This window comes from Thunnus albacares, chromosome 24, assembly GCF_914725855.1.
Source record: "Thunnus albacares chromosome 24, fThuAlb1.1, whole genome shotgun sequence".
In the NCBI taxonomy this organism is placed as follows: domain Eukaryota; kingdom Metazoa; phylum Chordata; class Actinopteri; order Scombriformes; family Scombridae; genus Thunnus; species Thunnus albacares.
Window position 1 is genome coordinate 2,094,309 of NC_058129.1, and position 142,638 is coordinate 2,236,946.

The following is a 142,638-nucleotide window of genomic DNA, read 5'->3' on the forward strand; positions in this document are numbered from 1 at the left end:
GCAGGTCTAGACCATAATCTTTAATTTACAGAGACCCAACATTCCCCCATGAGAAAGCACTTGGCAACAGCTGCAAGGAAAAACTCCCTTTTAATGGGAAGAAACCTCAAGCAGCCTCTAGGTGGGCAGCCATCTGCCTCGACTAGTTGGGTTGAAAGAGAAAGAAGGAGGGGGAGATGAGAGAGAGAGACACAGAGAAGCACAGCAACAACAATAACAACAGCAATAATAATATTACTAATAATAATAGTAGTAGCAGCGGGTGTCAAGCTGGACCACGGGGACAGCAGTTGGTCTGCGAGACAAGAAAACACAAAACTACAGGGAAGATGGAAAGTTAGTAAATGAACAACATGAATGCGTGCAGATGGAGAGGAGAGAGGAGCTCAGCACAATACACAAAAAACCCTCTGAGTGAAAGTTATCCAGGGTTACAGAATCATCAAATATGGACATTTTCGTTTGGAGATTGGGTTGGTTAAAACCCATAAGACCAATAGGAATTGTTAAAATGTCCATTGAAAAGGTTCTGGCAGCATCATGTTAAAAACATTCCTTTCTTTCCCAAAAAATACAGTACTTCCAGCAGAGCTTTGGAGCTTTGAAGACAAGATAGCATGCTGACATCTTGAGTGTTTGAGAGTGAAATGATCGATTTTCAGTGAAGTAGACGTCATACAAAAGAACCATTTCTTATTACCACTAGCAGTTTCAAGCAGACAGTTTCGGGTCTATGTGGTGAGCTTTTGAGAAATCAGCATGTAACCATGGAAAAATTGCCCCAAAAGTGGTAACAAGTATTGACAGGATTGTTGCAGCTGTACAGGTTGCTTTAAGTGGACTAACAGAAAGTGGGATTTTATTTCCATTGCACTAGCCATGGATTCTACTGGATATGATAACATTTACTCAGTTGTTGGCTGAGCTCTCGATAAAAATTGCTCCAAGCGGGAAACAAACAGAACCACTCAGACAGGCTGTAAACAACCACTCAGGTTAGTTAAACTTATTTGGATGAGAACTAAAAGGTGGACGGCAAAGTTATTATCCAAACTGGCTATTGTAAACATTCATCACAGTTTACATATCCACTTCCTGATTAACTTTGGCCCACTGTCCTTACTGGTTGTGTTTCTTTTCTCTTTGGACCCATATTTAGCAATGTTCCCAGATCTCAGCATTTAAGGTGAGTATAATGTTAACATAAGGAGCTATAAAAATAAGACCCAACTTGTAAGAAATCATTAAGTCATTATTAAAACATTAAGTTAAGTGCTCCTAACAGGCACTAAAGGTTGAATTAAATGGCTGTTACCAAGCTACATTATCCACAGACCTCAATGTGGGCGGTTTTTATTAGAACTCCTTAGAAATCTCCATGACAGCTGGATAGACACCATGACAGGTAAGTGAGAAATGGTGTACTTTTGACCAAATTTCTAGTGCTACTAAGTGACAAAGATAGCAGCCAGCGGTAAACAGTTTTATACAGTCGCAATAGCTTCAAACATCTGCTTCTTCTTGGCTGATTAGGAAAATGAGAAATGATCAGGCAGACATCCAAAAATCATCTCAGTGAGTTGTCAAATTAACTGCTGGAGCTAAACTCCCCTCTTTCAAGAATCACGTCTGGTAGAGACACATATCACTGTTTGAGCCTGAGAGACATATGTCAACCTCCCCCACTGTCATCAGGCTCTTACATGAGGTTATAACCGCCCCGGCAAGGAGGACATGGGGGGAGAGAATCAGTCTGGGTTGTTCTGTAGAGGCTGACACATGTTAAATTCCAAAATATGTCCAAGGGTGACGAGGTCAGGAAGGATTTTCCATCCGGCAATGAGTTACTTTTTCCTCTCGTCTGCTTAGACTGTAAAGCTGCCTTTTCACTATAATGACTTAAAGCTCAGTGAAGCACTTCTATCTGTACCTTTTCTCTTTCATTTCTACCCTGGCTCTCGGAGGCTGAAATGGCGGGAGTGTGAGAATAAATCTTGAGGCAATCTGCTTCACCTTGCACTGCCTCTCTTGCCGAAAAAACAGCATAGAGGGAAGAGGGATGAAGCGCTAATCCCTTTACCTTCTGCTGCCTCGTCAGCCTCCAACGCCGCAGCTTGGGATGCATCTGCAGATGTTGAGGATTTCACCTTCTAACTTTCCAGGCATTAGGCTTCCCTTGGTGTTTACGTAATGTCCAAACTGTATCCAAGCACTCTCAGACCTGAGCATTGCCGATTTTCTTCCAAGCGAATCGTCATTAGATTGCAGAGAGTCACCCTGAGCACATACGAGAGCCATATGTCTGATTGAAAGAGATTTATAGTGTGTGTAAAAGCAGGAATACTCCCGCTGATTCTTTTCACCTCCTCCCTCCCTCTTTTATTGCCATTTTCATTCAGTCTGTCTCTTGCTCACACAGACACACATTCAGACATATTTATACTCTCTGGCTCTCTCTTAAACTCTGTTTATTTTCAGGTGTGTCACGGTAGCTGGCTGGGTACAGTGGGTGTACTCATCCACAGGCCATCTTCATGGTACAGAGACTGTAACACTGGAATGATGCAAGGCTTTTGAAGCCTAATACACAAAACTATATGATCTTATCAACCTCATGTCCCACATGTGTTCATTTGCAACTATTATTAGCAAAATGCAGATCAGATGTTCATAGCTGTACAGTATCTGCATGTGGAAATATGGGGATGGTTAGGCAAGTAAAACTTCATTAGAAAATAGTGTTAATTAACATATCTGGCAAGTCGCAAAAATGCTGATATTGGACTTACAGTGACAATGTATTTCCCTTTATTTCTCTGAAAATAGCCAATCTTACGGTACTATCCCTAACCCACTGGTAGCAAGTTGAAGCACAAGACACATCATGTTTGTTAAAGGATATGGCTGGTGATTTTCTATATTTTTTTTATTGTCAACAAATGTGCAGAGTCGTTCCTACTGTAACCCTGATTTCTTGGTGAGTAGCGTTCTCCAGTCACGCTGGTCTGTAGGTAATAAGCAGGCTACAGTTTCTCTTTGGAAGATTTCTTTAATTGACACCAATGGACACCAATCTTATAAAAAAATAAACTTCATTCTGCAAAAGTCTGAAATAATATTGTGGAATTCTTGCTATGGAAAATGTATAGGCCAACTTATCCAAAGCCATTAATTAGTATTTTAAACTTTTAATTGAAATAACCCAAAAATGTAATGTGTACGGTAATTAAGGTTAAACTACTTTCAAATAACGTGTGTGTATCCAAAGCCGGAAGAGTTTGGGCACATGAGGTTGAAACGGGTACAACCTCAAAATATTTAACTAACCTTAACCAAAGAACTTTTGTTGCCTAAACCCAACCACACGTGGGAGTCAGGATGTGAACTTTAGTCTCTGGTGCCAGAATCCTGCGTTTTGTACGCCTGCCATCCACCTCGACAAATTTAGTGTGATATATATAAATTTGTTGCTTCATTCATTTGAAAAGCGGATGGCTCTTTTTACCAATTACGTTTGTTAACACAACGTCATTGCTAAAACAATTTAGTAGTGTATAAACTAAAAAGCTGTTATCAGACAAGATCAGTACATACCCTTACATTTCCTTCCTTAAATTCCACAACATCCTAAACCATTTACAGAGTACAATCTGGCTTTTTAATTATGAAACTACTATGACAACTATCAACAACCATTAATTCACATCTACAGCTGAATATGCATGATTTGCAAATCCTCTATTTGACTCAATAAAGACTGTACTGTTACGCAGTAGGCTCAACATGTCGAAAAATCTGATCGTATTCATCCTCTGGAGTTGACATTATGCTAATATAATAGCTTGTCGTATATTAGACCTGTTATATATAATTGCAAATATATATAATTGTCTTCGGAGTCTACAGCCATGCTAGCAGCTCTGTGAGGCTTTACTTAGGCACAGCCTAACATGTATTAGGATTGGATTGATACCAATTCCAACATTTTTGGACTGAAGAGTAATAGGAAATTCACTTAAAGGTACAGTCCCTTATTATTTTACAGTGCCCTCCAAATTTCAAAATTCACTGGTCACTCCTGAGCCTTAAAACATTACCAGGGATTTGTTGCTGGTATTGAGCACTATAACAGAGTCATGTCAATTTTTTTTAAACACGTTGATTGATTACAGTGTTTATTCCAATGTGAAGATAATGGACTTATATATTCAACAGACACTGAAATGAAAATTGTTAAAGTAATTACAGACTAATTACTAGAGAATGTGGTTCAACCATTAAAATTAAAGGATCCACTATGAGCAATATGAGAAACCCTCTGTTCTGGTTCATTTTCTTCCATTAAAGTGACCACACTTCCTCTGCTGAAATAACTTCACTGTTGACATAATTTTCCAACTGCTGTGTTTTTCTCTGGGTTTTTATAGATCTGCTCTCAGGCTGTAAGTACTTTTAGCAATTGAGGCAAATGCCTGTGGTACATGAGCCTCTCATCACAGACCAGGCTTCAAGGAAGGAATCCCTTACTCTAAAGATGAAACACTGTGAACTGAGTATCACTAATCATGTTTTGATTTAAAAAACATCAAATCATGTAATGACTCTCAAACAAAAGCTATTAAGTTTAACCTAGTAGTGTTTGACTCTTGTCCTGTAGCTGTAGCTCTCTGTTATTCACTGCACAGAAGAAATAACAGGCCAGAATTAGTTTTAATTACATTTATTTATAATGAAAATCCAAAAAGATCCATCTCCAATACTGTCAAAAGCCAGTCCAGCTGTAATACACACTGACACATTCACTCTTCCTACAGATGTACTAACAGTCCTCCCACTGTGCAGATTGACAGAAACACTCAATTCAATGCAGGGTGCAGGGTTTTGATTGACAACATGTCAGCAAGTGTGATTTTACATTCAAATCAGCAAGACTTTTATATAATTAAATGTGCATTTGCTGCTGTCTGTCAGTGATTGTTGTTTGTCATTCAATTCATACCCAGTTCCTAAAAGCATTTCATAGGATTTCATCATTTTGATGCTGTTGTTAAAGCTTGTGCTTAGATAACAATATAATTAGATTGTTTTCACTTTACTGACTAAGAAAATGTCTTTTCAATAAGTCACTCAAGATAATTTTTCAAAAAAGCAAAATTTCACAAAAATGGCATAGAATTACAAGAGACTGAGTGACTGAACTAGTGAGGGGAGAAAAAGAGGTGATAGATAGATAGATAGTTTATTTGTCCCCCACAGAGGGTACATACAAACACAAACAAGTAAGACATACAGGATTATACAGAGTTATACAAAATACAGGATTACAGGGACACTTAATTACAGGGGTCACACAACAGAGACAAAAACATGGATTGACACTCTACATACCACAGACTGGATTTCTTGTAACTTAAGAGGAGGTTACTTATTTAAAGCTTATATGGCTACAAGAACAAAGCTTTTGCTAAAACAGATCTCTCTGCACATGGGTAGTCTATACCTACAGCCAGAGGGATGGGGGGTAAAGTGCTGGTAGAGTGGGTGGTCTGACTCATGTGTGATTGCGAGTGCTTTGCGGATCAGGGATGAGGAGACACAAATGGATAAGTTGGGGATGGGAATACCAATGAGTTTTCTGGCTAAATGAGTTATTTTTAAGTGTTAATTCTTATTGGTAACTACTGTAAGAACATGGAAAAAACAGATGTCACCATACAGAGTAACTGGTTCCATAACGCTACGGTACAGGAGAAGAAGATGGGGTTGGACCGACAGGTGGTTTCGTTTACGGATGGTTGTAAGTCTCTGTTGGTGACGCTTGTAAATGTCTATGGTATGCTAATTGAAGCTGAGGGTATTGTCCAGTGTAATGCCAAGGTATCTGAAAAACCTCTACCTTCCCTCCTTTGCTTTGATGGTGAGACTGAGGGGATGGACCAGTGTTGTTTTTTTTTTGTTGGGGGGGGGGGGTTATAAAGCAGTTGTATAGTTTTTGATATGTTAAGATGGAGAAAGTTATCCTCACACCATGTGCTAAAATGGGATATGCAAGGCACTAAAAATATATTTTCTCAATCAGCTTCTTGCTGTGAGTGATGCATGAATACAAAATTTTCTGCAACATTTAGAACAGTCACTTCACATGAGCGATTTCTGTATTGTGTTGTTCTCTATTCTCTCCTTACTGCTTTGAAGCAAGTTGTGCTCCTTTGGAAAAAGAAAAAGGTGATGTCACGAATTTCTGTGCACCAATCAGAGTTGAGCAGCACTTGAATCACTTGAAAGCTAGGGCGTGTTTGCTTCTATGAATTTACAACTGTCAATCAAATCTGACCACACCACACCCATACAGTCTTGATAAAAATGAGTTAGAGTTTTGACTCTTAAAGTATAACGCATCTGGTAATTTTCTATATTTTTTTTGTCAACAAATCTTGTGTGCAGAGCCAAACCAACAATGAACTGATCCTACTTACAAATATGTGTCCAAAGCCTGATATATCTTATTCCTCTGTGCTGTAGACCTCCATTGTTGTCCAAAAACTATTAAAAACACATCAGTTAGCCACACTGCTGCACTGGGTGTCATGTTCCTTTATTGTGAAGAGTTTGGGCACATTGGTTTGTTTAGAAATGGTATTATATATATATATATATATATATATATATATATATATATATATATATAATACCAGTAATCACTCTCCAGAGAGTAGTTCCGTGTAAGTCAGACGACATTGCGCACCACGGTTCCGTTTAAAGAGCTTTGCTAGCTCGTTGTGCTACATATCACAACCTCGTCACTTTGTATTACACAGAACATTGTAAAGAGCTTCAGTACTTTTTCCTAAACTTTGACTTTGTTTTTTAGTCATGAATATTTAATTTTATTGAGAGAAATGTATGATTTGAAACCAAAATTAGTAGGGCTTTAAATAATGTATCAAATTTGCAAAACTAATTAAAATAAGGAAATATTTGATCAAAGATTAAGTAAATAAGACCAAAATACTGGTCAAGCTTTCAGCCTCAGTTTTCAGTTCTTGAAAGTTTTCAATTCTCAATGTTTGACTAAAGTCTTTTTTCTTTTTCCCTCATGCAGTACTGTCTGGAAACTAATTGTGGACTGCAACTCAGCACTGTAATATCCAATTTTATGTAGATCTCTGTCTGTGTCTGATTTAAAGCTTGTTCTCAACTCAAAAAAGACTAAATGTGTGGAGCACAAGCCATTGATGTTCCCACACCTATCCATGCTCTAATTGTTTTTCTTTATGTAGTTTCTTCACATTTTTCCGCTTTTAATGCAATCAAATGCAAGTAATTGTGACTATGCAGGGTAAATAATTGGAAACAACTTGTGCATTCTTCCCTTAAAGTGTAAAAAAAAAATCACTGGGTTTGAGGAAATTTGTGAAAAACTCAGCAGACAAAGTGTTTGATGTTTCCTGTTTGTTAAAAATAACAGAAAAAAATGGTACAGCTGAACAGTTAGAGAAAAGAGCGCCACCTATAGATACTCAAGCTTCATCAACCGAGCATCCAGGGGAAGAGGACATGAGAGTGTCAGGCATATGTACAGTTTAACCAGTGATTTACACTAAATACCATAGTTACACTGTTACAAAAAACCATTAAATGTGTAAAGTCACTCTGTCACTGCGGAGGGTCTGGCAAGGATGAGACACACTAGAGTCCCTAGACTGCTTTTATTGTCACATTACCTTTCACTGCTCACTGGAAGACACTCCCACTGAAACTCGATCAAATATCCTGGAAACAGACAACCTCATCAATCTATCAAGCTGCTTGGTCACCATTCATTTTCTGAATAATGGCCTCCTTCTTTGTAGGCAATAACTCTGAGGAGTGTTGATGAGATCCAAGAACCGAACTGCTGGAAAATAGAGAATAATATTGTTTGTATTGCAACTGATGGCTGTAAACTGTTTCACTGTTATTTTATTGGCTCCTAATTTGGAAATTGGCCCTTTTTTTGCATTGAGCAGCACAGTTATGCTCAGAATCCATTGAGGATGTCACACCCTCTGCAATGTGCTTCCACACCTATTTGTTTCATTTCTCCCCACTTAGCCAGTGATGAGGATCAATCGAAACTCAGTTGTAAAATGCTGAGGTGGACTGAGTCCGCCAATCAATTTGAACTCATGATCTCCCACAAATGGATAGAAATGGACTGCTTTCCAACAAAGTGATGTAATAATCAAATTACCCTTAAAACTTGAGTTTTATTTTGTAACTCCAGCCATTGGTTCTAACAGTTATTGATTCCATTGTAGTCAGCAAAGTAGTGAGATCTGAGAGTGCAATGAGATCTGTACATCCAACAAGGCAAGATCCACAAGTAGGAACAAAGGTAAACAGTCAAATTATTGCCCAAAATGTCTTTTGTAAACGTCCATCACAATATAGATCAGCTTCCCATTTCAACTTTGACCTAAATGTTGATTTTTAGCAACTTTTATATAATCTGGATAAGCTGTCTGATTGTCTGACTGCTCGAGTTGTCTGATTTCTTTGTCGTGATGTCACCATGTTCCCCGATCTCATCAATTACTTTTGGTGAGTACAGTTTTTATAACTGAGCTGATGGCCAGGGCTACAGAAATACAACCCATGTTGTTGGAAACCATACTTTTCATTTAAACAGTTTTAACAGCTGACCTATGGATCACTCCTCTGCCTGATATTAACATGTGATCTGTATCTGGATATCTCATATAGATCCGTTATATGCTTCACAACTTTATTGTTTTGGTTCACTCTTACTGCTCTCCAGCAGCGGCAGGCACCTGTTTCCAGTGAAAAGCTGTAAAAACCCACTGTACACTACCTGCTCAGCACCAAACAGCAGACAGACAAAGTTAGCAACTTGCAGGTGAACAAAGTGGAGCATTTAGCAGCTAAAGAGCCAGATATGTTTCTCAGGAGTTGTTGGAGACCAAAACAGAGCTATAAGGAGAGAGAATATTGGACTTACATTAATCAGGCGAACAGAAACACAACTCTATGCTAGTATGCTAATGTTGCTCTATATCTGCTGGATGTGTAAATAAGCAACTGTTTGCTAACACAAGAACTTCATTAAGTGATGATTTGTTGTTGGTGTGTTTACAACTTGTTCCACTGCCTCCAAGTGGCCAAAAATGATTACTGCTTAAAGACATTTTAACAGCTGACATATGGATGTTAGAATGTCCTTGCTGGAAAGAAAAAAATTATAGCCGGGTAGCCAAACCAGCACTGGCACTAGTAAGCCTCTCCGTTGGCTCTGATTACCTTCAGCCTAGTTAGCTAATGGAAAAGTAGCCTTTAGATTCCTTTGGCTGTGAGGAGACCCTTGCCATGCAAGTCATAGTGGTCCCTCAAGAGTATCCCACTTCACGTGTCACTTCCCTTGACTTGAGGCACTTCATTTTAGTTTGTTGAAAAGTCCACTAGCTCTGTACACCTAAAAGGTGTAAATACCAGGTGTAAACGCAAAGGCTGTGATCAGTTTTTTCAGATACAGTTTTGAGGTTGCAGGTGGAAATGGGTTCATGACTTCTTTAAGAGACTGCAGCAAAGCCCTGAAATGAAAAATCACATAAGGATAATGAAAAATAGAGGTGCACCCAAGAAGAGAAAATCACCTTTATGAACTATGAGCTTAACGTCTATGTGTGGATTGTTTTGGGGGCTAAATGAAATATTTATTCTTGACATAAAGTTATCCAGTCTGCTCCGATGATGCATAGAGGCTTGCCTCAGGAGCTCCTGCAGGCCACATATCTTCACTGACCTTACTTCCATGTGGTTTGGTGCAGGTGTGCTACAGGCCCGCAGTGACACCGTGATGGATGGAGGTTCTTGGTCCAGCAGCGGGAACGGGAGGCCCCTCCGCTCACTGTTCCTCCGTCACCTTTGACCTCCACTTTCCTCCTACTTAAACACTGTCACAAAGCTGGGACTCAGAAGCTGTGGGGGCCTCTGGCGTGCAGCACTTGGGTGATGGTGAGTTCCAGAGAAGAGGAGGGAAGCTCAGGGGCCAAAGCTAACACCACAGGTAGTGTTTCACTACACCAAGCAGAAATTCAACATCAACACAAATGAGCCCAAATTTCTACCACATGATATCATGGAAGGATAGAAAACCATTAAATCGGCTCAGGAATTAGTTTTGATCTGATATCAGACAGATATTAACACTCCAGTTACACAAAATGACACAGAGGTCCTCAGCTTACCTTCAGGCTATCCTATCAACTTCTGTTTTTTATGTGTGGTCCATTGTTGTTATGCCCTGTGTGTGTCTGTATATGTGCCTGTGCATGCTTTTTTCCACTGGGTGTGTGTCTAGACTGTACGCTGTGCATGTGTGAGTCAGTGTTAATGAAAGGGTTTGAAGTTTAACACCTTTAACAACCAGCTCCCCTCTCTTCACAAGCAGAGATGTAGAGAAGGGCATAGCCAGCATCTTTTAAGGTTAAGGGGTAAATTCAGTGTATATCATGACTAAATGTATTTTAAACTGTTAAGAATCTCATATACTCAGTTTGACACATATCAATATAGTCTTCTTTACCCTCTCTTGCCTCTGTAAGCTGTGTCTTGCAGGAAAGACTTGACTACAAACCCAGCAAAGAACTCCATTGGACCTGACAGCTCAAAGGTTTGTTTATTTAACTTAATTGAAACTTTGCTTGGCTATATATGCCATTAAAGCAAAATATCAGCTTACATGACATGGGGCTGAACCCTCTACTGTATTATTGCCCTGAGACAAGAGAAAGTCTTTTTGACCCTCACTCCCTCCCATTTATACATATTTTCAGTTTTACATGTTGTAATATCTCATGACATGTAGCTATAATGTTGCAGCACCAGCAGTGGCAAAAGTGCCCGAAAAGATAAAGTTACCTATGACATCTTTAAATCAAGATAACTAGTTGTAGAAATTACAGCTTTGTGCATAAAGATTGATATATATTCCTAACCTGTGACTTTCCCTTTGTTGCCTCAAGGCTATGTTGTGCAGTTAGGCTACTTATTAAGACAACAATTTACTAAATGATGGAGATGTACTGATGATGACCCTGGCCAATGCTGCTGTAATATACACTGGTAATAATGGAGATTTTATAGTATAATGGGGCAAAATGGTCAGTTTCTACTGATAAATAGAGGTGGGGGTGGCGGTGGGGGGGGGGGGGGGGGGTCAATTGTTTGATACATTACCCTAATCTTCCCCTAAGTGTTAAGTTGAGCTCTGATTTATTGAAGCTCCATCTTGAAGAGGGACCAATGCCAAAATCTAGTTTTATGACCTTAACTATTTCAATTTTGTGCTCATATATTCCTAAATTTATGTTTCTAATAAAAATAACCACAAAACAAACCTGAAAACCTGCAGCCAGCACATACAAACTCTACGTACTGAATAGAGTGGGAGGAATGGGGGGTTAATTGGGGCCTATGCTGTTCATTTTTACCTCTGGGCCATCAAACGGATTGATCCAGCCATGCTTGTTGGCCCATGTGGGCCTGGAACCACCACAAAGTGTTCATTCATTCATTCTGGTGCCAAACTGATTCAAGTTATAGAAAATGGGAAAATAAAATAAATAAATGAATGGCTTCCTAGTCATTTCATAGCATTATGTGTTTTGCTGTCTTTCTGTTGGTGGTTACTTGCCTTGTAATGAATGTAGAAGTACAGAGTCAAATATGTAGACTTTTCATGTAACTGAAGTTCTTTACTGTGGTTGTGTCTTGACAGCCGAGCAAACCCCATCAGGTGATGAAGTCCATGAGATATGGTTCAAAGCATAAAAAAGCTAGTAAGGTGACCTTGAGTTAAGATAATTTGTCAAAAATAAATGTTATAGGCTCTTATAAGATCTGTTGGCTGTTATTAAGGAGGAGCAGCAGCAGGTTATCAGTTACAACTGATATTAACTGCCACAGGAACTGAGTATTACTGAGTCAGTCATAATCTGGTTTGGAGCCGCCCACAATTCAGGACTTGTAAACCATCCATGCAGGAAAGTCCCTGCGGATGCCTCATCCACTGAGAGGTGAAACAGCCTGTTTCAGCAACAGAACACTGTATGCAACACTACCAGACACAAGAACAGTTTCTTTCCTCACACCATCACTCTTATGTACATGCATGTACTGTAAATAAACCACTACTGTATTTATAGCAATCTATTACATTACAATACAAAGGAGTAACCACACAGTAGAATCACAGCTCTCTTTAATTTGAGTAGCAACATTTTGACCACCTATAGGTCTTCCTCAGGTAAATACCCAAGGGATGGAAAGGAGGAACATAGCAATGATATATTGTAGGCATATCTTGTCATTATGACCCATATAATTGTTTCTAGTGCCTCTGACACATATAATCCTAGCCTATAGGATTATATAGATATATATTTATTTTATCATACTTATCACTATTTCTGGTTTCCCCTTTGATCTATATGTACACATGACGTGATATTCTGTTTATATGAATGTTTTGATAGTTGATAATGTGTCCAAGGCTCACTTGAATCATACATGTGCTACAATTGAATTGATTCTCATATCCAGCACCTGTCCCAATGAGGATTTGTGGATGTACACTCGACTACTCCGACTAACTTATTACATTGCCCATACAGTATTTATTCAAGCATTCTTAGCACTCCTGGGCACATATGTGCTATTTGTTAACTTGTGTATTCATTTTATAGGAAACATTTGATGTGTATATTGACACAATATGCTGTTATCCATTTTTTCTTCTGTTGTTTTTACAGGATAAAAATCTGTAAACTGAAGGGTGAATGAGGTACTGTAGCTTGAGAGTAAGAGTTGTTGTACTCTCAATACCAAACTTAGGAAATATTTCAGATGGAAATGAGCAAAGCTTAAAAAGTGTTGCATTTAAGGCCACCTCCTCAGCTACTACCATCAATCTTCAGGGTACTTAGTTCAGCTCATGGCCCCAAACACTCTGGTTCCAGCCCTGTCAGCAGCAGCTCTGATGCAACAGTTTATCCAGTTTGTTTGGCTTTAGATTTCCATGCATCTTCCATCCAGATGGTCTTGAAAGAAACTGTCAACTTTTGAGGTTAAATTACTTTCTCGTAGTTTCAGTATGACTCACCAGCACCACTAACCAAGCATTCTTACACTCAGGAGCTTAAAGCATAAAGTTTGGCTGTATGACAGCATCGTATTCTTAGTCAGACCCACTACAAAAACTCTTCAGCCTCTTCTGTCCTCTTGAAAAACTTCACTGGCTCCTCCTGTTGCGTCTCCCCACTGCGCGCTGGATAAGCTGCTTCACTCATTCCTAACTGGAGGTCCAAAGCGCACAATGGCATTTAGGAGTTAGACCCAAACTTGTTCCCTCAGGATTTAACATCAAAATCTCTCTTAACTATTTGCTTTATGTGTGTTTTTAGAGTTTTTTGCACCAACTTTGTTTCTTTGTTCTCAGAGGTTTCAGATTTTGTTCTGTTTTGGTTTCTACTGTGCGTTTCTTCACTTCATCTATGTTAAAATGGAATATGAGGAGTTCCCTGGAGATATGCTATCAAGGTTTTAAGGTAAGATCGTCTATATTCATTACAATGATTTGAGCTGAAGTTATCAAATATTTAATAAGACCTTTGCCTGAAACCTCCGCTGCAGCGCAGTGTGCGTAATTTACCGGAGTTCATCCATTCATGCGGTGAGCCAAACTTGGGTTTGCCTCTTTGTTACTCAGATTGTTTTATTGCAGTTCCAGTTTTAATGATATTTTTACAAGGATATCAATTCGTGGTATGTTTTTGACTCCCCGTCACATTTTGTCCCGCGTATTTTAAACGGGATTTATAATAATAATAATTTTAATAATAATAATAATAATAGGCCTAATGCTGACGCTGTTAGCTAAGACAGCAATACTAGTAATTGCAGCATCAAAAGCAAAAGTAATAGTTTAGTTGAAATTAATGTAATAGTAACATAATAGTACCGATGTTGGTAACATTACTGTTATTGTAGTTATCAAACGGACAGCTGCTGTGACTGTAAACCCTCTGGATGAAGATGGACCTCCCCGCCATGTGCGTCCTCCAGACCCTGCTGGTGCTGATGATTTTGCCCCATGTTGCCTCTGCTCCTTGCCCCCGACCCTGCTCCTGCCCCCAGCCCACTGAGCTCCACTGCACCTTCCGCTCCCTCATCACCATCCCAGCTGCTGTACCTAAACATGTGGAACGCATGAATCTGGGGTCAGTCCTTTTGGCATCCTCAACAGTGACTTGGCATGCCTGTTAGTTTGCTACTGCCACTGGTTGGATTACACTCCTAATGCAGTATAACAAAGGGATTTTATATTCTGACAGACAATACTCAGCTCATGTATTGTCTCTCATGAATGAGTTCAATGTTTACTTACCACCCACTTTGGTTTTGTTGTTTCAGGTTCAACAGCATTAATAAGATCACAGAAAAATCACTTGCTGGCCTGAGGAAGCTGGAGCTTCTGATGGTTCATGGGAATGATGTCCACAGTCTGCCTGATGGAGTTTTCAGAGACCTCATATCACTGCAGGTACACTTAACACACTATGGGAATGAACTAATCACCATATTTATGAATGGCTGCTGTAGTTCAGGTTAAAATTGAACCCCAATGACAAAACTATATTGTTTCTTTGCACAAGCCTTGTGTGTTCTTTTATTTTACACAAATACTGGCCTTTTTTTTAGTTATTATATCATATCTACAAATTTGCTTGATCAGCAGAGACCAGCATCATGGCTGTATTCAAAAGGGTTAAAGAACAGCAAACATTTTATTTTGTCTCTCACCTGCTTTCTCTTATACTTTTTTACTTTTACTGTTTAAATGCCAAAAATAAACCTGAAACATGAATTAAAATCCAAAAAAATCCAAAAACATGACATTCAATTATTCAATTAGATGTCAAAATGTGAATCTAAAGGAGCATTTTAAAAAAAGCTTGGCACAAAAAAAGTATCAATCTGATTTATATAATAACATAGCAACTGTAGCAGAAAATAGTACAACACATGACACAAGTTTGTTTGTTTTTTACATAAAAATATTTTTTTAATGTCATGTGAACCATAATTTCCCCTTAAATGTTCCTTTAACAAGATAATCACATACATACATGTTCCGTGTGTTCTTGTTCCAAACCTTTTCTGTTAAATGAAGCTTATATTGACTGAAATATGGCTGCATCGTTACATTAAATAAACATATTCTAGATGTGCTGTTCAGTATGTGTCTCATCTTAGAAAAATTTAGGATCAAAGATTTCAGATGAATGCCTCTGGGTGGGTGCGACAGGGTTAAATAGGTTCACAATTTCATGATTAGTAATGATGACTTTCTTTCTTTTTGTTGCTTATTGGTTTAGATGTTGAAAATTAGCTACAATAAACTGAAGGAAATCAACAGACACACCCTTCAGGGTCTGTGGGCTTTGGCCAGGTTACACCTGGATCACAACCATCTGGAGTTCATACACCCAGACGCCTTCCAGGGCCTCACCTCCTTGCGACTGTTGCAGCTGGAAGGCAACCGTCTTCAGCAGCTCCACCCAGCCACCTTCACCACCTTCACCCTGATGGACTACTTCCACGTCTCCACCTTGAGGCACCTCTACCTGTCAGACAATGGGTTAATGTCACTGCCCTCCAAGCTGGTGGCAACCATGCCTCAGCTGGAGAATCTGTTCCTCCATGGAAACCCGTGGACGTGCGACTGCAACATGAGGTGGCTCCATGACTGGAATAAAACCTCACCAGGTTAGATTTTGAAACTCAGCACTTGCCACTAAAGAAAAAAACTGAGACTTTAGAGCATATCAAATAAATCAGAACATTCATAGATAACTCTGCTTCATGGTCTAATTTGACTGCGTTGTTATTGTTTTTGCTGCAGGTGTCTTGAAATGTAAAAAGGACAGGGCACTCCCTGGTGGCCAGCTGTGTCCTATATGCTCCTCTCCCAGGCACCTCCAGAGTAAAGAGCTCCAGGCTGTGGAGAACCTGGTCTGTAGCCGCCCCATCATCAGCTCTATTCACAGGACAACCCTACCTGAGGACGTTGAGAGTGAGGTAATGACCACAGAGGATTTCAGAGAACCATTTGGCAACATCTCCCTGGGCCTGTCAGACGAACATGGGAACGAGGTGGATCTGGAATGTAGCATTGGTGAACCTAGAGAGCTTACCAAGATCAACTGGGAGCAAGTGAACCAACTCCAGCTGGCGTCCAACATCACATTGTCAGTGGATCTTGAATGTCCTGTTGATAGAGAAAAGTATGAGCGACTGTGGAGATTAATTGCATACTACAGCAACGTGCCAGCCCACTTACAAAGAGAGATTATGCTCAGTAAAGATCCTTATCCAACCTATGTGTATAGACAGGATTCTGAGAAGGATGCCCTGTACTACACAGGTGTTAAGGTTAACATCATGGCCCAGGCAGCGTGGCTGATGCAGACATCTATGGACCTTCAGCTGAACAGACTTCAATCATCAGGCAAGATGGTAAAGTTGATCTTGAGCACCTACTTGTCAGAGATAGTGGACGTGGAGTTGGTGCGGAGACAGAGGAGGACATGGGTCATGATCGAGTCAACAAACACGACTCGAAAAGTGTTTAGTGCTATCCTGGGAAGCCCAAGTCAAATGTACTGTAATGTGCACAGTTCTGACCAACCAGTTATCCACTGGATGCTGCCAGACGGCTCCAAGATGGAGGCACCGTATAGCAGCCCAGACAACAGGGTGTCTGTGTCCACTGATGGACGGCTGGTCATTAAATCTGTCAGCCATGCAGATACAGGAATTTACTACTGCCTTGCCAAGGTTCATGGAGACCTTGCTGTCCTGTCATTCCAGCTGACAGTGCAGGAATCCTCTAGCCCTCCTCCAGGGGAAGATGCCTCACTTACACCTATCGAAGGATTTGCAGGAAACCCCATTTCCCTGCCTTGTACTGCATCTGGATCCCCTGATGCTGAAATTAACTGGATTCTACCAAGCAGCAACATAGTTAGTTTCCAAGCCAATTCCACCAGAGCATTAGTCTATTCAAACGGCACTCTGCATATCCCACAGACTCAGTTATTGGACAGTGGTTATTATAAATGCATTGCTATGAATCAGCATGGTGTGGATACAGTGGCTACAAAAATCACTTTAGTAAGGCGCAAAGGGATGATAAGGCCTTTGAGGAAGTTTCCAGTACAACCTCAGTCAGCTTCAGGGGTCAACACTAAGATTAAAGTCCCAACAGAGGACACAGAGGAGGCATCAGGGGACACTGAGGTTACTCGGGAGGGGGCTCCAAAGGGCCGCCTGGATCCTTTGAGAAGGAGAGTTCCAGGAGGTGTGGCACCAGGTAGGAGGGGTGTACATCCATCAAGGAGTATGCGGCAGAGACAACCGGTGCTTCGAAAACCAACAGGATCACGTGTTGACGACAGTAAGAATACAGTTGAAAACAGGAGGAGGATTAATATGTCAAAGAGTAAAATAGACCCAGAGAAGTGGGCTGATATTTTGGCTAAGATTAGGGACAGAAATGCTCAGAATACTGTGACACCTATCTCAGAACAGCACACAACAGAAAGGAAACCGACAGAGCAGACAACACAGTCACAAGAAAATATTGAAGGATCATCAGATGGCGTGGCTGTGCAAGAGAAAGACGGCCAAGTTTATTCCACAACACCACACATTCCAATACAACATACACAAATGAAAACTAATAAACACATTACACAAGGCCAAGGCACATATGTGACTTCTAAGAGCTACACCACACATAATATACATGATATGATATCAAACAGCAGTTACACACATGGCATGCATGCTACAGCAAAGCCTCATACAACACAGAGTACGTACGATGTACAGCACACAACTCGTGATACAAACTTGGAGCTACAAACTACTTCAAGCAGTGTTTTTTCACTCCCACAGACCACATCTGTTACCCTACATGCTGTCACTTTTTGGCAGGCTAACACAAACACTGCAAGTAGCAGCAGTACATTTTCTCTACAAGAAAACCATAGCACAAATACAGATGTTGATGGAGTCAAAACAGCTGATTGGTTCAAGGCATCGGAGCGGAGTAATAATATAGATAGACCGAATGTTGTTGCCAGCTCTAATAATGACAGAGAACTCTCTTTGAGTGGAAGTCAGATTATCCCTTCAGTCAACCCAAATGAATCAGAACCAAGCCAAGAAGGAAATGGAAAATATCATAGTGAGACTGTAACATCACAGCCGCATACTCAGCCACAGGCCACAACACTTGATGATTTTCAATCTCAAGCAATGACCACAACAACATCTCACACAACTAATATTGTGTCCACTACAACTAGAAGGAAGGAGTTTGAAGAACAGTCACCCCCACGCCACCGACAACATAACTCTCGGAGAAGGAATGGGAGTCAAAGAAGAAAGCCAAACAGAAGGAAGCAAAAGCTGAATAAACCCACCCAGTTTATTACCACCACATCAGAAAATTCTCCCCTAGCAACAGTCAGGACCACTGCCTCTACAAAGCTAAAAATAGAACTATTAGAAGTAACAACAGCCAATTTCAATACCACTGTTCCATTCACTGACAGCCAAGCAGTGTCATCAGGCAGACTGAGTCATAAAGAAAGCACAGTCTCCAGGCATGACGACGAGGCAGCCACCAAACCCTCCTCACTACCAGCTTCTCCCCTGGAAACAAAGGACAGCCCTCTACCTCTGGCCAAACCACTATTCAAAAGCACATCAGTGGCACCATCATTTCCAACAGCCTCTCCAGAAGCAGGTCACGGAAAGACAAGTTCTCAAACAGCCTTGGGAATCTCAGAGAGTGCATCTCCCTCAGAGCACTTGGATGTGCTCACATCAGCCGTTCAGCAGAGTTTTATGGGTAGCTCTCTTCCACCTGTTAAACCCTCAGAGGAGACTCAAACAGAAAGCATTACGGGAGACCTTGAACCTGTGCCACGGTTTGACAGTTCCTCTGGGGGTCTTCACACTGCAACGCAAGTACAAACAGATTTCAAGAAAAATCAGTCAGGCCATCAATACACACCCACCAAAAAGGCTGAAGAGATTGGCAAGCATTTTTCACTGTTGCAATCTCAATCTACCTCAGCTGATTCCTTGGTTGTACATGAAATCATTGCAACCTCTGGCACATATACTCCAAGTAGTTCAATTACAACACCAAGCATGCTTTTTGAGGGTGTTTTGAAGACAGTACAGGTTACCGCAACAACACCTACAGTCCGTGAGAGATCTTATCATAGTTTCAGTCAAAATAAGACCACAGGTAGTGAGTCAGGGGTAGATCAGCATCTTAAGGAAACTGGACTTAATGTTGATGCTCCTATCACAAGTACCACCGTTACAACACCTCCCTCTGCAACTTCATCACTGCCTGATCCTTTGATCCTACCTAGTGTGGTGCCACATGTCACACTGCCCAAAATATCTTACGGAGGAGCTGAAATGGGCCCTTCACTGCCAGCCACCAACCGGGAAGCTCCAAGAATCAACGGCATCCCAGACAACCACACTCAAGACCAACAAATCCAACCCATCACCACGTCAGAGCCTAAGACAATATCAGACTCACATCCTGAAACCCAATCACCTGACCACAAACTGGCTCTATTTATTAGTACAAATCCAACTTCTACAGCCCTACAACTGACCAACAGGCAGACAATCAAGCAGACAACTACCCCTACCCCAACAATTACTGCAATCCAGACTGATCCATCCAGAGAGGGACTACTAACAAGCACTCAGGATGTGTCCATAAAACAGCAGCTACCTGAACAAGGATCTATTCCAAGGGGGAAGCCAAGGATAACCAAGAGTAATTTCCAGACTTTCACTGTGAAAGCTGAAACAGATGCTCAGCTTCCATGTGAGGTTGTGGGCGAGCCGATGCCCTTCCTGTCATGGACTAAAGTTGCTAGTGGTATGTATGACTCAACCTGATAACTTAGCTTTACATACATTTTCAGGTCAGCCTTGGCCATCCCTTCTTTACAGTTACTATAGAAAATGGAAATGATTATAGTATAGTATATATAGTGTAATCACATAGTGCGTAAGAGCCCAGAAAACAGGTTTTAACACTTGATGATACAATACTATCCTTTAACTATAGCTCAAAAATACAGTGCAAACACCTGCCATCTTCCATATATTTCAGCTGCATGTTACTGTGAAATATAATCTAATGTTAGATCAAAACAATTTCCAAAGATGTCTGAATGGACATTTTTACATGTCTATCACATTGTGGAATGTCTGCCAAATTTGCAAGGAATTTCTCCATTATTTTTGTTAAGGATTCAATATGGTTAGACATTCATCATCAGTGAAGATATATTTTCCATATGTTCATGATATTACATGATTATAGCACAGCACAGTGTTCACACATGACCTCCAGAATGGATCATAAATGAGAATCATAAAGTGTGACACCACAAAAAGTTTTTTTTTTCTTTTTAGGCTACTTTATTATTAATCAGAGGAAGCCATGCTATTTTATGCAGATATTAAGGTTGGAAATATGTATTTCACAGTCCACAGCTAAATATATTGTTACCTGGGGTCTACTGCACAACTAGGAGAACATCTTCTTGCTTATTACATGGCAACTTGGTAGCAATCAAGATCAACACTGTCACCAGACAGAATGTTGATAGTGATACTATTTTTGATACTGCAAATACAGAATAAATAATGAATACAACTACACTACAAGTGATATCACTTGAAGCAATTTATCACACTTTGCACAGCTCTCTCTGGAGCCACAAAAGGTTTTATACAACTTTTTTCACATGTGAAATAGTACGCCCCAATACCTTTAAACATAATTTGTTGTGTAAAATCAATAGACATCCCCTTTATGGTTAGGAAAAGCAAAATATAAAGTACGAGAAGCTGAACATAGGGTGAGGTCCCTAGGAAAAAAAATGACATTAAAACAAATTAAGTTAAGCTAAGTAAGTATAGTCAAAAACTGAAATAAGGACTCTATGTCAAAGTCTTCAGGCCAATCAGAAATGGGTATTTTCCCTGCACATAGTATACAGTTCTTTGTAAGATCTGACACCCTCATTGTGTTGGTTCTCTCCTACTTTTAACATTATCCATTCTATAATTTTATACTTTGCATATTTTACATGTCGGTCTTTCTACTCATGCAGGGGCGAGTATTGCTCAGAACACCAGGGTCCAGAGGTTTGAGGTCTATCTGAATGGTACATTAATCATCAGGAACACACAGCCCATGGACGGGGGCCAGTACCTGTGTATGGTCCAGAACCAGTACGGTACAGACAAGATGGTGGTCAACCTTGTGGTCCTGTCTCAACACCCGCGGGTCCTCCAACCTCGGCACAGAGACATCACTGTGCATCTAGGTAGCAACACTGATTTGGAGTGTAAAGTTGAGGGGCACCCTACACCCCGAGTTACATGGGTGCTCCCTAACCATGTCCACATGGTTGCTGCTCCACTTGGTATTGCCTCTCAGCAGCGTGTGGCCATCCTGAGTAATGGAACCCTGCGGATCAGCCAGACCAGTTACACAGACAGAGGAATTTATAAGTGCATTGGTAGCAGTGCAGCTGGAGCAGACACAGTCTCAGTCCGCCTTTACGTCTCAGCATTGCCACCTGTGATTCAGCAGACACAATATGAGAACAAAACACTTACAGAGGGCAGCACTGCCTACATCCACTGCACTGCCACAGGTGCCCCCCAACCTGTCATCCGCTGGCTCACACCTGATGGCGTACAGCTCACTGCTTCCCAATTTGTTACTGGAGGCAATCTTTTTGTATTCCCCAATGGGACTCTCTACATGCGTGGACTGGGCCTGGGGAATGCTGGAAGATATGAGTGCACAGCCAGTAATGCAGTGGCATCCAGCAGAAGAGCAGTGATCTTAAGTATAAGGAGGAATCCATCCTCTGCCAAGGCTAGCATCACCTCATCATCTCCCCAGAGAACAGATGTGATCTATGGGGAGAAGCTGCTGCTCAACTGTGTGGCAACCGGTCAGCCAGAGCCCCGAACCATCTGGAGGACGCCCTCAAAGAAGCTAGTAGATAATCAGTACAGGTATTGTAAGAAATCATTGTAAGCAAGCATTAACAAAAGCACAAGCTTTTTAATCCTCGGTGAAATACATAAATGCCTACATTTATGATCCTCTGAATGCCATTATTTCTACTGTTATTACAGTTTTGACCCCAGGATCAAGGTGTTTTCCAACGGGACCATAACTGTCCATTCTGTGACCGACAAGGACAGTGGTGATTACCTGTGTGTGGCACGTAACAAGATGGGTGATGACTATGTTCTGCTGCGGGTCAACGTGCTGACCAGGCCAGCCAAGATTGAGCAAAAGCTGCAGCGATCCAGTCAGGAGGTGGTGTACGGTGGAGACCTCAAGGTGGACTGTGTGGCATCTGGGCTCCCCAATCCTGAGATAAGCTGGGCACTGCCGGATGGCACCATGGTCAACCCAGTCAAACAGAGGGATAGTGTCAGTGGGGGGCGCAGTCGCAGGTATGAGCTGCTTAGTATTAGTGAATTTTAGGATTTAACTTTCACTTCTAGAAGGCACCTCTATTGGCCTGTATCACAAAGGGAGTCCAGCTTAGTCTGCCTCCCTACTGTTGTATACTTATAATTAGTGTTGATTCAACTTTATGGTTATTTTGGAGGTTGTAGTACTTCGGTAGTGTGTTAGGTTATACCAAGGAGTGTATCTAATATCTTGTCCACCCCACTGATATCAATGATGGTAGACTTTCAACTGAACCTGCTAAACTTCTATCCTGGTTAAAAGTGAGCTAGACTTATGAAATTTTTATTCCATTAAACTGACACCTTATTGTCCTCCCCCTATACCCTAAAAATACTGGTGTGAAAATCAGAATATATGCTGGCTTATTTTTATATTAAGAAATCTCCAAATTCTTGTTAAACTGTGCTATTAACATATCTTAGGATAAAAACACTTAAAAATTTCAATAGCAAACCTTTCACCTTTGATGCTTTTTGTCACTGTTTAACTACATGAAGGCATGTGTACTACATAAAGAATTTTTACACGCATCTCCAATTTCTGAAGCTGAACCAACCAGTGTGAGCACTGATACACAAATAAAGAAGTTTGGGGTTTACAGCTCATGACTGATGCTCCTACTTTACCACAAAGATCTTCAGCACCTTAAGATCCTTATGTGGATCTAAATGTTGCAATTTAATGAAATCCTAGTTCATCCAGAACTAATGACAGAACTGAATAGAGCATGCAGTTGTTTTTGCAGTATGAATAATTTGTACTTGTTGTTTGGGTAAAAATTAATTGAAAAATTAATGAATGGATGTGTGAGAATTCCTGAATTTGTTGTAAATGTAGTTGACTACATCCATTTTGGAGGGCAGCCAGCCAACAGTGAAGTCACTGCCAATGCAGTAATATTTCACGTCTTTAGCCCTTGCATTGCATCTCCTCATTCAAAACGTTTCAGAGTTAAGTCCAGCTGTAAGATTGCACTGATTTGACATGTGGATTAATTTCTGTTGATGAACCAGTCTGACCTGTTCTCTTAAAAATACTAAATAATTCTTGAACTGACCCATCAATACTGGGCAGTGGTGTTCCTACAAAACCCAAATCTTTAGCTTTGCTAGTTTGTCTTATTTAACAAAAAACCTGCCATTAATCAATTAAGACATTTTAAGATATATTAGAAATGGCCAAATGCCATTACTTCATCAAATTATAACTGGGCTCACTTATTGGAAACTACTCCCCGACTGTGCTACAGTGGCAGCTCCCCACCTTAAGATTAATGACTCATCACTTCCACAGAAAATTACTTCAAGAACCAATTTTGGCATGTGCTGCTACAATACAAAAACTCCTTCATACTTCAGCTGTATTTATTGTCTTCCACTCCAGTCATCAAAGTGTAACTATCTGTATTCCTCTCTTCCCCTTCTCTGCCCAAACTTTATGCAGGTATGTAGTGTTTGACAATGGGACACTGTACTTCAATGATGTTGACATGCGAGAGGAGGGTGACTACACCTGCTATGCCGAGAACCAGCTAGGCAAAGATGAGATGAAGGTCAAAGTCAAGATCAAGGTTTCAACTGCTCCACCAAAAATCCAGAATAAAGACCAAAAGATCATCAAGGTTTTCTACGGTGAGACAGTGTCACTGAGGTGTAATGCCAAAGGGGAACCAATGCCAGTCATCACGTGGATATCCCCAACAAATAGAGTAATCTCCCCTACCTTAGACAAATACCAGGTCATAAATGATGGGACATTGGTGGTTCAGAAGGTACAACGTTTTGATGGAGGTAACTACACCTGCACAGCCAGAAACAGTGCAGGACAAGACCATAAAGTCATCATGCTGGAGGTCATGGTAACACCTCCAGTGATCAATGGCTTGAGAGGCACTGAAAATGCCATTAGGGTGGACACAGTCCAGGATCAGCGGAAATTGGTGGATTGTGTGGCAAAGGGAACTCCTACCCCTCGCATCATGTGGGTCCTACCAGGAAATATTATCCTCCCTGCACCATACTACAGCAACAGAATGGCAGTTCACCGGAATGGAACCTTGGAAATCCGGTCACCTAAGAGGACAGACTCAGGGCAGCTGGTTTGTATCGCTCGTAATGAAGGAGGGGAGGTCAGGCTGGTCGTTCACTTGAATGTAAAGGAGCTTGTCGAGAGGCCACAAATTAGAGGCCCCAAAACAGATAGCCTATCACTGAATGTGGGGAATGCCCTAACGTTGAACTGCTCCTTCGAGGGCACAATGTTACCTCACGTCACTTGGATCCTACCCAACGGTACACCTTTGCTGAGTGGTGCTCGGTCCTCTAAGTTTTTCCACCGGCCAGATGGCTCTTTGATTATCAGTAATCCGTCTATTGCTGAAGTTGGTACGTACCGCTGCCTGGGGCGTAATTCTAGAGGACTTGTGGAGAGTATCATCACATTGTCTCCAGGGAGAAAGCCGGAGATCAACAACAAATACAACACTCCTGTCAGCGTTATGAATGGGGAGACCCTTTTGCTCGATTGTCAAACCAGTGGTGAACCCCTCAGACTAACATGGACATTACCCAGTGGGGTTGTCCTCAACAGGCCGCAGAGAGCTGGGCGATATGCTGTACTGTCCAATGGAACACTTGCCATCCAACAAGTATCAGTTTATGATCGGGGGTCCTATGTTTGCCGAGCTGCAAATGAGTATGGCAGCTCTCAGCTGTCTGTGTCAGTAATTGTGATTGCGTACCCACCTCGTATTACTAATGGTCCTCCCTCTGTAACTTATGCCAAGCGTGGAGTCGCTGTTCAGTTGAACTGCATAGCAACTGGGATCCCTAGAGCAGAGGTGGCATGGGAAACACCTGATAAAACCCGCTTGGCTGTCACTGCACAGCCACGCCTTTTTGGAAACAAGTACCTCCATCCACAAGGCTCCCTCATTATCCAGAATCCAACAGAAAGAGATGCTGGTGTCTACCGATGCACAGCCAGGAATGCCATTGGCATAGACTCTAAAGCTACACTTCTCAATGTGTTCTGAAAAATGTCACTGTTCATCATGATCCATCGCCATACTGTATGCCCAAGCAACTGCCCAGTTAAAAGCAGCTAATGTTTTTAATTCTCAAAATGTTGTAAAAACTGCTGTCACATTGATAAAAGAATGACTTGATTGAAAACTGCAGTGCTATAGAAGCCATGAATTGATGATATTTTGTATGCTGTAGTTGATCATTTCCACTATTTTGTGTGTAATCCAAATCACTGAGAAATATAAGTGGACCTCCCATTTTAGAGCATTTAGTTACTTTTCATAGTAATTTTGCTATAGAAATGTTGACCATGGGGAAAAACAGACTAAATTAATACTTTGCTTTGACATACGTATGTTCACCTGTCCCCATTCACCGATTGCAATTTTTCAGTGTAGCACTGCATTATTATAATAGTTTTTGCATGTAGACAGTTGCCATGTTCTTGTAAGTTTATACCATCAACCATCTAATTGTTGGGTTTTACAGCTTATGACCAGCTTTTAGCTAATAACTTAAGTACAGTGGTGACCTTTACCAAATGATAGCATTATAAGCATTAAAATGATTTCATGTAATGGCACTACTAAATGGTCAGGGTTGTCTGGCTCTATGCTGTTAGCCCTATGCTCTCTAACCACCATAGCAAAGCCAAATTTAAATAAAACATATAGGCACGTTTCTCAACTTCTCTATATTTCAAATCACTCAGGGAAGTGGGGGACATAAAGGAAAAACTCCTCTATACTCCTACTATGCTTGGAAAAAAGAGAAATAACCAACCAATCAAGTAACGACTATGATCTACTATGTCATCACCTCATGCAATCTGGTGAACACTCCATAAAATGTGCTTGAAGGGCATAAATTCGCAAAGGTGATGTTGATTTCATTCCAATGAAGTAGAAAGCACTCAGAGTGCACTCCTATGCCAAGACTGCAGAGCATTCAATTCTTTATTTTAATAACAAAGAGTTGTTCAGAATCTGCATCCGCATCCAGAAATCATCAAAATACAGATACTATTATGTTGCTGAAGCACCACCATAGGCGTAATGTTATCATTCAGAGTTCATATTGAATGTATCATCTCAATCTGATTGTGTATTGTGTTCAAGAGTCATGGCAATTTGTCAAATTTGTCAGTGTGTTTTTTTAGTAGTGTTTGACATCCCTTGCTCACTAACAGACAGACAAATGGGACCAAAAACATAACATGGAAGAGGCTGCAAACCATATAAGTAAGTATATGGTTTACTTATAAGTATATGAGTAGTAAACTGTGGAATCTGAGTAACATGAAGTTAAAATTGAATGTTTCCCCTTTTATATTATCCTCAGCATTTTGGGGACTACTAGGCAAGTGGAAATGTAACAGCCTACAAAATAACATCATTTTTGCCTCTATAAGCTGCGCTCAAGGTGTTAAACATTAAAGCAATTGATCCTTTGGCTGATTCTGTCTTGATCAGTGAGCAGACTCTTTGTAGACACCTTGCTTTGATGACTCAGCACAGCTGATTCTGACAAGGACAGATTATGTCAAGCTGTAAAGAAATACATAACTTCTCTTTTTTAACTAGAAAATAATGTTTAACTTAATTACAGATATGTATAATGTTGCTGAGATAGATTTTTTAAGGCAGGTGATTTTTATTTTGTTTATTTTACTCATCCAAATTTTTTACACACATTTATCGGCATACTGTGCCATAAACACAGACACACATAAACGTCCATCTTAAGGATTTTTAATGTGTTTCCATAACTGGAGTCAGATATTTCAAATACTGATTGTTTTCTGCTCCCAGCACTGTACACCATCTTTGAATCTGCTTCTGAAAAGTGCTGATGCAGCCTCTATGTCCTCATTTGTAAATTATTTATCTTTGACAGACTGTGATGCATAGCAATTTTCCCGCATTTTAATAAAAAGATTTCCAGCCGTTTCTGCTAAGCTCAGAGTCAAAAACAAAAACTTTTTTATTGCTGAGGCAGGGAAAGCAAAAGATTGGAGAAATGATGACTCAAGATTGTTTGCCACTGCACTATAAATGACATCCATACATGAGAATAATGTTTCTATGAAAACTTAGAGATGGGGACATTTGCCAAAAAAGCTTCAGGAAACACAAATAGGAACTGACTGACTTTGGATACTTTTTCTAAATGAAATTATTCAAAAGTTGAACGTAGTTTTTGTTCAGCTGGCCCTGGAGAGCAGAGCACAGATAAAAATCTGAGAAGATATTCAACTTAGCATTTTGAATGAAGGAAGTAGGTCACCATTAAAGAGTAAAATGAGTAAAACCTCGCAATCATCGCTCTGGGAATACAGCCACAGTCTCCTCTTGCAAAAAGAAGAAACATCTGGAGCCATGAGGAAATCCCCCATTAGTTCAGCAGATTCGGCCTGAAAGAGTCACACTTCAAAAAGAAAGAAGAAATTTCAATATCTCTGATTCTCTGTTAAACCTGGTATTCATCATGACAGTCAGGGCACTGGGGTTAACTTGTTCTACATTGTGCTGCTTCATCTAACTTCCACCCAAATACTCTTTAGCTTAGATGAAATCAACATTTTCCACCCTGAAAACTGATTAGGCTGCAGTGATGCATGTTTTCCCTCCATGTGGATAAAGAGGACTGACAGCTAAAGCAGATTGCACACAGCGCTTCACTTTGCCATGACCTCTTTGTGTTATAAAGCTGTCTGTGTGTGACCCAGGACATAGTCAAATACAATTCAGAAAAGTTTACATCTTGTGCCCACCTGTTTTTTTTCCTCGCGTGTAGCTGTAGTTTGCGCTCATTACTGACAGAGACTCTCATCAGGATTAAGTAATGCCACAGTCGGATGTTTACACTGTTCAGATGCACAGTTACTTTCCTCTACTTAACTGCTCTGACTTCCGATTGTGTATTAAAGAAACAGGCATCTGACATCATAGGAAATTGAAAAAGAAGTGACGATTTAAGGGATTATTTCTAATCAAGGCACATCCTCTTCCACTCAGATGCAACAAAATGAGGAGAAGCTTTAGTGAGCGAACCTACTATGATCTATGAATGACGGGAAACTTTCTTATAGCGCGCTAGCTGATTGACGAATCAAAGATAGTATGAGGGAGCTCTGGCTGTGGAGAATTCATGTCCTACAGCAACACGATCAATACATCTGAACATCAAGGCACTTCATATCTGAGCAACAGAGAAACTGAATTTAAAGAAAAGTTGAAAGGATTGCTCCATCAGAAGACATTGGCTTCTTTCTTCAGCGCATGAGAACGCAGTGTAGATGTGGAGATTCCTTGGTAATGAAAGCAGCAGTGAACTAACCCCTTTCTTCCTGTGGCTGCTGTGATGTTGACAACATTTTCATCAAGCTCTGATTTAGCGCTTCGAGCTAACTGTAAGTGTGCATGTGTGATATATTGCTTGTTTTTGACAGTGTGCTCACATGAGTGGCGCGCTGCCTTCATGAATGCTTGTGTTCATAGTAAATCATATGATCAGCAGGCTTATTAAATACACTGCTTAATTGAAAAGAGATGACACAAAACTTTGTTGCTTTGATGGTATTTTGCGGTAGACTCAGTAAAGTTGCCTTGTAGCCCTCAAGGCTGACTGGCTGCCAAGAGTTTAATTTGCCAACATTCTATCATGTTTATGTTTATGTTTATTTCAAACATGTAACAGATAAGTAAAAAACAAAACAAGAATAACAAAAAAATGAACAGCAAACATATACTGCAAACTCTCAATAAACAAATTATCATAAACAATATTTATAAACAACATAAATATCACATATCCGAAAAGGAGAAGGAAGAAGTATACACTTATATGGTCATTCTACTACTATACTCAATATTTATCATATATATATATATATATGTATATATATATATACATAATATAAATATTTATCAACTACCCCAATGCTATTATGTACAACCCAAATATCCACCCAGTGTCAATCAGATATAATATAGAAATGACCTCAGAGTTCATCCTACCAACCCTTCCTCATCATTATACCTCTTTAAAATTATATTTTTGTACATATTCTTGAATTGATTTATATTTGGACTTTGCTTGAGTTCTATATCCAAACCATTCAACAAATTTACCCTGCAAATTGAAATGCACATACTCTTCAGAGTGGTACAAACTACAAACAAATGTTTTTTTTAAATTAAACTTTCCTCTTAAATTATAACCCCCCCTCTCTGTCTATGCACATTTTTTGTATACTACCTGGAAGTAAACTGTTTCTTATTTTATACATTATTTGTGCTGTCTTAAATTCTACAAATCCATGAACTTCAAAGCATGTGACTTTAAAAACAGCGTGTTCGTGTGTTCACGATGTCCTGCATTGTTAACTATCCCTATGACTCATTTTTGTAGTATGAATATAAGTTGCTTTTGTGCGTGTTACCCCACACCTCCACACAGTAATCCAGATACAGTAATACAAGTGAACAATACAGAGTGTACAATGCATTATGATCCAGAATGTGTTTTGTTTTTCCCAGAACTACAACACTCCTTGCCAGCTTTGGTCGCATACATATCTTATATAAGGTTTCCAGCAGATTCTGTGGTCTAATATCACACCCAGAAATGTATTTCCGTTTACTCTTTCTATATTAACATTGTCTATCATCACTTGTGAGTGTTTGTTTTACAATTTCCAGACAACACAATCTTTGTTTTGTTCAAATTTAATGATATTTGTTTATGGTCAAACCACTGTTTTAATTTACTTATTTCCTTTGGGATCAACTCCAAAAGCTGCTGAAAATTCTCCCCAGAACAAAAAATATTAGTGTCGTCCAAGAATAAAACAAATTTCAGTATTTTTGATACTCTGCAAATATCATTTATGCACAAAATGAACAATTTCGGGCCTAATACAGACCCCCGAGGGACTCCACAAGTAATATCCATGCATGTTGATTTATGCACACTTATATTTATAAATTGTTGCCTGTTTCTTAAGTAGCTTCTCAGTCAATTCAGCACAACCCCACTGATACTATACCCATCAATCAATATCAATGGTGTCAAAGGCTTTTTTTTAGATCTATCAATACTCCCACTGCATACTTTTTTGGTCTATACAATTGGTAATTTCTTCTATTAATTCAATTAGCACCAAAGATGTTGATCTCTTTGTTCTAAATCCGTACAGACTGTTAGTCGGCAAATTGTGCTTCTCAATGAAAATGTCTGATCTTTAAATAAAGAGTTTTTCTTTTTTTTTCCAGTGTCTTAGAGAATTGGGAAAATAAAGAAACATGTCTGTAATTTGTAAAGTGGTGTCTATCCCCAGCTTTATATAAAGTTACAAATATAAAAAATATGAGTTACTGGTTTTACTTGTTCAATTTTCTTATTATTACTAGTATTATTGCATCGTCAAGTGTACACATTTGCAAACTCAAGAATTAACTGTAAATAATGAATACATATATGTACACCATTCTTCCTCTTATTCAGTAATGATCATACACTACATTATCCCACCCCCGCAACCCCCGTACCCCCCACCCACCCTGAGGGACACATATATAATACATATGACACCTACATACACACACTCACACTTACACTCTCACACTCACTCACGGGAAGCAGCTGTAATACATATCTTAGTGCTAATAATAGTCACAGATCTGCAAGTTAAATCTTACATAAATTTATATACATACATACATACATATATTATAAGTAGTCATGATTCAATATTGATACATTCATATACTTCTGAAGCCCAATTTGTAATTCATCTTCTATACTAATTAAGACTAGCTTCCAGGTATTGAGGAATTGGTCCAATCTGTTTTTAGTCATGTATGATATCGTTCGAGTGGAATTAAATTCAGGAATTTTTCAAACAAAAGGGTAGCATCAGGTGGTTTATCACCAATCCTCCTTTGAAGAATACATAACCTCGCAGCATAGCAACAAATTCTCAAAACATATTTATACTTAACAGCATGCTTTGCTGCATCATCTAATCCTAAAAAACAGACACCTGGGTTTAATACTGATCTGAGCATACCATCATTTTCCTTTTAATGTTTTTCCAAAATTTCACAATATTTGGACATTTCCAGAAAGCATGAGAGTATGTAGCTTTGCCAGTATTACATTTTGGACATATTATAGGACAAACAGGATCATACTTGGATCCAATAAACCGGGTAACATGCAGTTTATGAATGAGACACACTTTAGCAACTAATCTATTTTACATTTAATAAAACAGTTTCCCATATTTCTTTACTTATCATGGTCCCAAAATCTGATTCCCAGGAACATCTACTGATGTTAGTATCAATCTTCTCCCATTTTACATTTTCCCCATACAAATAACTTAATGTTTTTTTACACACAGAGATAGATTTGATCAGCAAATCTTCAGGAAAACTAAACTCAGCCTTCATTTTATAGCGGGGAACAGAGTGAACATAACTCCTCATTTGCAAGTATCTAAAAAATTGCATATACTTTGTCTATATCTTCTTTTTCATATATTATTTTCCAGTTTTGTGTTAGTAATTCACTTCTAAATGCATTCATAGATTCTTCTGTTCTCACTCGTTTGTATCTAAAGTTATTGGCATCCTTACCCTTCTTATAATTACAGTCATAAACTATACAAACTGGTAAACAGTCACTGATGTCATTTGTTAATTAGCTCGCCCATTGTATTGTCCTCCATAACATTAGTGAATATTATCTATTAGAGTGGCACAGTGTGATGTTATTCTAGCAGGTCTAGTGTTTACTGGATATAAACTCATACTATATGTTGTATTGATAAACTCTTAAGTAATTCTGTGCTTATTTAGGTTTAAGAGGTCTATATTGAAATCACCACAAATGAGCACAAACTTACTTGTCTTAGCAAACAATCCCTCCATGCTATCCTTAAATACTTCAATGTTAGATCCAGGTGTTCTATATACACAGCTAACTATTACATTTTTCTTTTTTTCCATACAGATTTCTATGGTAATACATTCCAGCACATCATCAATACTAGTCATACTTTCCACTACCTTATAATTGAAGCTTTTATCCACATACAGAACCACATTCACTCCTTTTCTGTTCTTCCTATTAATGGAAGTCAATTCATATGTATTCAACTAAAAATCCATACCTTTCTCAGAGTTGAGCCAAGTCTCAGATATAAGTATTATATTGAATGGTTTCTTAAATTGACTTCAGTATTCTCTGATGTTTTGAAAGTTTGCATATAGAGTTCTGCTGTTAATTCAATTCAATTCAATTTTATTTATATGGCACCAAATCACAAAAAAAGTCATCTCAGGGCACTTTTCACATAGAGCAGGTCTACACCGTACTCTTTACAGTCTAGACCTGTTAAAGTGAATAATTGACATTTTATGATCTGACTTGACTTTCATGTTGAACTGATCATCTGTATAGTAACAGCAATTGTTGTTAATGAAATTATTTTCAGGGTCAATATCATTGTCCATATCTTGTAATTTATGTTCTGTGTATTCAAATGTTTTCAGTCCCAGTTTTTTATATTCTGTTATTTGTGTTGTTTGTTGTTCATTATTTTCAGATGGAGATGAATGACATCTGTCAAAACTTGTCAAGGTTGCATTTAGTGTCTTTGCGACCTGACCTGAGTTCAGGTTCAAGAGATAGTTTCATTACCTTGGTCCCTGCTCTCCCAGGAGTTGCCATCACTAGTACTTGTCCAGATTAGTGATCTCCTTAATGACAAGCACTTTATCCTCCTCTGGTGATCCATTCAGTTTTATGAACACTTCACAGTTTGTTGTCCACGTGGATTGGATTTTGTTTTGTTTCCTCAGGAAGCTTGCCTGTCTGGCAATGTCAGCGTTTTTCTTAGTCGGGTGCTCATTGACAAAAACGTTGCTTGCTTTCAGTTTTTTTCCCCTGCCTGAGCAGTGCCTGTTTTAGTTTCCTGTTCACAAAATGAATAATTATGGCCAGTTTCTCGCTTGTGTTTTTTTGGGGGAGAGGATGGCATGCCTCAATATCATTGCAGTCTGCTGATATTACGTTGCTGTTAAAGAAAGTGATCACCTGTTTCTTGAGGGAGTCCAGATCGGGCTCAATGGTCTCTCCCTCCATCGGCGCCACAGCCTTCACATATGACCTGGCCTTTGTATCCAACACACTAACAAAAATGTCATTTATTTGGGTATACTACTCCAGGTCTGCCACTCAGCACTCCAAGAGGGAAATACTCTTATCCTTCTCTGCATTTTGTCTTTTAAGTTTCTTGATTTCACCCATCAAATCCATTATCATTTTCTGCTGCTTAGAGACAGTTGCAATCTCTTCTGACAGAAAGTCGAGCATTTTCTTTGTCTCCTCTACTTCCTCGTCTGTAATTGCACAGTTCTTCTTTGGTGGCATTTTGTTTGTTTGTGCAATATATGCCTAGAAGACCAGGCATAGTAGGTATAACGTTAGTTGCAGCAGCCACCACAGGCCGTGAAACAGCCAAGCTAACTAGCCAAGCTGGCTAGCAAGCTCACCATCGTCAGTTTTTCAATCCTTGTTCCAGAATCACCGTCACAATCCAGGCTATGGTCAAGGCCAAATCTCTGGTGCAGATAGTCCGAGGTCCAAAATCAGTTGTCAAAAAGCTGAGGACAAGAGGTATGAAAAACACAGATACACACAGTGACACAGTGGATACACAGTGGCCCATAGCCCACTTTCCCCTTATATAACATTATATCGTGGCCCTTTAGCTTTTTACAATTGATCTTTTGTTAAGAATCTTGGTGTGATTTTTGACAGCTCCTTCAAATTTGATAAACAGATTAATTCAGTTGTTAAAACTAGCCTTTTTTATCAGTTAAGACTCTAGTGATCTCTTCGCCATTTGCAGTTAGTACAAAATGTAGCCACCCATCTTCTAACTGGAAAAAGAAAGCGTGATCACATAACACCAGTATTGGCCTTCTCCACTGGCTTCCTGTCTGTTTTAGGATTGATTTTAAGATTTTACTGCTTGTTTTTAAAGTTTTGAATGGGCTGGTGCCATGTTACCTAACAGATCTCTTGCATCATCATACTCCAGTTAAAGCACTGAAGTCGATCCAACCAGATGGTCTTGGATGTTCCAAGATCCAGACACAAAAAAAGAGTCGACTGGGCCTTTGTGGTGACTGCCCCAAATCTCTGGAACAGCTTACCTATTCATATAAAAACTGCTAAGACCCTAGAAACTTTTAAGTTGCTGCTGAAGACCCATCTCTTCTCATTGACATTCAATTAGAGTTGAGTTTGACACCTTGACTTCACCTTCTATTGTGCTGCAATTCTTTTATTGATATTATGTTTATTGTTTTCTTTTATGCTTATTTGGTATTTACTTTTATGTTCATTTATTTTGGTATTTTAAGCTTGGTCAGTACTTTGGTCAACTGTGGTTGTTTTAAATATGCTATACAAATAAATTTTGACTTGACTTGACTTGACTTGACATTAGAATCTCTCACACAAGTATTTTCAAGGTACCAAATATAGTATTATACTGATAGTTACGATAGGGGTGAATATCAAACCTCAATACTTTTTAAGTATGGATCAAAATGGATCTGTAGCACTGAGAATTGAAAACTGTCATGGTCAGATTCTTAGTCTTGATTACTTATTCTTTGATTAGATATTTCCTGAATATTTCCTGATCTGTGACAGTGTGGTGCATTACTTGATGCACAGTAATTAAGGAAGTAGTCATCAAGGTATGGTAGCCAGAATGTGCCAATCCAGCGATTTAGTGTGATAAAAATGCCACACTAAGACACTGCCATGTGCAAAACTAAAAAATTGGTGTTTTGAAGTGTGTCAGATGCCACCACTATGTGTTGCCCTTAAATGAAAACTATGGTTTATTACAACTTGTGTTTTATTTTTATAGCAATTATGATAACACTGTACTCAGCAAAGTAATGGCTGCTTGAATGATCTTGGAATGCGCCCACATTGCTAAAAGTAGGTTGAATGGGGCATGAAACAAGAGCAGTCAGATTATCAAATGCTAAACAAATCAACTGGAATGTTGTTTTATGCTTTTATGCTGGCGTTTAAGAATTTTTTTTTTTGTGCTCATATATTTGAAAAGATAACTGGTTGAAGCAGTATTGCCCAAGGAGAAACTTCCACTCTTTTGTTCTGATTAAAAAGCCAAGAATCCAATAACCACCTATGAATGGTCTTTTGAATGGTTTTGTTGAGCTTTTAAGAACTTTTTGTGGTCACATTTTTTAAAAAAAATTATAAAACTTTAGAATTCTATGCTCACAAAGTTTTCCTCTGGGTGGGTAAGCTGTGACTTGTTTGGGGGTGGGTAAGCTGTGATTGTGACATGTTGACTATCTAACCCTCTGCTTTCTGTCAGCCATATAACAGATACAGGACCTTCACAAAGAATCTCTCAGGTTCCAGCAGCTGTGTGGTAAACTTTGGACCTTTGGATCATCTCCCACTCTGGGAATTAGTGTAATTCTACAGGAAGATGTGGACATGCCTGTAGGTCAACATTATTCTGATTGTTTTTTATTTATTCTGCCTGGGTAAGATAGAATTCACAGAACTGATGTCTAATTTAAAAGTCCTGGACTCAAGTAGCACCAATTGTGAAATCCTCTAGTCCTCTTTTATGAGTTCTCTAAAAAATGTATCTCAGCAAGTCAAGATGTAACCACTTGACCTTGAATGTTCCTGATGATGCATCTGTCCATTGAATTGCAGAGTACTTACTTGTCTAATTGTGGTAATTTGATTTGGTTTGTGGCCCAGTTTTCAGTCGGCAGCCTGCCCCTGCAAGGACCAACTCCACCCAACTGCTCCACCCCATCGGATGCCTTCAAACATTCCCCTCCACAGCTGACTGTCATTAGTCTCCCAATCCTCCATTAGCCTGGTCATAGAAATTGTGGGTCATTAGAATCCAAAGCTGTTGGTCGAACCACTGATCAAATTAACTGCGCAGCTTTGCGCATGAATCAAAACAGTCATGTGACGGCTACCACACATGATGAGCGGAGAAAGCGGTTCAAAGAAGTTAACCCAAAACATATGGAGGTGCTTAGGATTGTCTGACAGTTATCACATTTCCTTCTTGTCCACAGTATGTGTGTCTGAAGGCAGCATGGCTTAAATAAGAACTGGGGCTGACTGGCATGGACATGTAGCCTATACCTGTATGCTCACATTTGCCATTTTGCTCTTTCCTTTTCCTCTGTTCTCTCTCTCTCTCTGTCATGCACACATACATACACACACACACATCCCCAATCATCCATGAATCACAATTACTCAATCAAGCAGAATGCTAGTGTACTCATCAAGCCACAGAGGCGCTCCAGATGGGAACATTATCAGGACTACTTTTTCATCTAAACAAACTAAAAGAAGTGGGAGAGGGGAAAACACTTTTTTTGAAAAAACAGAATAAACAAGTGTGGGGGGGATAGAACCCAGGTGCTTCACCAATCTAGAGAACACAGCGCCTGGAGATACTGGTTATTTGACCAAGCGTGGTGTTCAGCTTCATCTTCCTTGAGTTTTGCGCTGATGTGCCCGACAAAGATGGAATTTCTTGGAAGCACATATGGGTGTCAGTCCCACACTGTCAAAACAAATAGACTGGGGCAGCATGGTGAAATTCTTTGCGGGGTCAGTGTGGTGTCTTTACCGGTTACATAAGTAAGGCTAAAGTCACAATGGCTCTCAGTGAGTTATATGAAAGATTTAATTCAAACAAACTGCAGATTTTCTGTTAATGTTTCTCTGAGTTGCTCTGTAAGTAGAAATTGTCATTGGTTGATGAGTTCAACTTGGAGGGGAGAGTAAAAGAAACAGTTTACTACATGTTCCCACAGCCTGTGGCTTTGGTATTCCCCTGATGTTTTATCTAGCGCTACTAGCAGGCCAATGACTTATGTTGTGACTTATGTTGTGAAATATTTCATCATCTACCAGATGGGCTAGCACCAAATTAGTACAGACATTTGTGGTTGTCAGATTATGAGTCCTTGTGACTCTAACAACAACTAACAACATTATACCTGTTAAACATCAGGTAAAGAGTATAATATTGTAAACATTTGCATGCAAATGTTAGCATGCTGATGTTAGCACTTTGTTCAAAGGGCCACTGTGCCTGAGAACAGCCTCACAAAGCTGCCACCTTAACTGTAGACACTCCATCAATGTTGCAGTCATGTGTGACTGATTTCTTTTCACTTTTCACTTACCCCCCCCCCCCCCCCCCCCCCCCCCCCCCCCCAACTCAGCGCTTTATAACTCTAATCACTGTACATCAACAACAAATGCAGGAAAGATATAACATGATCTTTTTTGTGCAGAGGAAATGATGCAGGTGTACATCAGACACTCAGTCCTCCGTTATTGAAAGGTCGATCTTGCAAAATTAGATTTTTTTAGAGTAATGGAACACCACTTAAGATAGTAGTGGGGAGTGCAGAGTCAGACGGTTTGTTAAAGGGTCACTCGCTCAGAGACTACAAATTCATGACAGAGAGCCTGTGTTTCAAACTGGAGAGTGGAGTTTGAAAGATTTACTAGCCAGAGCGAGTCTCACGTAAGACATAATGAGTTACATTATGGGAAATGTAGGCTCAGGCATTTTTGGATCTTGACACATACAAACAACTAAGCATCTGGAAATATCAGCTTCTGCTGCTTTGATTTCCAATAAGATTATTTCTGCCTCCAGAGCAGCTGTTTCTCTAAAACGACTGAACAAACTACAGTCATGTCTTACTGGAACAAACATCACTGGGCATATGAGATTGAAATATTATGTATGAAAAATTGGTGTGTGTGCCATTTATATACATATAATCTAGGTGGAGAGATACTGCCGTCAATGAAAGGACCAGTGTGTAATATTTAGAAGCATCTAGTGGTGACATTGCAGATTGCAACGAAATGAATACCCATCCCCTCACTGTCCCCTTCCAAGCGTGAAGGAGAACCTATGGTGGCCACAAAACTTGCGAAAGGCCCTCGGTAGAGCCAGTGATATAAAGGGCTCATTCTAAGGTAATGAAAACACAACATTTCTTATTGTCTTTGGATTATACACTACTTCAAACATACTTATGAATATTATATTCCATTTCTGCCAAGTCCATTCCACTTAGATGCCACTAAATTCTACACACTGCACCTTTAACTTTGAACTCATGTCAGTCCCCGTACTGCATATGCCTGGATATAACTGTCTCATGTTTTAAATTTAGCAATTCTAGCCCTTGATGAAATGTTTCCAATAGGCTATAAATTATTGGCCAAGTGGACAAGGTGAAATCGGGGCCTAGTTTGCCCATTTTTAATCCATGTAGTGCATATCAACCCATATGCAGCCCACATCGACATGTTGCAAGTATATCCAAAATATATTTTTTTAAAAGTTAATTTTTTTGAACCCTAAATGAACTGTACCAGACTTATTGTACTTATTTCTGTGATTATGTGTAACTTATCATTTGGCCTTTGATTATTTTGGACTGCCACATTGGTTAATTAAAATCCATTTTTGCTGCATGTGTTGACACACTTCATCAATCCCTACTTGTAATTACCACCGGGTGGCTGACATAAGTGACTTCTCCCTGTTGACAGGTCATATTTACGCTAAATCACACACGACATGAAGGCAGGATTAGACTCCAGCCTGCCAGCTAATCATTACAGGAGCTGATTTCACAGATTCAACCTGAGAGGAGAGCTGAACAGTCGACTCAGCTGCTTTTTTTTTTTTTTTTTTTTGCTGGAATAGAAACTCTCTGCAACTCTAGCACACAGTAGAACCCCCAAATAAAGATATCACTGTTTCCTCTGTTGTCAGTTATCCTGGGTTAGAGGCTGTGTTTAACAGCGTTATTTCAAAAATGTCAGCATCTGCAGGAACTGATCTGTGATTCCTTTTGCATTTTCAGAGCTTAATGAATGAGGCGGTCAAGGGGAACCAGAAACTTATCCCAGATTGGTGCTCACACTTTAATCTTGATGAATCAGAGTCAAGCGGGAGCCGCTCAGCCATGTGCCAGGTTGTCTTTCAAAGCAATCATCATAAGGCCTTTTCACTGACAGCACAGTCTCAGCCTGAGCTCACCTCCTGCCATTTGCTTTGTATTCACCACAGTATCTTCCATCACTGTGTCACAACATTATGGGAGGAATGCCTATGAAAATGACATGCACCGTGTGCCCAGTGGATAAGGATCACACAGCATACCGTTGACTGCAGTCAGGCATCTATTAATCTGTGTTCCTGCTGCCATGATGGGCAGAGTTGTGAAGGAAGAGCCACAGTGCCCCCTGGTGGTAAATTTAACACACAAATTGAAGAAATCTGAAGTCACAAGAACACAATCTATCTATGTGAACTCACGTTTGTATTTCCCTCCAGAAAAGCAACATCTTTTCCAAACAATAATGCTGGATGGGTGCCAGAAGTGACAGTTTGTGCCTCATTCATCATACAACACAAGCAAGAGTACACATCTGTTACACTAGTGATGTGCATGCTGTGGCTCAGTGCAGGCTCTGTTTGCCTGGTAACGCTGCTAGTCAGCTATGAGGCTGCTTTGTTGTTGGCGTGTTTTGGGTTTAGCGTCGTTGTTGTATTGTTCAGATTCAGTTTGTGATGAGATGAATTATTGCCATTTATGACTCCCACATGCTTGCAGGTGGTGATGTTCTGCTGCTGAATCTGAGTGTTCATTTGCGGTGTATGTTTATTCATTGCATTGCTATGCATGACAAATTAGGTTAATGTAGCTGTTGAGCTAATGTCTTGTGTTTACCTTGTTAATGTCCAAGTGATACATGTAAATCCTCTTTATGGGATGCACTGGTTCTGAGCAACTTTTCCTCTGATGGATTTGTTTGAGGGGTTTTCTATCTATTAGCTCATGTGCTATTTGGCTGATCACTAGAGAATATTTCACTCACCTTTGTTTTATGGTTGTTCACATCATAGTGGAATCCATAGCTGAACTCCTACTCAGTTCTAATTTGGTTAGCTCTAAAGGGCAGTTCATAATTTTTCAAGTGTGTCTTAAAACAACAGTCAGGTGTTCATATGAACAGTGAAAGATGTTTTCCTCACTGTAATCATTCCTCCTGTTCATACTGGCTATTAAAAGATCCTTCAAATGTGCTTTCAATGTAAGTGATGGGGGCCAAAATCCACAGTGTGTCCACACACTCATTTTGTGAAAGAATGCATTTAAAAGTGTATCTGATGCTTATATGAGGCTTCAGCAGTCTGAGTTAGTCATATCAAGTGGATATCTGCCAGATTTTTAGCATCAAATTCCCTCTTTGTGTTTCCTCAGACAGTGTTTCCCTGTTGAGCTGTGGTGGAAGTATAGTAACAAAAAGAGGGACTTTGGCACTAAAAAGACTGTAACGTTGAAAGATATCTACTTGATTTGACTCATTTGGACACTGAAGCTTCATATTAGCTTCAGATAATAATAATAATAATAATAATAATGGATTACATGTATATAGTGCTTTATCTTGATACCTAAAGCACTTCACAGTGAAGGGGGGAAACTCATCTCAACCATCACCGATGTGTAGCACCCACCAGGGTGATGCACGGCAGCCATTTTTGTGCCAGAGAGCTCACCACACATCATCTTGAGGTGGAGAGGGAGGGAATCACTGAGCCAGTTACACTGGGGGATGATTAGATGGCCAGATGGAGAGAGCCAAGTTGGAAATTTTGCCAGGACACTGGGGAACCCCCTACTCTGAGCAATAAGCACCATGAGATCTTTAATGACCACAGTGAGTCAGAACCTCGGCTTAACGTCTCATCTGAAGGACAGCATCTCCTACAGCACAGTGTTCCTGTCACTGCACTGGAGAATTGGAGAATGGCTGTCAGCACATACACATAACACATAGATTGGCCAATTCCACCAGGATTTTTCTACAAAATAAAGCCAACGCCATGAGTCATTTGAGAGATGCTACAGTTCTACATAAAGTCATTAAGCTGGATAGATGTTAACTGGTGTTATTTCTGCTTTAAAATAAACAAACTGCAGGTCTGTAAAATTAAATTTACAGTTATATCCCATGGAACTCTCAGCAGGAACACTGTCTGATTTTATTACAGTGCTCTCATATTTCCTTTCAGCTCACAGTTGATGTTTTGGGAATTGCAACTGAGCAGGGAGAGAGTTTAACACCAGTGAATCCACTGATACATTTTCACATCAATTTCATCATTTAATATTATTAGATAGCAAATCAATTCTGCTGCCTGTTTTATAAAGTCCCACTTGTGCATTCATGTAGATAACAGGATATTCAGTTTGATTCCAGTGAGCTCACATGCTGTATGTAAAGTGTTTTGCTGGATATTCACTTATTCAACAGCTGATATTAATATAATTATATAGACTGAACTGATACAAGAAGCTTGATCTCCTCAAAGCGTTAAAATAGTCTCTTTCACAGAGTTTCCCAGTTTATTAAACCAATTTTATGCATAAAAGATCATTGAAATATTACATTTATTACAGTGATGTTAGAGGGTGAAACAAGTGCTGCCGTGGTCTTTACATTAAACTGACCGCATTGTCTTCAGATTTGTGTTGTATTGAAAGTGATATAGAAATGTTGAAATGCCCTGAGTTTTACATAAAAGTGACCATGGAGGTGCTTATTCAGACTGACATGTTAAATTGCCACCAGATTAACATAAAGAGGGCCATGTCTGACAGGGGCTTTATGAACAGAGGCCACTTTTATACAGAGATCCCACAAAATTGCTGTAAAGAAGACCCTTGCTTTTTTACACTGAACCGAACAGAGCCGGCATAATGGTGCCCCTATGTGTGATTTTAGATAGCATGCTGGCGTCCTGGAATCAGGGGTGTGACATGTTACAGCGTCGGCGTCTAGTGTGTGTAGTCCCACCATGCTGGCTGTCCATTTTACACAGACATTGATCCAGCAATGTGATTACTTCTGCCACTAGCTTAATGATGGAATAACAATGCCCCCCCCCATTCCATGTTCACACCTTTTATCCAGAACAGCGAGGCGGACTAACAGCGCAACATTCCGGCCTTGAACAGGCTGCGTAAAAGGGGCTAGAGTCTACAGTATATAGTTTGTCCACCAAGACGAGTTTATTTTTTACACTGTACACATCTTGGTCTCAATACCTTAAAGATCCCCTCCAGACATGTTTCAAGATATGCAGTAAGTCCAACTTTCCACATCACACTTGTGTAAGTTGCATAATAAATCAGGATTGGCTCCAGACTAGTTGTGATGTCACAAATCATGCACACTCCTTAAACTCAGATTTAAAGCTAGAGTGTGGGACTTTTGTCTCCCCCTTTTGGCAGTGAGAGGAATTACAAAAACACTGTAGAGCGGTGCTTACATCATAGGCTCTGCCGTAGCCTACTCCTTCTCTACTGTTGCGGCTGTAAAACGGTGGATAAATTGTTTTGAGCATCATACAACCCCCATGAAATGACTAATTTCACTATCAGAATTGGATCCATTTGGTCCAATAACATTTGGAAAGTCTAGAAGAGCCGCACTTAAATTATTTTATCCCCATTCAAGCTAGCAGAGAGCTATCTGGAAGTTAGCTGCTCAGCCGGCAGAAGTCTCTAGTGTGCTCTGCCCATATAGCATGTGCAGTATGCATTCATCCAGTCAGCACCGTGGCATGTCAAACCTGATACCAGATTAAAAACTCTGTATACTGGGAAATACAAAGGGATTTACCTGGAGGCGAAAGGCTTAATCAGCGTTGTATGAACTCATTTGGCAAGGGTTTGAATGTAACAGACGCTCATTTATATGTAAAAGTTCCACACTGCAGGTTTACGCTGAGCTCAGAGAAACTCTCCCCCTTCAGCACATGAATGTGAAAACACTCTTCTAGTGTACAATTTTGGAGTGGAGGGTGACTTTAATATCAGCTTTAAGGGATCCTTATCAAAAGTGTGTTTAAGTTATGTGCTATGTTTAAAAAATGTCTTCAGAATACTTTTTTTAACTCTCAAATCATCAGTAGATGTATCAGTATCAGTATCAGTAGATGCCAGTTACTAAAGGTCAAAGGTCTGTTTAAGTTACAGAGGTTTTCTAATCCAGGAAGCGGTCCAGCATCCTCTGGATGTTCTGGAAGGAGTCTCTGCCCAGGTACTCGGCCTGTCCTGCCTCCCACTGCCTGCGGTGCTCCATCCGCACCGCCTCCTTTTCTGCAGCCGTCTGCCATGATGAAGTAGAAGAATAAAAAATCAATCTTCAAAAGAATTTATCTCTAGAAACATCACACTCTCTTTTCAGTCTGGATTTTAGTTTCAAGCTCTCATCTTTATGCACAAATACAATGTGCAGTTGAGCATATCAGATTTGAGAATTGGTAGATTTTTTTCATTCCTTTTTGCTCATCTTAAACTCATTCAACTAACCTGTGTCTTACTAGTATCACATTCAATATCATATTTTCAACTCTGAACTGTATGGAGTTTCAAAACAGCAGCATTGAGCTTGGAAGAAAGATAAGGAATGGTTTCTTCATGATTAAAATGATTTACTAACAGTTTTTTTCATTACATTTATAAGTAATAATATTAATGACATTTATGATCTTTTAGTTAGTGTACATCAAGTCATTAGTTTCAACTTATAAATCGTCTATAAAGAGTGTTACTGGGGAAATGTTTGGGGTTTGGGTGCACTATTAAGCACTAACAAAATATAGTGCTCAACATATTCAAAATATAACAATGTATACCAAAATTAGTTTCATTAAATTCAAGTCACATATGAGGAATTCAGCCTTTTCAAATTTTTTATAAGAGAAAAAATTCAGGTTCTGTCACAATCTTGACATGATGGCACACTGTCTCCAGATGAAGGCTTGTAATAGAAGTCCAGTCTGCTGTGCGTGAAAAGGCAGTTCTGCTGAGTTGGGAGTTGACCCTGAGTGAACCTAAGTCTGCCTGATTTAATAGATCCCCAAATCCCTAAACATCTTCCCAGTTCACCTCTGATGTTTTGAAACCAACAGTACAGAATAGACGTGGAGTAAAGAATCACTTTGTTCAGTTCAAGCATTCATAGTCACTGACTGTGTAACTTTGAAATGCATTTTTCACAAAATGACTATGTCGACATCCTGTGGATTTTGGCCTCCATCACTTACATTGACAGCACATTTGAAAGGGATCTTGTAATAGCCAGTATGAACAGGAGGAATGATTACAGCGAGGAAAACTGTTGCTTTAGGACACACTTGGAAAAACTGCGAACCTATCCTTTAATGCTCATTTCCATCCACCATGTGAATATCAGGAGTTAGTTCATCAAGATAAACAGTAGGTGACGCCAATTCTCCAGTCGATGCTGTTAAACGTCATTCGGTGCGAGATGACATCATTAAAAGAGCATCATTTCAGTTTGTTTCATGTATTCATTTGAGGAACATTACAGTCTCCTCGTTGTTCCACACAGATCTGATGTTTTGTCTCTTCGGTGGATGCTTGAGTGACGTTTAAGTTGTTTCATGTACATCATCATTTATTCACTAAGTCTGTCATCATTGCACTTTGTCGCATTTTCTGTATCTGTACAGTACGCTGACTTTTCCTCAAACCTTTAGACAGGCATAAAAACGATATTTCAGATAAGTGCATGAATGTGTTTCAATAGTGCAATGGGGACTATGGGGCCATTATTACATGCTTTAACAAAATCCATTAGTGAATCTCATCCATTGACATCTACTGGAATGAAAGTGGTACAGGAGTCAGAGAGGAAAGGTTTACGTACAGGGTGTGTATCAGTGTCAGTGGCATGGCCGCCCTCTGCACCCAAAGGTGAATCCTGGAACCCCGTCTGCTCCAGTGTTTTTGACTCATCCCCCGATGGTGTGCTACCTGCGTGGGAAGACTACAAACACCACACAGTCATGTCACACTTCATGTACCACAGTGCATGCTGTACACTTGTATAAGAGCAACATGATGTGTAGCTGAAAGTGTGAAATCATACAGTTGATGAGTCAGTTTCAATTCAGTCTCAGTCTAACTGTGTGAGTGTTGCTTGATAACACTGTTGATGTACTGTAATTTCACTGCTGCTGTCGTACTGGAGGGCGTGGGGTCTATTCAGGCTAATCTTACAAGCTTGTATAAACACAATGCATCAAGTTGAAATGAATTTAACAAATGACAGAAATGCAATGAGAAGCTCAGAGGCCTGTGGCAGATAATAGATTCTGTGTCCCTGTCCTTTTTTTTTTCTTTTTTTTTTCTTCTTCTTTCTGCTGGAGTCAAATGCAGTCAAGCGGAAATACTCATAAATTAACAGTCTCATCTACTGGAACTAACAAGAGCCACTTGAGCTGCCTAATAACCCACCATAATAATTACCATGATATATTATAAACACAACCGGCTATGCTAATAGGGTCATTCATTAAGCCATTGATTAGCAAATATTTCTAATGACTACTTACTTGGCTTCACATAAAATGTGTGACTTTAAATGAACTCTTTTAAAGGACTTTTTTTTTTTTTTTTTAATGGAAGCAGGCTAGCAGTTTCCTCTTGCCTCTTATCATTGTGCTAAGCTAGGCTTAAAGGTCCTGGATCTATCTCTGTAGATACTGGATACACTGAGATGAAACTGAGATCTATCTGAGTACGAATTTGATGACAAACAACTTCCCGAAATGTCAAACTGTTCTAATCAAGTTATAATGCCGGAGAATTATATTATTAACCATATTTTAATACCTTTTATGGCTGGCTCCAATAAAATATGTAATGCTATTCCTCATTAAATAAAACCAGGGATTTAAGTTTAAGCATATTATTCATATTTAAGTTGTTTATTCAGTGTAAAATATATCAAATAAATACTTTTACATATAGACAAAGGGAAGCCTCTGGGCTTGCTTCAGGCGCACTCGCACTGAGCCAAGGACGTAGTTAAAATGCCTTTATTTGTTAGAGCATATCAAAGTTAAAAAATATCACCAAAAGGAGAATGCCATCCAGTTTCAACCCACACCGGGTGTTCCTCAGGGCGCGGCTAGAAAGAGGAGTCAACCAGAGTGGAATGTCGTGATTCCCCATATAGATAATTAGTGGCAAGGAGGCTAAATTACACCAGCATATCACACAATAAATATGCTACAAGTAGGCTCTCTGGAAAAAAAGTTAATAGTCATTGTAATAATCATAAATTTCTTAATGTTGCCTCAAGAACTGTACATATTCTTTTACAAAAAAAGTAATATTTGGGGGTGGGGCAGGTGGTTGGAGGTGGTTTGTGGGAACACTGACTGACTGTTAAGCCTTGCAACATTTAAAATGACACAGGTAGCCTACAGGCTTGTATATTTCAGTCCACCACTTTGCTCCAGACTGAAATATATCAACTATTGGATGGATAAATTTGGTGCCTGCACTTATAGTCCCCAGACGATGAATCATAATAATTTTGGTGATCCACTGACTTTACCTCTAGCGCCAACAGCTTATCCAGTGAAATATCTCTACATCTACTGGCTGGATTGGCACAATATGTTGTGCAGACATTCATGTTCCCCAGATGATTAATCCTACTGACTTTGGTGATCCGCTGACATTTGTGGTTTTGAGTGGTCTCAACAAGTATTGGATTGAATTTCATTCAAATTTGGTTCAGACATTCATGTGACCTCACAGAGCTGCTAGCCTGGCTGTATGCTCTTGTTCCTCATTCCCAGGCAGTCACTGTGTAGATATGAATAGAAAAAGAAGGCCTGCATGCATGTTTCATTGATGCGCTTTTTAATAGCTTTGCACCTACATGATGGTGATGATGCGTATAATTACTCTCCTTCAACCAGATATGAATGGAAATCAATGGCAGCCTGGAATAAATCTCAAACACAGCGGTGTGATTTGCATAATGTTTAAGTGTAATGTGATATATTTGATTTACAGTAAATGGGCAAGAACAATCTGTAAAGCACCAGTATGGTACTTTACACTTTAGAGTACTATGTCTGTTTTTATTCACATATATACACATTTGCATCTCTTAGTAGACTGAAAGTTCCATCATGTATTAGAGAGATGTATTGTCCAACAGTGACACAAAGAAAGATACAGTAAAGAGAGGGATGGAGTGTCCAGTGAAAAGAGATTAAAAAAAATATTAAGCTGATCAGTATTTGGTTTCTCAGCTCACCGTCTGTGGTTCAGCAGGTGGATGAAGTGAAATATGTGCGAGCAGTGAACTGGAACTGTCCAAGTTTTCTCTTAACAGCATCTTGGCTTCTCGTTCTTGGATCTGTAAAAACAAGGGAGGATGTTTAGTGTTGGGACTACAACCAAGAGCAGGCCTGAGCAGCCATGTGTTGTGTTTGGCTGCCAGTCTGCAAGTTTATGTTGCAGCCAAACTCTGAAGCAGCTTATTTGACTGATTAACAAACCCTCAGCTAAAGTGGAAGAAGTCATGCTGAAGTGTTTGGAGTTTGGAATAAACAAGGCCCATGCTTGACTTACTGCTCTGTGCAGTATAACACTGCTGGACATTACATTTTAGAATCAGGTTGACTATAATTTCCTAAGAAGCAACTGATATAACTGTAAATTAATAAAAAGGCTCCTGGAAAGGACAATGTAGTGTCATACTAATTCACATAATTGACATAACTGGCTCTGGCCCTGTTTGTCATGATTTACAGAAACACTTTGGGGGACGGTCAAATTTCTCCTTATTTACCAAAGGACAACACTGAGGTTTAGTGCTGGTTAAACAGAGGAAAAGAACTGCTGAAAATTCTGTTTGGGCTCATTCAGTATGTATTTTAAGCAGCACCAAATGTGGGAAGAGGGAATGGAAATTCATACAAATAGCTGCTGGACCTGATTAATTCATTCGATCACTAATGTTTTTGTTGAGCTGACGTCAAGCTAATAATTCTAGTAATACTTCTTGTGGGATGAATCCACGCCTGCAGTTCCATAAGTGTCTTCTCTTCTACCAGTATTCCAAGTTCAGCAGCAGAAAACACTTTACACTTCATTACCTCCCAGACATGTGCAACATGTTTCAAAACAGTCATGTTTTATTCAGGACTTATTTTTGGCAACACTTTATTCAATCTTAGTATATACTGAGCTAAACTGAAAAATTGTGGTGATTCAAAATTTTGCACCCTGACTGTAATTTCTGACCATGATATTCCCCTTGGTGATAAAGTGTCGTTATAAAATTATATGATCACTGGAAGGAATGGTGTTGTGAAATTTAAGATTTTATTTAACAATTTTAGTTATATGTTTTGTCTGCATTTATATCATTTATTTAATAACATCATAATTCATGTAATATTGAACATGTTGGCTTTCCATACCTACTAAGTGTTGACCCCTCATATTCTGTTTTGTGTATTAATTCACATTATTCTTTAGCCCCATTGCTATTCAACTGCCTGTAACAATTCAACCTCGCACACAATATTCTTTATTTAATTTATATGTTTTAAACCTTAATTTGAAATTCTTCTCAAGTTTAAAGACCTTCTTGCATTTATGCTTAGCCTTGTATAAAGCTGTGGGATGTATAAATGCACCTGGGATTCAGAACTGGAGAGGAAGAGATAGCAGGGATACATTATTTAAGTAAGCAAACAGAATGAAAAATCAGTTTACCTTACATGTATGTCCATTGATGACAGGTAAAGCTCTTTTGCAGTGTTTACATTGATTCTTGTATGAAAATATATTAGGGGAAAAAGTCAGTGACTGACTTATCATTGCACCACTAGTCGCTGTTGTTGATTCAGCCCCTGTAAGAACTGATGTAATTTAAAGAAATGGTAATGCATGATGAATAAATAATTAAAAACCATTTGCAGACTGTGTGTCATCACAACCTTTAAGGTATACTGTACGTGTGGTCGCATATGATATAATCACATGTTCATTCTAGCATAAAGCTGTAGATGTGCAGTAAGTAAGTAACTCTGCAACCAATCAGAGAGAGCTGATAAAGCTCTAAGATCACATGGGTGCTCATACTTGTGTTTGACTGAGATGTGTCACTGGGAGAGATGCTGTTTGACTGAGGTATTCCTTCCACCACAGGGAGACAAAATGCTCCATAGTGTGTGAATGACCGTCCTCCCTCTGGCTGTCAGAGCTCCAGGGTTTAGCTGCTCCCAGGAAGTGGATGATCTTTGCATTGTGGCCAAAACTGCAGGAACAAAAGGTATGTTTGTACAGAGATGACGACTTTTAGTGGCAGTGGAAATCATTTCTGCTGTACTGTGATGTACTGCTAAAAAACCTCTTTGGAGGGAGAAAGGTTAAAGGACGGGTTCACAATTTTTCAAGTCTGTCCTAAAACAACAGTCATACCCAAATGAACATTGACACACATCTTACCGTAATCATTCCTCATGAATGACAAACAAGCTATTTTGTCATTTAGTTTAGAGGACCGGACAGTGTGCTGTGAGTGCATACTTAGCTATGGGACATCATCCTGTATGAACTAATTCAGCTGAGAACTGTTTCCAAAACTATTACATTGTGAATTGTAATAGTGATAAAACATACATTGTGTGAAATGATTGTCTGTCAGACACTTATTGAACATTGTGCACTAGAAAATGGACTGTAATCTTAATATATATATTACTATAATTATACAATATTGAAAGCACTCCATCATTTTACACATTAAGTTTAGTTCACCAGTCATGGTTAGTACTATTCAGTCTGAAATTGGTTGTGTAATGTCTTGTCTTATCTAATGCAGAAAGAGCACATGAAACATCACAATATTTGAGAAAAGCTGCTGGAAAATCAAACATTTTTGGCTGCAATAACCACAGAAAAAAACTGTGAAATCCTGGCTGGACTGATAAGTTGGTAAATAAAACTTTCAACCCTGACTAAGACAAATATGTTGAGACTATGACAGTGACTATGAATTTATCTCATGGTGTGTGTCTAATCCACAAATACAAATCTGTAAACAGACATATTCACTTTCAGCTCAGTGTAACAGGATACGGCCTCATACTGTGCAAACACACACACACACACTCACTGTTGGAAAGCAGGGAGGTAGCTGTACAGTGAGTTGGCACTGAGGTTGTAGATAAACGGCAGGTGTTTTCTGATGTCCTCCACCGGCCAGCCACTGAAGAAAGAGTTCAACAGGCCCTGGTCTCCTCCTGACAGTAAGCCACACAGAACATGAGATTAAGTATTATGGTATTGATTTTTTTTACACAAATTATTGCTTCCACTGCTAAAGCTTAAAGTAATCAGGTCCATAAAGCCAACAGAGAGTTGGGGTTGAAATCCTGTGTAGTACCCTGATACACTGTGTTAACGTATTGTTTTATTGACATGCATTTCAGTTAACAAATGTATATGGGCTGCCTCAATAATCTCTGGTGTATAATTAGTGTGAATGCTGATTAACATTCATTTATTGTTCTTCCGTATGTTTTTCAATCGCTAACTACTTCTCCATACTTTCAACTACAGAAACCGTTCAAATATCAAAATGTTCAACTCTTCAAGGAAATTTATTCTCTTACTTTTCTTCCTTCTAGCATATTCCAGTGATTGTATATATATATATATATATATATATTTCTAAATATTAAAATTAAGTATTCATACTTCATGGACAGGTGTCTCTAGTGGAAATGCTTAACATATTAAAACATGGAACTTATAGCGCCACCATGTGGTCAGTTATAATGTTTTTTGCGTTTTGGCTAATAACTCATGAACCGTAAGGCCTATCAAAACAATATTTGGACAGAATGTTCCTTGGATGATGCCGACTAGACTGATTTGTGACTGATTTTTTGGTAAAGACATTTTAGCTTCATCTAATCTTCACCAAACTTGGTACATACCATTTTTAGATGACCCCGAATAAAACTTGTGAGTTTGTATCATTTACCGTTTGTCTGTGATTGGTTACCAAAATTTTGAGGATGTGGCCTGATGCTCATATCGAGCCATGACTCTTCAATATTGAATTAGGTTGCAACTAAATTTTGGAATGTTGTACATGTCGCCACACTGCACAAGTGCGTAACATTTGTTACAATTCATTTGATACAACTCAGTGTGTGTTTGTGTGTGTAGTGGAGTAGCCGTAGCCCTGCTGTGTGTCTGTGTGTATTAATGAATGAATTAACTGGAAATGTGCAGAATGTGTCCCCTTTAAAATAAAAAAGTTCTGACTGACTGACTGACTACATGCTCCTTGTGAATTTATGTTTTAATATAGTAAGAGATTCCACATGTAATGTACCAGAATTATCTGACATAAAAGGCACATGTTGTGCGCTGCTGATTCAAAGAACTGACACCTTTCTTTTCTTTCTAAATTCCAGTTCAAGCACTGACTGCAACACACAATAACTCTTTGAAACTCCAAACCACAAGACCAATCCTTTACACTTGGTGTTACAGTTACTTATAAAGAAACTAGTCTAAAGAAGTTTGATGTTTCCAGCCCATCTTCCACATTTGTGCTGTCAGAAATGACAGACCAGCAAGAGGTGTGCTTCTTTAATCGGAAGAAGAAAGGATTTATATTCCAGACCGCAAGCAAGTGGTCAAAATTTCAGACTGGTTTTGACAGGTTATCAAAAATGAGTGTTCATCAATCTTCATATGTTCCCAGGTGTTATTGCCAAAACAAGTGTCTACAGTGAACAAATGGATCATTTTCATTCATTCTAAGACAGACAGACAGACAGACAGACGCACAGAGAGAATACTAAGCTATGAACAAACACATCCTCTCACTTCATCTTTAAATTTTGTATGAATGTATTCCGTCGAGTTGTCAGTATTCGGAGCACACAGTGTTCTCTGCTTGTTAGCCTGAACTCAAACATGTAGTCATGTCTCACCATCAAAGCTGCCGTGCTGCTGTGCGTGATCCAGGAGCATGGCGTGGGTTTGCAGGGACGGTCTGAAGACAAACACGCCTGAGTTGAAGCAGTCGGGCCAGCCGGGATCAGGAGCGGCTGACAGCTCGTCCCTCTCGAACAGCTCGTCCACGTTACACAGCACCTGAGAGGGGAAGAGGTCGCAGGTTCATCCGATGTGCAGGTGTGTGCATAGAGCCCCGTTTGGGATGAGACAGTCCCAGATGGTTCCCATAAGAAAGCTTAGGGAAGCCACTGCCACATCTGCCACTTGTCCAATTTCATTTTCAGTGGGTGCATCTCTCTCCACGTGGGTCTACTGTAAATGTTTTCTTGTTTTTGTTGAACCGTCCCTTTACATCTGACCATTTCATGCTGGAACAGGTTTTTAATATTGTAACCATTATTTTGCTGATGTCAGGGTAACAACGCCTGTAAAAGCCTCTAACAAAAATAATAATTACCAGGATAAAAAACATTTTGACCTCACACAATTCACATTACAGTTTTTTATGTTTGCACGGTTCAATACTGAGACCTCACCTTCAAAACTCTTCATACAGTTCAACACAGCAGCAACAATTATGGAGCAAACTGTGACACATTTGCGTTGTTTTCACACAAAAAGGCATTCAGTGACTACAGCCTTCAAATTTCCTGAATACTTTTCTCACTCAAACACAAACAAAGCAATAAAACGCTTCATGTAGACAGCAATCTGCTAAATCATAACCACCAACCAACCCCCCACCAAAAACAAGAGCAAAGAAAACACAGGTGATTCCCATTTTAGCTGAAGACCTACCCAAGTATTTCCAGTGTTGTTGCCATCTATATAAAAGGAGAGCTAATGTCAGGTTGCATGCCAAGATTTTTTTCCTCTATATTTGGCACAAGACAACAATAGGTGTCACAGTGATGAGAACTTGTGGCCAAATGCAGCAGACAGGATGGAGTAAAGTATTTTTTGTTGTGAGCATTTTTGTACAATTTTCGCTGTATTAGATAATATTCAGCAATATTCTAAAGTACTGTATTGATACTGTATTACAGTATTATATAGTCCTGTATTTACATTTACACAATATACACATTTCTTAAACTATCAACCATTAAAAAACTACATATACACAATAAAACAGTGATTTCACTTCACAGACTGCCATAAAAAGATCATCATGTGCTGCCTGTTGTTAGTGTTTTTATCTTAGTGTGTCTGATTGACACATGAGTTGTTGTGTTCATATCTGACGGCAGGATTTGCTTTTGTGTGTATAATGAGCTGCTGTGTGTGTGTTGATAAAGCTGACTGTTCAAAGAGTTAGGGTTAGGGTTAGGGCCAGGGTTAGGGTTAGGGTTATCATGGAGTACATTTACATGCACATAGTTATTCCAGTTTTTAGTTTTATTGTAGTGTTGATGTTTCAGTGACTACTGATGTAACTTGAGCTGTGCAGGAGGCATCTAGATGATGGACATGATCAGAAATCTGTCAGGAGTTTATGTAACACATTGTTCTGGTTTCTGTTGCAGTGACGAACAAGAGCTCATCCAAGATTTCATGATGCTCCAACAACGGAATAGTCAATGACCGATTTCTCTCACTATCATTTCACATGTGTATCATCAGAGCAGGCATGACCTCGCTCTGTTTACTCAGCTCAGTCAAACATTTGTGCCCTTGCAAACACGAGAACATTTGCACTGACCAAACAGAGAACAAAGCTGCAGTAACAACATGCTCAAAAACATGCCTTTAACATCCATGATGAGTACTGACTTTAACAACATCACTGACCTGCACACACACGTTAGCCAACAGTTCAGAGCTTGAAAGAGACTGACACAATACTATGTGTTGACTCTGTGATAGTGATAGTGATCTATAGTTTGATCAATGAGCCAGCATGTTGATGTGCGATACAGTCATTTGTGCAATATTTGCTTTAGCATAGCTTTACTCAGGTTTTTCTAGGAATGATTCCATTAAAAAGTGATCAAAGCTGCTGTAGTGAGGTTTGTAATGCATGGAACAAAACAAAAAATGAACACATGACTGAATAAGCTCTTTAAGGTAAGTAGCTTATGTGTATTATTGCAGCTCTTTATTGTTCTTGGCTGTTAGAGGCATGAAACCTGGAGTGAGTGGCATCACGCTTAATTCCATAAGCATTTCTTCTCTAATAAAGCAATAAATAAAGTGGCTTTCTGAGAAGGTGCCACTACAAAGAAGTACCACATTTCTAAGTAAGTGCTCAGGAGTGTAGACACAAGTCAGAGGTCATGTCATGATTGCTCTCTAACTAGATGAAGCAGAACTGAACAGGATCAATAACAAAAATACAAAGAGAGGAGCTCCTTTCTAAGGAAACATGATTGACAGAATAGCCTGCAGACATTTTGGAAAGTTCTTGAACTTCTCTCTTAACCTATCAGATCACAAACATTAGAGGGAGAAGGTGTTTCATGTGCATGATGCTGAGACTGTCCTCATCAGAAAAACCACAGCAATAGTCATTTGTTGGTCAAAAGGCAAAGGAGGAAGTATGATGACTTCTTTAGGAGAAGGATGTGGTGGATGGTTGTGTGTATAAAGTGGCTGACACTGATATCTGCTGCACAGCCTCGCCTGCTTGTCTGCAGTTCAACGTGACAGGCAAGCTGCACCAAACACAACCATCAACCATCTCTGCCTCTGTTTGTTCTCTGTTTGAAGAGAGCCATTTGCCTGCAGCTCCCACTTGGATGGCTAAAGGCATGAACCAAGCGTTCAGTGCATAGATAGAGTGGCGGGGAAGTCAAATAACTAAATTCAAATATCATTGGGGCATCACCTGATGAAGCACAAACTAATTATACTGTAGCAGTGTCAAATGAGCAAAATCTAGACAATTGATGCCAGGAGACAGAAAGTAGACATTGTCAATGCATCAAGAGAGTCAACAGTGAGTTTGAAACCTGTGAACTTGATGCTCGAATCGTGTTTACTCAGAAACTACTATGATTAGAGATGCCCCAAGTTCAACCAAAGAATTATTGGCTAAAATAACCCAAATCAAAATCTGATCCACGGGAAATATACTATATACTTAAAATTATTGTTTTAAAAGTACAACTCCAGTTGGCTTTTTTTGTTTTTTCAAGCAGGACACGGAACACTAAAGCCACTAAGTTTAGGATCTGACATTTCCAGCTTGTGTCGGACATCAGTCATCCTCTACTGAAGATCTTCACTCTCACTGAGAATCTACTTTACATACTGCTGTGTGTTCATTGAACTCACCAGCGTGTCAGCATCCAGGAATACACATTTACTGTACTGTGTCAGGGTCCAGCAGTGGATCTTGGTGAAGGTGATACCGAGCTCGGGACGTCCCAGCAGGGAAAGGTGGAGGCGGTCCTCACTGTCCATCACGTCCACCAGGATGACCTCATCAAACACGTTCTCGAGGGCGAGCCTGGTTAAATTAGGAGGAGATGAAATTATGTCGATATCAAACTCAGTGAGGAGGATCTAGATGGACATGAGATCTATTACTGATTCATTACAGAATTTTTGTATTTTGAGCCCCAAATGGCAGTGTGAGGTAACAATGTTAAGGACTTCAGTTCCCAGAAATCCTGTGAAGTTGATAACTATCACACCTAGAATTACATGGGAGCAGAGTATGAGCTGTGATAAATAATAAGAAATAAATGCTCTGGGAACAAATGACAGAAAAGAGATCCACCTCCACTCCTGTGAGACGTTTGTCGTAATCATGACGACGATGCTGCGAGTCGTCCCATGCCGCCGTAAACTGTTGGCCACCACTGTGGCTCCCATGCAGTAGGTGTCCGTGGTGGCCAAGGTGACGAAGGCCTCAGCAGCTGGTGACAGAACGGAGGATCAGACTGATTAACTGATATTACTGATATTGTAATTGAAGGCTTATGCAGTTTCTGGTTTTAGCTTTTTAGAGTTTCTTCTACTTCTCAGGTTCTATCTTCTTCGTGTTTTATGATTCCATTTTTTTAGTTGATAAGAAGTTCAGTCATTATTTAATTCCTGGGTGGCATGAATTGCAAATTTTAAACTTTGATCCTTATATTGTAAACATGCTGTGACCAGGTTTATTAATTGGACCATTTTTTGTCAGTTAGTATAAAATGAGTCGTAAACCACAACAAACTATGTCTGATGGAATAAATCACAATACATGAATTGCATAAAAGCCTAGCGGCTGTCAATCAGCTCTGTAATACTTCTGAACTCAATGCAGGAATGCAATAGTGGAAACATTACCATTCACAAACAACTTTACAAATATCTCCAAAAAACAGCCACACTGAAGCTAGTAGCTACTGAAAGGTCGCTGTGGTAATTTACTACTACTACTTTTGCATTCCGTCTGATCCACAGAGGAAGGCTGAGTTGTATCATGACATAATATTATCTGTTATGTATCAGTTACAGTCTCTGGTTATGGCCACAGCATTAATAGGGACACACTCAGAAGTTATTGCAAGGGAAGTTCTTCAGAAAAAATAATTCCCACTGTGACATTTTGGGGGCTCAAGTACGTCTCGATGTCTTCATCAGTGGTTGGAATTCTCTCAGTTAGGCAACCAAGCTTTGGAATAAGACATTAAGTGGACCTTGAGTTAAAGGACGGGTTCACATTTTTTCCAGGTCTGTCTTAAAACAACAGTCAGCTGCCCAAATGAACACTGACAAATGTTGTTCTTGCTGTAATCATTCATTTTGTTCATACTGACCATTAGAGGATCCCTTCACAAGTTTTGTGATGTCAGTCCAGGGATTGTACCAGCGACCTTCCAGTCACAAGCCCTCAGTAGTTAGGTGTTATTAATTACACCTATGTCTGATGTGGTCATGGTCATGGTCATGGACACCCAACAGTTTGGAACCACTGGTTTATTGCATCAGAGTTTCCATGCAACAACAACTTTGCTGAAATTTAAAGACTGTGATATCCAAACGTCTGCCCATATCTGCTTTTTTAAAGCTATTTAAAGCCCTGGCATAAATGCTCAAACTCAGACGTGATGCTGAAGGTTCCGCTCCAAGAAGGCTCATGTGAAACATGAAACACCAACTGTTAGAAAACTTTTAAAAGCATCTTAACTTAACAGCATCTTAATAAGGTGCAAAGGGAAACAAGTCTGCTTATTCAGGCTGAAAAATAAGACGACTTGTGATGATGTCATTTATATTATGTTTGATCATTTTTTCCAGTGATGACAGAAATATTGTTTAGTGGTTTCCACCTGCTCTTTTGGGGCAATAACATTTTATTAATATTTTTGTTATTCATTTAGAAAAAAAGAACTGTTAATAACGGAACTACACCTTTCAAAAGCCACCATTTTTACCAAAGTTTAACATGAACTTCAGCGTCTTGAACTGCGTACAAGATCATTTTAAGATTCCGTCTCCCTCTGTGAGCCTCTATCTATAATGACATTTTCATACAAAGGCCTCTAAGGGTTGATTTTATGAATTCATTTCCATCAAGGTTTTACTATAATTGTAAAACTGGAACGTTAAGTGTGAAGTCCTGACAGCTGTGTCAGAGCTGGACTTTCCTGGCCTGCAGTCAGATGGAGAGCTATGTAACCTTTTGTCTGCAGCCATCTCTGGTCTGCTGCATGTAGTGTTTAATTTCAATTGGCACAAGTATGGAGGAGCAGGAGTCTATTCTGATTTCAAGTCAAACTGGGTCACTGCAATGTGTTCTATATAATTTAACAACTCTGAGGGGGGAGACATGAGAGATTTACAATAGTGTTCCCGATGTCCAGAGCTGAATTTGTGGTTGGCTTGTGTTTTATTTATTGAAGTTACTTAACCTTTGTAGAGAAGGTCAACTAGCAGTCCGAAGCACTTTTACTGCTCAATAGTAAATTTTGATCTTATAAAATTTCTAATCTAGATATTTTATGTTAAATAAATTTACCTACCTGACATTTTTGATGTCTTTGATATTCAAAAACTTCCCTCGTCCACGAAGAAGGTTATCAGAAATTTGCCGAACTTTTCTGCAGAAGGCCTCTTATAAAGTCTTCTGGCAATAGTCAATCACGAGGGTCCAGAAGAGTTGCATCTTCACACCGGCTGACACTGGAAGCTCTTCTGAGTGCTGACAGTTGTTTGACGCTGCAGCATGCGGTCACATCCCAGTCTGTTTTTAACGTCAGAGTGAAGAGTGGAGTGAGAAGCCTGCTGCTCATCTGTTTGCTCAACTGGTCATTCAACTAGTAGAAAGTGAGCTTTGCCAAGTGTTGTGCAACAGGCTCGACCTTCACAAGCTGTTGTCCTGCCCCTCTACTGATAGCCCATAATGCATTGTGTTCACTTTCACTTTCCACTTATAACATAAAGCCCCTGAAATCTAATTGAACCAATCTCATTGGACACTTTCATAAAACAATCCCAACTCACTTACTAGTTTTTTTTTTTAGAGCTTTCAAATATATCGCATGGTCTTCATCAGCGGATGCAGTTTGATCAGTTGTCATGGAGATGGATGTGTTGACATGTGAGCCTAGTAGCTGTAAACCTTTAGGACTTGTCATCCATGTTGGCTTAAAGTTAAGCATGAAAAATATGTTTAAAAGCTCCAGAAAACTGCTAGTAAGTTGATCTTCAGTTGGGTTTGTTTTGTTAAACAACTATTTTCAAGGTTAAGAATGAACTGTTATGCTTGTTTTTACTACAACAAATTGCCTATATAGTGGGATAAAGCATACATGCAGTAAAAAATAGTAATCAAACATCACTGCCCTTCCTAAGTAGAGAGGAACTGAAAACATTTCCACTGAGTGGAATCAGAGATGTTCTGGTTAGTCATTGGAAGTAATTCAGTCTTAAAATTGAAGAATTGGTTGTGACACAGTCTTCTTGAAAAAAATAAAGTGAATGTAGCTTCTGTCTGACCTCCACGGTCTGGATGTGAAAGTGTGATGTGCAGTCGCTCATTAAACACAGCAGGAATTACTTTCAATCATCAAACTCCTGATTTCTGTCACTGGAATGAGAAGAAATGCATCAATTCATATAAATCTGAAAAACATAATGCTATAAAAGAGGGAATTTCAGCCAGGAAACCGAGCTAACAGATCAGCGGGGTGGTGGCGGCTCACCATCAGCCCCATGTAGGCAGTCCCTAGTTGACATGCAGCTCAGAATATGATAGAAGCATAAGGATTTATGAAAGTAAAGTTGTTTTCATGTAGCAGAAGCTTATTTTCCACAGTTTGTTGTTGGAAAAGCTGATAACAGCACAGAATAGAAAGGACATCTAGCCGTCTGTTAACACTGGACCACATTCAGTTGAAAAAGTTTAACATTTTCCTGGACAGATTTTGTGGCAAAAGCAAACATTATGGTTCACAAGTGAGGGGTCACCACAGTGATGAAGGCTTCTCTACTTCTGCCAACAACCTGGATTCATTCTGTCATAAAACAACATCCTCACAAAACAGCAGGCTGTCATAATGACCATGACTGGCCAATTTTGTAACTGTTATCATTAATAGGCCGCTTTTAAATGCAATCATTATATCTAAATATGACTAAATACACTGCTAATGTAATATTTCGATCTACATTGGTCACTTAATTAGTTAAGTTGACTTTTCTCTGACAGACTGGTTTGAAAGACATAACCATAGGACAAACTCAACAACAAGCAGCTGCTTTATTTATTCATTTTACTTATTTATTCATTGGTTTATTCATCAGGGACAGTGCACATTAATAAACATTGCTGTAAATGCGCCGGAGTTAGCCAAGAGGCTATTTTTCATTTCTAGTGCCTGGACACGTTACAAAGTCACCCTTATCTTTATTCAAGATTAAAAGTATTGAGATCATTTATATGCAACACTTATACACAAACAAGATCAATTTGTGGTATAAAAAAGTAAACCACAACTACAGGCCTGGAGTTTCATTTACAGTCAAGACTTTAAATTCTAATATTAGTCAGAAAAATCACATGCTAGTTTATATGTTCGAACCCTTGTTATGACATGAGGATAGTCAGTTCATTAGGTGATGAGATGTGGTTGAAAGATCCAGAATATCTAGCAAGTGGACCTTGAGTTTAGATCATTTTTGATTACTGATCCCAGAGTCAAGTCTAAACATTAGTAATTAACAAAAGGACAAAACAACAATAAACTGTACAACACCACTTTATTGAAAACATGTACACACACTTAAAATCAACTCACTAAAATAACATTCATCTAATCATCATATGTAATATACCTGGATATTCTATGTTTCTTACACTCAGACAAGTTTGAATACAAAAATCTCTCAAAACTCACTTTGAGATCATGATTGATACTGAAAAGCTCGATGCACAAGGCAGCATCAAGCCTGAAGCGAGTCAGCAGTGTCTATACACATTATTCTCAAGTATTTACAGCTCACTGGGTGCAGCTCATTTCAATATTTTAGCATCGTAACGACAATTCTCCAATCATAACCTCATAATGTAATTGTTCTGATGTTATAGTTTTTTATGTGCTCATGTGTGTCTCTAATAAACTGATTACACAAGTATTTCAGAGGGAACGGAGACCAAATTCAACATAGTGCAGAGAACTGTAATGGAACTAGAAATGTTGATTCATGATTATAATTGTGGAAAAATGCAGCATTTGCACCGCCTCAGAGTGCTGCACGTGTGTCAACGCTGCTGCTCTGCTACGGCAAGCAAAAAGAGCAACAAAGCAGCAATATAAGTAAAAAGAAATACACAAAACTGCAGAAATCTCCATCAAATCAGGTAATTTCTGTCTGACTGATTCCTAAAAATCCTATATTCTTTAAAAAAAAAGTGAGATAATATTTGAACTTGTTTGAAGAATTATTGCTTGTTTGAGTTTTAAAGTTGCGTTAGTTGAGTTTCTGGCCACTTGGGGGCAGCAGAACAACCTAAAAACATCTGACCTTTAGCTGCTAGTTGTCGCCGTCTTTGTCTGACTTTAAAAAGAAGAGTGAGTGGGCCAGAAAACCAAAACAATGAGCTAGAAGCAGAACTGCAGAGGTGGTGGTAATTCTCTTTTCACATTACACAGTCATTTGATCCACTGTTATTATGAAAATATGTGTTAGTGCAGCTTATAAGAAAATAAGAATTTAAGGAGTTAAATTACAGACAGAAATGTATTTTGCAGTGCACAAATTTAGGAGCAATCCCCAACACAACAAACAAAAATCTAAGGGTTATACCGTCTACTGTATGTTACATTTACATATGTGACACAAAAGATCCTAAGCAATGTCACTTACATATGTCAAATAAATCTCACTGTTATATTACATATTACATTTATTAAATATATGTAATATGTTTATGCTCCATAATCTCCATCTGCTGACATCACAATCAGCATTCTACATGAGAAGCTCCTTCTGCTGGACTGAAATCCACTTACATGATGATTAGATCAATACAACAACTTTGAAACATCATTGAATTAGGCTGTAGAATGGATTATTGTAAATTCTCAAATAGTGGACAAGAGCTGTATTTGTCACAGAGCCATTACTGCCGATGCAAACTCAGCACTAAGCACGAAAGTTCATTATTATTTCCTGAGCCCTAATGCCATCAGTGCATCAGTCATGTCATACTCAGCACTCTGCTAAAAACTTTTTAGAAATACTGCCCTTACTCAGTTCCAATCACTTCTACTTTGTCGTTCTTTCGATCACTGTTGAGCTACCATCAATGAAACTCACTTCTATTTCACATTAAAAGCCTTACAGCTGCTCAAAAGGCATAACCCATGCTGTTCCTAATGGGTTTTTAGTTTGAAACCGACAGGAAGTGTTGATTTTACTGACTGTAACTTAGAAAGAACCAAAAATACTCCATATTGTTGATCACTTGTACTCACTTCATCACGGTCCTCATACCTTCATCAGGAATTGTTGATGGTGGTCTGAGGACTGGAATGTCTTTACTTTTTTAAATTTGTATTTTTTGGTCCTTTCACAGTCACAGTTTATGATCTGATGCACCTACCCGCAAGATTTTCTGTCCTATTGACTGCAACTTAACAGTGCTCAAAAAAATGGCAAAGTGGAACCGACCGGAGGTAAACAGTGAATGAAAACAGTATTTGTGATAAAAGAGAAAGTGAGAGTAGCAGTGAGTATCACAGGACTGATGGAATTAGTGCTGTAGAAATGTATATAACACTGAATTCAATATACTTACAGTAAAGTAAAGTTCCTCCCCCTACTCATTGTTTTTACCAGCCTTTATTTATCTGTGCTGGACACGCCTCTAGCTGTTATTTGAGAATTTACAATCTATGGTTTAGGGAGACTCTGAGGTGTGCATTAAAGGGTCAGTTCACCAATGTTGCAAAAAAAACAGTGGGATCATCGTAGACACATATATCTAAAAACTTGGTAAAGTAAAACACAACCCCTGTTTTTTTCTCTGTTGTGGTTTGGGTGAGCCAATCCTTTAAAATATAAGGTGCTTAGGAAAATACTGTACATCCATTTTGAGGATGTACACATGAAAATACACAAGGTTTGTTCGATCCTTCTTAGACGCCAGCTGGGTGAGGTCTGCCACAGTCACAATCTGAAGTTATAGGTTAGAGGATGGCAGGAAGGAGTCTATTCTGTAACAAACACCCCACCCATATAGCAACTATGTAAACACTTATATGTAGTTACTATAGTGGTAGAGTCAGGTTTAAAAGACAAAAAAAACTATACAAAGTGTTCATGTGTACAGTAGTATCTGTTTAAATCATTACTCAGTTGTTCTGATAACTAATTGTAGTTTTTTAAAATGTGAACGTAAAAATAAACCAAACAGGGCCGATTTTTATTTTACAGTTTTCAAGTTAAGTTTTAGTTGTATCCATTTTTTACACTCATCAGGCTGCAGCTTCATCAACGAGAGACTCAGAGAGTCTCATTCTTACGACCAAAGACGACACATGACAGTTTACTGAAAGTCGGATAAAGTTGAGTTCTGACTTGTGTTGTGCGAGCGCAGAGTTGTCTAGGACGTCCTGAGCAGGTTGCTGAGAACTGAATTTGAAAAGAACAGAACATGAATGCAATGAGTGAGTGGATTAAAGAGTAACAGAACCCCAAACCCAGAGCAGGTCCACAGCATGATGATGAGTTCACTACCTGCTGTTCACCACTAGATGTCAGACTACACACAGGTCTGGATTTAGTTTGGTTATTCATCTGTTAACAACATGAACAATGCTAATAACATACTGTATGTTAGGGCTGTCATCTGATACATATCTAGATGCACAGTCCACAATGTGATACAAAAATGAATCAGATAAATTTGTAACAAGTTGATACACTTTGATTCAAAGCTGATTTGATTCAGACAATTAGTATTAGTGCTTGATCTTTTTTTATAATAATAATGTGACTAAAATAAATCAATGATTTACTCAATTTTTACTTCAAATACAGAGGCCAGTTGGAAGTAGCCTCCAAATGGTTCCCATAAAACAGCTCAGTGGAGCTGAGGAAGTTAACCAACAGTAACATTAACCAAACCAAACACTCGGCCCACATCCTTAAAGTCTTTTCCCATGTAAAAGTAAAACTATTGTCTGAAAACACTCTCCATAAAGTGTAAATCTCACCTTCATGTGGTTTGTCAAGAGTCTGTTTTTGAGAGCTGCATCTTCTATGTCTCATTCATAAATTACATTTGACGAGCATAAATGATGAAGATGATGTTTATACTTCATCAGAAGTTTTTATCTAACAGTATTTTTGGTCGTATCTGTGGTTGTGTATCAATGTAACCGGATCTCTGACTCTTGTATCACTCTGTCTACACTCTTGTCACATAACAGGTGTTAATGTACCTTAGCAATGCAAGTGACATCACTTTTTCACAGTAAAATGGCCTTTAATTTGTTGTTTAAAAAAAGAAGAAACCTACCTTGAGGTTCAGACTGAGTACCATGCTGGCCTTTTCCACTCTCTGGGTCTGCACCTGAAGATGGAACATTTTCATCATTTAACCCTTTGACAACAACTGTTATGATGACAGTACTGTACCTCCTGTTTTCTGTGACAGTCTATTAGTATATTTTTCACAAACAGAAATCATGTTGTGATATATGCAGTGAAGCACACTGACCTCCCTGCAGCTTGAAGCAGAGTTTTTTCTTCTGGTAAGCAAAGTAACTTGAAGCTGCTCCCAAAAGAGCTACTCCGATGGCGCTGGCAATCCCTGCAATCTGTCCAGATCCAGCTCCTACAGGACAAAACCAGAGGAGAAAAAATACACGTTACAGCAGGCTGAGCTTTCATATACTGTAGTAAAGATCTTATTTTTTCCAAAGAATAAAGGTCTGTTGGAAAGGCATTTTCAACATACCTCTACCATGGATTTCAGTCTATAACATGTTACATGGAACAACTACAGATTTCCATATGCAAGCATTTCAATTCAAATTACTGCACAGAATTTTCTCCACGAAAAAATTGCTGCTTGTACATATACAGGGTTTTGAACAGTCTCCAATCTGCAGATTTTGTAACAATGACATGACATGACATGAATTATTATCTCTCTTATTTCAGCTCTACCCTCCAGGTGCGCTGTTCTGCAGCAAAATTCAAAGATGTCTAAAGTAATGTGGTATAGAGGCAGAACTGGACATATAGAGGATTTAAAATGTATAAACCCAGTGGTGGTGAGCATCTTCTATGGAAAGAAATGTTTTAACACATATATGGAGATCAAATCACTTAAAAATGAAACGATTGAAACTACTCATAAAACATCACTGTACAGTGGAAATAATAACAGCACAAATCAACGACAAGAATATACTGGAGGATATTCATAAATGAAGCACTGGGATGAATTCTTGTTTCTGATTGGCCATTCCTGCTCTGAGCTTTGATCATTTATTGCTGTAAGTAAGAGTTAGTCACTTGATATTCATTTCTAACTTCTTACATTTATCTCACTGGAGAACTTTTTTTTACTTCTAAAATGGATCTGACTGATTTGATAAACTCAGGCCATAAACTGTGATCTGTCATCACCTCAGTATTCCACAGGGTGGCGGTCAACAGCTTCTAATTATGCCAAAATCTACTTGTATTGCAAGAAAAAGCTGAAGCTGACATGTATAATCAACACAAAGACAAAGTATCCTCAGCTTCAGTCAAAACAGAACAGTAGTGGTAGTACTAAGTGAACAAAGCAGAGAACAGCTCCATAAAGATGGATTAAAAACTGAGCGCCAACACCTCCCAGCTCCAGGGCAGGGTGTGGCTCAGCACATAGGGGGAGCACACAAAAGTACAATAACGTGCATGATTAGCCTGGCTGTTCTGTTTGTTGACTGGCACAACTTCAAAACCACGGTGAGTCATGAGGGAGAGGTGTGTCTTGTGATGGTACAGTATATACAAAAATAGGGCGTTGCCTGAGCATTCAGAAAAACTGAAACAGGATGCCAGCGTACAAGCATGACTTACTGCTGGAAAATGCCAAGCACGTGGACAGAACTCTTCTTTCCCACGTAAATGTGGGACACCTGAAGTATCTGAGCCATTTGAATCATGAGATCAAAGCACCCTTTATTCACACGGACAGAGAATGAGAAACATTTGCCTCACACCTCTTAAGTTCAAACTGTTCAGAGAGTTATGGTCTCTTCTGTCCATACAGCCTTTTAAACAGTCACTTTGTGTCTGTCACTGTCAGCTGAAGATCATTTAAGTCAGATATTTGATGTTTTATTTAAAGAAATCATTTGGAATTATTAGTATTTCGGTTTACATTAAAGGAAGAGTTTTGGGAAGTACTTTCAGATTGATGTCAGTCTCATGTCTGTGTGTTTAGTACAGAGCTGGTGTCAGGTTAGCTTAGCTTAGCTTAGCATAACTACTGGAAGCAAGGGGAAACAGCTGGCTTGGCTCTGTCAAAAATTCTAAAAAAAAAAACAAACACTCTATTATACCTTTTAAATGTCACTGATTAACATGTTGTATTTCTTTTTTGTAATACATACAAAAACAGACTGTCAAACTATTTCTTTTATGACATTTTAAGGGATTTATATTCCAAACAGTATTCAGGTAGTTACACCTCAAATTCGGCTTTCATTAATTTGTATATTTATGGATTGTAATAAGTTATTTTTAGTGTGTTATCTGCACAGTTTAAAGGGTTTTTATGAGCTAAAAATACTTAAAGTTTACAAAATAATATTACATGTACCTCTTAAAGTACAGCTTCACATTTAAGTAAGTCTTTAAACAAAATTCATGTGCCCATACGTACATTGAAAGCACTGTTGGACACATTAATTGTTCCTCCTGTCCATACTGGCTGCAAAGACATCCATCATCACCATAACCAATCAAACACGTACTCTATCTTACAAAGTGCTATTGTTTTACCGTAACTGTGTATTTTGTCCTGAAATCTCTTTCGAAAGGTTTTGGTGGCCAGAATGGACAGCAAGAACAATGTTCATAAGGGTATTTGTGTACTTTTTTAATATAGACTTGAAAAAATGTGAACCTATTCTTTCTTTTCTTTAAGGTATACTATACAAGATTTGTTGGTTGGTGTTTGTAAACACACAGCATTCAAAGTTGGCCCCTCCTCCCCTGCTTGATACCAGAGCGAGCACATGAGAGAGAGAGCAGTGGTGGTTGAGCGAGCTAGTGAGTGAGTGAAGAGAGCGAGTGACACTGGCGAAAACAAAACCGTGAATCAGATAAATAAAATGTTATTTTCTGATTGATTCATGGTGGTTATGTTCTAAAGTGCAAATATCTCACACCCTATGCATTGTTATTGGTTGGGGGCGACACACCCGCTGCCCAAAGGTTGACACCCAGAGGGGTCCTGAACACAGCACAATAATAAGAAAATAAGAAAATACGGGCAGAGGGCAGAGTCTCTGTAGATACATACACCGCCACACACTTCTAGAGGGTCATAAATCCAGAGGGATTATTTTTGTATGAGTCTATACATTGTTTTTTTTAGGAAAATCCTGCATTGTATACCTTTAACTTTTCAATTATGAAGTTAATTTTAGACCTTAATTGAAAAGTAAGGCTCCCTTAAGGTACAAAGTGAGCAGTAATTTTCATGTACTCAATTTTAAGTGTTTTTTACAAAAAAAATCCTTAAACCGTGCAGATAATCCAGTAAAAATATAGTCATATATTATAATTCATTAATCTATCCATTAATTATACCCTAAAATCCAATCGAAAAGACAATTTTATTATTATAGCCCCAGTGATACTGGATTTTTGAGACTGATACCCATATTTTAAGAATGAAAAAACATCTGATAAGAATATACTGGGAAATAGTCATTTAACATTAACATAAACAATATATTGTTGTAGCTCTATTGATTGTACCTCATCATTAAAGCATAAATTAATAGTGTATCTCAGTACCAACTGTGTCACCACAGACAGTGTTTCCTTGCTGAGCAGCAGTGCAGGGAGAAGTCCTGGTAGTTACATGTAGGTTTGTTGTCAGGAAAAAGCAACAGGAAAGGACTGACACATGACTGCCAGCAGGGAGAGGACTCACATTGCTGAATTCTCATTGCTGAACATCAGAATGTATTTTTGAATACAACTCCGGCCCAACATGACTCATGATGTAGTCAAGCGATCTCGTCATGGCCAATATGGAGAAGAGGAATGATTTATCCTTTAAGAGAATCTAAAATACATAAAACCCCACCAAAAATAAATATGCTGCCAGTTACTAAGGAGTACACAAAGAACAGTTCATAAGCTAGAAACTGCCAAAGGGAAGAAAATCATCATCTGATCAAATATCTAGATGTGAAGTTTATCGGAGACAATGAGATGTTTCAGCATGAGAAGAAGAATCTTCTTGTAGGTTTGCACCTCAGCGTGTTGGATGTGTCAGCAGAGTGCTTTGAATTCTGGCTATGATAAGAATGTGCTCAGACTGCTGCTTTAGAGGATCCCAGGTGTTTGGACTGACGGGAGTGTTCTCAGGCTGAAATCAGGCGTGTCCCGACACGAGGTGCTGACGGCAGAAAATACTCGGGAACACGGACTGCTTCACACAGATGCATGTTTTTTTTCAAATGCAAAAAAAAAAAAAAAAAGCAAGATCAAGATTGAAAGTACGAGTCCTGAGATCTCTTTTATTACCGGCGACAAAGAGTCAGAGCAGTCTATTCAGTAACTCATCAAGTCATTTCCTGTCATAAGCTTATTTAGTGGTAAATAATCATCTACAAGCATCCAACATGAACAACAACTCATATTTTCAGAAAAGTACCCAACCTACATACTGTATTTTCAAAAGAAAGGCACATGCTCTACTGTAACATTATGCTGTAAACTAACACACGTCATGAATCTTGGCACTTCATACACAGGAGATGGTGGGTGGAGAGTGCAAGAGTAAAGGAATGTATGTACACACCCAAACTCAGGGTGTCTGGTAAGTCACAGGGAGTCAATGCTGCTTTCATACACTTTTACTATGCAGCTCAAAACATCGCAGCTGATAAGAGCTGAGACAGGAAGAGGTTCAAGGACCAAGGGGAGTGTTACGCATGAGCAAGCTGCTGTAAACTGATCTAATGAATGGGAGCTTTGGATGGTGGTTCAAAAGAAAATAGATCAAAGTCTCCACCTAGTTGTCATTTTTGCACTCATAAAGGTGGTGGACAAAATAACAGAAACGTGTTTTAACACTGTGAAAGTATCTGTGCATGACAACTATGGTTTGGTAAAGGTCAGGGAGCAATGTGTGGTTACAACATTGAACACTGGCACCAGATATTAATCATATTATTAATGTATATATTAGTCAGCAGCTTCACAGCGAAGACGAGCTTAGTTTAGCTCGGAAGCAAAACAAATCATTGTGTGGCAAATCATTGCCGGTTAAGAATCCAATCCTACAAATAACTATTTACTCAAGTTTTTTTATGATGTGAAGTGTTTTTGTTATTTTGTCCACACTCTGTAATTGTGGTTGAAGGCCAGAGCTCAAGTTGAAATATGCACACAGGGGAAAACTGGATCCAAAATGTCACTGCTGCAACCAAACCCATCAATATAACTTTATAAAACTGCAAGAAAAATAAAAACCACTGATCACCATCTGATCATCTGGGAAAACGTGCTTCCTCTCTGATGCCTGACTTTCCAAACACCCTGCTATGTTATTTTTTTGTCAAGTCCGTCAGACATTGAACCATTATTTGTAAAGGAAAGGTCAGGGTGTAGCCTAAGACCTGACAGCCAATCAGAACATACAGTACATGGACTGATGGCTTCCTGCGGCACACTGAGGCTCATGGTATAGCTTGCAGCAGATCCATGGCCCTCTCTATCAGAGGTTCTAACATCTGCCTTAAGTTGGACATCCAAATAAAGAATTCCTCTGGCATGTTAGCATTTAGCATCTCCAGGATTTGGCCCCACAGAAGGTCTGGATCTGCAACGACACACAATCGAAGCAGCGTTTTAGCCAAAGAGAGCAGACCAGGGGTACCAATATGAAGATCATACCAGTATGAAAGTCAGACTAACTGCCAGATCAGTCCTCAGAGACTCCTCTTTAAAATGCAACTGATCAAATGTCTTAAGTCTTAAAGACTCAGCTGACAGCTCTAATCTCAAGATACGAATATTCTGACAAATACATCACAGTAATGATCCTTTGGTGCTTTCAAAGCCACAAACGTAACGACACATCAGTATCTGTGGCAGGTGGAATGAATAAAATACCAACACAACAACTGTTGGACCAACACAGAAGCAGGAAACAAAACTTCCTCTAAGTCAGGAAACTGGAAATTCCCAACAAGAAGTTAAGTAAAGATTGATTCCGCAGAGAGACATAATGATGCCAAGAGTGACACTGACAGAGTACAGAGACAAAGACAGGACACACATCTGGAAGAGGAGAGAACACAATCAGAGATGGATTTACCTTGAGGCTGGTCAGCATCGCCTGTGAGGAACAAAGAACAGAATTAATCTACATATATATTTTATTATATTTTATTTCCATAACCGTCTAGGGCTTCAGTATTTCTCTTAGTTATTTCTGTAAGACAAGTAAAGCACCAAAGACCTGAAGACAATCTGAACTATTCACTAAATATTCTGGGTTTATCTGTACTGTTAACTGCATGAAATCCTTCATCCTTCAAAAATCCTTGAAAAATATTTTTGTAATCATCCCATTTACATCATTTTAACGCAGTTTGCAGCATTTCAGAGGGGCATCCATTGTGTGTCTGTTACACATTCAAGTAGTTCCTGCCAGTTTATGTTCCAGCTGTGGGAAGTGCTGCACAGCCAGAGTAGTAGCTACACTGTATCTGTTTGCATGTATGCCAGCACCACAGCTAAGCTTTGTAAATTTGCTGGCAACAGTTGTCATATCACTTATAATTAGAAATGCAGTTCTACCAACAGCCAGGCCACCGATCCATTATGCAAAACCTAAAAAAACAGTTCTTAAAATCAATAAATATATTTTAAAACATGACTCATCTACACTTAGACTACAATAAAGTTTATATGGTGAATCATTTTGGAAAAGTTGCTTCGGCTCTTATTTTGGAGGCCTGGTCTGTGTTGTGAATACTGCACGACTGGATGCCCCCATTGTGATACATTTCACACACTGTATGTGTATATGTGTGTCAGAAGAACTTCACATATGGAGCTATAATTAAAACATGGCAAAAACAATGTGGCCTCGTTTGCTCGTCCTCATCAAAGTGAAATATAAGAGGAAGAGGGCCGCGTCTATGGTTTGGTGAGATTAACTGTCCCAGTACAGTCTCGTAACTCATGACCAGCATTATTCTGGGTTTACTGTCAGAATAACCTTTCTGCAATGCTCTTGTATATTTACTAAAACTAATACACATGACATAAAGAAGGATAAAAAACACTTACTCTGAGAATCATGGCCGGAGCCTGAAAAGAAAAAAAAAAAAAGTCATATTAGACCTTTTAGTTTAGTTTTTTTTTTTTTTTTAATTTTTTTCCATCCAGCAGAAAGTACTGTAGAAGTAAATCGAAATATATCAGATCAGTATCAGTGTGCTTCCTCTCTCCTGAGTAAGCTGCTTTTCCTTCAGCATGAGTAAAATCCCAGCAGAGTACTGTAAGCTGTAGTCAATAACAGGTTAGCGCAGCTCATATCCACACTGCTGCTTCTTGTACACGATCACGCACAATCCCATCTGAAAACCAACCATGTGGCTCTAATTACACTGGAGAGCTTGTGGCTTTTTTTTTTTTTTTTTTTTATTCCTTTTCCTTCCTCTGGAAGAAGAACAGCTAATTCCTTCCATACTCACACTACACAAAGACGAATATTCCAAAAAACAGCGGCCGCTTTTCTGCGTCTTCGTATGATTCTTTTAAATGCGGAACAATGCAAAAAGTTTATTTCATGGTTTGGAGGTATAACTTTGACATTTTTGAAAGAATATGATCAGCGAAAACAAAGCCTATTGATTATTCCATGTTATATAACGATTAAGAATTCATAACAAACCGTAACAACATACAAATGACACAAATGACTTTGCTAATAGATAATACTAATACAGGTCAGAATTTGTAAGCGTTACCATGACATTAAATAAATGTTGAGCCATTCTCTTGAGACACTCATCTCGGCTGAGTCAGTGGTAGTGAAGGACAACAAGATACAACAAAGAAAAGAGGGCGAAACAAGGAAAACTGAGCTACTGGAGTGAAGTCAGATTACAACCAAAGTGTTGTAATAAACAGGTTCCACAGCTTAGACTAACATATCAGCAACAAACCAGAAATAAATCCCTGATTTTATTACACATCACCAAAATTCTCCTCAATCTCAGTTGTTAGGGATGTGTAGGTGCTGTGTATATTTAACCATGACGGCCTGCAGTGTCGACACATGTATGTATATGTATTTAGGTGACATTTGATCAATCGGCTGGAACAGCAAGCACAAGGACAAAAAGAGCAGCAGCAGTGGGATCGAAACCTAAATCAAAACTGAAAAATGTTTAGGGGGATGTTTTACCTCCGTCAGGCTTGTGGCGGCCTCCGTCGGGCTTGTAGTCCCCGCCACTAACATCAAACAAGTCAGAGTCGTCGAACGATCCACCACCTTTAAATAAATGACACAATGAGTCATTCCACATGCTATTCATAACTGTACGTTACATTTTTCAACACATCGGGAAATGTTATAGCACATCACAACCACTTTCTCAGTTAAACATCTTCTGAACAAGAACTGCTTTAGTTGCTATACATAGTTTTTCCACACATCTGCGGCTGTGATGAAGTTCATAAATGAGTTGAAGCATTAGTAGACTCACCTCCTCCAGCGTTTGGTTTAACAGGTTTGCCAGGAGCACGTGTGGTTTTGGGATCTGTGGGTACAAAGACTTGATGAGCATAAATAATTAAGGAAAGCAGATCGATTACGGTGTGGCATAGAAGTCTAGTGTTTACATGTAGCGGGTTATACTATCAGACTGAATCATTTTAAAGTGATAATGAACCAAAAGAAAATCTGGAGGCTGAGTCAGAGAAACTTCCCAACATCATCTATAACGACAGATTCACCTGGACCCAGAGCATCCTCCAGATCAAGCCCAAAGTCTCCTCCTCCACCTCCAGAGGTGGGTTTCTTGGGTTTTGCAGGCTCTGGTTTATCTGTCAAAAAAATATGTATTTAGACAAGGACAACAAAAAATCTTTATAAGAACCACAGCTGTATTCTACATGCTGTTGAATGTACAGTATGAGATTTGTCTAAGGTGCCAAAACACAGAAGCATCATGCCTGATTCCTCACTGCCAAACCTCAAACTGCAGCTCACACTTAAAGGAAAGCAGATGATTTATGGTGTGCAGCATAAAAGTCTGGTGTTTTTTTGCACGTAGCAGGTTATAATAGCAGACTGAATCATTTTAAACTGATAATGAGCCTAAAAGCAAAATCAGGAATGACCAAGATAATACAGAGAATATACTGGTTTTATCTATAACTGCATACTTGACAATCAGTCTCATCCACTTTTGATATGATGGGCCGGATACAGTCTGTCAGTTTTGTTTGCAGGATTGGACCACACTATTTATTGTCCATGAACATGACCCTAAGTCAGAACTATTTTTTGTTTCATATCAGTGAAACTCCCCAACATCATCTATAACAACAGATTCACCTGGCTTAAGAGCATCCTCCAGATCAAGCCCAAAGTCTCCTCCTCCACCTCCAGAGGTGGGTTTCTTGGGTTTTTCAGGCTCTGGTTTATCTGTCAAAAAATATGTATTTAGACAAGGACAACAAATCATCTTTATAACAATGACTGTTGTTCTAAATGCCTGTTTTCTATGTACTGTAGGGAGTCATACAGTCTAGTCAGTTTTGTTCGCAGGACTGGACCGCACTATTTGTTGTCCATTAATATTTTACCGTTATAATATTACCCTTTTATATTATACTATCATACTGTATATAATAAATAAATAGATAAAACAATGGGTCTTTTATTTTTAGACATAAGTAGGCAAACAGCTGAAATGACAACTGTTTCTGGCTGATTTTTTCAGCTGTAGTGAGCTAATGCTAAGCTAACGCTAGCTCCATGAGTGTCTCTTTGATACAAATTTCATTTAAATCTGTAAAAGAATTTTGATGGCTACAGACATGATACTGTGTTAGAAGACACATCAGATAACAAGAGTTGTTTAGAACTCACATCCTGACTAAAAAGTCTCACCAGCTAATGATCCGCGTAGGAGACATGGAATGAGAGACAGGCGTCAGATCTATGCTTTAACAGTATTATTAACGTTACAACAGATGAGGACTAATTGAACAAGTTAGGTTCAACTTCCCCACATCTAATAGGACAGTAGGACAGTTTAACTTTAGCCTACTCTGACAGTGGATGAGCTTTTTTTTTTTTTTTTACAATAACACTGGAAGTAACCGTAGTTTAATAACACTAGTACATGCTAGTGTTACAGCTAACATTTTAAAAGTATCAAAGCATCAGCCATTAAACACCCATGCTGGTCAGATGCTAAGTTAGAACTTTCTAGTTTTTAACAGATTTACCTGGTTTCAGAGCATCCTCCAGATCAAGCCCGAAGTCATCTCCAGACGGTTTCTTGGGTTTTACAGGCTCTGGTTTATTAAAAAAAAAAGATTTATTTAGACAAGGACAACAAATCATCTTTATAACAATCACTGTTGTTCTAAATGTCTGTATTCTACATACTATAGGGAGGTGAATGTGACATTTCTCTAACATGCCTAACTGCCAGGCCTCAAACTGCAGCTCACACTCATAACACAAAAACTATTTCAGCATTTTTTTAATCCAAGGATGAACTCTAACCTTCTACATTTGTGTACTTTTCATCGTATTTATTATGAGTAATACATGAACTAACAAAGCTAATTAGAAGAGCAGCTTAGAGTGAGCAGTATGGTCAAAATATAGCTTTAAACAGATTAGTCCAGACAAAGTGTCTTATGCAAACTGATGTTCCATTAAAAGGAATTAGGAAATCACAACCTAGGTCTGTGTAATATTTAGCAACGTCAGACCTTGTTACAACTACTTTTATCCCTGTGAATGTACATTTCAGGTAGGAAACTACAGGTATCTCCTACTACACTACAGTAGTGCGTGTGATGGATGTGCTGTGGCGTGCAGTGTGTCGACCACAGCTTCCTTACAGACGCTCTCAAACTTACTGCAGACATTGTTACTTTCAAAATCTCAAGTGCTGAAATGAGGTATTATATATATCAACAATCATACCAAGCCCTCCAGGCTTCACACGACAGAAAATATGGTATTTGTAACAGCTCTCACTATCGGTACAACAGCAGCAGTAACTATATGCATGCAGTTGACTTAACTCAAGACTTCTGAAATCACACCTACAGTCTTGCTGTTAACCTCTGTATGGATTATAATGAGTGGGTGTGATGTTATCCTGCATGTGAAAAGATACAAACCTTCAATTTTAGGCTTCTCTGGGGCTTTGGGCGCATTTGTCGGATCTATAGGAAGAAAAAACAATGTCTCCTTAAGAAGTGTCTACAGTACTGTAATTCTCAAACACTGGCCCTTTATGTAGCTCAGCTGCAGGGAGGATCAGGCTTATATTAGAAACAAGCCTTCATTGCTTTAATAAGTATATTTTGATTAGTAGGAAGCCTCCCTGAGCTCCTGTTATCTGATCTGATCCCCGCACTTCCTGCACGATTGTTTCACATTAAAAGCTGATTATATTGAGTTTATCAATACGCTCAATGTTTAAAAATGTTTTTTTAAATATCCAGTGAAAGTTACTCACCTGGGCCACCGAGAGCGTCGGCCAGATCGAATCCTGCATGAGGGAGACATGGAACACCGTTACAAATCAACAGCGGCTCATCATTTGTAGCAGTTTGTGTAAAATCGATGACAGCGTCATGAAAGATGTATCATCTTGTTCTAATTTCCATTCCACTGAAGGAAAGGTTCTAACCCTGGACTTTTGATGTTTACACCAACACATCGAGTAGATCCTGCATGTCTTGTGCAACAGTGTACACAAGTCTTTTTATAGGTTCTATATGAATATTGTTTTCTGGGACTGCTAATCATTATTATTATTATATATTTGGATTTCCTGGCCTAGCATATTGTTTAATATTAGGCTATGCTACTGTATATTTCCTGTTTTCTACAAGTTTGTCTTTATTGGTTGTATACTGAAATATATATGAAATATGTGGTGTAATATCAGACTTTTTTTGGACTATTCTTCCACTTTGGATATGAGATTTGGAACAGTTGCGGTAAAACTTCAAGTTAAACTTCTCTTATTGATAAAAAAAATCATTTATTTTGCATTCCTCCTGCAATATTTTCTATTTCCAGTCTTTCCCAGTCTGTATTCATTCATTTTAAAAATGTTGTCTACCAGTTATTGATTGTGTAATTGTCTCTAGAGCCTGAAGAAACCCAACATAGCACATTTCATAATATCTGGTCATAGGTGGTTGACTGTGACTGAATAGCTGCTTGTGACTCCGTATTTTGCCTCCATTGTGGCAACACATGTGTTTAGTGTGTGGGTGTTGCAGGGGAGTGTGTTTGCTTGTTGCTACGGCAATGCTGACTGACACACACCGGGCGGCTTTGAAGCATGAGTCACTACTGACACTAGTGAGTGGTTCCCCCTACAGAAAAGTCCGAGTCGACACTCTTTTGCCCAGGAGACTGTAAAACACAACAGAACAGCAGACCGGCTGATACTGTGAAACGCAGCCTGACGTGCTAATCCGCTACACTGTGTTTTAGCTCATTACACTGTGACAGACTGTAACGCAGGACACTCAGACAACAAGCATCCTCATACAAGCTTCACGATATATTTTCATAGTATAAAAAAAAAATCACTGCAGCTACGGACTGAAAAGGCTGAAGCTTATTAAACCTACCATTAAAACAATACCAGACAAAAACTTTTAATAATCCTTCCATACTTATGCCAGCGAGCCATCTCCACACACATGTTTAATGTCAGAAACTCTCATTACACAGCTGCTGTCGCCTCAAACCTATTCAACTAAAGCCACGGCTGTAAACATGTTTGATAGCTCCATCTTTTCCATCCTTTTGTTTCCAGAAAAACTACAAAAATGCTGATCAAATATTAACGAGGCGAAGGGAACGGGGGGGGGGGCTGTATTCAACACAGATGTCTACAGGCTATTCGTATTCAAGCCGTCGCTGTCATTTCCTTTGTGAGACTTGTCCACATGTTTGTGGTTTTCGGTGGAGAGTTATTACGATGTACTACGCAGACGCTGTTTCAGGACAAAAGGAAAAGTCTTGCTGAAAAGTTAATAAGATATTTAAGAAAAATGGTCAAATTTAGCAGAATGTCAGCAGCAGCTCAGACTAAGCTACAATACATCTGTCTAACCCAGATAGACGGCGTGCCATCTGATTTGCATGTCAGCGACAGGAAGCAGAGGAAGAAGAGAGACAGACAAAGGAAGCTGCAGAGTGGAACTGTGCTTTGTATTTGTGCTTTATCTGATCTGTATTTGGACTTTATCTTTTTTTTGTGTCTTTTAGTTTGTTTTATATGTCATGTGACATTCTGTGGTCGACTTTTCATTTTATATTGCTTTCTTCTTTACTGTGTTTTCATTCTTTTTCTGCATAACTTAACTTCAATTTTTGAATTTTCACAAAATCTCCCTGCAGCGATCATGTATAAGTTACACTATATGGCCAAAAATATGTGGACACACAAACATTTTGTCTGTTTAACTGTGACATTCAGACACCTAGGGTGGTGATCTACTGCTACATGTGCCTCCACTCTTCTGGTTTCACGCTTTCCAGCAGATGTTGGGAACCTGGCTGCAGGAAGTTGCTCCCATCAGGGGGAGGTCTGACACTGATGATGGGTGATAAGGTGTTGGATGGGGAAAAGGACACACATAGACTCTAAAATATCACTGTGCAGCATGTGGGAGCATGACGGTTTCTCTTCATTAAACTAAGGGGTCCAAACCAGGAAGTAAAAACCCAGACTAAAAATACACCGAAGGCCACATCGTGTGTATGTTTATGGGTTATTTCCGTTGTGATGCAGCTTGTCAGGCTTCAAGTTATATACGCTTGTGGCCAAACCACGGTGGTTCGAACCAATCAGCATCCTACTGGCAGTGATTTAGATTAGATGATTCATCTAATCACCTGCCAAGTATTTTTTGAAAGTGCCTGCCCTTTTCTAAACAGTTTCCAAGGAATCCCAATTCCAATACCTTGAACTACACCCTCTTATCTCATTTCACCTCATGATCTCAACCTATTCAAATCTCATTATTGCAGGCAACCTTGACTTTCACTGTAGAAAAAACACAAAAATTCTCTGCTTCCAGCTTCTCAAATGTAAATATTATCCGACAGTAAGCTGAGTATCTTTGGGTTATGGACTTTTGGTGTTTTGAGAAATACTTAGTACTCGAGTACTTGTATTTGTATTTAGTTACATTCCACTGCTGTACACCAGCTACACTCATGACAACTTATTTCCATTTCAGGCGAATATTCCAAAGCAACCCAAAAAAGGAAAAGTCCCTGCAAATCTCACCTCACTGCTCGGTTTATATGACCACAACAAACCCAACACAATGAACCGCACAGTCTGCATCTGTTTCTTTATCTCTCTATCTATCTATCTATCTATCACAGCAGCCATGAGAACCTGATCCAGGTGTGAGCTTGTCAGGATATTCATGTACCTGCGCGTGAGGTATATGTTAGCTAATTCAATATTTGAGGAGTTTTCTATTGACTTTTTTTTTAAAAGGCATTTTCAGTGACATTCGAGGAGAGTAGTTAAAATAAACTTTCACTCATAAACTTCTCAACTCTATACTCTTCAGGCTGTAGGGAGCTGGAAAATGGGAAAAGATACATCATTATGAGGTAACTACTAGCTAGTAACCATTTATCTCCCGGTTAGGAGGCTGTTACAAAACATACAAACATTACATTTATGAGCTCATGTCCTCGGTGGGATAATAATGCCCTCACTGCTAGCAAAACTTGGGGTACTTTAAGCCTTAAATTAGCCAGAAGCCACTACCTTAAAAGGAAAGACCACTAAAATACATAACCGTCATTTATCTAACCTCATTTCTGATACTAAAATAAATAATTATACACTTACCCTCTTGTGTTAATGTTCCACTAACAAGAAAAAGAAGTAAAACAATCCTCAAACAAGACTCCATGTTGACTGTAACTTTTCTTTCCTGTAGCCGGGGGAAAAAATTAAGTAGTTTTAGTGTTGCAGCTAGACTTTTCTAGCTGCGTGTTAGCGCGTATAGCTAAAAGGTATTTGTGGACACAGCTTAATGTGCAGACTGCAAAGCAAAGCCCGTCTAGTGTCTAGTTACAATGAGTCAACTCTGTCAGTGAGGAACAGAACAGCCTCTGAGGGCGTCGACGTTCTTATCTTAGCCTACGTTTGTATTAAAGAATGATAAATTAACCTTTAAGCGTGTTACTTTATTTGTGAGCAGAGTCATAAAGAGATAAGACGACATAAGCCTACCAATAGCTAACTTTTTATTGAATTATTCCACCGCTACAAAAAAAAAAGTTTCGTTTATTTAGGGCGACGCCGAACTGTATTCACAAAAGACGCCGTTTATAGTTTTCTTGCTTGTCAACAAAAATGTAACCTCGCAAAACGTGATATAAGTTTGCATACAAATTAGTACAATCTCTTGCTCGATTCGGCATATATTCGACTTTTGGTTAAGCTCTAATTTTGATAAAATAGCAATTTTCATATCCCATTCTCATTTTTTGTTCATACACTGTCCGGACCTAAACAGCGTCGCTATGGCGGCAACGATCAGTGAAAAAAGTTGAATTTTAGTTTAAATAAAGTGCTACTTGATAGAACTGGTGGCATCAGTTATAGCCGAATTCACCAGTAGCGTCTCCTGATTATTAAACCAAGTGGAAAGATTTTAAAACATTGTCATTTTTTCCTGACAAGCGAGGAATTCTTAAGTAGACACAGTTTTGAACGACATTTGGCTTACGGTTCATACGTTCACTAAACGCCCAACAGTAATGAATAATAATGATAAAACCTTATTGAGAGGAACAATAACACTTAATGGGATCAGACAAATCAACAAAATTGTGTCTAAAAAGAGAAATGGCAACTTTGCATCACTTTTTTTAGGAGTTTTGTTCAAGGGCGTTTATGCAACATTGTAACTATTGCAATGTGTGCATGAAAGGTCTGTGGGAGGAGATGGCAACAGGGTAGCACAAGGGTGTGGCATATTGCCCAGCTGGCCTAATATAAACAGTTCCTACTGAAACGTGTGTGCCATCTAGTGTATGTGGATCTAATGTCATCTGGAATTATTGCCTCAGATTTATTACAGGTTATCTGCAAAAGTGTTTGTTTTGGTTAGATGATGATGATGATGATGATGATGATGATGATGATGATGATGATGATGAAAATGGCAAAGAAATTTAGAAATTTAGAATTTATATGCTAAGGTGTTGTGATATGAAGGTAAATTTTGCTAACAAATAAAAAATAATACATCCATGGAGATAATATATACAAAACTGTCCTGAACTTCTTGCATTGCCTTTCCCAGAGAAATGATATGTGTGATTATAAACCATGTTTACTTCACATTAATCGTCTCCACTCATCATGTAATAAACTGTGCACATGTAAATATAAAATAAAGATTACGAACTAGCTTCAGTTGCATATAAATTCATATCATATACAGTTAAAAGAAAAGCTAGATCACCTAAATCAACCAGATTCATTAAAGTCAATTTCATTTTTTGTATAAAAAGTATATAACGTGGTCTAAGGTTAGAGGAGGAGGAAGGGCCACTTGATGACCAAAACAATGTGGAGATCCTCTGGAGAGTGTTCACATTTGATTTTTATGACAGTCTGTTGTGAGACGGAGGAAAGAGTCAAGGAGTCGCAGCAACGGGACTTTTCGCAGCGGATATTTTGTCCCAGTAAGTCATGATAGTGTGACAGTGAGCCAGCGTGCACAACACCAGGACCTTGAAACTAAAACAGCTTCTTCAGCTTTCTGTCCCTGTCATAAATCTGCCCATCATGTACTTCACTTTCTAAATAAATAACTATATAAACCTTTTATAGTAGGAAAAGCACAGGTTACACAAATAATATTCCAGCACTAATGACAGCAAGATGCAGTAATTAATAATGTTATGTGTGTTTGACAGGTCAGAATGTCTGCTGTGAACTGCAGTTACCTCTGCACCCCACCAGGGGGCTTGCTCCCTCAGTTTGGAACCAATGATTCCAAATCAGTGTATGGCGACCCAAATAATATGGTTCACTATTAAGCTTAATACAAATTAATGGACACAAAGTTCATGATCATCTTTATTAATTTGCCAAAAGTGACAAATGGAGTGGAGTGTCTTCCACCAGTCACCATCATTACCCTGCAACATGTGTCTCTTTAAGTTTTTGTTATGCTTAGATGTTATGGAGACATAGAGTATCATAACATGTGTATTTGAAATACAATAGATTACTACACTGAAAGAATTATTTTAATGACATATAAATGTTTAATATTCAGGTAATAAGATTAAGTTCAGGCATATTCAGGAAGTCGTCATCATCCAACCCTTCCTCTTCCTGCCTCCGCGCTGGAGAGATCTGTTTAGGCCACAAGAAACGTTTTATTTAATGAAAAGGTGAAAATATATATGAAAATCATATATTTTTTACTCACACAATTCCTGCTGTATCCCCACACTCACCTCGAGGTCCCAGAAATGTCACTTAGTGCACGTTCTGTGAAAATGAGTGAGCCACCAGCTGCATCAGCAGGAGCAGTTCCTGATTTTGATTTTCAATGATTGTGCTCAGTTTTTGGACCATGTCGCCATGGCAATCTGAGGAAGAGATTCGAAAAGTTTCATTTATTTTGTTCCTGAAATAGCTTGTTGGAAGGATACCATGTTAAATAAATAATAACATGCAGAGACATTACTCAGCAAACATGCTTCAACATGTGTTTTAAATTGTGTGGAAGAAATTACAACACTACACCTTAGTCAAAGTAAAAATAGAGGAAACCAAAGTGTCTGAAGCTTGAAAAGAAGAGGTCAGTAACTCACCTCCTCCAGCGGGTTCATCACTAGGTGTCACAGCTGTGGGAACATTAACAGAGTGGCAGCATGATCCTCTGAATTTATTATTTTAACGTCTACTGTAGCCGTGGAAATATGGTTGCAATTGTTCAACATGGTCTAATTCTTTCTAATTTGCTAGAATGCTAGAATTAACTTTGTCAGAGGAAAGGCTTTTGACTCAACGTTCAGCATTTTTTTTTTTTTTTTGCCAAAACCTAAACACATGGTGGTGCTGTCCACACAACAATTTAATCACTTGATCCTCAAACTAAGTGGTTCCCTAACAGGGAGGTCAAGACTTTAGATACATCTGTGTGAAATACTGTATGTTTATGCTTCACTAGATTACTTTCTTCTTCAGACTTCCAGAATCAGCTACTGTGAGTCACTGATTGTAATCATCATGTTCTAACACGTCACCGATCACAGCAGCAGCTTTATAATCTGACTCCACTGTTACCTTCTAGCTCCACAAAACTTCATGTTCAGATTAGGGATTATATGTGTGCAGGAATATAGAGTTTATCCAAAGTACATTGGGAGTCTATATGTGACACTGCACAGTAAAACAAAACAAACAAGCTTATGTGAAGAATTTCAGTGAGTAATTTAAATAACATTTATTTAAGAATTATATTTCATAGGTGAAATGTCAGAAATGCTACATGCCTATATGTGAATGTAAGTGAAATATGGATCCTGCTTTATAACTAGTTTTCATTTGCTCTCAATCACAAAACATTGTTAAATTACATTGTAATTTCTATTATTTCCAATCAGTTGAGCTACTCTCCAGACTTTTCATAACCGCCTGGTAGGGTCACTGGTCTACATTATTGGAATGTTTCAGCTTCATCATCATCGACTGTGACAACAAAGTAGCAGTTGTATCTCCGATCAGATGCTTAGATATAAAATAAGAGTATAAAAGCATGAAAAATATATCAAATATATGATGCACAATATCAAATTGAACAGGAAATAAAGCTTTTGTTTTTGGTGGCCATGATCAAATTAAGCCCTAATTAGAATTTTTTCTAGTTTCATATGAGACAACTTTACCTGGATGCAGAGCATCGTCCAGACTGAATCCATAGTCATCTAGGAGTCAAACATGTCACAAAGTTTAAAATTAACTTTTTTTAGCTTTACGAAACATCTCCAAATGAATGTCTTCTTGGCAAAACTTTATTATTTAAACTTTATTATTATGATATTAAATATAACCCAATCAATGCCTACAGATAGGTGACAGATTAAAGGAAAAAAACGAGTTAATGATGTGAACCACATGCTGTGAACTCCACAGTCAACAAATCTCAACCCAGTTGAACATAGAAACAGGGATTATGTTTTGGAAGAATGCTGTTCATCCCTCCAGTAGATTTATAATAATCTATGACAGAGAACACTGGAGGTGTTCACACTACATGTTGTTTGTCACATATCTGTATGTCAAGAAGAGACAAGAAATTACCAGTTGGAAGATGTGTGGACTCACTTCCTGCAGCAGTACTGGAAGGTATGGGATCTATGGATCAACAGGAAAAGTATGTCAATATGTTGATCCAAACCTCAGTACTGTATAGTACTGCAGTGATTCTGATTCTTTTACACAATTAAATTACTAGAAGTGTGATAAAGAGGGAAGAAATGGATTAGTATGAAGTTTGTAGACTCACCTGAAGTGGGATAAGTAGGTTTAGGTGATGTATTAAAGTTTCCTGTAATATAGAGATGCATGAATAGAAGCTTCACAGTTTTTTACCTTGTGTCTTAATTCCTGCAAACCTGTGACTCATATAATTGGGTTTTATAACATAACAAATCAGTGATATCACTAAAAGAAGTCCAATCCTGACTTTTTTTTATTTGGAAAATGGTCACACATAAACATGAATACATTTGGTCATTTTTCCCGATTAGTTTTCCATCTTTTCAATTAACATAGAGAAAAAGAAGCTAAACTGTTACATATTAATAAATGAGAAATGAAAAGAGGAAACATGCTAACAAAAACTAACTTTGTAACAGTTAGAAACATTAAAGTAGCTGATGAATTGTGAAACTTCAACTAAAATCTGCCTTAAAATGTGTCACAAAACTCAACCTAAGCCTCCAGAGGGCTTTTAAATTGGTCCTGATTGACTCTTAAAACACATCCCTGAACTTTCAATGAGCACGCTGTCATTACCATTTTAATGTCATCTGAAGTTACTCACCGTCACCACGAAGAAAGTCAAACAAATGAAGTCCTGTTTGAGAAAGACATGGAGAACCATTACAAAATAAGATCCCCTCCCTGCAGCCAACACTGAGTTTCATGATGTGAAACTCCATCAGAAGGAGTTGAGGTTAAAACACTAAGCTGGGAAGACGTTTCAGGATTTGTGATTATTATCGAAGGCTTTGACATAATCAGGGAGTGTATCTTTAAACTCCTCAGAAATAAAGTCGGTCTTACATGCTTCTTCCTATGTTTTTGCTTTATTATATCTGACTACATTATTAATCATGTTATGAAAAAGATACAACTCAAGCATTTGCACACTCACCACTCCAACGCTTTGGTCGGTTAGCAGCAGTTTGGTGGTTGGAGTCTATGAGAACAGATCATTGTATCAGTACAAAGCAGCCTAATGCATTTACCACACACACAACAATGGATTATACAAAGCATTAATACATTTATGTGTAAAATCATGAGCTGATAACCTGCCTTTTACTGCATGTTTATGCCCAATTAAAAACTAAACTGGTACAGGTCCTAATGTGGATTTAAAGAGGGGATCTGTGTTAAAATCTTTATTGAATACAATTTCAGTTTTAATATAGTTTCAAGAATGACTCCCAACCGCAGTAAAAGGTTGATATAAAGAATATATTTACTGGTATTTGAATGTAATGTAAATTAATCAAAAATATAGTCTATAGTATAAGTATAATCTATAAATAAAGTTTTGGGCGTAGGGGCCTTATAGAAGGGTGGTGTGGTGATTAGTTGTGTGACACGTCTAATACCAGGGTGGCAGGACAAATGGTGCAATGAAGAGGTGTTAACCAAGATGTCTGATGAGATCAGCGGTCATTTCTCAATCAGAAAGCAGGACATGTTTGGACTCGCTTGTCTTTGTCCACCGGTCCTCATCCTCATTAGGAGCAGAGTTAGATAACACAGTGTGACTCATGCTAATGCTCTGATGTGTCTCTATTTCACCATCTCATCACACCTTTCATTTCATATCTGTCCTCTCACGACGTCACAGTTTTAGTTCACGCTTTTAGGATTCCTAGAACTTCACATGTTTCATCTTTTGGCCCGAGTGTTTTTTCATGTCCTGCTGATGAAACAGCCATATACAGTATCTTGTCTGTTCTTATTTAGAACCATATCTTTTACTGAACATGCATTCATCTATACAGCCAGTCCCTCAGGTCTGGATGGAAAACCTCTGAATATACAAGAAGCAGTCCTGAATCACCAAACTCCTCACTCAGTTAAACTCTATAACTCCTAATATTTCTTTAATATTATATATGTGTATATTATGTTTTAATGGTGTTAAACATTAAACAGCGATATTAAAGTGAAGGCGACTCACCACTGTCATCCAGGGCATCAGAGAGATCAGATCCTGCACGAGGAAGACAAGGAACAGCGTTAGAAATCACCATCAGGTTATCATTCTGTCCATCAGTGTGTGACCTTCAGTACACCTCTACAGCCAGCAATACAAACATGGGCTCACTGTTTGGGTGTTGCAGGGAGTCATACAGTCAGTTTTGTGGTTGTTATGTAGCACTGACTGATGCTTTGGATACCATGAGTTATTATAAATAGTATCCCAATAGAAACATATGCCACTTATTAACCAAGATGTTGGAAAACTGTTCACAAGTAACCCAACCAGAATTAATTTTATTCTGTAATGAAGACACATAATTCCTTCATTATTAATTCAAATCCCAGTCTTGCACATCCTCACTGTTTTAGTTATCGTTGCCTTTCTTTGGTTTGTTTTACCAGCCCTTCATCTTGTGTTCACAGGCCAGACTGAGTGTATTTCTACATGCGTGGAGGCTCTTTCATCACCGGAAGATGTCAACCAGGCTTTCAGACAGAAATAAGACCATTTTTGTTCACGCCGATGTTTGTCTTTAAAGTTGATTTTGATTCCAGTAATTGCTTTTTTAGATGTGAGTGCATGTTTGATGATGGAGTAAATTCACTCCATTCTCAAGCTAAAGTTAATTGGTGTTTCAAGAGTTGCAGCTCCTTAAAATAGAGTTAAAACAAGCTTAAAGAAAGGCTTTTGTTCAAAGTGTTTTTAATGAAGCAAGCATCAGAATACCACAGATAATTCTATTTTATAATGAAGTATTAATCATATTTTTTTGCATTAATAATACAAAAATCTCTACCAAATAAATATACATTTTTAAAAAATCATTGACACCACCTATCATGTTCCAAGTGTGTTGGTTTGAATGGATTTTAAACTGGAACACTAACTATTATGTAATAGTGGGTATCGTTATAATATACAGTACTGTGCAAAAGTTTTAGGCATTTTAGATTCAATGTGCTTTCTGATTTTTATCCATTATGCAACACAATCAAGGAGGCGTCTGATCGTCCCAAATTTATTCTGCAGTATGACAGTGAGCCCAAACATTCAGCCAGAGTCATAAAGAACTATCTTCAGCAGCAGGAAGAACAAAGAGTCCTGCAACAGATGGTCTCTGATCTCAACATCATGGAGTCAGTCTGGGATTACATGAAGAGACAGAAGAAGAACTGTGGCAACTTCTCCAACATGCAAGAACAACCGACCTGCCAAGTACCTGCAAAACTGTGTGCAGGTGTATCTCAGGTCAGGTAATACCACCCTGCTGCAAAGTAACTGAGCATTTGCAGACTTTCAGGTATCATATTCAGAAGGTAAATCCATACTATAAGCATGCACTGATCATTACAAGCAACTTTAAATAACAGTGTAAAAATGACCTTACCTTTTACTGTTACTGTTCCAGTAACCAGAAATAGAAGGAAAGCGCTCCTCAAGCCAAACTTCATATTGACTGTAATGTCTCACAGCTACGAGTTAAAACGTCAGAATGAAAGTCAGAGTCGGTACAGTAGATGTATCAGTCAGGTGCAGCTGCAGTCTGACTCCTACCTTTTAAAGAATAAACTGGGTGTGTCTGTCGGTCTGTCAGAGCTTCATCACATAAAGCACATTGCAAAAAATCTTAAGTAATGTGTTTTTGTCAGGTTCATTAAGTACAATCAGGCACAATTAGTGGTGAGAATGATTCATGTCAGTCTGTCAACAGAACAGGTAACCTCCCAGCGGGCACTTTATACCTGCATGTCTTACAGAATACTTAAAAACTATTGTGAAATAACTTTTTATGTTTGCAGTAACGATTATTTCTCTTTAATTTACCATTCATTCCAATACTATAATTAACATATAGTAAATATATGTATTAATATATAGGCTATGATATAATTACAACTATTTAAATATTTTTTTTAAATGATGAACTTTTATTTACATAGCACTTTGCTGAACACAGTTACAACACGCAAAAGAGACTACACTGAAAGATGTGTGGGAAAGAAATGAACAAAAAGCTATGATTGATATACGGTCAATAATAAAATACAGTATACATGTAAAACATAGGTAAGGGGAAGTTGAATAAAACAAAGGAGGAATTAGATATTTAGAAAAAATACTTGATAAGTTTAGTATTTTTGCCCTGAGCTGGGCTTCTCAGGCAACACGTCCTGTCATGCTGTGCACACATATCCTTCAGTAGGATCTGCAGCCTCACGTGCGATGGACATATTTATTGAGCCAATGAAAATGCCCTGTTTAACCACAGGACTTTGGCCTGGTGACATTCTGAACATTCAGTAATTCATTCATCATGTAGCTTAATTCGCCATTTTTAATGTGGAGAACAGCATTACATTTAAAAAAAATAGTGAGTGATGTTTGATGCTTATGACTCTGTCTCTCATCCTCATTTAAACGTTTCATACGGCTCAAACGTGTCATTTAACCTACTTCTGCAAAAATATGTGCATTGACATTTTAAATCTGTTCTGGGTTTCATAAAGCATGATAATTTTAGAGATATAAGCATATTGAGGTATTCTAAAAACTGTTGTGCCAATAAACCCAAAACTGTTCAGGAAACATTCCCTGATATTCATATTAATCTTAAATCTTAAATTTAGAAAAATACTCCTCAGTAAAAACACCTGCTTCAGATTTTATCAGCCCAGAAAACTGTGCCAACCAGTCCTGGTCTCCCCTAACCATTTAGGAAAGAAAGAAAGAAAGAAAGAAAGAAAGAAAGAAAGAAAGAAAAAGAAAGAAAGAAAGAAAGAAAGAAAGAAAGAAAGAAAGAAAGAAAGAAAGAAAGAAAGAAAAAGATTTTGACTACATGTCTCAGCAGTACCAGCTGGTACACTGACAGCGCTGACAAGCGTCTGCGGACGTCAGGAAGACTTCCCGCTGTGTGCGCGCGTGTCTGCAGCCTCACCGACACAGGCAGCGCGTGCAGACGGAGGATCCCCTCAGCTGAGATGCAGTCTCTCATCTCTCCCGTGTCCAAGGCGATCCTGGTGGCTCTCTTCATCTTCGCCATCCTGCTCATCCTCTATGTGATCCTATGGTACATCTGCCGGGACGTGGACTGTGACCACGGCATGTGATGGCCGAGGAGGAAGAGGAGGAGGAGGAGGAGAGTCGGACCTTCAGGTGACCCCCCGTTCTCGTTATTTACCTGCAGTCAGGCAGTGACAGCTGTGTGTGTGGGTGGTCTTGAAAGTAGTCTCTTCAACTAGGCTACAGATAGAGAGGATGAAGTTGGTGATGGCTACTGTAAGATCACTGTGTCATCTGTTTTCATAGTTTAAACTCTCTCTTCACAAACTCACTGAACTCTGCAAAACTAATGGCCAAAACTACAAAAACAAAAGCCTGGTTGTAAAAAGCAGGAATGTTTGCTTCATGACTAATGAGCCAGTCAGTCTTTATCTTTTTGTCATGGTTTGGGATATTACTTGTAAAAAAAAACAAGAATTTAGAAAATCCCCTTACATCTGGTTAAAGTTACTACAATGAACTTTTAACTGGTTATGAAACAGTCTCATGATGCCTCTGATGCCTCTAGATGACCTACATAAGCAAACGAGACCATCAGCGAGAAGATTGGCTGTTTTTGTATAGTTATTCTAAATATCTGCCCTGCGAAATCAGTCAAAACGATTTACGGCAGGCAGACGAGAAGATGCTATGTTTACATTACATGTAGCATTGTAGCATGAGGGAGTACAAAGGCGTTACTAGGATGAGGGGAAGACATTACGTTCGATAACTTTAGAAGTAAAATCAGACTTGTTGTCGGCTTCCTGACTCATTTTTAAAAAAACAGAAACAGAGAAAAAGAGAGAGAGTGTGAGCAAGTTGAGGGCAGAGAGAGCAGCGGTGGTTGTGCAAGCTATAAAGTGAATTAAGAGAGCGAGCGGCAGTGTCGCAAGAATAAAGGAATCTGAGAAATAAAACGTTATTTCCCAACTGTATGAATGTCACTAAAACAAAGTTACTTTGCTTCACCATCATCATATTACAATTTTTAATCTTTTATAGCCACGAATAGATACATCATTGCTATGCATCCTCCAAACAGCTGTGTTTAAAAGAGAAAAATAGTACTATTAAAGGGGACATATTATGAAAAACTCACTTTTTCAGTGCTTGTCTATATGTATTTGCGTCTCTGATGAGCCTACTAACACACAAGCTGTGAAATAAGACCACCCAGTCAGTTTGGTGTGGGCTGGTCTGCTCTCATGTGATTCAACAAGCCATTCAGATTTGATGCCCCTTTTTATGTCACATGGGGCAAAACTATGCTAAGCTAAGCTAAGCTAAGCTAAGCCAAGGGCAAAAAATTTGCCTGTAACGCAGGGCTGGACTGGGGGACAGAGCCACCGATTGCTGACAGAAGGCTGCTGAGCCTGGCCTGAGGCCTGGACAGCTCTGCAGGAGAGAGGTGGCCAGGGAGCAGAGCCAAAGAGCCCTGCGTCACTGCTGCTGCTGCTGATGTCTTCTGAAGGAAAAAATACCCGATTCTGCTCTTATCCAGAGCAGTTTACCGGCGGGAAGACTTTATTTTTTTAACTTTTGGGATTAAGTGGATTTATCTTCAATCTCACCTCTCAACCTAGCCAGAGCTAATACCAGAGTCACACTCCACCTCCGCTGCTGTCATCAATAATAAACATCTTAAATGCCTGTGAGATTATATAATTTTAAAGTTACACAGTATGTAGATATCTATATAGATCCACAATCTCAAACCTTTTAACTTCTGTTTGTACCTGTTTTTAATTGATTTTGTTGTAATTCTGTTTATTAATTGTATTTTTATGTTTGTTTTATTGATTTTCTTCTTTCTTGCTCAACGTCATTGTTAATGAGGTCTTTGCCCTCAATGATTGGCGAGTTTAAGTAAAGACAAAATAAAAATAAATAAAATAAACATGTATAAACAATAACATTGTTGCCGTATTTATGCCTTTAGATGACATTGTTTTGAGTGAGGATGGAGCAGCTACAATGTTTGCATACCCCTGATCGATCTGAACTCCATTCAAAAAACAAGCATTTTAACAATTGTTTGCTTGCGGACAGACATGACAAAGGATGAATTCAGGCTTTTTTATTAATTGACAACATAATTTAGTTATTTCTGTATCCTTTTGATCAGTTTATTGCGATTAAATCACAGCAAAATCTAAGTTTATTTACACTCAAACAGGCCGTTCTGAACAGGGCTGTTTAGACAGGATGAGAAGGCTGCAGTGGTGCTTGATCCTTGTGGTATTTAAACCAAAGCATGTCAGATACATTTTATTAAGACCCCAGGGAACTGTGGGACTTCTGGAAAAGGAGTATAATTTGGCCTCTTTAAAAATAAGTACTGTCTTTCTTTCACACGCTTCCAAAACCAATGCACACGCTAGCCAAGATCTTTATGAAACGAGGCGGTGGTGCTCATGGGAAATGCAGGCTTCATTCCGGGAAAACACTACCACTTTTGTCCACAGGGGCTGCTAAATTGGCCTGCATTCTTGGCAAGATTATAAGTATAAACCCCAAGACCAACCCATTTCACTGTCAGGAGACAGTGACAGTATAATGCATTAGTGATTTCCCGCTCTACTGTCACATGCTTTCTGTTTTGTTTTATGACTTGAAACTTGAATGAGGTACACAGAACAGTAATAAAAAAAACATCATGTAAGACTTCCAATGTGAAGATGCGTTAAGAACATTACAACGAGCAAGTTGTTTGACTCTTGATATTTAGCAGCACCTGTTCCCTATTTTGAGTGTTCTCACTGTTGTTAATTACTAGACTTTTTAAGCTGGCTGCCACCCTTAGGAAAATCCTGACATTCAGTTACAAATAACCTTTTATGCCTCTTAATGTTGGCATGGGACCCCTTTGGCAGTTTGGCAGTTGCTAATAAAATTGAAGGTTTAGGAAATAAACATCTGTGACATTGTATTGCTGTTGTCATTCAACTCATGTCACAATTATAGAATCTGCATTCTGCAGTAAAGAGTATTTACCTCAGTATAATTTCATCAGTTGATGTAGCATTTCACATTATAGGCATCAAGTTACAAAATTAGGGACACTGAGGTCACATGAGTCATGAAGTAATAAAGAGATGATTCTCTTAAGCATTTGCTAAAGGAACTCAGAATAAGAAGAGGTAAAACAACACCTGTCTAAAAGGCATGAAGAGAAATAAAAAATCATTTCAGATATGCATTATTTACATTGTTTTCGTATATGTTATTCACTATGAATGTATTGTATAACGGGACTTGATTGGGATTGAAAATAAGTAGTTGGCGTTAAACTACATCCATCTCATCAGGCGAAGTTATGAAACAGGGCTACAAGACAGAGTAGAATCCATCCCATCTCACAGATTTGATGTATAATAAATGTATAAACTGGTCTCTCTTTTCAAAAAATACCTGCTAAGCAGCACTCACTAACAATGACTGAACCTTCTAGAAGTTTTGAGCAACAGGTCAAAACACAAATTTGGCACAAATCATCATTCCTGGCAGGTTCCAGTTCCTGCTGTGAGAATCATTCATTCCGTATCACTTAGTGTCACAATGGTTTAAAGTTGTTAAACTTGAACACCATATCCAGACTGTTTGCATGTTGTTTTCAGAAGCATGTATTACTGTTGACATGGCTTCCCAGATAATGAGTTCGCAGCATTCAATCAGTTCAGCCAGAACCCTGTTCAGTCAAGTTTGAACTGAATTCAATTAAGCTCAGTGGAAGTATGACAACTCGTACACTACTACTAATGTATAGTGGAAATGTGTCTTTGATTACTCCTTAATAGAAGCCCGGCTCTAGACTTTGGCACACAGGTATTCCATATTACAAAAGTAAAATAAGTAATCAAAGCAAACCAAAATAACAAATTGGTGGGGTGAGTGTGTAGGGAGTGGATGAGTGAGTGTATGCTGTATGGGTGTTGTAGGGTGGAACAAAGGAAAAAGAACTAATCAGCGCAGGAAGAGAGAGTGTGAACTGGCAGCTTCTCCAGTGTTCTACATAAGTCACACTGGGACCAGGTGTGTCCCATCCTGCTAATCAGCCTACCAACTCACCAGAGAGTTGGATGTAGTAACACCGCTGGGTCTGCTTTGAGGATTTCATTTGGTTCAGTAATGGCATTGATGTTCTTGTTCTTCACTGGTTGAGGCTCAGATCATGAGGATTGTTGGATCTCTGCATCACTGAGATGCTTGAAGCTTTATGTGTTCATTGCCTGTCAGTGGAATTATGCAGCTCCTGCTTTTAGTTCTTCTGGATGGATGGAGGTTTCTGTGTCAGGGAGTTGGGTTTTAAGAGTTTGGTGGTGTGTAGTTTGAGCTGTTTTTAGTGCTGGTGTTGGGAAGTGTTTTTATCTGCTAATATGGAATATGCAGCAAGTTTCCCTTAACAGTCTGAAAGGAAAATTAGGGACAGGTTCACAGTTTTTCAAGTGTGTCTTAAAACAACAGTCAGGTGTCCATATGAAGAGTGAAAGAGGTTTTCCTCACTGTAATCGTTCCTCCTGTTCATACTGGATATTATAAGATCCTTCCAATGTGCTTTCAATGTAAGTGATGGAGGCAAAAATCCACAGTGTGTCCACACAGTCATTTAGTGCAAAAATGCATTTAAAAGTTGATGTGCCAGAGATGTGCATAAACATAAACTATGAGGAGGTCACTGATGTAGTCTGCAGTCCATAATCATAAGGGTCAGCCTCTGGAGACCCTGAACATCCATACTGCATTTAATAGTCTTCTGATATATAGCTAACTGACAGTTCAATAGGGCGAAAATTCCCTCCTCTCCAGATATTCCCCTGTGAGTGAGTCAGAAATCTGGATTTTCCTATCACACTCCCAGCAAAGACATAACAGAGTTTTGAGCATCAACCACCACTCCACCGTGGAGTATCCCAAACATCAAATATATCCTGAAGACAGAGAATTATTCCGCTCCACCGCAGACCTTTTTCCCCCTTCCCAACATGAATGAATGTGTATCTTTGTGACTGTACAGCATGCAAAATGACTCAATAGTGGATATTGATTCATCCAGACCAACAGTGTACGTTCACTGAAAACGGGCTTTTCAGTGACGTGGGATACATCTGATGTCCAGCAGTTCAACCTTTGAAATTAATTATTTTTGCATATTTATAGATTCTGGAATTTTCAGTGAGGGAGAAGATGTCATTTTAAGGGTTAGGGTGAGGAAGAGGACAGTTGTAGCCTACATAGAAGACGTGATCCATACTGTCTAAATTTCAAGATGATTATCTATTAGGGAGTTTAGATTTATTTCAGAGGTAGAGACACAAGGCTACATGTCATAATAGTGTCTAAAATGTTCATAATCTCCATTGTGCAAATTAAATGGAGTGGTAAATGAGTTTATGTTGATTTACCCTCCAGTTCGCCCTCCAGTAGCTCTAACTACAGTTTTCTAGGAATAACACACAGCTTTGGCCTGCAATCAATACATTCAATAAATAAATACAATAAAGAAATACATTCAGAAATGTATTAGAATAAAAAAGGCAGCCCGTTAATGGGCTTTCTTCCCTCAACAGTAAATCATTTTTTCTGAACTTTAATGGAAACAGTCAAATTCAAAAAACAGTAGCATATAAACAAGTATGAAGAGCAGGAAACAAAGTGCTTTTTACATCCAATAAAAACAAAATAACACATAGGAGGAGGGGAAAAAAATAAAGTGGTACAGATTAATAATCAGGTAACATTAGTCAATACTTTTATATGTTTTAAAATTTGTTTGGGTCTTTGTTGCTTTTTTGTTTTGCAGTTTGACCAGAATTGTAATAGAGCTCAACATCAGTTAGAAATAAGTTTGGTTTTCTATTGGTTCATTTCATGTGTATGGAATTTGCCAAAAAATATAGTAGATAAGTAGATGGATTAAAAAGCTAATATTGATCTCCATTGAGTTATTTTCAAAACAAATTAAAATATCACTACCTAGATGGAAAGTCTTGTATATCAATCCAAAATGTTTTGGAATACATACAATGGAAAAATAAGTGAAAAATATTTGTTTAGACCACAGAAATCACGGGAATAAAGAATATTCAGTTTACAGTATATCCATCACAGGAAATCTGTGTTTTTTATGGCCTCTCGTGACGCAATCTTCTTGAGGGCGGAACCACAGACAGACTTTTCCCTTCCAGCCTCGGACCCGGACCCGTTAGAGTGAAGCACAGCTCGACTCGGAAGCAGAAGGATGTGGCTGCTGTCAGTGTTGGTGCCTCTTGCCAAACTGTATTTATGCGGAGTTAAAGTCCTTCTCTATCAGATGTTCAACAGATCTTTTACGCTACCAGGTCAGGTATACTTCTATTTCACACATTTATATCTGTATTTTTTAAAGTTCTGATTTATCGGTGTTATCCGCTGAATGCAGGATTCCGTTAGAAAAATGACAATTTCTGATAATGTTGCCTTAATCTATAAGAAAATAAATAAACAGATGGAATTTGGCTTGGGACGTTTTAATAATGGCATATTTTGTTGAGTTCGGCATACATGTTATACACACAGCACGTCCAGTTTAAATCATTCACTCTTTATAACTTCACACCAAAATAACTGCAGGTGAACCAGATCTGGAAAATGTGATTGTAGTAGAGAGAATGTTAGCCGAAGGATCACATGTATTTGGAGTTAACTAGAGGAGCAGCTGTTAAAAGAGATAAAGCCATATTCTCATTGTTAAATGTAATGTAACTAAATAGTCAAAGCAACGTTAAATACGGAATATTTTGAAAGGAGTTTGGTGTCACTGTCTGTCTGTCATGGCTGTATTTTCACAATTATGGTAACAGTCACTTATGTTAACTGGCCAGAATTTCAGAGTCAGAAACCTCTGACTTCAAGTGATGTCTAATATTATGTCTGCCTGTGTAATGATACAATAATAACACTGTTTTTCATTCAAATTAGGTGAAATTTCACTGCCTCTACATGCACATTGCCTTGTTACACAGTGAACTAGGAGGCCGTGACCTTTAGACTACATAGTCACTCCACATCATGTGACTTTGAAATCCAAACTTTGAAAAAAAAAAAATACAACTGGATGTTTGCATTGAAATTAGTTTCATTTATCATGGTTAGCCAAACATCTCTGCATATTTGCTGTGAGCTGTTCCCCCTCGAGCCTCAGCAGTAAATGTAAATGTCTGGAAAATCTGAACTGAAAACTGTGAGCTTTCTATGGATAAGGCTTCAAACACAATATCCACTTGAGTGAAAATGTGGCTGCTTTTACACACACTGTTTGGCCCATTCTATATTAAATGTAAGGTCGGTCATTTAAAGTGCTGGCATATTGAGCAGAAGATAAAACCTTCCCCCTGGACTTTTAAATATACATTTATATTTACATTCTATTCATGATGACATAATACTAAGTAAGGCTACAAATACCTTTTGTGACACATAAGAGACTAGCCTTTTCCAAATGCCATTCTGTTATATTAAAGCAGCTGTGTGTGCCTTAGTTAATCTGTTCAAATTCACTACAGAAGTAGTTAAAAACCATTCAAAAACTAGAATCAGTGACACTGAGTGTGAAGACACTTTTCTGTACATGAATCAGGGGTTGTGACATTATTTTACTTTTCTTTTTTGTTTTTGTTTACCGTTGTACAGCATTTTTGATCATTTTGATGAAGCAAAAAAAAAAAAGCAAGTCCATACCTGTTTTTGGTTTCTCCAATATGAGTATTTGATGGCTTTCTATGTTTTATATCATAATATATTTTATATACTGTTATATACAGAATATCTTTTGGACTATTGGTCACACAAAATAATTCAGTCTCACTGTGTTGAAAGGGAGTAATCAATAATATAATGAAAATGATCATCAGTAGCAGTGCTTATCATAGCTATAAGTAAACAAATGTATGAAGTCAAAGCTCTAAAATTTAGCACTGTACAGGTAAATACTCTTTACTGCAGAATGCAGATTCTGTAATTGTGACATGAGTTGAATGATCACAGCATCATTGCTGGAAGATTACTCTATATTCTCTTTAGACTGCAAAATTCAAAGGAACAGTAAGAATACAATGTCACACGTGTTTATTTTCTTCACCTTCAGCTTTATTTTCAACTGCCAAAGGAGTCCCATGCCAACATTAATAGGCATAGAAGGTTATTTATAACTAAATGTCAGTATTTTCCTAAGGGTGGCATCCAGCAAAAAAAAAAGTCTAGGAAATAACAAGTGAGAGCAGTCAACATGGGGAACAGGTGCTGCTAGGCGAAATATCAAGAGTCAAACAACTCTCTTGTTGTAATTCTCTTAATGAACCATCACTTGGAAGTCTTGCATGATAGTGTTTTATTTATTACTGTTCTGTGTATCTCATTCAAGTTTCAAGTCATAAAACAAAACGGAAAATTTGTGTTAAAGCATGTGACAGTAGAGTTAGAAATCACTAATGCATTGAACTGTCACACAATGAGGGGACTGTCTATAGACAGGGTTAGTCTTGGGGTTTACACTCTTGTAATCCTGACAAGAATGCAGGCTGTTTAACCAGATGTAAGGGGATTTTCTAAATTCTTGTTATTTACAAGTAATATCCCAAACCATGACGAAAAGATAAAGACTGATTGGCTCATTATTCATGAAGCAAACAATCCTGCTTTTTACAACCGTGCTTTTGTTTTTGTTGTTTTGGCCATTAGTGTTGCTGGTAATGGATGAAATTTACACAAGTCAGGAGTTTGAGCCACTTATTTAAACCACTTATTCAGAAATAAACATTAAAAGGTAATGTCTCTGTTGTGATTCCCCACTGCATTGTAAAACTAAGTAGTGTTAAAAACTGAACCAGAAAGTAACTCTAACAACCTAAGAGTTCAACAACCTTCACAACAGATTGTGTAGGCTATTTATCTTGTTTTGTTTTCACCTTCATATAGTGGTTAAAATTATCTAGAGGTAATAAAAAAGTGGACTTATTTAACACTGTTTAATACACACTGTTGTAAAGTGTTATTCATCATTGTATTGTTTGAAACAGCTGGTTAGGCATGCTTGAATAGTATCTCTTGCCACATATTAAACCATGTTTATTTAAACAATAGTTCAGTTAATAATAACTCAATACTTAGGTTTGGCTTGAATGGTTTGGATTTAAGAGTGCCATATTATGAGGTGTTGCAATATAGAAAAAATATAGCATTGCAGTATAGCATTGTTTGCCTCCATCACAATTGTTATTTTCTTGTACCAGGACACCTTAACACATCGTGGTAGCTAGTTCCTTAATATTCTGGGTATATCAGAGCATAATAGGTGCTGAGCAAAATTGTTTTATTAAGATTATGTATTTTCACATAATTTTAGCATCAATATGATGTATCTTGATCATGTACTTTGATTTGGCTGGTATTTAATGTGCTACATTAGTCAAAAATATGCTTTACCGGCATGTATTTTATCCATGAACAGTCTCTCAATTGATTTTTGATCAGAAATTTGACTATATCATGATATATATTGATATCAAATAAATGTAAATCATGATAGAGGTTTTTATACAGTTTGCCCAGTTTTATTAGAGGGACTCTTCTTTGCATGTAGGGTAAATGTAGTCAGTGAATGGGATATTTCACTGGTTGGGATTCAGCTGATTTCTGAATGAAAGACTTCAAAATCCTATCGTATTGTAGGTTCACAAATAGGTGTAATGTTTTTCACAACCTGCAAACATCCTCAAATGTGTATTTCACTATTCTTGTTAGGTACTCAGTAAGTGAAGGCATCCAAGTGGTTTGCTTACCAAAGGAACCAATGGAGGGTAAAAGTTCAGGACCTTCATGCTCTGGCCTCAATCTGGTCGCACACCCACGAGCAAAAAGCAAAGTCTGGAAATACTTTGGCTTTGACACAGATGCAGATGGGTGCATATTACACTGGAAAAGGATATACTGCCGTGTATGTATGAGCCAAATTGCTTACTCTGGAAATACCTCCAATCTGTCGTACCACCTAGAAAAGAACCATCCTGCAGAGTTCAGTGAGTTTGTGAAGAGCAACACAGATCAGATGCGTGAGGCATTCGCCACAGCATTCTCCAGGATAAAGACAGAGCCCTCAGGTCTACAAGTGCAGCAATCACTGGACACAAACTTAAGGCAAAGCTTGAACTATGAAAACAGACGACATAATGATCTTACAATAGCCATCATCAACTTCATCTGCGAGGGGTTGTACCCTGTATCTGTAGTTGAAGAACCTACTTTCAAGACGTTAATGAGTACAGTCGATCCTGGATACTCTCCACCAAGCAAAAGTGACCTGGCAGTTAAAATGCTTCCTCAGATGTATTGCCGTACCCGGGATATGGTCTTCAGTGATCTTGGTGGGGTTGTGAACTGCGGCGTTACTACAGACCTTTGGCAAAGCCAAACCCAGAACAGAACATATATTTCACTCTCTATGCATTCGGTTAACTACAATAGTACAGCTGGGTTCTCTATGACCAACAAGTGCCTTAAAACATTTGAAGTACAAGAGGACAACACGGCCGAGAATATCACCAGAGCGATGTATGAAGCCTTTGTTGAGTGGGGGATAATTCATAAAGTCAGTGGTGCTACCACAAATGGTTCAGTGGATATTGTGAAAGCATGCTCACTCTTGGAACTGTCTGTGGAAATGCCTTGCCTTGGACACACCGTCAATCGCGCAGTGGACGAAGCCTTCCAGCTGCCGCGAGTAGACAGTTTTTTAGGATGTTGCCGCAAACTTGTTGATCATTTCAGAGAACCGGCAATGTATCTACTGAGAGAAAAACAGAAGCAGCATGGCCTTGCTCAGTCTGCACTCATCACAGACAGGGGTAGGTCTTGGTTGGCCACATTGGCAATGTTACAAAGACTGAAAGAGCAGCAGGTTGCTGTAACTGCAACGCTTATAGAGAGTTCCAGCAGCCATCATTTCAGCTTTGATGGTCCTGACTGGGCCTTGTTGGAGGGCTTGATTGAAGTCCTCCAACCTTTTAAAGTTGTGGCAAACATGATCACTTCTTGCAGGTACCCAACCATTAGCATGGTAAGGCCTGTGCTTCATATGCTTTTGAGCACCACCCTTAAGGTTAAGGAAGGGGACCTCAAAGAGATCAGCATGACCAAAGAGGTAATCTCCAAGGTCCTATCAAGCACCTACTCACAGAATTCACAACTGTCGCAAGAGATCTCAACATTCCTCAACATTGCTACATTTCTAGATCCCCGGTACAAGAAGTTGCCTTTCCTGTCCACACAGGAACGCTCCAAAGTTGAGAGTAACATCATTGAGGAGGCAAAAGCAATCCTTGAGAAGCAGAATGCAGAGCGGCCATGCCCTGATGATTTTTCTGTGGTGTCTGATGAGCCTCCTAGCAAAAAACAGACTCTGAGAGAATCTTCAACCAGCAGCGCAACCCAAGACAACCCTTTGGCTGCCATATTTTGTCAGTCTGATGCAGACCAGAGTCAGGAGGAGCTGCATGCTCAGGTGGTAGAGGAGCTAAGCAACTACAAATCACAGAGAGTCCTAGGTCTGAATGAAGACCCTTTACTTTGGTGGTCAAGTCATGCAGCCTTGTTCCCCACCCTTCCCAAGGTGCTTCAGAAGTACTGGTGTGTTCCGGCCACAAGTGTCCCTTGTCACAGGCTGTTCAGCTCCTCGGGGACTGTTCTGTGTGGGAAAAGGAACCGTTTAGCTCCAGCACTAGTAGATCAACAAGTTTTCTTGTATGAGAACTCACGGAGTTACTACGAGCCTGAACCCTGTGTGGATGATTTGGACAATGTCTGGGAAGAAAAACGTAGTCTAGGTCAGCCACTTGAGTGACTTTGTGCTTAAAATCACAAAATATCAAAGAATTTCTACAACTTTATTGCCTGTATACTTGGTAGCCTACATGTGAGACCAGCTGAAACATTAAAAAGTATAATGAAGGTGTTTCAGTCAGTAGTGTGAAAATGTAATGGACCTGTTATGATAACTTTACTTTTAGTTGTGGCCTGTAATCTGTATGAAAAGAGTTAGTCCATCTAACCCATTCAAGAACAGTGTAACATTTAGGGGGAAAGGCTTATCTATTCTTTCCAAGAGTGAGATGAGAAGATTGATATCAATCTCGTGTCTGAGCTAAAGACCTAAAGCCAGTACATAAACCTTGATTGCATTAAGACTGGAAGCAGGGGAAACAGCCAACCTGCCTCTGTCCAAACTTCATTAATACGTTCTCCCAACACCTATTAAGCTCCGTAATTAACGCTAATATGTTTAATCTGTACATAAACAGAAACGTCAAAACTGTAGAGCTGTTGCTTAAAAAATGGCTCCAACACGTAATTCACCCTAAAATCACAAACCAGCCAGCCTAACAGTGTGGCAGTGTCAGTCGGTCAGTCAGTCCACTACTTTGTTCCAAGCCAAAACAACAACCGAGTAACAATTAGATAAATTATCACATTTTCAACACACATCCAATCATCCCCAGAAGGATGACTCTTAACGACTTTGATGATCCTCTAACTTGTCTTCTAGCGCCATCAGCAGGTTGACATTTTTGTTCTTTAGTGAAATGTCTCGACAAGTATGCGATAGGCTAGTAAATGTTAGCATGCCAACACCCTAAAGTAAGATGATGAACATGGTAAATGTTATAACTGCTAACATCTGCATGTTAGAATTGTCAGTGTGAGCAAGCTAGCATGCTGATGTAAGCATTTAATTCAAATCACTGCTGTGTCTAAGTACAGCCTCACAGAGACAGACAGAGACTTTCAATCTTGTTATATTTCTTTTCATGTACGGGTTGAACAAGACACAGATTGTGTTTATTAGTGAGCTTTTGAGGTGTTTCTAAGCTTTTTCACTTTGAACAGAGCCAGGCTAGCTGTTTCCCCCTGCCTCCAGTCTTAATGCTAAGCTAGGCTAACCATGTCCTGACTCCAGCATGAGATTGATAGCAATCTTCTCATCTCAATCTCAGATAGAAAGATTTATCATAACAATTTGGAATTTTTTTGTATAAAATCTAAGAAAATTAAGAGTTAAGACGGGATTTCAAACTGACAGTGTGTGAAAACCTCTGATTTACATAAACAAAGCCGATATGAAACCAGCTCTCATCTCTTCATATTAGATCATAACAGATATCATAACAGATGTATTATCAAAAACAAAGATAATTTTGTTTATTTATAGAAAAGTAATGTTGTGTTGTCTGTCACTATCTGTGTGTCTAACTGTCCATCATGTTACACCTCCTACAAGCAACCACTTTGTGTAATCAGCTCTGCTGTGTCTTTTTGGACTTTTCTGTTGCATTTTTAAATTAATTTTTCTGGCTGATTTTACTTTTTTTTTTAGTTTTGCTTGAGATGTCTTTTGTAAATACCTGTCTGGATATTGCTAACATTAACAATGGATGATATTTGAAAATGTCATGCTCTGCAAAACACTGGGACTTAAAGATGTTGTAAAAGAACTTTATGAAAGTAAAGATGTTGTTTTCAACATTTGCCTGACTGGTTGATGTCCAAACTTTTATTGCAATATTAACTTTTCTAATACAGTTGTAATTGTTCATCTTCGACAGGGCAACAGATTTTTAAATTCATGGATCCTTATCTTAATTACAGGTTAGACCTTTCTATCCAACTGCCAGAGTCTATGTGGTTCACCTCTCTGTTTGTCCAATGTAGAACAGTTAATAAAGTCCATATTTAATTGCAGACTCACAGACTCTGACCTGGACTGACTGGAATTCCATTCTGTTGTTGGTTTAAATTCCACTACCTGTTATTAATATTGACAAAATCACATAATTGATACTGATTCCAAAACAATCAGAATAAGAAAGTTTGCATGATGACCTCATGTGGTACCCTCTTTCCTCCCACACAGTCTTGCCCAAGCAAAATGGAAGGGTTGCCATTGTGACTGGGGGTACCCGAGGAATGGGTTTTGAGACAGCGAGACACCTGGCAAGCCTTGGCATGCATGTTATCATAGGTAGGCTACTGTCCAATCACATGCCTTCACTCAGTCAGCAGTTACAGGAGTACTGGCTGTTTGAACAGTCAGATTATAAAGACTTTTCACTGTAAATAAATGTCTGTTCTGTGCCATAACTGCAAAATCTAGCTTTAATTTTAAAAAATTTGTTTTAATGAAGTCTTTACTGTGAAGACTGTAGCTGAAGCATCTTGCCTCAGTTTGCATGTTGGATGAAAGCCATTCAATCACATACTTCACATTAGGAATGTGTGCTACAACTTGGAATGGGTGTAATACCATTTTATCATATCTGTATCCAGTATTGATTCAACTTATAGAATCTTCATAGGTTTACCTTTGAAGTAACTAAAGGCTAAAATAACTACAGCTCAAAGATGTCTAATCTTCTTTTGTTGGCTGAGAAACAGCAACACAACCGTTTTTAGTGTCAACTTAATTAATGTTCACAGTACAGACTGATGTGTCTTGATTCACAGTCTTTGTCTGAATATAGACACCAGCTGCAGAGAGCACAAACTTTTCATTTTAGCTGCTATGAAACTCATTTTAATGAGCTGTAGTTGATCTAATCTGCTGCAGGGGATGTCTGTTATTGTGACCAGACAGTTCTCTAAAAATGAGAAGCTGCTACTCTATGTTTTCTATTGATCTTTTCTAATGAAAAAGAACCAACACTAGCAATAACACAAAAAGAAACACATGGGACAAGGCATATGTAGTCCAAAATGAATCATTTGTATCGTCTTCTTTTCAAAGCTCTGTCTACTAATGCACAAATACTGGGAGTTATTTTGTGATTGCAGTGTAAGCAGTGTAAACCATAGATTCAGGTTCAGTTTTGACAGTTAGATTAATTTCAGGATAAATGAATGATTAGTACAGCTGTAAACAAAGATGAAATGAGCTTTAGCCAGTCTTGTTGAAGTGGATATCTGCTGGACATCTGCCCACCAAGCCTTTCTGATCTCCATCATCAGCTGGGAACGAGAGAGAAGAAGGCAGAGCAGCTGTCAGGAAGATTCATGAAGAAGGCAGCGAGGGGAAAGGTAATAATCTGTCTGTCTCCATCTTTCTCTGTCTTTGATCACATTCGGTCATTTTTGCAACTTTTTCAGCCAAAGCACTAAAACAAAATCTTTTACACGATGCACGATGTGTAAATCATAGAACCAGATGGGTGCCAGCTTTTTAACAACCATTAAAGCAAGATGTGCATGCGTGCATGTGTGTGTTCCACTGTGCAGCCTCCAGCTGGCACTCCATCACCACTGCGGGACTCTCCCTCTCTGGCACTCAGAGCAGCACTTTGTTAGGGTTGAACAGTTTTAGGGGGAGGCTGACTTGCTGTTGCACTTGAAGGTGCAGTATGTAGAATTTAGTGGCATCTAGCAGAACGCACTAATATAATATTCATAAGTATGTTTTAATTAGCGTATAATCACCTGAAAATAAAAATCGTTGTGTTTTTGTTGCCTAAGAATGAGCCCTTTATACGGAGCAAGGCCTCTTCCACAGAGCCTGCCGTGTTTCTACAGTAGCCCTGAAATGTCAAACCAAGCAAATGTATGTAAATTCATAGAAAGGTTCCTGGAAGGGTTTCATCTGGTAGTTACACTGGAGAATCTGTGTTACTCCATTTAACTGACTTGCTAGTCATTTAGTGCATATACAGCGGTATACGGAGCAGCAGACAAGTATACTATTCAACCAATATGGAGAACAATGTTTCCATTCAATAAATATTTATTTTGGTCTATATGGATCTGTCAATTCTTGCAGTCATTAAGATTTTCGCAGCGCTTTCAAGGAAATTCCTCTACTTATAAACAGTTACATTCTTTATCATTTCTTGCTTCTTTCTTAAAAACTTAAGTGAGTTACTGTGTGTGTGTTCTCAGAACTGTGTCTCTTTTCCCTGTAACTAACACCAAATGACATAGTAGACATAATAATCTTAATTCAAGGTCCACTTACTGGCTTTCAGAAAACCTTTTAGTGTGAGAAATGGTTTTATATGTGTTTAGTAAACAAAAATAAACATTCAGTAAGCTAGTAATTTCATGTTATATAAGATTTATAGTTCCTGTTAATATGACAGAATTTTATGCTCTAAAAACACAAATTATTTCATTACGTGTTTTAAAAAGTTCTGTTTAACTGACAGAAATTTCCAGCCAGATGAAGGTCATGTTATTTGGTTCATTTGTGTCAAGTGTACTCAAAACTGTCATGTTACTGTACTGGACTAAACTAAAAGTTTGGAGTGCAAGCTGTTCCCAGTAAACTTTTAAGTAGAGTGAGCGAACTGGGATTTACAGTGTAGAGTTTGCCCAGTTGTCATCATGTGACAAGAACAGACTTTTGATGCTGGATCCTATGAAATGATTATTAATTCATTAAAGTTGTAGAAGTTATTTTAAAATGATGGAGCTCATTAGTAAACTTTATGATCCACAGGGTAGAAGACTGCCCAAAAAATTATATGGAAGCATCTGACACACAAAACACCAACAGGCCACTCTCAACAACACATGAAAACAACGTTAGAAACATGTCAAACAAAATTACTTGCTACTGTGGCACAAACAAACCTCAGTAAGATGAAAATACTGTGTGTGTACGAAGGGAAACATCTCCAGGAAACACACACAGGTTCATCTGCTTGAACTCAATTGTTCTGACCTGAAAAGAGCTCTTTTCTTTTGTGCTTATAACAGAAAGTCGGCCAGTGTCTGCAGAGAGCTAACCTATTTCTTTTCATTCTGAAAACCAATTCTAAAATACTGAACAGTCCAAACTGCACCGATCTGCGCCCGAGGGCCTGAACAGTGCTGATGAAAGCAGCTTTAAATGGGAGCTCATTGAGTGGGCCAGCTGTTCATAAACTGACTGAAGTGATGTCGAGGCACACGTCCTAAAAAGTGAGGATCTGTCCATCAGTGGTGTGGATTTCTTCTTTAACACAGGAGAGTGTGTTGCATAAATAGGCCAGCAGTCATACAATGCTCACACAAAGAGCTCTTTGTTTCAGTCAGGCTGTGTGTGAGAAACATTACTAATTGGACGCCTGATTCGCTGAATCCTAAGTAGGCTATTTTTCTTTACATGGACACTCTGTAGCACGATGTTACTTGAAAAACACCACTTTCTCTCTGGTGAGGCATCTCAATTAGTGTAATGCAGAATATTGCTGCAATGTGGGAGTTTAATTGATTTAATTAGGTGCTTGAGCAGTCAGTTCACAAAAGCCACAAGCAGTGGCAAGTGACTCATTAATAACACGCCTGCAGTTCCTAAGAAATGTGACTGTACCAGAGTTCAGAGGGAACAAATCCCAGATTCAAAGCTGTGCAGAGAATTTATCCCCAAGCCACATTCAGTGCAGTTATTATTCAGGCCTAGTTAGTAACTATAAAGCTGCACTGAACAATAGTTTCATTTTAACAATGTATAATGAGAAAGGTGTCGCTAGTAGTGATGAAGCCACAGAGCGGTATCACCAGCTCATTGTTTTGGTTTAATTATCTAACTTACATTCAGCAGGTGGACACAAACTCCAAATGAATGCCAACGTTGCTCTGCCAGATTAGTGTTTTCAGCTTGTTCCGCTGCCCCCAAGTGGCCAAAAACCAATAAATTCAGCTTGTTAAAGGGGACATATTCTGCACATTTCCAGGTATTTTTAATCTAGGGCTCTATTGGAATATCTCTGCATGATTTACAGTTTTAAAAACTCCTTATTTATCTCATACTGACCCTTTACACAGCCCCTCAGTTCAGCCTCTGTCTGAGACAGGCCGTTTTTAGCTCCTGTCTCTTTAAGGCCACCCTCCCAATGAGCCTACTCTGTTCTGATTGGTTAGCTTCAGGAACCAATCAGAACAGAGCGGCCAGTGACTTCCAGCTGTTCGGGAGGCTATGGCAACCAACCATGAAACAAACTATACTTCTCGTTCTTTAAAATCAAAAGTCAACTTCTCAAATCCATCCGTACATGTTCCAGCCAGAATCAGATCTGAAATATGGAAGTGAACAATGCAAACAACACATGAAAAAACCTTAGCAACAACCTTAGCAACCACAGTTATGGAACAAACAGTAGAAAAAACAGGTTTTAAAACCAAGCTCTTTATCTCTATGGTGACATCTTTGTTTGCTCTAGCTCTAGTGGTAGTCATTTCATTGTTGGCTATATGCTGGCCATTATATGTGATCATGCATGATGATGAAACAGCTATTAAGAAAAATATTCAATAGTAATTCTAAGCATGCTTATAATATGTGCAGTCACACCTAGATTAGCTTGAAATGTTATGACCACCAGTTGTAATTATTTCAACGTTGTTTCTGAGGAGTCGAGTCATTTTGGCATGTCAGATGTCTCTAAATACTACAATACCCATGAGCATCAGCCACTGTTGCAATGGAGAAGAAGCCAATCAGAGTTGCAGTGAATGTTGTTGAATTTTTGAACAAAACACGCGGCCAATGTTGCTGAATTAATCTAAAAGTGACTCAGAATCCAAAAGTGAATTGATTTGAAGCTGCAGATTGTGTTTTCAGCACATATAACATAATTCAAAGATTGGTTATTGGTGGATATTTTTTGCAAAAATTCATCTCAGGAGTCGTCATTAAAAACAGGACACACTGACTATTTGGCTAATTAACCAATTAGCTGTTGAATTTATATATTTATTATGTCTTTATTTGAATTTATACACTTGCTAACTTGTTTTCCTTGTCACAGCTGAGTTTGTCTTCCTGGACCTGACCTCGCTGAAATCTGTGCGACAGTTTGTTCAAACATTCAAAGCCCGAGGTCTCCCCCTCCATGTTCTGGTTAACAACGGTAGGCTGCTTTTACCATCACTGTGAACGCATGAAAAGTCATATTAGTGTCATGTTTTTGACTGTGAGTGAGTGATTTCATCCTCCATGCTAAATCTAAAAACTCCTGTTCTGCTCTCCGGTCTCTTGTGTAGCCGGGACCATGCTGGTTCCTGAGAGACAGACGGAGGACGGCTTTGAGTTCCACTTTTGTCTCAACTACCTCGGCCACTTCCTGCTGACCAACCTGCTGCTGGACATACTGAAGAGGTCGGGACGACCAGGCTGCTGCTCCCGTATCGTCAACATGTCCTCTGCAACACATTATGCCGGCGTTATAAACATGGATGACTTAAACAGGAGGTAAGAGGAACTCTTTAGGTCACCGGCCAGTTGAAAGTTAAGTTAAACTCGCCTTAAGTAAAAACAACACAACATATAACCAAACATTTTCAACAGTGTAAAAAATACTGGGAAAAAATAATAATAAATAGCTTTATAATAATTTTATTCCTCTATCTTAGTCGGTCTGTGTGTTTTGGAAAAGCAAACTGTATTTACAGAGATTCAGACATGCAGGATATCCTGAAGTTATTGCTTTTCATAGTGATGTTGCCTCATGGCACAAAGAAGAAGTCCTCGCTGAAGGGCAACACGGTGTTGCACCTCGTCTGCACCGTGAGATCTGATCAATGGCATTGCTACATGTCAGGAAATGAGTGTGTGTCTGTGCATGTGTGGAATACAGGGAGGCATGCTGCTTTAGGTATTTTAAAAACCTGCACTAAAGGACATGAATATAAAAATTTTATGAAATCAATGTCAATGTTATTTTTGAATCTGTCTGCTCTGGTGTGGAGAATTTTACTTGACACAGTGGAACCAGCCTCAATTCAAATATGTTTTCAGCGGAGACATTCTGTGTCTGTAGATAGTCTCTTGTAATTGCTACACAGTGCAGGTAAAATATCAGCTTCTATGTATTTATGCTGTTTTTTTTTGATGCAGCAGGACTTCAAAGTTTACCTGCACACTCTCCTGTCTCCAGGGTCTGCTACAGTTCCCATGGTGCCTATTCCCAAAGCAAACTGGCTCTGGTCCTCTTCACCTACCACCTGCAGGAGCAGTTGATGGCCGGCGGCTTCCTGGTGACCGTCAATGCTGTGGACCCCGGCATGGTGGACACGGCACTGTACAACAACCTGTGGACCCTCGCACAGGCGCTCAAGAAGCCAGTAGCCAAGATACTATTCAGGGTACATCTTCACTAACACGACTTGTCCTGTTTTTTTATTCTATCATGTGATTTGTAAGATGGCTTACCCTTTAAGTAAGTAAGTATACATTTAGGTGTACATACAAAAGCATGGATTCCTTTCTCTGCATGTTCAAAAGATTAAATATGTCTTATCTTTTAATATTTCTTAATTGGAAAAAGTTTCATAATATGAACAGAAAAATCCAGACAGGAGTCAAAATTTAACACCTAAATTCTCAATGTACAGCTTTATATTAGAGGTTAAAGGTCACAGAGACTGCTGCAGGGTCTTTTGACCACTCTCTGGGTCAATAATTATCTTATCTTCTATTTCATTTGAGAAAGTCTTCTTGTCCTCAGCATAAAGGTGAAAAGATATATTAAAAGGCCCAGTGGTAGCATAATGATAGAAAATAAAACAGGGCCAGTAATAGAGCCTTGAGGCACTCCAGACATCAAAACAGCAACAGCAGACATATCATCAGGAAAATATTCCCGTGGATCCCATGACTGTATCAAAAACTCAGCTAAAATCCAGATAAACCAAAGTTCAGATATCTCTACAGTCAGTATGCATAAGAACATTTTTTAGAACAGAAGCAGTTTTTGTGCCTCCAACAAAAGTTGTCCTCCAGACATTCAATGAAGTGAGTGGCAGCAGCTGTTCTAACATTTTTTAAATAAAAGATAGCTCTGAGATGAGTTATTGCACAGGGTTTGTTGAGAGATAGATAGATTTCCATTACAGATATATAATATTTTATAAGCTGTGACAGATTTCATGAAAAAAAAGTGAAATTGACTTGTCCAATGGATGGTATCTGGCATCAAACACCATCTGTGTTCTGTTGAACAAATTCGGGTGTGAAGAGCACATTTTTGGTTTGATGAATAATTCTGACAGACTGCTGACGGCCATTATCTCCTGTGTTACTGATTGTTTCCATTTCTTGTTGAGATGATTGGATCCTTATTAATTTGACCGCCATCTAAATAAGTTAATTATTTTTCAAAAATGTCAACACAACAAGGCTCATTACCTGCAGCAGCTGACTGATTGTGAGCAGGTCTCAATGACTCAGGAGTCCTCTGGACTTCCTCTAATTTATCTCAGACTGACTTTTAGAGCCACAATGTTATGTGAATTATTCTTAAAATACTTAAAACAGTAACCAGAACCTGTTTAAGAAATCAGGCAGAAATGCAATCATAAAGACTGGAAGAAGGTGGCAAATATAACACTGTCTCCATTACGGTATTCAGAGAGGTGGGTGTGAACTGTTGGTGTGACAAAATGATTGCAAAGTATATCTGTGGATGGAGGTGTTTGGTGCTTTTATGCATTTGATCTTGGCAACAGAGAAATGTAAAATGGCTTAGAATTAAAAGGGCAACATATAAAAGATGGTCAACAGTAAGAATTAACACTAAATTTCTGCTTGACCCCCCTGGAACAGACCTCTAAAAATATGTTTGTGAGACTGTATTTCATCTAATTTGAGGACTCTCCCTTCTCTGTGGCAGCCAAGACTGATTCCAGTTATCATTGTTCTGGAGATATGAGTGGAGAAAGTATACATGAGCCTTTGATATCTATGTTCAGATGTAATTTGGACACTTGGCCGTTAAGTGTTTCTGAGCAGCTGTGTGTCGTTTCAACATTAGTTCAGCACAAAAAAGCTCACACGTGTCTCAAAGTTGATTTAGAGTTGCCATTTAGATTGACTTAGAGTTGTCTGTTAAAATGAGGAGTAAAGAGGTGAGCATGCAAGTGAAGAAGATAATAATGAGGCTGATAAAAAAGCACAAATCTATCAGAGAGATATCAAAGGTAGTTGGTTATAACAATTTGGTACTTTTAAAAAAGCAGGTGAACACAGGAGAACTAGAACATGTCAAAACAAACTGGTAGACTGAGGAGCAGAAGCATTATGGATGAGCGGAACATCATTTGCATGGTGAAGGAAAAAGTCCTTTATGACTGCACAGCAAGTCAAGAATGCTCTCGAGGATGTAGGCATAAAGTTTTCCTTGTCAACCATCAAGAGAAGACTTCATGACCATAACATGATGCACAACCCTGGTAAGCCACTAAAACAGAGAGGCCAGAAAGCATCAGAGTTCTGGACTGATGAAACAAAAACCTACTCAAATTAAAGCTGAGACTTGCCTCTTTAATGTAGCATGTATTACTTTATTTCAAATTAAGTGTGCTGAAGCACAGAGCCTGAAAAACAAAAAATATGTAACTGTCCAAATACTTACTGTTTGCATTGTATGTCCTCCTCAGACTCCAGCAGAGGGAGCCTCCATAAGCGTCTATGCTGCAACTGCCTCTGAGATGGAGGGGGTCGGTGGCTGTTACCTGTACAATGGCCAGAAGACAAAGTCCTCTGACAGCTCCTACGACTCTGAGCTACAAGCTGAGATGTGGAAAAAGAGCTGTGAGCTTGTAGGCCTGTAGGCAGCATGACATACCAGGCTATAACCCTCACAGGTGGAATAGTTCCATCACACTTTTTCAGTTTTTCACAGCAGCAGAAGCCACATAGATGAAAGGGTTACTCCAGCAATTTCATACTGCAATTCCATAGAGTTGCAATGCAAGTGACAGATTAAAAAAAGAATGATCAAAATCAAAGCAGCAGAGGCTGAGATATCTTTTACTTTTAGTCCCTGGTATGCGTCAAACTACAGAAACACTGGATCCTACATTTCCCACAATGCAACTTGATTATATCGTTTATTAGACCACATCTTTCTCCCCGACCTCGCTCGCCCAAAAAAACAGAGGTATGAACTGAACCGTGGCTCAAAAATCGAGATCTGAACTGAACTATGGATTTGGAGAATCGTTACACCCCTAATATCTAGTGATAATATCAGGTTTATCACCAGGTTGAGTGATAGTAGGTTACTAAAACAGCTAAAGTAAAGGTGTGTTCAGACTGAAGGCAAAGTGAAGCTTAGAGGTTGCACTAGGGGTGCTTTATAAGATGCAAAGATGCAAATAGATACAGCTTGCTCTGAGTAACAGAAGTTCAAGTCAAGTCAGTTTTATTTATATCGCACCAAATCGCAACAGAAGTTATCTCAGGGTACTTTTCACGTAGAGCATGAAGACCACACTCTTTAATTTACAGAGACCCAACATTCCCCCATGAATAATGGGAAGAAACCTTGAGCAGAACTGGGTTCTAGTTAAGTTTAAAATGTTTCTACTTGAGTGAAAACATCACACAACATCCTGAGGATTTATCCACTCAATGAACCTGCAGGGTTAGCTAACCACAACTAACTACAGTTGTTACATTGGTTGTTAGGGGTGAATAAACATGGACACACAAAATCATCCTCACTTAAGGTGTGTTCATACTGACTCAAACCATGAGCCGTTAAAGGTGTAGTTGGGCATTTTGGGAAATACAAGAGTTAGATGAGAAGATTGATATCATTTTAATGGCTGTACTGTCAATATGAAGCTGAAGCCAGCAGCAGCTTAGCCTAGTTTAGCATAAAGACTGGAAACCAGGGGAAACAGTAGCCTGGCTTTGTCCAAAGGTAACAGAATCTGCCTCCCAGTGCCTCTAACAGAAAGCTCATTAATTAAAACATGTCATATCTCATTTCATAATCTGTACAAAAACCCAAGTGTAAAAATGACAGTTTGCCATTTTAACTCAACTTAGCCATTAAACGGCAAATTGCCGTTGCTACACTTTGGTTTTTGTGTTTAATTTTGTTTTTGTTGTTGTGGTGGTTGTTCTCATCTAATTAGTTTTCATATAAGCATATTTCCCAAGATGTCAAATTATTCCATTAAGTTTATGTTGCCTCTAGCTTTGCTCCACATTTGTATTTTATGTTTTAGATGGTCAGGCGATGGTGGATGACTTTGGTGCCTGATATTTAATCAGTTAACTGACTGAGTTTCTTTAAGTGTTGATGTCTTTCAACTTTATGTTAAATAATCACAGACAATCTAAGCACATGTGGAACCTAAATGCCTTAGCAGTATTGATCTGTTTTGATTTTTTTAAAATATTCCTGCACTGTCTCCATGTACTGTATGTTTCCATAATTGTGATTGTGCATGATATAATGTAATATGTATAATACTGTAACCATGGACGTTTAGTTCAAGATGAACAAATCAATCAAACATCTTGGTGATTTTTCATTGAGATTGACTTCATTTACACTTTTGATCAAAAAGCATATTTTTGAAATTAAGTGTAAATAAGTTTTGAATGTGTTTATTTCTATGCTAGAATTAAGTGGTACTGTGTGGACCAGATCTGATAAGATAAGCACTATATTTGTCTAATAAGTATTACTTTTTTATATGTATAACATTTTTAGTGCAATGTCCATCCAATCCATCCAAAATGTTTGCTAAAAACTTTGTGCCACCTCTTATTCACTGTGAAACTCTAATATTTTATGAAAAAGTGTAAAGTCATGTATGTATAGAAGTATCCTTTAGATAATTACTCATAACAGCTAATGAATTTTGGATGAGAATATTCCAACCAATAAGTATAATATATATTAATCTTAGTGTTGTGTGGCTCAGTGGTTGCAGAAATCTAAGAAAAATATTTTTTTTCTTATTTATACATGGAATTATCAGGAACTGCCTATCTTTCCATGTAGTCTAGCTAATCTACTGCAAGCTGACACAGTTTGATTGGTCCTTATATTTAAAGGTGCAGTGCCTTGATGCAGCAGAACAGATTGTCTTTTTATTCCTTGTCAAAACCTGGCACCTACATTACCCACAGTGCAACTTGGCCACCAACAGTTAAGTTGGCGATTCTGGTGTGTTATGGTGGTAGCAGCTAATGTAGCTTTAAGCAGCTAGCCTCAAGCAGAGATGAACTCCACACCCCCAGATTTCTTTCATTTTCAAACTTGTAGTCTTCAGCTGACACTGACTCAAGTGACATCACTTGAGGCAGATTTCACACAGCTCCCTCTGGAGACACAAAAGGCTTTATACTACTTTTTTCACATTTGCAGTAGTACTCACCAATATGTGGAAACAAAGAAAGTACAAAATACAAAAATTGGTGAAGTTCCCCTTTTAATTAATAGCTTTATGTGCCAAAATGACCAAAATACTTCCCAAAGTCATCAGCCAGACTGCTTTCAATGTTAAATTTGACTTCATTCATCCAGCACTTGGAGGTGTTAATGACCGTGTTGTCCAGAATTACGATGTTTTACTTTATATTTGTATAAAAAGTGTTATCATAAGACATATCGTTGGTATTTCTATAAATATGTTATTGTTCTGTCAGCTCTACCTTGTGCAATGTGTCATATACACTTCAGTTGGAAACTATTCCGTGCAAATGTCCAATTTATTGATTGTGTTGCACCAATGATTTACCATGGTCACAGTGAATGTATTGCAATGCCTTTTTAAAGTGCGTTTTACTTTAATCATGTGAAGTTAGTCTCTTAAACTTTATTGTATCGACAGATTGAGAAAGATGTCCCACTTGTGACAAGAACATGTTAATCACTAATAAATAAACTGCCTCTGAGAGACTGAGCCACCTGTCGTTTTATCACTGACTCCAGGTCTGTAACCAGTTATTATTTTTATTTTTTAATTATTATTAATTTCAAAATTATTTTAAACACATAAAACAACAAAACTCCACATATTAAATACATATACATCACATTATAATGTAAATATTTTAACCATCAAAAGACATTGCCATGGATCATGGCGGCCCTGGGCTTCCATACATTAGAGTGTGTGTACTTGGCCAGGTTGAGTGTGTTAGATTGCAGTGATTAGTCTCCATCACTGAAATAGGCAGCATTAAGTCCTCCTCCTGTACTCCATGATGAGAGGAGCTCTCATCATCAGCTGTATCACACACAGATGAGTGATCCTGTAACCTGAACACATCATGAGATGTTGTTCTTTTTAACAAGGACAGAGAGAACAGGATGATGAATTGTAGTGATTAGATTGAAATGGGGACAAAGTGATTATTGTAAAATTACATTCAAAGTAGACACGTGATGGCCTGTTATTTGAGCAAGGAGCACAATGAGAAATGTTAATGTTGTAGCTGTGTGTTAGATTTAGATGTGAACATGAAACTGAAATACAACAATGATGAGGCCTCTTTGACCTATAGATTAGTATTTCAAGTGGATTTAGGGGAAAACACAGAGGGTTTAAGAGTTAAAGAAGCATTGCTCAACATTTTTTGAATAAAGCAATGTTTTACTTGTAAGCCCTTATCACAGGGTGCATATGCCTTAGTCAGGGAGGGACTTTACATTTTAACCTAGCTGCACCATTTTTGTCTTTGTTTCTATCCAGTTTATCATCACCTGACTCCTCCGATTTACCTTGTGACTCGTTGAAGAGATCCCAATCCCAGGTTGAGAACCACTGAGTTGAAGTTCAACAAAATCACAAAAAACATATTTTCACTCTTAGCTCCAAGGCTGGATTATGAGCTCTCCTCTCATTATTGAGACCCTGAGGGGCCCCATAGGCCCCAGATTTACAACGAGGTCATTAGTTTGTGTTCATTTGAATCATACAAACTGAAATTAAAAAGGCCTCAAGGCAGTTCCTGTATTTTTAACTAATATTAAAGCCTTGTTTTATAGAGAGGCCCTCTGTCACACTTTAGTTTTAATACCTTTAGTACAGGTATGTTGATATTATGCTTATATGGTGCATATTCTCAGATATTAAATGAACTTAAAAACAAACTAAGTTGGGGAACGGGGTGCCCTAGTGGGTTAATCAGGTAATGCTTAGTCCTGTTGGCGTTAAACAATAATGATAAAATTTGAGATTGGGGGTGGGGGATGGGGGGGGTTCAGCTGACTGCAGCTTGATCTTCCCATTGTTAAGCAACATGGCCAGCGTGTAAAACAACCTAATGCAGAGAAATAACCCTGACAAATCTGTGCATTTCTCTCTAAATTGAGCATGGCCCGGCGGATGTTTCAAAACAGCCTCTCTGGACAGGAAAATAGGATTTGGTGCAGAGGCTAATCCTGAGAGCAGAGTGATACATCATGAATGACAGAGAGACATTTGAGGAGACACTTCAATCCTTTTTGTGTCTGGGTAGGCTAAAAAGACAAAGCAGGCTCTTTTTCTCTAAGACACACACCTCTGACCCTGCTGATAGTCAAAACACACACAAAAACATTTAGCAGGCATGATACGTAATCTTTCTCAGATTTCTGGGAATTGACTTCCTTGCGGGAGAATTTTGGACACAGTGGAAAGCATTCATTCAACAAAAACTGTCATTATGTGCAGAAGCCACAGATTATCCTCCGCTCCCTGTGGAGAATCCAGTCTGTACGATCCACCTCTGGTGAGTCATAATGACACAGTGAGAAGAGGAGGCTTCTGCTGCAGTCCAGCCTTTAATATAGTGCCATCTAGTGGCTCAACTCACAACTTCTTGAGGCTGAGGATCACATCAAATTTCATCTTATCAAGTAGATAATAGTGGTGAAAACTGAGGTTTATTGTAGCCTTTTCTAGAGCTTTCTGATGCATGTCACAACTCACTAATGAAGACTGTAAGATGTGGCTAAAAACATATTTTGTCAAACTACAATTTTCTAATTGGGAGAAGGGTCAGATTACAGATCATAGAACATGTTCTTTTTCCTGGAGACCCCACAGAACCCCCTCAAGGACCACTGGGACCCCCCTCAAGACCCCTACAATGCCCATGCTTTGATTAACTATTCTTAGTTGACATAAAATAGCAACTATTTTTTCACTTTACACCTACCAAGAGCAAAGAAATCAGACACAGTCTTTTATAGTGCAATACTGTATTATTTATTGAATCATAGTAAAAAGAAACAATCAAAATAATCCCCATAACCAGTTACAGGCACCTAAGGTACATATTTACGATTGCTCTAGCCCTTTAAAAGATGTAGTGTTATGTAACAAATCATAACGTGCAAATACAAATCCAAGAGCTGTTTTGTTAAAATGTGCAAAAGATGTAATGAATGGTAAGTAAAAGGTGCCATTGAGTCAAAGAAGGTTTTTGCTAGATTCAAAAGAAGACATTTCAATGTTAAATGAATCTCAGATATATAGAAGTGGCAACAAGAACCTACAGTAAACTATGTCCAAATACCATGTCACACTGCATTTGTTCATTTTACAACTTAAATACAATCAGAGCAGTCAGAACTTTCTGGTGGACAAAACACTAGTGGTCTTTAAGAACCACTTAATAGTCTCAGGTATGGAAGCTCAAGTATGCAAAACAAAATAAGCAAATAAAAAGTTAGGAATGATGAAAATATACATTCTCTGGAGTTCATACTGTAATCAGAACATACTGTTATATTACTATAAACTTTTCATCTTACCAATTACTAATGAACACTGGCAGGGATGGGCTTTCATGCAGTACACTAAGGCCTGTCTAAAAACAAATGATCTGAACAGTTAAAAAGGACCAGCCTGATTGACTCTGGATGTTTGAGGCCAATACCAATAAAGATGTTTGAAGATATATCAGTAGATATTTGTTTAACATAAACATAACATTTTTGATAAGTATTCCTTTAATGTTGTCCTAAAAGAATAGTGAGCAAAGTCTGTAGTTTGCAGGATATTATACAGTGTAAAAATAAGCTTGTCAGCACCCTCTGGTGGACAGACTATGGAATGGAGGAAATTTATATATTACCTTGAACATCTTTGACATTTCTCTACTGACATGTCTTATTACTTATCAGCTGATATCAGAGCTGCAACAATTAAGATTATTTGATAGAACTGAAAATTAACTATTTTGATAATCAAATAATTGTTTCAATCGTTTTTTAAGCAAAGATGCAAAAATGTGCAGGTTTAAGCATCTCAAATGTAATGATGTCATGATTTTCTTTGTCACACGTGATAGTAAACTGCATTTAGGTTTTAGTCAGACAAAACACATTTGAAGATGCCACTTTTGACTCTGGGAAATTATACCAAGCCTTCTCCAGTATCTTCTGAAATCTTAAACAAAATCATTGATAATGAAAATAATTCTTAGTTGCAGCCCCAGCTGACATAAACACTGATAGTGATATAGCAGATACGAGCTAAAATTGGACAATTATCAGTCAAAGCTCTGCTGGAGACAACTCAGACAAACTGTTGTGTGCAGTCCAAAGGAAAGGAAACAACATAAAATCAAAATAGCGTATGAGTCAATGAACAGTGGTGAGTAGATACTTCAAGTGCACAGTGAAAACGGTGAGAGTTTAAACTTGTGGTCGGACAACAGTGACTGTGCACTGTCATTAAAGCACACAGTCTGGCTTCTTTATATAGAAACACTGAAAAGATTCAAAAAAGCAAGATGAAATTTCCCCTCTGAGCTTCACTGACAAACCAGCCTTTCCTTACAAACATCACTGAATTTATACACCATCGTGGGGAATTATAATCGATTAAATGTTCACAGAAAACCAGGCAATCGACCGTCATCTCCGCAGGCCTCTTGTTAAGAACCTGAACACAGCTTGATCTTGACATGAGAAGCTTGTACAGTTATGCGAGTAAAAGGCAAGTTCTGACAAGAAGCAGCATGCTGTGGATTAAATGAATATTTTTGTGCGTGTGATTCAGAGCCCTGCTGTCACAGACATACTAATGTAAAATTTCATGACTATGTACTACCATACTTCAGTCCACGCTCTAAAACTCTTTTATGCTGTTTTCCATCCATTATCTCATGCAATACATTATGAAACATCTACCATTTTTTTTTAAAAAAGTGAACTATTTGTAAACTTTCTTGTTTTACAGTGCTTTAAAAAAGACGATTTAGCCAATTTATTGAGAGATCAGGATGGCATGAGTATCAAGGGGAGGTCTGTCAGAAATCAGTCATTTGAGGCTGAAGAGGAACCAGGAGAGTTGAGGTAAAAAAAAATGAGGTAATTAAAGTACAAACTGTTGTTTGTTGTCTGCTTGGACAAATTTAAATTCTGGTCTTGTAAAGTGTGAACAGATCAGACTTCCTCCACACTACACTGGCGCCATCTAAAGAGCTTTTTTTATTTTAAGAAAGTACCTGTCTGAATTCCCCGGTCTGTCCATAGCAGATACTTTTTAAAAATTCACAATATCGTGGAATATTTTTTCTAGAAATTCAGTCCAGTGGGAGCCCTCTTACTGTAAATGCAGCTGACTCAGTCTGACACTAAAACCTTGTGACATGAAATCTTGCCCGCAGTGATCCAGATTACAGACTCAAGGTCGGGAGGCTTTAGTGTGGAGCTGTGTGGACGGATAGAGAGAAGCAGCCTGACCTGCAGTCACATTACAACAAATGTCACCATCTGTGTTTGTACATCTAATCTAGGTTATCTTTTCAAATGGATTACGACGCTAACGTGATGCATATTTGACATAGTGGGTGGCCAGTTAGCGTTATTATCACTGGAAGGTTCTTACAAAACTAATTAAGAGGAAAACTTGCCTAAATGAACATCTAGCATAAACAGTCAAACTGTTAGTGATCCTAATCTAGGTTGTAGATCCTGTATCACCTGTATTCCTGAGTCTCAAACTGCCTGAGCATCTCTTCCACGGTTACACTGATATGTTCTACTGTGCATAGTCACAGAGAAGACTATTTTGTGCATTTCATTATCAAATATCAAACCCTCTGATACACAATACATTCTGTGACAACAAATGTTTGCTGGATAATGAGATAAATGTAATAATTTTCCTCCCTCTCCTTAACATTAATTTATGTGATTATTTATTATACTGGTAGAATGGAGTTTTAGAGATCTTCCACCCTATCAAGAGTCAATTTAGAAAATTATTAAATTTGAACCCCAGCTCCACACCGCTGTTATTTGTACTTTTAGCCCAGTCGTTAAACTGCAATGTCTTTTGCCACAATGTTGCAATAACTACTGTCATCATCCCTGTATCACTTCCTGTCTGTGCTGATCTCACCCAAAGAAATGCGTCTTAGGTCTGGACTTAAAGGAACCTCTTCTAGACCCCTCTCGCTCCTCTGCGTCGCGGAACGACGTGCTGTGGACGATCTGCGACGTCCTCATGCGGAGCTTCTGCAGTGCGGGCTTCATCTTGCTGAGAGATGACTTCCTCCTGAGGAGTTTCTCTTTGGGACGACCGTCCCCGTCCACAGAGTCACCATCGTTGGGGTTGAGGAGCCAGTGGGCCTTCAGGTTGGACTGGAGAACCTTGGAGAACCTCCAGCGGCCTCCGTCCCTGCGGTCTGAGTTCTCTGAGTCAGAATGCTCGTACGCTCCTATGATGTCCCGTATGTCCAAGCTCACGTTATCGGTGAGGTACTGGCAGGCCTTCTTCCCGCTGTAGTCTCTGATCTCAATATCTGCGTTGTAGGCGCCCACCAGCAGCTTCACCACATCCATGTGGTTGTGCATGGCAGCAATGTGCAGGGGTGTGTAGCCGGTGTTGGAGCGGACGTCGACGCTGATGGGGACGTTGTGCTGCTTGGCGAAGTTAATAATCAGAGCTATCAGCTCAGGTTTGCCGTGCTTGGCGGCCCAGTGCAAGCAGGTGAAACCAGTCACAAAATCCTTCCTCAGGACCAGGCTGGGCTCTGTGGTGAGGAGGCGCTGCAAGCTGCCCCACTCCCCATCTGAAGCACACATCATCCACTCATGCTCCAGGGGGTCCAGGGCGACAGAGGTCCTGTCATCGTCCAGGTTGCAGGACACCAAGGAGGCCGAGTCGCTGTCGCTCCTGGACGACAGGTAGACCGAGTTGCGTAACACCATGCTGCGCCTCACCTGGGGAGAACTGTTCATCATGACCTCGATGAAGTGTTTGCGACTGCCTTTCGGGGTGATGTCACCCTCGCTGCCGGACAGGCTCTGTGCATCCAGCTGCCCCTCATTCTCCCTGTCGCCTGAATCAGTCTGTCTGGAGAGAAATCTACGCTGGGATGCTCTAGAGTTTCGTCGCCTGGTCACCACTTGAACCTGGTCCGCTTCCTTCTGGTCCTCTGGTGACTGAGATTCAGTTTCAACCTGTCTGTCTCTGGCACTGAGTCCAGCTTGAGAAGTGTCTACCTGTCCTGTTGTACCAGTTTGCACAGGCCCAGGCAGGGTGAACATGGAGCCCTCAGCAGGGAGAGGCGAAGCTTCAATCACTGCAATCTTAGGTATGTCTGGCGCGTTTCCAACCTGCTCCACCTTAGGGTCCTTAGAGTCCGTCTTCTCTCTCTGAAAGCTTTCTCTGTTTCCCATCTCACCTGAGCTGTTGTCCACTTGCTCGACTATGCAAACAAACTCATGACACTTACTTCTGTCTTCTTGTTTGTCCGGAAAAATGGCTGCAGGGTTGAAATCATGCGGAACTCTCACCTGGCTGTCATTTCCGTAACCTGAGCCAGGTGGTATTTGTTGTCGCACTTCATGCGGCGGTGCTGGCTCCTCCTCAGCGGCGTCAGCACCAACCTGGCCGCTGTCTGCTGGGTGTGAGCCGGTGGGATAACGGTAAATGACTTTATCATGATTTGAAACGTGTAATGGTGCCGTTCCTGGCTCGGTTGTGTTGTCACTGACGTTCGTGTCTTCTTGCTTCTTCACCGAACCTCGAAACTTTTTCTTCAGGCAGACATATTTAACTCCATTCTCGGTTTTCACGAAAGCAATGTTGTCAACGTAGCTTTTAAATCTCTGCCGGACAGCAGCTTTCTTCTCCGGCTGCTCCGGGAATACGGCCTTAAAATGTTCAATTAAATCCGCGTTTTTCACTCTGCCGCCGTTCTCCTTCAGAAAGTCCAGAACTGCATCTTGAGTGCACTCGGCAGCCATTATCAACAACATAAATAAGATTCTTTAATAGTTTCAGCTGTCAAACGGCGGGATAACGGTTAAAAAGAAAAAAACATGTCAACATGCTTTCCTGCCGTATCGTCCCATATCGAACTATCCACCGAATTATCCCAGCAGTGAGTGACGCAGAACCGTTATTAATGCTGCTCAGGCACTAGTGTGGGGCAGAGCCAGTCACTGCGTTTTACTTCTAGCGTCTCCGCCTCCTAGCAACCAAGTGGCAGTTGCGGACCGTACCATTTAATGAGGGGGTTGACTGGTTAAAAACAGAGTTTATGTCGCTTTGAGTTATAAAGTTGTAAAGCATGTCTTTTTTTTAATGAATCATATTCACTTGTAAAGGTGATTTTTGTTCGAAAACATTGCTGATAATAACAATGTATCAACTCTTTTTGGTTTTGTCCAAACCAAAGTCATCATCGCACTGCAAGATTTGCAGCGATGCCATCTGTTTGAGAAAAATCCAATTTGCTACTTAAACAAATCAGTTCAATCAGTGGTGGAAGAAGTATTCACATCCTTTACTTCAGTAGAAATACCAATACAGCAATGTGAAAATACTCCATTACAAGTAAAAGTCATGCATGAAAAATCCTACTATAGTAAAAGTACATTATCAGCTTGTTGTAGTTAAAGTATTGCAGTAAAAGTAGGCTAGTGCTTTGGTCCCTCTGACTGATATATTATTATATATGACATCATTAGATTATTAATAGTGAAGCATCAGTGTTAGAGCAGCATGTTACTGTTGTAGCTGCTGGAGGTGGAGCTAGTTTACACTACTTTATATACAGTTAGCTAGTTTAGCCCAGTGGTTCCCAACCTAGGGGTCGGGCCCCTCCAAAGGGTCAGCAGATAAATCTGAGGGGTGGTGAGATGATTAATGGGAGAGGAAAGAAGAAAAAACAAATCTGTTTTCAATTTTTAGACTTTTTCTCTAATATTTGATTTTTGGTGAAATATTGGATCATTTGAACATTTATTGAAATGAAAGCATGTGAGAAGTTTAGAGGGAAAAATCACTATTTGGTGGAGCTGTTAACAACTCATCTGAAATGTGACCCCGACTACACACTGCTTTTTGTAAGACTTCAAAAGCCAAAAAGATTTGAAACCACTGGTTTCATCTTTAACAATGTGTTGTATTTTAAAGCTTGTTATATTATCCATTGTGTCAAATCTCCATCTGAAAAGCTGTCAAATAAATGTAGTGGAGTGGACGTATAAAGTAGCATCAAATGGAAATACTCAAGTAAAGTACAAGTATCTCAAATTAAGCACAGCACTTGAGTAAATGTACTTAGTTACTTTCCTCCACTAAATTCAATGAATGTATAAATATTAATATCCAAGACAACGCTGTATTTATTTCATTATTGATTATCGGTGAATCATGTGTGTACAACTGTTTGTTATTGGAAAACAGGGAGTGGTTGCTATGTTGCATAAGATGGGCTGAACAAGTCTGGCACTGCAGTGCTGAATCAGCTTGGTACCTCAGGTAACCAACAGGTAATGTTCTATTTCACTTCTAAAGAAAGGATGTGTTGGGTCATGTGCAGGAACACACGGTTATCATGAAGCAATGTTTTTGATGGGTTATCTTATTGGCTGTTTTATCACTGTGAATCACTGTGCCTTGAGTTAGGGCGGTGGTAGGCAAATAGTGGCCTGTGGGCCTAATCTGGCCCTGCAGAACACAAAGCTCCTGTGAATCCCAGTTATTGTAATATAATCGTGTTACATCTAATCCTGCCCCCACACAAGGGGAAGCATTAAAACTATGGTTGCGCCATACTGTTTGAACAGTGCATGGTGCTGAAATTAATTCTCATAAACCCACCAGAAATCAAAGTTTAATCTGTGAATTCCACAACTTTAGCCTGCGCAACCAGAACAGATTTGTTCCTCACAAACACAAATGGTTGGCAGTCGAACAGAAATGTGTGTTTATGCCATTTCCCCCTCAGATATAGTGATTAACAGTGTTACAAATCTATTGTATTCTTAAATGAAATAAAAGAAATAAACAAAAAATTTAGACCTTTCTTTCCACTGCACCAACAACCCTGCAATGAAAAATCCTGAAAACAACCTGCCTATGGTTGAACCTAATTGCTGACCCCTGAGTAAGGGGAAGATGGGGGAAGATGCCTCCAGGGCAGGACGCCCACCCACATGTACCTCAGCCTGTGCCCTACAAATGCCAGTTGAATTCATGTCTGTGTGTTGCCTACATTCAGTAAAAGCTTCCATTTGCAAATATCCATCTTACCTTCTGTTTTGGAATGCTGCACATTAACACATTTTGAGGTAATTTGATCAAATTTTTCCTTGTTGGTTTTTAAGAATCTGTGTTGTTTTTGTAGAAGTACTTTATTGATCCCCATGGGGAAATTGATCCTAAGACGTCCCTTAAGCTTCTTGTTTTTGTATAAGAACTATATTCAACACATTACCCTACAAACTGTGTTGGTTTATGCATAATGATAGTGTACACACTGAAACCACATTCAAACACCTTGTGTCTTTTCAGTAAATGGACAATGTTCTGAAAGGGGACATATTGAGTTTTTCACTGAAAGTGTGCAGGTGGCCTCTCAAAGGAGAGTATCTGTATATATCAGAGCTTGAAAGATCTAATGACAACATCAGTAGACAAATAATGGAAGTAACTGAATATTATAATTATAGTGATTTCTTAATTAGATAGGTAATGGTAATTTATAGTAATCCAAAAAGTCAAATACATAAAGGCTTTCATTGTTTTATTAGAACTATAGAAATTGTAGCTAAAATACAAATGATAATGACTTGATGATGTATATTTTGGTTTTGTACACAAGTAACATAGTGAAGACCAACACTTGACAGTTGGACATAAAACAGCCTTCTTTGTGAAGAGATTGTACATAAATGCAGCAGTTTAAAATAATTTTTTTTTTTTTTTTGGACAAAATGCACTATTTTGGCTTTCTGTAGTTTGTAGTTCTCAGGATGTTTAGTGGTGTTCACATCCATATTCAATGACCAGTGTAGCAACTGCAGCCCTTGTTATGCTTGAGGAAGGTGTTATAAAGGGCTTCAGTTTCTGCAAAGTTCATGGGTGTTCAAGTAAAGTCTGCTCTTTTCACCTCTGTATACTTTGTAGTGCATTTAAATCCAAATGACTTTAATTAGACACTCAATGTCTTCTTAATAAATGCTAGCTTTGAAGTATCGAATCTCTATTCTCCTTCTGGGGAATTCCACTGATCGTTAAGAAAAAGGAAAAATAAATAAGTAGACATGTTGGTAACTGTGATGGATTATATAAGTCAAGTGTCAAGCCTCTGCATGTTCACTCACACTGCAGTAAAATGATTAGGAGTCAGTGGCTGCCTGAACATAGGAAACACACACACTTATGAAAATGGTTCTCAGTAATGTGAAGTAGTGCTGTAATGGTCAAACCCATTCACTAAAGTACTGTGTATCTTTAAGCACCTCATTATGTACATACATACATATATATACTTGCATGGCAGAGAGCGCTGCAGTCCTGGTGAAGATACAGTATGTTCATTAACCAGGAAAATGTTGCCATCTACTGGTGAAAAAGCTGTACTGGCTATTTGTGACTTGAATAGATACTAGGTTTAGAAAAGCTGCAGATGCTCATTGTAACAATTTATTTAGTCAATGCAACTTCAGACACTAAATGGAAACATTAGTCTTTTTAGTGCCAAAGTTCCTCTTTTTGTTACTATACTTCCACCACAGCTCAACAGGGAAAGACTGTCTGAGGAAACATAAAGAGGGAATTTGATGCTAAAAAGACTGTAAATGTGTCAGATATCCACTTGATATGACTAACTCAGACTGATGAAGACTCATATAAGCTTCACATCAACTTTTAAATGCATTTTTGCACAAAATGACTGTGGTGGTACTGATTCCCCAGACCTCAGCTGATCGGGAAGAAGCCTAAGAACCAGTTCCCAACAACAAAATAATAATAATAATAATAATAATAATATTTAGTTGGAGAAACAACCTCACAAGTTTCTGCACAATGGAAAATGTCCCTTAACAACAGCAACAACTGCCTCTTCAATTATAATGAAAAAATGCCTCCTCAATAATAACAAATGCCTCTTCAATAATGTATATAGGAGGGTTTTTATGAAATAAATAGACATAATAAAATAAAGCCTGCAGGCTATCGTTAGGCAAGCAAAATCTCTTGCACAAATAGCACTAAAACTCCACCCTAATGCAGGTAACTTGGTTGAAGGCTTTATTTTTTTAATATTCCCTCAAGCTAAGCTCCAGAACGTTCAAAGTCACCCTCAATCAGAAATGCAAATGACAGCAAAGGAGACCAGAGCTTCTGGCTAACAGTCTCTGCTCAAATGCAGTAAGTTGAGGAAAGATCAGAGTGACCTAAGTGTGCAGATTCTCTCCTCTCTTAAACCCCAGAAAAAGGGCGTCGTCATACCCTGATTGGACAAGAGGGGAATGCAATGAGCCAGTCCCCACACCCTGCACAACAGGTGATCTGGATAACCCTCCAATCAACTCAGAGGAATTTTGACATTCAGTTACACGAATTCGGAACAAAGAAATAACAGCAAGTCCCAAGAATGGGTGACTGCTACATGACTGTGTGGACACGCTGTGGATTTTGGCCTCCATCACTTACATTGAATGCACATTTCAAGAGATCTTTTAATATCCAGTATGAACAGGAGGAATGATTACAGAGAGGAAAACCTTGTTGTTTCAAGACACTTAAAAAATTGTAAATCTATCCTTCATTTAGGGCATCATAAACATATAAATGGTTTCTGTCTAATGATGTGACAACCTGATAAAATTGGTGTCTTAGTTTATTCTCTTACAGATCTGCTTACAAAGACCCTCATATTCCTGTGTGGTCAATACTCATGTTTGCTGTGACTTAACTGTGGTGGCAGCTTTGTTTCCAGCCAGGACTTTAAAAATACTGAGATCAGGGAGTCCAGATTCACCCAGCTAGTAACCCCCCCACCCTCCTAAGCTATGTTTGAAAAAAAATAAATATCCATTCATTGTATTTTTTGCCTAATAGTCAAATTTAAAGGCAGTGAAATTAAAGAATATCAGTATTTTCCTTTAAAAAGCCAGCACGTGCAATTTCTTGGTGAGTCAAGCATTATTAATACATTATCAGTATTACTCTATAAATAAATTTATAGGTGTAAGGAAAACTTTGCGCTCCACAACCTGCAAACTCATCCATCCTGAGGACTCTACGATGTATGTTATTGGGAGATGTGTTTCATTTCCTTTCATGTTATGTAGGTTGCTAAGCTTTTTGTGAAGGGGGGGTTGAAGTGAAGAAGTTTAAAGTATGAATTATGACATGATGATGGAATTTGATAAGTCAAAGTCTCACAACCCCACCAACAATATGACTGAGCTTTATACGAGTTTATGAAGAATGTTGAAATAAAATATCACAGACCAGCAGTGCTTTTTAATATTTTCCATACATTTAATTCAGTAAGTGATCTTTCAACTTCACAGTTAGTTTTTCAGCTAGTTTTATTGTAGTCATTCATATCAAAAAGTTAGAACAGATTCAGTACTGATACAATGAGTGTCTGATATGGTTATTATTCACAATAAAAAACATTCATGTCAATATTGTGTAGCTTTACCCGCATGTGGATCATGATCATGTGATGATTTCTTAAAAACCAGAAATCCCTCTCTACAGTCATGACATTGAAAAAATAAAACCCCGCAGCACACACTTCAGTCGCTGTCAGTTTGTTTCAAAGACTTGAGAGCTGGAAGGATGTCGTCCAGACGACTGACTCCTGAAACACACACACAGATTAAGTGGTGGGTCAGCATTCTCAGCCACATGATGAGAGAGAAACACACAAAACAGAAGTCAAAACCAGGACCTGCCTGCTGTGAGGTGACACCATCTCTGCTGCCTCCTGACCCCAAAAGCACAAATTAAAGGGATTTAGGCCACTGTATGTCTAATACTGCTTTCCATTACTAGTCAGGAATGTATCACTCCCTTCCTCTAATTAGGAAAATTATTCTTAAATGTCCTTCAAAGTCAGAGGTTTTATTTAGAAGTAACCTAAAGCTGACAAATTAGTTAAAAATGAAAAAGAATTTCAAAATCTATGATTGTGGTCCATATTATCCATATTGTATGATGCCATACTCCCACACAAAATGCAGCCCACTGTCAACCCAACAAACAGTGTGATCTTGGTGTTCGTTGCGTCATATTTACCCAGAGTGTGTAAAATGTCCAGAATAAGTGAATAAAAGGCAGGAAAGAACTCCTCGTGCTGCTTCACCTTGACGATGATACTGAAACAGGAGAGCAAAGGATGAAAAACACACGTCAGGTAGAAATCTGGATGACACACAGCTTTATGAATCTGACAACAAGATGAGTCGGCACATTCCTGGCTCTGTGTGAACACAGCTTGAATGTCATGAATCTACACAAGAGTTTTAGAGATCTGGCTCCTGGTGTGAGACGTAAATGCTACTAAAACATAAATTCATTCAGTCATCTCTGAAGCAGCTGTCCTGTCAGCAACACAGCTGTATTAGGCTGCTGAAAAGACAGCAGAAGTGCATCTGTTCTGGACAGAAACGCTTTAAAAAACAATCCAAAGTCTTTTCTACTTTTGACTAGAGCTGCAACTAACGATTATTTTCACTATCGATTGATCTAATGATTATTTTTTCCATTGATAATAGTGTATAAAATGTCATAAAACAGTAAAAAAAATCAATCAAGAGACCATCCAGAGACAACTTCTTATGTCTTTTGTCCGACCAACAGTCCAAAAACAAAAGACAACTCAAGTTTAAAGCAGTAAAACCCTTCATATGAGAAGCTGAAACAGAGAATGTTTGGAGTTTTTGCGCACAAAAAGACTAAAATTAATAATTTATTGTGAAAAAAGTAGTTGTCAATCAACTAATTGATTAACCAACTTATCGCTGAAGCTCTACTTTTGGCCAGTTTGAAAATGTGCTTCACTTTATTCTACATATTGTATCTATGAACCTGTCAATGTCGGCGTCTCCCAGCAGATTGTGGATCCCAGTTGTGTCTTCAGAGGAGGAGACCAGTCTGGCCACCGTGTTCACCACCTCGGCAGGAGGAACCCTGCTGTCTGACAAACCAGCGCAAACATGAACATCACTTTTAGTCCGTTCTCTTATTTCATTCCTGCCTAACTGTGCAAAAACAGAATGAAGACATGAAGCGTGGATCGTGTCTGCGGGGTACCTAGCTCTAGAACGTCTCTGAGGTTCCTCATGGCGTTGGTCATCTCTCCCAGCCTGGTGTAGACCTCATTCATACGTGGGTAGACCCCGCTGAGGGAGGTCACGTCAAAAAGCTTTTGGAAGTGAGACACCATGGAGCCCAGAGTGAAGCGGGTGGGGCTTCTGAGCACCTGCCATGCACACAATATGTTACTACATCTCCTTTTGTCAACACGAACAAAAATAATCTGAAAGACAGCACTTCATATTATCTGCCCCTACCTTCTGATCATCAGTAGAGGTGTATTCCAGCATGGTGTCCACTAGCAACATCATGTCCTCCACCTTTACAGCTTCTGCAGCATTACGTCCACCGTCCCACTGCTGCCCCACCATCAGTCTGGCAGTCAGTTTATTTAAACTGTGTTGCAGGTCCTAACCACATGCACACATAGCAAATCCAGTAAGTCCATGTGTCATGACATCCTCACTGACTCACTGACATCAAAGCAGGTGATTAAGACTGGACTTGGGTGATGTGTCAATAGTTTTTAGGGAGAAAGATTAGAGAGAGAGTGCACTAAGATACTATTTATTAATTCCAGTGGTTTGTGAAAATGAAGTGTGCAGGCAGTGTTTGTGGTGGTGGTGTTTACCTTCAGCAGGTGGAGCTGCTGGGCCCAGGCCTCCAGTGTAGGGAGGACAGCCTGGAACTCAGCCGGCTTCAGAGCAACAGAGGAGGGTCTGTGCAGTCGTAGCGGAGCGTTGGGATTGGTCAGAATGGCGCTGATCTCGTTCAACAGCTGGAATACAGATGAGGACAAAGGACAGGAAATTAGATGTTTGTATGTATTTATTTATTTTTAGACCCGGATTTAAGATACAAACATGACCTTAGCCAGCCTGTTTTTCAACTCTGATGATAATTGTATGTAATATTGTATTGTGTCCTTGAATCCTATTGGCTTTTAAAAGAAGGAAAAGAATCAATGTTCAGCAGGAGCATGTCAAACCAAACTTTATCATTAAAAAAGACATTTTGGTAAGAGTTAACAGTTTGGAGAGCTAATTTTACCAAAAGCTGACACTGTAAAGTTTATCCAGATTTAAATTTGGGAAAAACCAATAGATATAAATGATTGATGATGAGTATTTTTACATAATAGAATACATCTGCAGGGGATCTTTAAATATTTTAGGGTCCTTTTTTACTCAAACAGTCTGTTTGCACAAAGGAAAAACAAAACATATTACTTTACTGACAAGGCAAAATAAAAAAAGAGCATATCAAGGTCTTATTTTACATCCTATGATCAAGAACCAACTTGAAGACATTTCCAGTTGACAGCATCTACTGGACATTATGGAGTCAAACATTATGCTTACATGATGATAGTGGTCACACATAGTGGCTTCTCTATCTTGGTCACTGATGTTTCCAGCTTCCGACCTATGTATGTCAGTTGTGTTGTCTTCTTTTGGCAGTCTGCAAAGATGGTTGATACATGATTGACACAAGTTCAATACCAAGATCACTTAACCAGCATGACACCATGATTGAGAGTTGGGTACACTATGCTTGGAATAGATACTAGTTTTTTTTTCACTGAACACATAATCACACACATCACATGTATATGACATTCTATGTAAAAACTGCTTTTTCTGCACAATTAGCTTCTATGTATCTGCTTTAGATTTGAAACTTTCTCTAAGGGCCATAAATGTGGTTCTAGTGACTGTCAAAGCTCCACCAGACTCTGTCTTTCCAGCACAGAGACTCTGACAGCAGCTGCTGCTCATGGCTGATTGGCTGAGCGCTAACTTCCAGCTCTACAACGCCATCCCTGCATCACACGCCTCCTACAGTCATTGCCCCCACTTCTCTGTTGCATTTTTAAATATGCTGAGGAGGAAGGAGCTAGCAGAATTAAAAGTAGTAAGTGGGTACAAACTGACTTTCTCATGATCATAGTAAACATGAGCACATACTGTATGTACAAAAGACACAAACAGACTTTTATCACCAATCATCTGATCAAACCTTGGCTATAGCAACCACTAAGCCAAACTCCAAAGTAATTGGGTGTTCCTACCTCGTGTTATTGTGTTTGTGTAATCCCTCCAAACGGCGGAGTTTGTGTTTGTAGAACTTCACGTCTTTCAGTGTGGGCCTTTAAAGAAGAACATCATCAACATGATTAGTGACATGACGGCACACGCTCGTCTACTGATGGAGACTAAATGAATACATTTACACAAACCTTGTTTCCAGCTCTTGCTTTAGCTCTTCTATTTGAGCTTTGCTTTCCTTTTGCTGTTTCTCATAGGCCTGGGATGAAATGCAAAGGTATTAGCTACATTGTTGCTACAGTGAAACCCATTTCTGAAAAATCAATTGAAGTTCGCCACCTTGAGAATGGTTTTGAAAGCCGGAGTAGCATTGCTGGAAGTTTTACTTCTTGTTTGATCTCCTGATTCTCCTTTGACAGATCTGTGGTGAAAATGGAGAGTGTAGCATAAACAGAGGCACAAATGCACAGGGTGAGCATTTTTCTTTTATGAAAGGATACGTTCCATTTTTTAAAACCTGTCTTAATAAGAAAAAAAAATCACTTTGAAATTTGCCCTCGGTACACCTTGAGTGATAACGACAACAAACCTACACACAACCATCAGAATGTATCCCTCCGCCACAGCTTGGCAAAGAACCACATTGAAAGATCCTGACTTAGCAAACTTAATATTGCCGAAGCTTCATATTAGCTCTAGTTGTCCTCCATCTTTTACAGTGTAGTCTTGCTCAGGGGAATATCTTCAGAGTCAGTATGAAGAGAAGGAATTTTTATTGTAGTCAAGAACCATTTCATCATACATGTGGACATGTCAGTATTTTATGAAGGCAGTCTTTCCTATCCTTTAAAATTAAAAGCAGCCACTTTGCAAAGCTCTTTATCTACCATTCATGTCACTATACATCTAAGAGACAAGATTTCTGCTATTATCAAACACTGCCAGGTTCTGCTGGATGAGCAAACTGAGCCGGCGATGCAGTCAGCTACTTCACCTGTCATATCATTTACGAGAATCTAGATTAGACATTTCATCAGTGTAACAACATTGAACGTGAAGTCAGGCAGATCTTACCTGAGCTCATCCAGTAGCTGAGTCAGTTTAGTCTCATAGAAGTCGATCACATCCAGCAGCCTGCAGGTACAAGAACATGGAGAGATGTAGCAAAGAACTCAACACAGCTACCTTGTCAGAATTGCAACAGAAGAGCAGCTGGTGTATCTGTTTACATTGCAGCCTCGCATTATAGGTAGGTGTAACTAGGCAATTTGAATCTAGAGCGGGAATGACATTAAAAATATTGAAGAGTAATTACAAAATGTTAATAACTCAATAGCCATTGCCGAAAAAATGCCAACCATAAACGGTACCAAAAACGTGGTTTGATTTAATAAAATTCTTAAGGATTATAACTTTAAAAACCAAGTCTAATATATTATAATTATGAGTTGAATGTTTAAGTAAGCTTTCAATGTATTTTGTCAAGAAAAATTATTAAGTCAGTCATGTTCTTACTGTTGGTCTGCTGCAGATGTTTGCTGGCTGACTTTCTTGCAGATGTGCTGGAATGTCTGACTCTGACGAGCTAATCGTCTCTCTTCTTCTTTGATGGTAAAGTACAGTTTCCTCTGAATCTGGGCTGCTTCCTCCCTCTGCTTAGACAGCTTCTGCTCCAAAACCTGACACCGTCTCTAGAGAGATGAAACGGGGAAAAAAAGCAAATATCAAAATGACTGCTTTGAAAAGTCACTCCATCTGAGGTGCCCTTGAATGTTCTTTGAAACAGGTGAAGAAGATTGTTGACCTACCTGTGCGTCTTGTTTCTCCTGCTGCAGTTGTTGTGTCTGGCTGTGCTGCTGGACGGCCTTGCCCAGGTAGCGGTCCTCCAGGTCCTGGACTCTGGCCTTCACTTCGTCCAGCAGCCCCTCGAGCTCTGTGGCCCTCTGAGACTGATGAGCCGCTTGACTCATGTGCTCCTGAACCTCCTCTCTGAGGACACACAGAGAAGGTTCAATCTCAAAGTGCAACACAAGTGCATTATCTTCACCTACTTCATCCTTCTCACACTTTACCTCTACCAAAGTCCATCCAAGATTTGAATATTTTACGGGAAAATGTCTCAAATAGGGCTAGGTTTATTAAAGTTTGGTATCAAATTCAGTATGGAATCATTTATAATCACAAAATATCTGATCAAAGAGTAGGTACCAAGCATTTAATGTAAACTTTCAGCATTAAGCAGCAAACAGTAGGACTACAGTCTTATCATTGATATAACACAGCAACATGTTGTATTTCTTTTGACAGAATGGTTGTTTTTACTGAAGCTGTCACTGGAGAGGTGATGATCAGCTGACTGCAGCCCAGCTTCAGGTTTACACTTCATACCTGCACTGAGCTATACAGCTCAGGAGGTGTATGTATCCCTGTGATACTCATCTGATGCTGATGATATTAGATGACAGGAGGACAGGTGGTCGGCACAGCGCTGCATATACATTATTGAATAGATAGAGTCGCAAAACACCCATAGTAATACATACTGCAGGCAATGTGTCAAGCAACAAAAGCCTGATATATCTTATTCCTCTGTGCCATAAACTATTGAGTCACACTGTTACAATGGGTGACATGTTCCTTCATCACCATGAACACACACACTGCAGTTTACTTTGACTCAATCCCAGACACACCATCCTGCTGGCAGAAATATTCACTAGAACACCAAAATGTGGATTAATCTACCAATGTAAACAGTCCCCAAAAAATGCACTATTTCCTCCTGTTTGAGTAACATTTGTTAAAAAGTACAGTGACCAGCTGTTCCAGGGAATTACTGCGGCTTTTTAAAAAATGAAATATATACAGTACACATATCTCATTCCAGGGAATGGAAAGGTGTGTCCAAACTTTTGACTGGTGCTGTATTTGTGAGCTGTGTTTTTTAAGATTTACATCCTCCGTAGGAACCGCTGGGCTTGGAGCCACAGACAGGGTAGGTAAGTCAGAAAGTATTGAGAGACAGACTAACATGTTGTTGGTTTTGATCATGGGATTTTTTTCTTTTAAGCCCTATTCTTAAACTTAGACTTAGAAAACTTTAATGTCCCCTGAGAGGAAATTTGTAGGACATTTGTATTAATAAATATTCTGCGCAAGTATGACATCACAGACATTAAAGGTACCCTGTGGAGTTTTTGATCCTATAGTAGCAATACGGAGCAATGTTTGTACTAGTGGGTCCACATTATGGCTTTATGTAATTCTGCATTAAGCTGGAAGCAGTGACATGTCAACAAATGTAGCAATTCACTAACAGAGTGAAGACTGCAAGCTAACAAACATGGATGTAAACAACGCAAGATTTAACATATTTTTTATTTAGTTTAATCAAGATCCTGATTGGAATAAGATATGGTTGATTTTTAATGTCATCTATATCTTCCATGGAAATCTACATATCTAAAGAGAATTACTGACTGGTTGACTTACTTGAGTTGGTTGTTGGACTTGATGAGCTCCTGGATGAGGGCTTGTCTCCTCTCAGAGTCTGTTAACATTGTCCTCAGAGTTGTCCTGATCTCACCAGCTGACTTCTTGTCCAGCAGAACCAAATCTAAGGACACACGGACTAAGATGTAATGGAGGTATCTCCAAAAACAAGGCATCTGCAAGCTCCTGGAAATATATTTTCAACTTATACCTGGAAAAGGAATTCCATCCTGGCAAAAGCTGAATACTGAATTTTTATCCTTTTCATGCCAAAAAATATATAAAAGATTGATTCTCCCCACAACACATTACAAATGTAACATTTTCCAAGAAATTGGAACCACTGAGCCTTACCTAAAAGGTTCTTATTCTCAACAGGATCGGCAAAGTACACTGGTTTAAAACCATGATGCTGCAGAAGTTTATTCACATCATCCCATTCAACCTGCTCCTGCTACAACACAAACAAAAAAATCAATCAGAAATATGTAGTCAAACAAACATTACAGTGAAGCAGTTAAAATTTGATTCTATTGGAGATATCTGAGGTTTTAGTTCTACCTGAAACTGCCTGTTGGTCCACAGATAAACATAAGTCCTATTTTTTGATTGTGAAAAATGAGCGGTCCTGCTGTCCATGTCCTGACTTGAAAGTCCCTCAAAAGCAGCACTAGTTCTAATCATTGCAGGACTCGGGTCCTTGTCTTTCTTCAATGATGTGGCACCCGTCAAAACCCACCACTGATCAGGTTTCTGCTGTCTCCACTACTGAGAGGAGCTGAGAGGAGCTGCCACTACTGCAGCACAACAGTGAATGAAAGATGATCCACTGTTTGATATCTCTGACACTCACAAGCCCCACCAGCCTCTGTGTGTGGTGCAAATCATATTTTGTTGTAGTATTCTGCTACGGTAACTTACCTGTTCCATCGTTTCACCAAGACTGCAAGAAATAAAACAATATGCACGTCGTTAGTATCCATAGATTTGCATTAATTCCCTGAACTCCAGTTTAAAAAACTGTCAATTTAAAGCTACTGGACCTTCGTTAACAATATTCGACTAATAAGTTTGACAAATAAGACTATTTTCCAAATCTTTAAGTTATTCTGGTCAATTCGGCATACGAGTGATAAACAAACCACGGCCTTTATATAAAAAAATTACATTAAACTGTCAAATGTTGACTGGGGTTCTCGGTTAGCTTCTGTAGCTAACCATGTTAGCGTTACGGCTAAGTATTGTGTATTTTCTACTATTAGCGGACTTTGCATTTTAACAGAAGTGAAAGACACGTTATTAATTACTAAGTGTGTAAACTGTTGTCGCTCTTACTTGCCAACCTTTGCGATAGTTCAACTCAGAACAGCACTCAGTTTCACTATTTAGTTTACTATTTACTCCACGATACGCCCCTTCCGTCATTCAAACAAGTGCGCGGTTACGTCACCGGCGTAGACCAATGGGATGTGGCTGTTGTTTGACCTATCAGCGTTGAGTGTTTGAACGGTCCAAGATTTGTAGTTCAATCAACAATTAAGACAAAATAGTACATTATACATTATATATATATATTTTGCAGTTACATGATGTTTTTTACTGGTGAGCATGGATGTATGATTAAATATATTTCTTTCAAGTCTTGGTCAGTTGACTTTGTATGGCATAAAAAGTATGCCTAACTCTAACCATCACAATTAGGAAAACATATCTAAAATACTGTGCTTTTTAGAAAATGATTGTCAGTAATATGAAGTATCTACAAGAAGTAAAAATCAATAAACAGAGTATAAAAGTTCAATAACACATTAATGATATAGGGCATGGGACAAAAACAGAACAAGATTCTGTAAGCACCAACTGTTGGATCTCCTTGAACTACTCAGACACTCTGAGAGCAAAGCATATTGATTATGATGTAAATATTTACTTATGAATTTAATTACAATTAATGTTTCCTGTCTATGCAGTATTGATGAGTATTATCAATACACAAAGGCATGCAGGAGCAGGTCCCAATCCAACTGTTGTTGTACTAAACATTAGCAACCACAAGATGGCAGATATGGTTCAGCACTTGCTCACAATGCAACATTGTCTGTAATGATCAAATAGAGTATATCACACCACTCAATGTCAAACTGTTCCAATTCACCAATGTTCTTTAATTACTGACCACTGAAAACATTTAACTAAGCATGCTGCTTGATAAATGCAGGACATGCTTGAAGAAAAAACTATTTTATTTTAATGAACAGCAGAGTTTATAAAGTCTTTGTCTTTGTGTCTTTGTGGTTGCAGGATTGCATGCATAGATGATATCAGATGGCATCCAACAGTCACCTCAGGGCTCACACACTAATTAGACCCCCATATCTAAAACCAAAGAGACTGGAACTGCGTTTTGTCACACATTCTGTTAAACAAAGCATGCTAATTATTATGTGAGCTGGGTGATGCATTAATTAGACAGACTTGTGCTTGTTTTCATGTTTATATTAACATTTACTGCACCTTTATCCACTACAGACAAGCAGTTTTATAAAAATTAATTTTTACTCATTAATGTTCAAATTACAGGAAGAGTCTGTAGTGGAAGTATGAAGTTTCTGTTATTTATGAAATATTGTATGCAAGTTTATTTTACTTTAACATATGTATGTGCTCAGACAAACATCTCTTAGTAGAAGGCAGAAAAATGTCAAAATAACTCATATTAATCTCACATATCAGTTCTGACAGACCTTCCCTCGGTACAGTAAATATTCCAGTATTGATTGACTTTGTCATGGGTGTCGACTATTCTAATGTCACTGAGATTACACACACGGATGTCACCGCTTTATCTTGAACATTTGCAAGCGGAGGGATCTCTACCGCCGGTGGACAATCGGACTGGGTGGAAAGGTCAAACATACAATGCAAATGCAAATATTACCTGTTATTGTTTTTTATATCATATCTGATTAAGGCTAATGGATCAATCAGTACTTTTTAATATATAAATTGCAGGTATTCACAGAGTGTAGAAACAATTGATCTTTTATGTTTGTTAACTGAACATCATTTTTAATAAATGGCTGTGATACTGCTGTGTCGACAGCAGGAAACAAACGAGGCTCTGTCATTAGCTCAGCTTTAGTTTAAGATTTAAGGTTAAACATTATTGTCTGAAACACAATCACTTGCTCTCTTAAACCCCATTTAACAAACTGCAGTCTAACCCCAGTTGTATTATTTCTATTGCAGTAGATTTTATTATCATTTTGTTGTTGTAGTTGTTTTGTGATATGTAGAAAAAGACTAAAAATGATTAAACACACACATTCGAATAGGGATACCACATAAATGTCTGAACTAGTTTTTTGGAAGTCAGGGGATCAGCAAAGTCAGTAGGATTTATCATCTGAGGACCATGAATATCTGTACTGAAGTTCATGAGAATCCATCCAATAGTTGTTGAGAAAATTCAGTCTGGGCCAAAGTGGTGGACCAACCAACCAACTACCAGCCGTTCCTAGAGTCAGGCCACAAGTGTGGCTAAAATTAGTGACAGAAAAATGGCTACAAAATGTGTAACAAGCATGGATGAAATGGACATAGCTGCTCAGGTCGCCTCAATCTTAAATCAGCATGTTTCTTTGGATGTTGAGACAAGAGCTTTTGTGTTGACTGAGAATGACTTTAGGGGGAGTCAATATGACATCACTTGCTTCTAGCTGATTAGGGCAAAATAAAAACAAATTAACCTCCCTCTCAGCAGAAATCAGCTAACATGAACACGCCTGACTGAATATTGAAATGACAATTCAATATGATTATCAGGCTACAACAATACAAGCCCTGAATGTAAAAGAAGTATTGGTTCCCATCATTAGTACCTAACAGCTAATTAAAAGAATCAGGTCATCAACTACCAACTCTTTTGAAAGTTGTCTCTGCCCACAGCTGCAGTACAATAGGACCATGACATGACTGACAAAAAAGCTGCTCTATGTGGTGGAGTACATCTCAGTTCACAACGAACTGCAGTGAAGTGAAACCCTGTCTGGAAGTTAGGAGTTAATGGCTTTATTAAACATGGCCCTTATTTAGAATTCCACAGCCAGGTCAACACAGGAAACTACATACAGCATCACGACTTCAGCCCAAGCTGCAGCATCTGAAATTAAATATAAACCTGACATTTCTCCACACCGCACAGGAAATGTCTGGTCTCACTGTTATACACACACTTACCTGTCTCCTCTTGTGAGAGAGTCTAGTTTTCATAGATCCAGTGAGGAAAGGTCATCGTCATTTAATAATGGATGGAAGGGTGTGAAGAGCCCTGGCTACTCACTGTGTCCCTGCATACATCAACTCCACTGAGCAGAAAATTAAAATGGAAATTTAGGCCTTGAACAGAGTCGAGGGTCCCATTGACCTGCGCTGTATGATTTATGGCGGCTGATTACATCACCTTGATGGTACCTGGTCTACTGAGCTCAGTGGATGCTCCAACTCATAACCATCAATTGCAAAACAGTGTTTATAATATTGCTCTGATCCTCTTTTATGGATTATTAGTCTTTGACTGAATGTAAAAATCATTATTAAACTGTTAGTGACACATTAGGCAAATATAGGCCAGTCATTAATAGTTGTATATTAACTATTGTGTCATGCTATTCTGTATGATGTTTGTTTGCATATATTGATACACATAATTGTTACAGCTTGAAAATGAATAGATTCTGATAAGCATCCACACACACAACATGCATGAATATGATTGTATTATTATGGATTTCATTGGAAAGTCAAAGGCAAATACTTATTTTTTTTTTAAAATTATAATTACAATTCAACTTTAGAACATATGAACAGAGTTTGTCCATTATTATGAAAGGGAAAAAAAATGCATACTGGTAAATTTTGGAGCATAAATGGTGAGTGATACATCTGATATATAATGTGTTAAAGATGGACTATGCTGATGTCACTTAACTGTAACTTTAAAGTTTAATATTTTCTGTGTTTGTAAAACAGTGTCTTCTGTGTTGCATCTAACTGAAATTGAAAGGGATTTGCGGTAAGCCTAGCCATTGGTCAGTTTCTAACACAGGTAGTACAAAAAAAAAAAAAATGGAGAGAAAAGTATGTTTTTGATGAAAACAGAGGTTTGATGTCTGCTTCCAGCAGGTCACAGCAGGTGTGAAAGCAATCCACTCCACAGCTGGAAAATACGAGATTTCAGGGTATCAGTTCTTTCTGCTCTTTTATTTATTATGAAGTGCTTTAGGGCACAGTCTTTAAAGTCCACCTGCAATCAAAAATATGTTTTTCTTCTTGTTCCCACCGTTGGATGTTTGAGTGTCACTGTGCAGTATGATGTACATGCAGAGTCTGTTTTCACATTCATCTGCTGAAAGTGGAAAATTTCTCTGTGCTCATTGAAAATCTGATTTTAAGTTATGCTTTTGTTTTGTGGAAAAACCATATCAGACTCACATTATTGTATTTTCATATGTCTTGATATATGTCTTGAGGGGGTCTTTAAGTGTTTTTCAGCCTAAACATATGATATACTGGCCAACGATATCAAAAACTATTCAGAAAGATGATGAGTTCATCCTTCGAGCACAGCGTTACACACGACTCATTATCTTGTGTTGTGCCATCAGTGGATCTGCAGGTACTGCAGCAGCATTGGGTGTGCAGCCAGGTGAAACTGGTGCTCAGTGTGAAAAGAATTGCGGCACAAAATCAACCACAGACAGAACTGTTTGTCTCCATGTTTACAAGCCCGGGTGACAAAATATTACACTGTCAGTGCAGACATATGAGCCTAACGATAATGTCATCCATGATAATTTCTTCCATGTGGCATATGAGAGTAAAATATTAACAGTGCTGGAGCCACATGGAAGGAATTAAAAGGATCAATTTTTGAAAAAAAATAACCTCCCGAGGGAAAGTGAAGGATTGGTTACAGGGCAGTGATTCAAAGCAAACAGATCACTGGCCGCGGTTCTGCCAGGGCCAACAGCAATGAGGCGTCTCTCAGTGTTAATGAGGCTAACCGTCTCTGTGCCACATTTGATTCCAAGGATTTCTCATTGCCACCACAACAGGTTTTATGTTTTAATTGTCACTGACTGAGCTCAGACTTCACTATCTGTTCATGTAGTCCACAGTTCTGTAAACATTAGCGGAACTAAATGTATTAGTTTTATCCGATTCTCAAAAGCAGGTAGACAAGCCCAGTTGACTGGTCATAGGTAGTACAACTCAGCCTGTGAAAATAGTTGTATAGTGAGTGTGGAGATTCATTCTTGACCTTGGGAACACATATCTGTGATTATTCTAAACACAAGGTTCACTTTGTTTCTTTTTCTCCATGTGATTATCATCTCAATTTGTACTCCAACCACCACTTAAATCAAAGATCAGAGTTGAGGACACTCCTGTACAGAGTGAGCTGCAACATCTTATCAGTGAGGAGGAGGATAAAGAGAGGGACTCCAGGCCAACAGGAACAAGGAGTGGCCCTAACACAGCAGACCAGGTCCCAGTGGAATGCCATGAGACTGTCGGAACATCTATCCAGAGTCTTCAAGTGACAAGAAGTCAGAACTTACCACATTCGATGCCAAGGAGTAGCATTCTACTTCTATGACTGTGATGGTTAACACTCTGGCACTCACACCTTAGTGTCTGTATAGTTTACATTTGTAGTTCATTTTGTCCTAATCTGGTTAACTTTATCTTAGACACGTCACATTGCACATGACAAACAAATAAATGACGTGACACATAAGTTTTGTTTCATACATCATACTTATACTTTATTTAGCGGTTTTGACAGCACATTTAGTAGTTGTATTTTGTAGCACGCACATTTAGCTAACTTTTGTTAAGTCACCACACTAGTTTGTTTAGTTAAGTTGTCTTAAATGTTCTTATGTTCATTTCTTGAGCACAGAGGGGGCAACTACTGGAGGACATCTTGCCAGGCCTGAGCTAAAGATGTGCACCAGAAAGCAGAGCTAATAAATACAGGAAGTGGCCAATCAGACTACCAAATGCCTCCCATGTTATAGGTTGAAATATAATTTGACCATTGTTTAAGAGAAAACTTAAGTGAAACACTGATGTTGGCACACGTGTTGATAAAAGTTAGAATATATAGAAGTTTTCAGTGCTTGTTGTGTTTTTACAGCACACTTTACATCTCAGAGAAAAAGAAAAACTGCGGTTGGAGCATTTTTCTGACCATCTGCTGAGTGCTGCCGTACTGTATGTACATTAAGTTCATGCAAAGGCCCATTAAGTGTTTAATGGGGTTTGATTGTCGGGGAAACGAGCTGTGACAAATGAGAGGATGTCCTAATGGATGGACAACTTCAGCCACCCAGCCAGAGAGTTTGATGGAGGGAGGGCGGCTCAGGCTCAGCACCAAAACTGCTTCTTCAGCTGGAATGTTCTGTTTACAAAGAAAGAGAATCATTCATCTCACTGCACTGTTAGTTTTTTTCCCCCTCAAATCAAAACTACTGATCAAGTGTAAAAAG

The 142,638-nt window shown here is 38.9% G+C and overlaps 7 protein-coding genes across 14 annotated transcripts; 3 read left to right on the forward strand and 4 right to left on the reverse strand.

Annotated features, from left to right (window-relative positions):
• The first annotated feature begins 12,535 nt into the window (after nucleotides 1–12,535).
• mxra5a (matrix-remodelling associated 5a) lies at nucleotides 12,536–27,157 on the forward strand. Of its 2 annotated transcripts, XM_044345354.1 has the most exons (8): nucleotides 12,536–13,607; nucleotides 14,050–14,279; nucleotides 14,473–14,602; nucleotides 15,438–15,828; nucleotides 15,965–20,044; nucleotides 21,291–22,209; nucleotides 22,333–22,659; nucleotides 24,125–27,157. In XM_044345354.1, exons 2-8 carry the CDS (start codon nucleotides 14,089–14,091, stop codon nucleotides 25,713–25,715), a joined length of 7,629 nt encoding a protein of 2,542 aa, XP_044201289.1. In that variant the 5' UTR covers nucleotides 12,536–13,607; nucleotides 14,050–14,088; the 3' UTR covers nucleotides 25,716–27,157. The 2 variants fall into 2 exon arrangements, with proteins under 2 accessions (XP_044201289.1, XP_044201290.1); XM_044345355.1 differs by lacking the exon at nucleotides 12,536–13,607 and having other exon boundaries at nucleotides 14,003–14,279.
• Nucleotides 27,158–43,306: 16,149 nt separating this feature from the next.
• Nucleotides 43,307–59,002, reverse strand: gyg2 (glycogenin 2). Its single transcript, XM_044345232.1, has 9 exons — nucleotides 58,709–59,002; nucleotides 56,476–56,614; nucleotides 56,028–56,202; nucleotides 52,727–52,889; nucleotides 50,890–51,016; nucleotides 49,854–50,028; nucleotides 48,016–48,117; nucleotides 45,604–45,723; nucleotides 43,307–44,037 (listed from the first exon to the last, which is right to left on the reverse strand). Exons 1-9 carry the CDS (start codon nucleotides 58,713–58,715, stop codon nucleotides 43,912–43,914), a joined length of 1,134 nt encoding a protein of 377 aa, XP_044201167.1. The 5' UTR covers nucleotides 58,716–59,002; the 3' UTR covers nucleotides 43,307–43,911.
• Nucleotides 59,003–60,930: 1,928 nt separating this feature from the next.
• cd99 (CD99 molecule) lies at nucleotides 60,931–80,213 on the reverse strand. 5 transcript variants are annotated; one of them, XM_044344883.1, is made up of 13 exons: nucleotides 79,550–79,895; nucleotides 76,166–76,198; nucleotides 75,825–75,869; nucleotides 74,913–74,981; nucleotides 74,014–74,103; nucleotides 73,410–73,499; nucleotides 73,160–73,213; nucleotides 72,859–72,945; nucleotides 71,736–71,756; nucleotides 70,756–70,776; nucleotides 64,915–65,031; nucleotides 64,714–64,767; nucleotides 60,931–63,824 (listed from the first exon to the last, which is right to left on the reverse strand). In XM_044344883.1, exons 1-13 carry the CDS (start codon nucleotides 79,611–79,613, stop codon nucleotides 63,796–63,798), a joined length of 774 nt encoding a protein of 257 aa, XP_044200818.1. In that variant the 5' UTR covers nucleotides 79,614–79,895; the 3' UTR covers nucleotides 60,931–63,795. The 5 variants fall into 5 exon arrangements, with proteins under 5 accessions (XP_044200818.1, XP_044200821.1, XP_044200820.1 ...); XM_044344886.1 differs by lacking the exon at nucleotides 74,014–74,103 and having other exon boundaries at nucleotides 79,550–80,207; XM_044344885.1 differs by lacking the exon at nucleotides 73,410–73,499 and having other exon boundaries at nucleotides 79,550–79,902.
• Nucleotides 80,214–95,450: 15,237 nt separating this feature from the next.
• Nucleotides 95,451–102,992, forward strand: LOC122976580 (E3 SUMO-protein ligase ZBED1-like). Its single transcript, XM_044345143.1, has 2 exons — nucleotides 95,451–95,563; nucleotides 99,003–102,992. The coding sequence occupies exon 2, from the start codon at nucleotides 99,052–99,054 to the stop codon at nucleotides 101,095–101,097; it is 2,046 nt and encodes a 681-aa protein (XP_044201078.1). The 5' UTR covers nucleotides 95,451–95,563; nucleotides 99,003–99,051; the 3' UTR covers nucleotides 101,098–102,992.
• Nucleotides 95,464–113,012, forward strand: dhrsx (dehydrogenase/reductase (SDR family) X-linked). Its single transcript, XM_044345144.1, has 7 exons — nucleotides 95,464–95,563; nucleotides 103,165–103,272; nucleotides 104,256–104,324; nucleotides 108,029–108,130; nucleotides 108,264–108,471; nucleotides 109,157–109,364; nucleotides 111,657–113,012. The coding sequence occupies exons 1-7, from the start codon at nucleotides 95,464–95,466 to the stop codon at nucleotides 111,828–111,830; spliced, it is 969 nt and encodes a 322-aa protein (XP_044201079.1). The 3' UTR covers nucleotides 111,831–113,012.
• Nucleotides 113,013–119,161: 6,149 nt separating this feature from the next.
• On the reverse strand, nucleotides 119,162–122,438 carry LOC122976682 (ankyrin repeat domain-containing protein SOWAHC-like). Its single transcript, XM_044345304.1, has one exon. It carries the CDS (start codon nucleotides 122,228–122,230, stop codon nucleotides 120,362–120,364), a length of 1,869 nt encoding a protein of 622 aa, XP_044201239.1. The 5' UTR covers nucleotides 122,231–122,438; the 3' UTR covers nucleotides 119,162–120,361.
• A 5,351-nt stretch (nucleotides 122,439–127,789) lies between these two features.
• On the reverse strand, nucleotides 127,790–136,528 carry cep70 (centrosomal protein 70). Of its 3 annotated transcripts, XM_044345405.1 has the most exons (17): nucleotides 136,418–136,528; nucleotides 136,004–136,025; nucleotides 135,437–135,536; nucleotides 135,083–135,206; nucleotides 133,399–133,579; nucleotides 133,106–133,281; nucleotides 132,665–132,724; nucleotides 131,930–132,011; nucleotides 131,782–131,849; nucleotides 131,614–131,691; nucleotides 130,904–131,003; nucleotides 130,174–130,320; nucleotides 129,800–129,952; nucleotides 129,540–129,708; nucleotides 129,315–129,423; nucleotides 128,523–128,602; nucleotides 127,790–128,085 (listed from the first exon to the last, which is right to left on the reverse strand). In XM_044345405.1, exons 2-17 carry the CDS (start codon nucleotides 136,010–136,012, stop codon nucleotides 128,021–128,023), a joined length of 1,701 nt encoding a protein of 566 aa, XP_044201340.1. In that variant the 5' UTR covers nucleotides 136,013–136,025; nucleotides 136,418–136,528; the 3' UTR covers nucleotides 127,790–128,020. The 3 variants fall into 3 exon arrangements, with proteins under 3 accessions (XP_044201340.1, XP_044201338.1, XP_044201339.1); XM_044345403.1 differs by lacking the exons at nucleotides 136,004–136,025; nucleotides 136,418–136,528 and adding an exon at nucleotides 135,644–135,964 and having other exon boundaries at nucleotides 129,540–129,711; XM_044345404.1 differs by lacking the exons at nucleotides 136,004–136,025; nucleotides 136,418–136,528 and adding an exon at nucleotides 135,644–135,962.
• Between the last annotated feature and the right edge of the window lie 6,110 nt (nucleotides 136,529–142,638).

What these genes read in the sequence shown, in the direction of transcription:
- mxra5a (XM_044345354.1), top strand. Translation starts at nt 14,089, where the DNA reads ATGAAGATGGACCTCCCCGCCATGTGCGTCCTCCAGACCCTGCTGGTG. An exon ending in GTGGAACGCATGAATCTGGG is followed by an intron (nt 14,280 to 14,472) that starts GTCAGTCCTTTT and finishes TTGTTGTTTCAG; the next exon opens with GTTCAACAGCATTAATAAGA. An exon ending in AGTGGGGGGCGCAGTCGCAG is followed by an intron (nt 22,660 to 24,124) that starts GTATGAGCTGCT and finishes AACTTTATGCAG; the next exon opens with GTATGTAGTGTTTGACAATG.
- gyg2 (XM_044345232.1), bottom strand. An exon ending in TACCTCCCTGCTTTCCAACA is followed by an intron (nt 50,029 to 50,889) that starts GTGAGTGTGTGT and finishes TTGTTCCTGCAG; the next exon opens with TTTTGGCCACAATGCAAAGA. An exon ending in CACATCTCAGTCAAACACAA is followed by an intron (nt 48,118 to 49,853) that starts GTATGAGCACCC and finishes TTGTTTTTACAG; the next exon opens with ATCCAAGAACGAGAAGCCAA.
- cd99 (XM_044344883.1), bottom strand. Translation starts at nt 79,613, where the DNA reads ATGGAGTCTTGTTTGAGGATTGTTTTACTTCTTTTTCTTGTTAGTGGA. An exon ending in GGAGGATGCTCTGAAACCAG is followed by an intron (nt 74,104 to 74,912) that starts GTAAATCTGTTA and finishes ATTTTTTGACAG; the next exon opens with ATAAACCAGAGCCTGAAAAA. An exon ending in GGAGGATGCTCTTAAGCCAG is followed by an intron (nt 73,500 to 74,013) that starts GTGAATCTGTTG and finishes TTTTTTTGACAG; the next exon opens with ATAAACCAGAGCCTGCAAAA.
- dhrsx (XM_044345144.1), top strand. Translation starts at nt 95,464, where the DNA reads ATGTGGCTGCTGTCAGTGTTGGTGCCTCTTGCCAAACTGTATTTATGC. An exon ending in CAGATCTTTTACGCTACCAG is followed by an intron (nt 95,564 to 103,164) that starts GTCAGGTATACT and finishes CCTCCCACACAG; the next exon opens with TCTTGCCCAAGCAAAATGGA. An exon ending in TGGCATGCATGTTATCATAG is followed by an intron (nt 103,273 to 104,255) that starts GTAGGCTACTGT and finishes CTCCATCATCAG; the next exon opens with CTGGGAACGAGAGAGAAGAA.
- LOC122976580 (XM_044345143.1), top strand. Translation starts at nt 99,052, where the DNA reads ATGGAGGGTAAAAGTTCAGGACCTTCATGCTCTGGCCTCAATCTGGTC.
- LOC122976682 (XM_044345304.1), bottom strand. Translation starts at nt 122,230, where the DNA reads ATGTTGTTGATAATGGCTGCCGAGTGCACTCAAGATGCAGTTCTGGAC.
- cep70 (XM_044345403.1), bottom strand. Translation starts at nt 135,766, where the DNA reads ATGATTAGAACTAGTGCTGCTTTTGAGGGACTTTCAAGTCAGGACATG. An exon ending in TGAGAATAAGAACCTTTTAG is followed by an intron (nt 135,207 to 135,436) that starts GTAAGGCTCAGT and finishes GTGTGTCCTTAG; the next exon opens with ATTTGGTTCTGCTGGACAAG. An exon ending in ACATCTGCAGCAGACCAACA is followed by an intron (nt 132,725 to 133,105) that starts GTAAGAACATGA and finishes TTGTACCTGCAG; the next exon opens with GCTGCTGGATGTGATCGACT.